This window comes from Crassostrea angulata, chromosome 8 (genome assembly GCF_025612915.1).
Source record: "Crassostrea angulata isolate pt1a10 chromosome 8, ASM2561291v2, whole genome shotgun sequence".
Lineage (NCBI taxonomy): Eukaryota > Metazoa > Mollusca > Bivalvia > Ostreida > Ostreidae > Magallana > Magallana angulata.
In genome coordinates this window covers 24,089,596-24,233,774 of record NC_069118.1, presented here as the reverse complement: position 1 = coordinate 24,233,774, position 144,179 = coordinate 24,089,596, and the positions used below count along the sequence as shown (strand labels likewise).

At 32.7% G+C, this 144,179-nt stretch overlaps 4 protein-coding genes, 2 long non-coding RNA genes and 2 pseudogenes across 7 annotated transcripts in view; 3 read left to right on the top strand and 5 right to left on the bottom strand.

Annotated features, from left to right (window-relative positions):
* The window catches only part of LOC128160079 (uncharacterized), an 8,141-nt gene extending 7,700 nt beyond the window's left edge, over window positions 1–441 (top strand). Inside the window, exon 3 of the long non-coding RNA XR_008240234.1 lies at window positions 1–441. This exon is cut by the window's left edge and continues 61 nt beyond it. This is a non-coding gene — a long non-coding RNA (uncharacterized LOC128160079).
* A 2,528-nt stretch (window positions 442–2,969) lies between these two features.
* On the top strand, window positions 2,970–5,012 carry LOC128157787 (uncharacterized). The gene is made up of 3 exons (XR_008239860.1): window positions 2,970–3,210; window positions 4,424–4,481; window positions 4,777–5,012. It is a non-coding gene; the product is annotated as an uncharacterized LOC128157787 (long non-coding RNA).
* Window positions 5,013–29,333: 24,321 nt separating this feature from the next.
* LOC128161619 (multiple epidermal growth factor-like domains protein 11) lies at window positions 29,334–40,164 on the bottom strand. Its single transcript, XM_052824932.1, has 7 exons — window positions 40,091–40,164; window positions 39,927–39,985; window positions 39,580–39,717; window positions 39,089–39,136; window positions 35,625–35,681; window positions 35,364–35,501; window positions 29,334–29,717 (listed from the first exon to the last, which is right to left on the bottom strand). Exons 1-7 carry the CDS (start codon window positions 40,162–40,164, stop codon window positions 29,482–29,484), a joined length of 750 nt encoding a protein of 249 aa, XP_052680892.1. The 3' UTR covers window positions 29,334–29,481.
* An 8,978-nt stretch (window positions 40,165–49,142) lies between these two features.
* On the bottom strand, window positions 49,143–94,519 carry LOC128158702 (multiple epidermal growth factor-like domains protein 10; annotated as a pseudogene).
* On the bottom strand, window positions 74,148–82,436 carry LOC128158704 (uncharacterized). The gene is made up of 6 exons (XM_052821644.1): window positions 82,319–82,436; window positions 79,969–80,090; window positions 77,339–77,571; window positions 76,721–76,862; window positions 76,310–76,453; window positions 74,148–75,980 (listed from the first exon to the last, which is right to left on the bottom strand). Exons 2-6 carry the CDS (start codon window positions 80,066–80,068, stop codon window positions 75,754–75,756), a joined length of 846 nt encoding a protein of 281 aa, XP_052677604.1. The 5' UTR covers window positions 80,069–80,090; window positions 82,319–82,436; the 3' UTR covers window positions 74,148–75,753.
* LOC128158703 (uncharacterized) lies at window positions 74,148–112,931 on the bottom strand. 2 transcript variants are annotated; one of them, XR_008240029.1, is made up of 7 exons: window positions 112,795–112,931; window positions 110,288–110,409; window positions 107,844–108,079; window positions 104,585–104,726; window positions 104,230–104,373; window positions 103,530–103,887; window positions 74,148–74,968 (listed from the first exon to the last, which is right to left on the bottom strand). XR_008240029.1 is itself a non-coding variant. In XM_052821643.1 (6 exons), the coding sequence occupies exons 2-6, from the start codon at window positions 110,385–110,387 to the stop codon at window positions 103,661–103,663; spliced, it is 849 nt and encodes a 282-aa protein (XP_052677603.1). In that variant the 5' UTR covers window positions 110,388–110,409; window positions 112,795–112,931; the 3' UTR covers window positions 102,108–103,660. The 2 variants fall into 2 exon arrangements, 1 of the variants encoding a protein (XP_052677603.1); XM_052821643.1 differs by lacking the exon at window positions 74,148–74,968 and having other exon boundaries at window positions 102,108–103,887.
* A 5,562-nt stretch (window positions 112,932–118,493) lies between these two features.
* On the bottom strand, window positions 118,494–120,813 carry LOC128160825 (uncharacterized). The gene is made up of 4 exons (XM_052824144.1): window positions 120,787–120,813; window positions 120,001–120,239; window positions 118,767–118,915; window positions 118,494–118,497 (listed from the first exon to the last, which is right to left on the bottom strand). Exons 1-4 carry the CDS (start codon window positions 120,788–120,790, stop codon window positions 118,494–118,496), a joined length of 396 nt encoding a protein of 131 aa, XP_052680104.1. The 5' UTR covers window positions 120,791–120,813.
* Window positions 120,814–126,076: 5,263 nt separating this feature from the next.
* On the top strand, window positions 126,077–141,115 carry LOC128160824 (uncharacterized; annotated as a pseudogene).
* Window positions 141,116–144,179: the final 3,064 nt, after the last annotated feature.

The window sequence follows — 144,179 nt, the reverse complement described above, 5'->3', positions numbered from 1 at the left end:
TATTTTTGTGGTGGGAGTTCATCTGTTGGTTCCTCATCAGGATAAAGCTGTTACTGAAGCCGAAAACATCGATCAATGATTCAGCACACAATTAACTGTTGACTTCTTTATCGTTGTATCACATCAAACATTATTTCCTACTATTAAACAGAACTATAGCCGAAAGTCGCTATCCGAAATAAGCTAAAAATTCTTTGAAAAACAGATTCTTGGTTCAAAATTTTTAAAAATGTTTTGACCATGCCTACATGTATCATTTATTGATTGAAATATAAGTACAACATTATTCATAATTGATCATGACAATGTTTTAATGGTGCTTAATTTCCTAACATTTTCTTTATTGCTATGCGATTGATGAAACTGTATTGACTTTCTAATTGTACCTCGTATCTTTTTCTTTCTGTACATTTTGTAAAATAAAATAAATGATATCGAGAACCAATACTTAAAACATATTTAAAAGCAATTTAGTTACAAAATCCAGAGCTCAAAGAAGCACCATAATGAATTAAGAGTGATGTATACTGAATTCATAAATTTGACAATATGTCTGTTGGCCTTTTTTACAACTTACGTTAATGGATCCATACATGAATAACATGCCATTTTTGATTTAGACCCATCTATGAGTTACATTTTATACAAACAGTTACAACAAGAAACAAGTATTTAAAAAATCGAGAAGTAGAAGTCCAGTTTTCTTTTCTGTAACAATGAAACTTCTTATTCATTTAATCTTATTGGGATATAATTAGGCAATTTGATACTGCCAAAAAGGTTGAGAGCTCTTGTGTTCTATTAACAATTAAATTATTATTTGCTATTTAAGCATTGCAGTTTGAAAGGATTAAGGAAACGTACCAAATGTTTGAATGTCTAACATGGTTGATAAAAACTGATGAACAAGTGAAAAGCTGTCAATGAGACAGCAAACCGGGTTTTCGTTAATGTGAATTGAATCCATAATCCCTGTCAACCCCGAGTTAATAAACACTACCTACCGTATCCAGTGAAATGGAGTACCCTGTAAGCAATATTTTGCCAAAAATGAATAAGTTCAAAAGCTGGTATTTTTTCATAAATTATTAGAAATCAATATCCTAGCAATATGCACCCCTCTTATATATGTACAATTGATCTGCAAAAGAAATACTTCCTATCTTGAAAACTATAAGAAGGGTTATCCGTACAATGAGGGTGCCCTTTATGCAATATTTTGCCAAAGAATGACTAATTTCAAAAGCTGGTACTTTTTTTTCAGAAATCAAAATCCTAGCAATATGCACACCTCTGATATATGTACAATTGATCTGCAAAAGAACAACTTTCTAAAATCTAACTGTAGGAGGAGTTATCCGTAAAATGAGGGAACCCTTTTGGCAGCCGCACCCCCGCCATTTTCACCATTTCAATAACCGAATTTTTCCGTTGAAATTAAAGGAAAACTTCCTTGTAAATGTAGATATAGTAATATTTCGTAAAGTTATAATTATAACGTGACCCAAAGGTCTTATATTGTAGGAAATATTTTAAAAACATTAGTTGAATTTTTCTATCCAGATTAAGATTTTTTTTTTTTACAAAAACAAAGCAGTACTGTAAAAACTGAACTAAAGTAATGTTTCATATATAATTAAACAAAAACATTTAAAATTATCTTCTGAGCTTTCTTTTTTTCCTGGTATCATATTCATTCAAGGTTTCAACACCTTGTCTATTAAATTATCATCATTTAATATTGAATCATCCAATGTAGTACGTGCAAAGTAATGGTACTTAAAGATCAAGGATTAAATACATTTACTGAAGTGGAACTCCACTTTTTTTTAAATAACGCGCTTGATAGATAACACCTTAGGTTCTCGGCGGTTTCTGCTTATTACACTACTCCGCATCTTCTGAGGGTCTGGTTATTAGTCATACCATATATGATGTCTTCACAGTTTTCCAGAAACATGTTTATATGTATGATGATATGATACAAACTAAATCTATCTGTCTCTGATTATTATCAGAACTCTAGTCACCAACTGCATGAAACGTTTTAAGTATTAATTTATTGACAAAAATGGCACAAAAATTGATTGTAATTAACAGCTTTACAAACACTAATATGAACAAAACACAATCAAGTTCTAACTAGTTTTTGACCACTCGAAACCCGACCGATTGATAATGAATCATAAAACCCTTTTGGTCTTCATTGGATCTGACCTCGGCCCTACCAAAACTATGACCTCATAATACTGAAAGAAATATTCCTTCTTCAGTGATTAAACGGAAGAAATAAGAAATCATTCTTTGAGTATTTTGCATTGACCGAGTACGTTGGATTGATTTGATTCGGTTAAGATGGAAGAGAAATGGAATGAAATTATTGATCACGTTGACCATATTTGATCATTTTATAAATGTTATATCAAAACATTACTGATAATCCTAAGATGTGGTATTTTATTTTTGTGCCCTATGCAATTGTAAGATACATTGATGTAAAGTGAATCTCCGTACGGAACAAGGTCTTCATAAATATGAATCAAGTTGATCTTTTTTTCGAATTTACAAAAATACTTCAAAACTGACTTGCAGAAAATGAAAGCGTTTATACTTAACAATCCCTAACTTCAGTAACACCAGGTTTTCATTAATATTTTTTTGTTTAATAATGTCACGTTATATATTCTATTATAGTAGAAATATTCCCGTTTAAGCACGATTACAAGGACGACATGGGGGTAAAAAAAGGGCTTTAGTTGCCATTCAATTAAAATCACTTAACATAAAATTGATATTCATACGCCCTATATTCTTTATAACATGCGGCAGAACAAGATATATTTTGCACTTTTGGTGGGACACCTTTTATGAAATGCATTTTAAATTCAAATTTCAAACTAGATTTATGGACTTGATAAGGAATCTATAAATTTATTTATAAGTTTGATCGAAAAGGTAGACTTGTTTATTGTTATAAAAAAGAAATTGTTTTTACTGAATTATAAACATGCAGTTTCAATAATGTTTTTGAGTAACTGGAAAACAATGTTTTTGCTTCCGCCTTCAGTTTCCTTGGATGCGGTTGCCTTCAAGTCATACTTTAAGAAAGAAAACCACAATAGCTGTACATGATCTTCGAGGAACAAGTATTATTTGATGTTTGAAACAAAATGGATTTTAAGATCGTATATTATATATTTTTTCTTTTAGGTAAGTATTTTTGATAAATATAAAATTGGAATTTTGTATGAACGTTGGTTTATTTTTAATTTTTCCTAGTGGTTAAATAATAATAAACTTTTATTCAGAAAATTTCCAAATCATTTTTTATTAGCTGCGTGTCGTCAAGTGTAGCGATCATTTTGCCTGTATAAAGTAATGTTCAACTCTGCAACACATATATTACCATAAATAACTTTTGAAATGCTGCAAATAATCCTAGGACATTGCGTTAAGATATTCATTTCAACATTTATGCAGAATTCAAATGGCAAAATGTTTTAAAAGTTCAATTCATTCTGTATATAAATCTTTAAAATTAAATTGTTCTTTCTCTAAATCAATCAAACGAGCTGGAGACATGCATTATATGTAAACAAAACATATATTAATCACTATCACTTTTGTACTTTAGTTAGTTATTTTATGATTTATAGATTGTTCTTTATCTTAATCAATCGCTATGGCTGGGGACGTAATTATACAATTTACTTGCATAAACATTTGGTACTAGGTTTCTTAGTCATTTACATACCAAGCTGTATTCCTGTTATCATTAGTATCTTATATTCTTTATTCTTTGCACACAGTGACTGGTAGTTTCCAATTCCTGTTATTTATTATACTCTGTCCCAGGTTTTTGCTTCCACCACTTTCGCTTGATATTTCGATAATAATAAATACCTTTATGCTCAAACTACATTCATCCACTTATATGAAAAATGTCCAGATTATCTGTTTTGAAACGCCCCCTCTACCGCTTCAGGTTTCAATACACATCCAAAAATAGAAAGTCTACTTGAATTGCATTGCGTCAGCCATTAATAAGCCCGGATGATAACGTTGAAAAATTGCGCGAGGTGTCCCGATTACTTCCGAATGGAGAAAAGATGTAAACATTTCCCATTATAGATCTCCGTAAGAAATTTGTTTTCATTCCTGTAAACTTTTATGAGTGAAAAGGGATAATTTGTCAATGAAGTTATCTTGGATATTTTCTATTTCATCGATTTCATTTGTACTTCTTTCTATTACAGGTGTGTGTATTTTTATTAAAAATCATCAAAAAGTGATGGAAGCAATAACTTGGGACTGACTATAATTTATCATTAAATTATTAATTATAGAAGAAAAAAAATGATTACATGTGATTTCTTCTACTGTTATATATATCAGGTCTTTTATTTGTTTCCTATTTACACAGTTGGATCATGTATCTGTCAAGCTTATTACACTACTACCACTGCAGCTCCCCAAACGTTGTAAGTTGATTATTTGTTACCTAAGGAAAGCTAAAAGTATCTATAATGTTTCACTTTAAATTTATATATTTGATGGATGCTATCTTTTGCGAAAATACAATGCGTATCGTTTCTACACAATCCAATTACGTGTATCTAAAATTTACTACTCCAATGAGAGTTAAAAAGATTTCAATGAATAAAATTAAATTTATACGTTACAGCCATACCACAAACATATAGCAGTTATTTGTACACACAAGTCATAGGCCACTAAGCGTTATGTCACAAATGTTTTTTTATTTTTTGTTTACAGAAGCAGTGGAGTCATAGCAGGAATTGTGATCGGCGTAATGATGACCATCGGCGGTTGTTGTGTCTGTTTTTGTTGTTGTTGTCTTGGGGCTTCACAAGTATCGTCTGGTTAACGCAATGAAAGAATTGGTGAAAACAGCCTTCTTTATAAAACTTTGTTAATGAGAAAAATGATTGATATTTGAATTTAACAGAGTCTGGTTATGTCTACTTTAACTTGAGGAGGCCGAATGGTTAAAAAAATTAGCTATTACTAATGTGTCCTAAATAATTAGATATACATGTACTTTGTAAGCTATAAACAATCATGTATCAAATAAATATATATATATATATATATATATATATATATATATATATATATATATATATATATATATATATATATATATATATATATATATATATATATATAACTTTTAGTTTTCTGGGTTTAAATATTATCCGGTGTCTTTATTTTGAGTTCTTCTTTTTAGGAAGATCAACACAGTCTAAAAATAGCCATCGCCATTCATCTATTATAAAAACTAATACTATTAATGACTGGCATTGTAGTTTTTAATATCAAGAATGTTTCAACGCCAAAAGATGATTGCATTTTAAAGTACATATGAAGGCGTTATGATCGAACAAAAAAACCAATTGTAAATACATTGTAAATTATAAATTGATATACTGTCGATTTATACAAGTAGATTCTGTACTGTACCTAATGACTAAATTATAAGAAAGATGGAAGAAATATACAGGTTATGTATTTCACTGATATCTAATACTAACAGTTAAAATGCTTTTTTTTTATTCACTTAAATCAACATTGAGTATCTATGGACAGTTTGTCACTGTTTTTGCTATGCACAGTTCGTCACTGTTATAGCTATGTACAGTTAGTCACTGTTTTTGAGACGTTATAGCAAAAAATACCCCAAATGCACAAACACGACAAATTAGCGTCCTTTTTTTTTCTAGAGATGAACTTTTGTGTTGATTATAAATAAAAAAAATATATATAGTTTGGCATGTTAGCATGGAGGGTAATCGTGTTAAAAAAATCCATATCTGTGTTTTCTAGAGGAAAAATCTGGTTATTGAAATAGTGAAAATGGCGGGTCGGTGGTTGCCAAAAGGGTACCCTCATTGTAACGATAAATCCTCGTTCATTTTTCAAGATAGGTAGTTGTTCTTTTGCAGATTGATTATATAAATATCAGAGGTATGCAAATTGCAAGGAATTTGATTTCTGATAGCTTATGGAAAAAATAACAGCCTTTGAACTTAGTCATTTTGGCAAAAATATTGCATATAGAGTCTCCATTTTTCTTGGTTAGGTAGTATTTATCAATTCAGGATTGATAAATGGAACATGGGATATGGATACTGTTCACACAAAAGAAAACCCGGTTTGCTGTCATATTGAGAGCTTTTCTCTTTGTTATTTTTCTGAATTAGTTTGAATTAAACGACGTGCAAGTGCAAGATAAATAATAAAACAATCTAAAACTGGTATAAAAAGTTTTACAATAATTAAGTTAGCACACATTTACAAAAAAAATGAAAGGTTGTGATGTAATAGTAAGGGTATACTCGTACGTTAATGTTTTTGTAATTATGTTTTTTTTATTTATTTTTTTCGGATATTGGATATTTGAAAATAAGGAACGGAGTGGGTCATATGAATTTGATAGTTTATGACCTGGTAGGGTTTTAATTTTAGAATATTAAAAAATACATGTATTTATACTGTTTTGGCGATAAGTTTACAAAATTTATGGTAAAGAGTACATGTTCTGTGGCTGTAAAGCTGTATTTTAACAGCTCTCAGGAAATTGTTATTAACCAACTTCACTTAGTGAGTCTTATTGAACTGACATTCAGGACGTCATACTCATATCCCGTAATACCGGTAATTGCTTGATTGCATCTTTATTTCAACTGCATGATATGGTTTTTTCCTTATATATTTATCATAACGCCTCCAGTACTATTTTATAAACGTCCACTAGAGGTTATATGGAGTGTTATAATATTTAATCTATATAGATCCTCGAGATCTTTGTTCCAACATGCCCACACCTGGCGGGTGGCCTAGCCAAGGTGTTCCCGGAATGTCTCCTCCTCTACATGGGGAGTAGTCAGTGTCCCAGTCTGCATAAAAAGAGGAGGCAGAAAGACAGCTTCCAGATGACTACTCTTTTATTTAGATATAACAATTTAATATGACATTCTAACAATAAATATCAATATTAATTACAGTGGAATTTATCAACATTTATATTTATTACAAAAATCTCTGAAAATAAAATGTTACTTGAACCCTCTGAATCTATTAACTTTACTTTTGAGAATGCCCGCAAGTGTTATAATTTATCTTTCCCGTAAAACAGAGAAGCTGAAAGACAGCTTCCAGATGATTACTGAAGAGCTGTGTTTCCCGCACCCCCCATTTTATACGCACGAACACTGCGCTTATCCTAATAAGTAAATGCGATCAAGTGCATACTAATGATCTGACGCACCGTGATCAGTAGTAGCATTTTATTTATATTTCTGACCCGGCGTCGACAGGCTCATCACTGGACTTAATAACACATTTCTCCTTGAACATAAATAAACATACGATATCTATACTATATATCGTATGTACTTTAACCAATTTTTATAAAATTTCCGTTATGATAAATCCCCCCACTAACAAAACATCTTGTCCTCAAGATTAAAAAGTGACTGTCTGTCATTCAATAATCTTGCAAAAACATATTTATAAAATCGTAACACACAGAAAAAAAAAGGATTACAACACAATAAAATACATGTATGATAAGGACCACTCTATTGTAATGTAATTACAACATTTTGGCTGGGCCTTTTGGTAGAATCGCCAGTCTTTAGACTAGTGTTATATAATGCATGATAAACAAAAACCGATATTTATCATTTGACCACATGCAATTTTCTAGATTTGTCGTAACCAAATTGTGATTCAAGGTTTTAAGAATTAAAGTTTAACGCTTGTTTATCACATACGTAGAAAAGAGAACATCGTCAAGATAAATATTATTTGACAAAAAATATTCATTAAGTGTTTCACTATTTATTTGTTTGTCATCAAGTTAACGTACTGGCAAGCCTTCGGGGTATTTAAAAATTATTTCGATGGTGTTATAAATTTTAGAAAGTATGTTCTACAAAATACTCTAAGTTCAAACCATTCTTTATTAGCGTTTAATAGTTCAAAACTCCTTTACAATATTTGGTTTTCAAATGAAAATCCTGTCAGTGCACGATTATACCTTTCCACGAAAAGATCTATAAAGACTTCGAAAGTAATGTTTTCACTTCCTCCTTAGGTTTCTATGGATGCGATTACTTTAAAAACATAAAAGCCTGATGCTTTTGACCGAAAGTTTCAAATGAATATCCATACTTTGTATTAGAAAGTCGCATCTGTTAATCATTAAAAATGGATTTAAGGCTTAAACATTGTATATTTTATCTTTTAGGTGAGTAATGTTTAGATAAACAAATACATGTAAATAGCTGTTAATATAAAATATCAGTTTTATTTTTTCATTAAAAAATGTTAACTTTAATTTAGGACATTTACCTAATGACAAGTTTTTATCGAAGGAATAAGAAATCAATTTGTGATTATTATGAGACTATAATTTCGTTTAAGGCGTGACCAAATCCAATAAAGCCCGAAGGCCATAGATTTGATCACATCCTGACCAAAATAGCACCTTATGATATTCAAAGAATGATTTTTCATAATCTATATTTACGTAATGTTGAGCGATTGTACGAATGTAAATAAACAACATTCACTTGCGCCCCAATTTACGTCATTGGAATTTTTTGGACTGTATAGTACAAATTGGATACGCAGCGTCGTCACAGTCAAAGAAACTGAAAAATGCAAATATTTTTTTTATTACAATTAATTTATCATATTTACGGTTTTCCCGTCTTTAAACCGATTTAATTTTGAAATATAACGACTTTGACAGTAAAGCTTCTTACCTTAAGTTTATGGTTTTAATATTCATTAATTTATGAAGTTGCAGTATTTAAATTATTTACTCATTCATGTGTACACTATTTGTTTAACAGTTGTACAAACACATCGTCTTGAATTTATGTCAATTGTTTTTATTATAATTACATCAATTCTCCTTTCTTGACACTGAAAATTTTAAAATTGTGATCTGATTTTCGGTTACCATTCTAAGGTTTTCAGAACCAGTATCACCACACCTTGCAGAAAAAGAATATGACGCACTACAGAATATTTTAGCGCGTTATAGGCCTTTGTATTTTTCTTAAACGGTGAACAAAATAGAACTTTTTAAATATTAAACAAAAATAGTTTTGTTATATCTACATTTCAAAGGAAGTATATACAATAATTTTTTCATCAAAATTAATAATATTCACTTGATCCAAATAGTCGGTGTCTCCTGGTCATACGTGAGTCATCAGATCAAACTCGATGCTTCTCCTCTCGTCTGATGATCCGCACCTTGAATCTTGACATGATCCAACCCATTAGATCAAGTTGTTGTCATTGGTTGTCAAGCTTTTTGAAATACTTTACTTACAGTTGGAGCTTGTATCTGTCAAGCATACTACACCACCATTGAAACACCACAAACGTTGTAAGTTTGTAAAGAATTTAATACTATTTGTTGTATTATCATATTATATATTATTTCTTAAAAATAAGATTTTTGCTCATTTTAAGTAGCTGTTATTAAGATTTTGAATATATTTCAATATCTTTGACGTTACGGAAAATTACCTTACCAAACACAGAACAGCACGAAATATTGTTAAGTTTGTATTTGTATGAAAGGGATAATGCATCACCAACTATTGGTCATTTAAGTTACTCTTAGATTTGTTTTGTTTTTTACAGAGGCGCTGGTGTCATTGCCGGAATCGTGATTGGTGTATTTATGACCATTGGAGGCTGCTGTCTCTGTCTTTGTTGTTGTTTTTTCGGAGCTGCACCGGTGGCGTCGGGGTAGCAACAATAAAAAACATTGGAAACAATAATTAACTGCAAGTTTTACTAACTTGTTTACATTAAGATTATAATCCGGGCTATCTAATTTTTATCCTCTTGGTTTTTGAAACATCAAATGGTAAACAACTACATGTACATACATGTACATAACGAAATTCCAATGTTATTTTAAATGTTGAGAAGGCAATAAAGGTGACCAATATCTTGGAATATTGAAATATATGTCGAAGAATTCAGTTTGAGAAGACAAACTTTAATACAAATGTTTTCAATTTCTCATTATTTTAATTTATTGAAATTGAAATCATAAAAAGTAAACTCTAGAGTTATATTCTTGTTAAAAGCCCAATGTTGTACCATGTTTTTTAAGATATAAAAATTGGCGAAATATATATTCTCTCCTAAACTACCATTTATTGTTTACTATATCTAAGTTCATGTAATGTGTATTTTAATAAAATCATCAACACAGAGTTGCTGAGTTATTGTGCAATCGCAAAGGCACGAACCTGACAGGACAGATTTTCTTTGAGTGGACAGGATTTATTTGCTCTTAAATAAGATTTAAGATATGATATTTGCATCATTTTGTGCAGTAAGCTTCATTTTAGACAGAAAAAAGTGTGACCCATAGAGCGAAAATATAATTGCTCCTTAGATTTAATACAAATTCATGCGTACTTTATACATGAAAATTGGAATGTTATGCAAGCCAGGTTCCAAATATGAATAGGTATTCTTCCTTTCAACATTTTTTTTGAATACTTTAATTTGTTGATGACATGAGTGCATAAACACATTATATGACACAATTTTAAAAGTAAAATTACGCATTAAACCTGAAATAATAAGCATTGACAATAGGTTATGTCATTAACAGGTCAGGCTAATGCATGCTTTAAAATTAAGATTTTGTAAAATTAAAAGGAAAATTGACATACCCTTCACCATGGTACATTTACATTTGAGATAATGGTCTTATTTACGTTAACGTTTATATGTGTAAACTAGTTTGAAATATCTTTAGCCGACCTTGAAACAAGATCGCTGTAAAATAATAGTGAAACAAGAAATCATATTGACGCAAGCGTCAAATTGGCCGCAAAAAATATAATTGTTGTATAAATCATTGGTTGTTTACATAAAAACACTCCACAAAGAAGAAAATAAGAGTTGGTTGTACTAATTTGTATGGTAAATTTTAATATACTTTCAGCAACTTGTTTTGAAGTTTAACATTTTACTATTATCATAAAGAATCGATTTTGTTACTGTAAGCATTTTTAACGGAAATTGTATGATCATTGCCATAGTATGAAGTAAAGGAGAACACATTGATTTTTACATTACTCTAATAAAAAGTTCAACTTATCATTTTTCTCTTGGAGATTATGTATTTCAAACCATTTTTTTTTTTTGTTTTTTTTTTGTTGCATTGTATTGAATGAAAACTTAATGCATTATATAGTCATTTTATTTGACACGGCACATAGAAATTCAAATGTATCATTTATATAAAATTTAATGACATTCATGTCTTTCGTATTTCAGGTCTTTAGTATGTCCCGCATACCGATCCTGATGCATTGTTTTGAAAAGAATGAAGAACTCCGAAATTTTCCGAATAGATTATAGTGTCGATAAAAACGCGCCAAATACGACAATCTACTAAGTATGGCCTACTTTTCATTTACGAGTAAAACAAAAAATATGTGATATTTTCTAAAAGGCATAAAACATATTTCTACATGCAAATTTACGTTTAATTCATAAAAATAAACATAGTATTAATTCTATTAAAAAAGAACTATCCCGCAGAAACGCAGTAACAATATTTAAATGTGTATCAAATAACGGACCGCCTTCCGGCGGCCCGTAATAAAAAGGTGAATTAGTTGTACAAGTATAAAACAACTAATGGTATTGTAGATTTTATTAAAAAGATTATCAATAGAATTACTGAACGTTGATAAAAATTTAAAGCTGGAATTTGAATCGGAAGCTTTCAATATTGAAAATGTTTAACAAAACACTAAATTAACATTAGATCTTTTTTCTCCCTTTTAAGACAATTTAATGCATATGTTTTGTATTAGTGTCTGGATGGTTAACTGAATTTGCCGTTAAAAAACCAGTAAAATCAAATGAAAGCAAACTGCGTGAAATAAGGAGTATTGCAAAAGGTTCAATGTGTGCTCTCGTTAACGTATGCAGCTTTTTTTTTTTCAATAATACGATGTTTTTGCAGATTTATTAAATCTATTAATTCAAAGTAAATTATGTTTGTTGAATCACATGAATTTTTACAGTAAATACCTTTCAAAAGAAAAAAAAAGGTAAAGTTCACTTTCTAAACATAGCAATTCTTCAAGCAATGTCGAAACAGATTTACTACGTATAACACAGCAGAAAATGATTAATTGTTTAAATAACTACCTTGATAAATGTGTATCAAAGAGTAAAATAGTAAGAAGACGATAACAAACAAATATCATAACAGTTTTCAATTCTGTATAAATCAGTTTTATATAGCAGAAATTCCGCTAAAAAATAAAAATATCAATTAGTGTCGATATCTATTTAATATATGATCTCATTAAAAACTACGTGCATTTTCCCCCAAAGATTTGCAAAAATATCTAAAGTTGCTTTCCTTGGTGAAAACGTAATCTATGCTTACCTGCAGTTTTTTTTCGTTTTATCTGTAATGGCGATACAATTGCCGTTGTCTCCTCAGAACAGAAATAACAAAATTTCAGGTACACAACTATTACAATATACTTTTATATCTGAAGTGAATTAAGCTAAATTCCTCTGTTTCAAGCTTTTAGCAATGCACATTTCTAGATTTGAATAAAATTTTGTATATTTGCCAAGTAAAAGTGCAGGCACTTGTGGATTGTGATTTTCATACCGGTGTAACTGAACAGTGTACCGCTGATACAAAATCCAAACACTTATAAATATATAAATTAACCACAACAGATACTTATAACGTTATAACCTTGTAGCGAATATCACTTGTTACGAATTACTAACATGTAGGGCCTATTCCGACCAAATCGACGGGAATTTTGTGTTTGTTCATTTTCATTGTATTATTATGGATGATAATATATATACGTAAGAAAAATAACTAAAGAGTACATCCTTTTTATACTTTGTACAAAATATTGCGAAATTAAATTTTGGGGCATAACATTTTGTAAAAAAAAAAATACATAATTATGAATTACATGCATATGCAATAGAAATAGACCGCCTGTACTCACTTTGGCGATATAAAGAGAACGGCATTGCAACCCTTACAGGTGTGCTTTAAATAGGTATTGTATGCAGCGTTGTTGTAATGCATTTTTCGCCTTATATGTGTATTTTGAAGAAAACCGATGTGTTACTTTATATAAAATAAAAAGCTTTGGTCTTTTAATTTATAGTTAAAATAAAGTTACTATTGGACACATAAAAAAGAAGTATTCATATCCAAAAACGATTGAAACCAGCTGTATATCTATGGGTTTTTGTGATTTGATTGCAAACAGTGAGCAGGTACATCTATTAAGACCAAGCTGGTTTTGACAATCTTTTAGTAGTTAGTATTTCTTTTTAATTACATTTGTATTTTATGTGAATTGCACAGTATAGCTCAAGTACAGTTCATACATTTTTACCAATGATGCATAAAATTACATGTATATAAATTAAGTCAACAAAAGTAGGATATTTTAAACACGAATATAAACAGTATTTTCAAATGAAAGACAAAAATTAATTTGGACATTATTTTCTTTAAAATTCCTTCAGTTAAATTTGAAAAAAAAAATGAAAAAAAATGCTTACGTCTTGATATTTAAACAGTTTAAATGCTATGTGTTTGGTGCTTCTCTTACATTATGTACATTTAAAGGTAAATGTGGCACATTTTTAATGAATAACAATAATAAGATCTGATTATTTGCTTAATTTATTTACTTTAATATAGGACTTTCACACAATTTACGCTTAATAAGTCAATCGCATAACAAAGATACAAGAACTCAAAACTTTTTTTTTAGTTTTTACCGGCACAGTTAAAAAAATACAAAAGATTTGAATAACCCTGCCTTAAATGGGTCACGTGACATCAATCGCGGTATATCAACAACAATGGCGACGACGATTAGATATATTTACCGTTGAGTTTGACAGACTTTGCAATTAAAGAAAAAAGACAGACTGACAAGGATAAGAACAAAGGGAAGATTGTCATTGGAGACTATGGAGATTGATGGAATAGGAATTAAAAGCCAAATTAAACTTAAGTTTCCATCATGAAGTTGTCGGGGTTTTGCTAGTCAGGTTCGTGCTCCATGTATTCCGTGTCTTTACTTTACAGGTAATAAACCACAAGTGGATTTTCGTTTAGAGGAACTTTTCATTAAAAAACAATTAAACACTCTTCCATCTGTTCTTCCATCATGTTTTCAATGCTAGGTTTGCCTGCACTCATGCACAGTGGCGTTATAAAGTGACAGAGCACATTAATATTCATCAGACGTGAAGCAAAGTTTAGAGACAAATAACTAAAGACAGAACAGGTTTTATGTGCCTAAAGTTTTGTAAAGCGATTAATTATAAGAAGCATTATGTATATTTTTACTCAAATTCATGTCAAATATTTTACTCAAAATACGCCACATATACCTTTAATCATCTCCGATCTCCCATCGAGCTTTCTTATATATTTTATCTGATACGAAAATGATGAACCCTCCAACACTGGTTAAAGATGAATTGGTTGACTTTTGCTGCTTCATTAAACAAACTTTATGAACGTTCGAATATTATTAATAGTAAACTATAATTATCTTAGTTTCTATTATAAAATACCGAACTAATAGTACTCGTGATCGTGTCATATCGGTTTATTTCAAATGTAACACCGTGGGAGCATTTGAACAGCATTTTGTTTTATTGATTTGTAAAGTATGTGAGGATGAAAACTAATATTTGTCTTAAAGGAGGTTCTAGGTTGTTTTCTCAGTATAATATTTGGACCACAAGCGTTTACATCCACATTCCAAGATCCACGAGTAAATTCACTTATACAACATGTACGTGACATGATGCATATATTTGAAAGAATTCATGTTCATATTGTTATGAGATTCTACCATCAAGCTTGCAACATCATGCAAAGAGGGATAACTAAATATTTTGTATATAATGCCGTACTGAGATCACAAATACAACGTATTCTTTTTATGAAGAAAACACCCTAAAAAAAATAATATGAATACATTTATGCAACAATTTGTGTCTATATTTCGTTGCTTAAAAAGAATTCATAAGATGTCCATGCAGCAATTATATTTCTGAATAAAACATTAATATTGTTTTAATTTTTTATCATACGAATGCAGATCAACCATGTATGCCTCTGGTCATAACCTTCAGGTCAGGACCTGCCTTTCCTATTTCAGTCGGATCCGTTTCCACTTTGTGCGCCCGTGTGTCCCGTTTTTCTTTTTGATACAACTTTTATATTTCAAGTACTAGATTCATCATATCAATAAGTATGATTTCGCATTGTTGCATTGTATGTTGATCGGCAAAAAGGTTTTTTAATTAAATCATTCTAGTTCAATAATCATTATTGAAATCCCTGTTCTTACAAAATCCTCTACAACTTTAGAGAGCATAAAAGAAGCTTTTTAAATATAACTGGATCTATTCTTATAAAGCCCGATTACCGTTTTCAAATTTACTTTAATCCCAGGAGTCAAATAATGTAGGTGCGTAGAATACTTTTTTAACATCTTCTCACAACGTTAGTTTTTAAACAGTAGCTAAATCAACTTTTTAAGTATGATCGAAGTTGTCCTGTTAAAGTGTTATATAGTTTAAACTATTTCATTCTTATCCTTGGGGTTAAAAGTAGCAGAAAATGACTCTTTGATTTAAATCTCCTGCAAATGCGTAGCTTGTAAAATAAGCAATTTAGATATAATTCTTTTAAAAAATGTCTGACAATTCTAGAATGCTAATTTTGAAACTCTAAACTAGATCTTTGCACATGATACATATTTCAGCGAGTGACCTGGAATGTAAGCTAAAAAATGTTTTTGAATGTATTTCCATAAGGTGTTGTGACCTTTAGTAAAGTTCGTTTGAAAACTGATACAGGTACAAATCATTCTTTACTGAGCTTTTAAAGACTTTACAGGTCCTCCACGATAATTGATACAAATGCAACGCCTTTATCCCAAAATGTTATCTTTTTCTGAATAGTTCTCCGAATACATTATACTTGGAAGAGAAGACTTCCTCTGTAAGTTTCCATGGATGCGATGACGTTAAAGAGCATACATACTTAAAGCTTTGGAGGAAACTACCAAAGTAAAAAAGAATACTTTGCTTACGACAGGCCGATCTGATTACGTTTAGAAATGGATTTAAAGATAAAGTGTTGTATCATTTTTCTTTTGGGTGAGTGTTATGAAATTAATTAAGAGCTTTAAAATATCATGTTTTTTCTATGGTGAATATAATATATGAAGAACTTCACAAAAATTATCACACTAATTTTATTTTTAAGGAAAATTATTTAGTATATTGATTTCAACTGATATGAATATAAAACACTTACTTTTATATTCTCTAAAACCAAATTTATTGCACCTTGTTCCTTGTTTCACAAAACTAATAAATAAAACTCTCGTGTTTTCATAATAAATATTAAATGTATATCAACAACTTTTAAACTCCGAAAAGCGAGTTCCCAATAACTTTATGTTGAAAAAAAATCTCACAACGTATACATGTATGTAGCAGGATTATTTTTAAAGGTTATTTTTTGTATATTTTCCATGATTTTGAAAACCAACCGACTTTAATTAGATTTTAAGTTCGATTATCATATTTTTATGATTTTGCTAGATATCATTTTGTTTTGTTGTGGTTTCGTTACCACCAATTTATATGTACCTTTTATTTTTCTGTTAACATAGTGAACAGGTTATTAATTAGACGTTGAATAAAGGAACACTTGTCAAGATGAAGATGAATCGTGTTTAGAGAATCAATTTTTTGGAGTCGAAAATCTGTCAAATGTTCGTGAAATTTGTTATTTTAATCAATTTAAAGCTTTGTGTATACATATTTTACTTACAGTCGGGGCGTGTTTCTCTCAAGCAAACGCTGATACTGAAGCCACATCTTTCTAAGTTGGCAAATGCACAACTATTTTTCATCTAAATACATATGTATCGTACTTCACTTTTCATGTATGATGAACAACATTTGTAAAAGAGTTTGCCATTCACCTGTAATCATTTTTATTTTTTATTAATATCAATACCAAACATGAAAGCTACTTTTTTGTTCACAGAAGCGCTGGAGTCATTGCCGGAATCGTGATTGGTGTTTTGGTTGGCATTGGATGCTGCTGTGTGCTTGTCTGTTGTTCTGTTGCCGGAGCCTCACAAATGGCGTCGTGATAGCACCAAAGCAATTCATCAATTCTATATTTTATCAATTTGTTTACATTATGATCATTATCCATTCCACTTGATTTCTTAAGTTTTTGTTTCTGAAATCTCAAAGAACAAAAAAACTAAGGCTTTAAAGTACCTCACTACATCAATACTTTCGGGACTCTACATCACAAGATGGCTATTTAATTCTTTTGTTAAAGTATTTGCACCTATATAATGAAAGCTTAACGTTTAAAATATAGGGCTTGTGAACCGTAGATCACGAGTTTTAATCCTCCAGTGGCTTTTGTCTATGTTTACTACAATTGATAACATTTCAAGATTATATCTTTATTAAAAATGCATATTGTTTCGCTTGTTTGGCGTCAATGCTTACTTCTTGTGCATAGCAATATATATCATAATCAAGTAACTATGTGTTATGTTTAGAAATAACTTAAACTATATTGCGCCATATTGATGGATAAAGCAATCTTTGAATATTAATATATCAAATAAACTAATTTGAAAAGACAAGCTGTTTAAACAAATTTCCCATTTTCATACATGTATCTGCGTTTCTAAAAAAAAAATCAAAAAAACAGAATACCTTGGCTATAAATACATGTTATAATGCTTGATGTTCTTTAGGATGACAATATATATTTCTTTTCCAAAAAAAATTGTTTCTGCAATTACCACTGTGTATACCTTTATAACCTGCATAAATCATCATCCAAAGAATTGTAATGTTTAAAATAACATGTTTAACAAATAAATAGAATAATTGTAAAAAGTAAAATTCACGAAAGTACATCAGTACATAAGCTAGAAGACACATCCACATCGCCTCTAGGAATTTGAGTCTGGCATCATCATGGCTATTTCGTGCAGTTCGTGATTTTTTTTAGATTGCTGTTTGTTTCGACCATTCGATAAAACGAGGTTTGTAGATTTCAGTCCTGTCAGATTCGTTAGAGCTATTAAAAAATTCACTATAATGTTTCCGTAAGAGATAGGTGGAGTCATACTCGAAAGATGTAAAAATAATATTTATATACTCGAGTTACTGTGGTCTAATGCAAATATAAAAACATAAATCTAACAGATTGCCTGGCGAGCTCAGTTAAATATATTTTCACACGCAGATGTGCACTGAAGAGTCTTTGTTTGACATTTATGCAGTAAATTATCACGATGGTTTAAGTTTCACAATGTTTGCGAATTGTTTGCGAATTGTTTTTTTTTTTTTCGTGATATTGATCCCATTTAGATATTTTTTTTAGTTTTCAAAATTAATCCAATGCTTATACTAAAATCATTGCATCTTTTGTATTACAGCGTGAAATAAAACACCACAGCGATTAATAAAATCGTGAAATAGTAACACCGTGTTATTGAAATGACTTTTAGTAAACACGAGAATGTGAAACATTAATTTTCTTATAATTGAGCGCTAACATTAAGCCTTGTTGAATTATTTTAATACATCACCTATCATACATATACTCCTCATTCGAAATATGCTTCCCTATGCAACCAACTGATACAGGGTCTAAAATCAATTGTACGGAACAAAACACATGCACAGCAATCAGATGTGATTGATTGCAATCTAATTTACATTCTCGTCATATCTTTTATGTATATATGAGTAACAGAGCATACGTCGCAATATTTTGTCTAAAAAATTATATTTGATCAAGAAATAATTGACACAAATGATTTTTAAAAAAATATATCTATGTTATTTAGACAAATAGCTTTTAATGTTCAAAAGGTAACTCAGTATCATAGAGTTGTGAATAGTAGCAAACGTGTACATTAAAAAAATATCTATTTGAATCATACGCAGATTAAACAAATTCATGCTATAAGCCTTGATTTTTTAAATATGAAACAAAGCCAGTCGAAATGTTTACCTGAATACTGAGCGATAAACTACTATTACATAACATGAACCTATGTTAACTGTGGTTGAAATTCAACCTACAATATGATGGCAAACTGGACAGTCACATGACTGTAAACACAAAGATTCTAAAGTCTTAGTTGATTAATTTTATTTCATATTAGAAATATTTTTTTAATAAAATGCCATTGTTTATACATGTAAAAATGTATTCAAAAAGTCGTTTACTGAACCCTTTGATATAATATAACATACCTCTGCAAACATCCCTATCTTTGTAGGAATTGTATACATAATTTCCATAACTCTTGTTTGATATGGATTGACAAACATTTAATTTTTTTATACATCTAATAATAAATTTAAAATTATACATTTTTATTAAATGCTGAGCATTAAAAAAACCTAATACAAAACCTTAAGAAACTACGATTACTATAATAGATGGAGAAACATAAGATTGGTCATCTGGAAGCAAAAGGATAGATCATCCTTCTTTTATTGTTTTTTGTTTTAGCCAGTTACAGTTTAAGGGCTAGCCCTTTATATCACGTTGATCGGCGTAACGATAACAGTGAAGTGTCAGCAGTCCAAACGAGTACCATCTCTTCTTTAATGAAACATTTTGATCACAAATATGATAATCAAAGAACTTTTTGTCGCATAGTTCCAATCTGATAATCGCGAATTTCCATTTACTTTTCCGTCGTATAACACTAATGCCAAAACGGGTGCCTATGAACAAACATTATTACATTGAATAATAAATTTAATGAATCTACTTCCTTTTTTTTATCTTACTGATCAATGATTCGATATTTTTCGCACATTTATTAAATTCACTATCCAAATCAGATAATGTTTGTTCTGTCACACGGGTTTTAATTAACAGTTATAACTATTGTAAAGAAAACCAAAAGTACATTTCTCTTGGCCTTGCGACTTTTCTTAAGCAATACTGTTACAAGCAGAAAATATTTTATTGTTTAATTAACTAACTATGTTTCAAAGTGTAACATGTAAGTAAATGAGAACAAAAATAATGAAGTTGCTATTAACAATCTAGACTTCTTTGCATTCAGTTATATAACTTTGGCATTAAAAAGTTATAGTCCTTGTTGCATATGATTTTAAACGGCATCAGTGAAGAATGTACAGCTGATACAATCCAGATATATGAAAATATGTTAATTACCTACAAAAATATATTTTCTTACAAACTTCGACGATATCAACGCATTTTGAAAACAAGTATGTTTTTTTCAAAGTGCGTTGATTTAACCTTAAAATTAACGCACTTTGAAAATATTTTTCAAAGTGCCTTGTATCAAATGTGTGACATGCTATCTTCATAATATATATTACGCCTGAATATATTGAAAAATGACGTTATCTCCCGTGGATATTTTGGACTTTTTAAGTTAATGACACGCGTACATTTTGTTGCTGTTGATTTAAATAAAACATTAACGGTTTCTAATTGAGAAAAAAAATACCCAATAGCATTAGACACATAAACCATGTTTTAAAAAATTAGATTTACATATCTTTTGAACATTAATTAATTATATATATAATATAGCAGTTAATAAATTAAAATAAAAAAAATGACAATAACAAACCGTCAACCATCTCAAAAATCAATAAAACGAAACACAAATTCAAAGCAGAGCAACACGGAACTCTAAAAAGATAAAGGTATGGTCAGGTGCCTAGGAAAAGTGATCATCCTCTGCTGACCAGTCACACCCGCCGTGTGCTCTTTGTCGTAATCGGGAAAAACGCCAGGAAAAGTCTATCAATTAGTATGAAAAACGCCAGGCAGCATGCAACCTAGTGGAAGATTGTATTTGCTGACAAGCACAGGATAAATATCTGCCATTCAGTAATAAAACTGAATGTTAACTGAAAGGTCTGAAAAGGTGACTGAATGGCACAAATATGCCATTCAGTCACCTTTCAGTTACCATTTAGTCACATTTCACTTGACTGATTGGCAGAGATTCGTCCTGTGAAGGTCTTGTATCAACCGTAGACTTACGAAAAGATGACTTCCAACGAGACTGTTGATAGTCCTGTTTTATCAACTTGTTTGTCAGTGGATTGCATCGCCTTTGAAACTGTTCATACGAAGAGCATGCCCTTGCGCATCGAATTAACTGAGAGACAAAAACACAATATGCAGGTGATGAGTTGAAGGACACAGCAAATGATTTTTTTTCAGGTACAAGTTTACAAAAATAGGTCTACTAACAATGTTGCACAATTGGTACCCATGGAAATTCCAACAGATTGTTGGAAGACTTGATTTCCAAAACTACATAGATGTTGTCTATCAGAAACTCAAGTATCTTTTTAATGTCATCTTCAGAGTAATCAGAATGGTTTTTAACAAACACATTTTTTTATATTTCCAACGACAAGGTAAACATTTTCACGACTTCCATTTGTATTGAAAAAACAAATGGCAATGATACCAAAAAGCCGAGATCTTAATTTGATATGAGGAATTGTTGTTTAAAGCGTTGAAAAATCATACGTTTAAAAAAAAAAAGATTCATATCTCACTTTAAAGAGACGTCAAAATGCTTACAAATAAGTTATACGTGTTAATTGGACTGCTAAATAAAATTGTAAACATTGGTAATATCACATGGATCACACACTTTCTCTGTTTTATCTGATGATTTTGTGAATTATGAATGTTTCAAGATACGACACCGGATTGAAATTGCTGTTTAAAATATCGTTTTGCGCAATGAAACTGTAATAAAAACATACCTTTTTCATAAATATAGTTTTTTGCACATATAACATTGCAATTGTTTCATTTTAAGGTTATGAATTTCTGGTATTTTTCAAAAGACTGCTGCTATATAGTTGTAAAAGTTTTCATGCTACAGTTTTTTTTATCACTTTGATAACTCTTTGGATTTCATCCATTTTTTTTTTTGGTTCGCTTTTTTGATTATTATGTTATTACTTAATAATTCATTGACAATGTCAGATATTTTTAAAGGGGAAATATTTCGCACTGAGGACACCCTGAGTGGCATTGTTAAAATCTTGAGAGATCCTCAGGTCGGCGCTGTTTGTACTGAGAGAGCCTCGAATGGGTCTTCGGTTTGCACTGAGGGTATAATATCCTCAGTGCAGACATCAGCGTCCCTCATCCCTTTCTTAGTGCCACTTGGGGTTTGGTAAGTGTTTTTATAGTCTCTGGGTTTTTCCATTACTGTTGTGATATTTATATATTCTTTAAAACCAGAGCGAAGATAAATGCAACACAAGTCAACAGGAATAAATGTTACAGTTAGAATTTTTTGCACTTTGGTAAATGCACTTGTAAATCATTCAAGCAATAAAAAGAGGGAAGGAGTTAATGAATCACTGATGTACTTCATCATAACTTGGAGAGGGGGCGAAATGCACCTTTTCAGGTTTCTGATAGGAAGCAAGTTTGGGTTGATATTGATACTGATAATGCTGATCTATCACCCCTGAAAATATTTAGAAAAATCTGTGAAGTCGCCCTTGAGAAATTCTATGACAAAAAAGAGAAGAAAAAAAGCAAAAAAGAAAGAAAGAACAATCGGAGAAAGGATTTTTTTTGTTTTCTCTTCGTATAAATTTTGTTTGCGATCATACTAAATCTTCAAATTGTTGCATGAAATATTTACAAATTGATCAAATTGAAACCCCACTGTGAAATTTGTTTTCTTGAAGATATATGCAAAAGTTATATATATTCAGTTCATATACATGTGCATGTCATTGAAAAAAATAGGGTTTTCCTTCATAAAGATATAAGTATACATACAAGTGCATGACATTGAAAAAAAAATACGACTCTCCTTTATAAAGTTATTCTATAAATTTCATTCTACATGTAACTGCTATCGCAAACGAGGGTTAATATCCCAAACTTTAACAAGAATGTTGCGCATTTAAACATTTAAACGATTTTATTGAAAACAGGTTCCCTATACAAGAAATTTTAAGAAAACCCCCAATTACCTAAACTGATTTAATTTGACACAACGTGTGAAAGATATTTCTAAAATACAAAAACACTTAACTAGATCTACGGACGTGTTATTAGTCAATGAAAATGATTCTGGTGTCATTTAGAATTAATTTCTATTGTGTTGTAACCATTAAAAGAACATTCTAAAGATAATATACGTTCAAATCATTTAAATGAAGCGTTAAAAAAGTTTAAAATTCCTTAATAACAATTGTCCGGCGATGCCTTTAACAGATATTCGATCCGCTTCTTATATTTGTATTGTCACTACACAAGGATTGTAAAAAAACACGATTGAAGCCTCCTCCTGGTGATCTTTGTTTTGCTTAATCACATTATTAGTTTTATTACACGGTTTCGTGTTTCGAAAGTTAAAGCGGCAACGCAATTTTGGGGCTTTCTGAATAAGTCATGCATATTTATAAATATAGTCCTCCAAAAGATTACTTCAAGTTGGGTTTCTTTAGATTTCGTGTACCGACAATAGAAAATCAGGAGCGGAACGATGATCTGACTTTATTAGATTGGAACTGTTCATGAAATACTTGGGAGTATTTTGATTTTTAAAAAAGCTCTATAAAGAAATAGCTTTGACTTCCTCCTTAAGTACTTCGAATAGTTTGACTTCCTCTTACGGTTTCCATGGATGCAATGATTTAAAGAACATAAAACGTTAATCCTTTTGATTGAAATACCAAATGAACATATATGACTTAAAGAAAAAGAAGTCGTATCTGTAAATTATTAGAAATGGATTTTAGGCGAACGCATTGTATATTGTATATAATTGGTGAGTATTGTTTAATAAATATAAATATAACTTTAAATATTCTGTATTCGATGAATGTAAAACTTGATTAAGGTCATCATGTTCCTATACTTTAAGTGTTAAAAAGGATATCACAATTCACATTTTAAGGTAATAATCCATACGTCACAAAACAACGTATGACGTAGTTTACGCATTATAACGTCTTGTCCGGGCCAGATCTTATTGAAACTTATGCCTAAAAGATGTATTAACAAAACAATCGAGTTGACGTAAAATTAGTTCAAAAATCAATTAAAAATCATGACAACTACAGACATTCATTAATCAACGTTAACGGAATGAAAATATGACTGGGTTTTGTCGATTGCATACCCTTATTTCAAAATATAGACCGCTTACTTTTTTAAAATATTTTCTATTTTATAATAAATAAGAAGGTGTCACTACAAAGTATTTGTTTCGAAAATAAATTTGTTAATTTAACATATGATATAAATTCAGTCATTATTTTTTGAAGGTCGAATTTCAGTCTAGGGCTACTATTCTTAATGTATAAAAAAGCGAAAACGATTTCTACAGCTGGGTCAATTTTTAGCAATAGTCCTAGCTTTTATACATTCATTTCATGCATATCTTTTACAATTTAATGCTTTGCTATGGTATGCGATTTTAATAATATGCTATGGGATTTCTATGCTATGCTTTGAGATTTCTATGCTATGCTATGAGAAATTGAAATGAAGGGCTTAATGATATGGTATGCTATGCTATGCTACATGTATGGTATGCTATGAGATTTGAACAGAAACGCCTCCATACACAAAACAGTTCCACACATTTCGAAGTAAAATAATAAGAAGCCAAAGTTTACCACAAATCTATCATGTAAACATTTATTTATTCAGATAAAAACATTTAAAACCGAGTTGAAATAATGTTGTATGCTATGCTATTGTATGCTATGGTATGATATGACGAATGCGATTCTATGAGATTGTATGCTATGGTATGAGATTCCAATGCTATGCTATGAGATTTCAATGTTATGCTATGAGATTTCAATGCTATACTACTGTATGATTTGGTGTATGTTGTAAAAGATATGCTTGAACTGACTGTAATACCGATGGACCCGGGAACTACGGGAACTAGGTAAAATATGATAGGTTATATAGCCAGATACATGTTTATTTATGTAGTGGGTTATCGATCATTACCTTAATTCGTAAAAAATCATATTTATGGTGTTTCCATATTCTAATCGATTAAATTGCTGAATATGAGGATTTAAACATTCATTGTATATTTATTACATGTACCTAGTTTTAATTTTCAATATTCATTTGATTAGTTGTTGTTCTGATATTATTTTATTTTCTTTCTATATACCCCATTTCCTTCTATGTTATACAAATACAGACATTGTCCCGGATATCTATCGATAATTGTTTTATCACAATTCCATCAATTTTTCTTTTTTCATACTGTAAATTTTACAGAGTGTTTTTAGATTATTATACTGTAATTTACCGAATCCATATCAATATTTCTAAAATTGATAACGCAACGCAACATTGTATTGCATTTTAAAAGAGTTCATTTATTTTTTTTTCAAAAGATGAACAATGTAGAATTTAGTAAACAAAATGAGTTTTGTTACATTTGCCTTTCGATAGAAGGGCCGGTATATCATTAGTCAACCAATGTAGTTATTGTTCTTTGGTCCAAGGAGTTGGATCACATCTCGTTGCATAACGCGGGTCATAAGATCAAACTCCACACTTTGCTTCTCATTCGACCTTTTAATCCACGCCTGGCATCTTGATATGATCCGTCCATTAACACCAAGCTACTTCTATAATAGAATACATTTGTCATTATTTGTTTAAAGGGTTTATCAATATCTTACTTGCAGTTGCAGCATGTGTTTGTCAAGCATACTACACCACTACTACTACTGAAGCCCCTGAGTCACTGTAAGTTGGTAAAAAAATGTAGTTTTTCGTTTTTAGGAAAATTATTATTTTTTAACATGTTTCAGTATTAACATTGAACATACTTTTGTTAAAACTAGATGATATGCATATGTTTTACTCTTATGAAAATTATCAGATTTGTTATATTTACAAGTAGCTGTTTCTGAGTATATCTTGAATATATACTAGTATCAAGATTTATGAAGTAACGCAAACATTTTTTTTTCATTACCTTAAAATCCAAAAAGTATGATTTTATCTAAACATATTTGATAAATGCAAAATTCAATTTTTATTAACAGTAACATTTTTAGTCATATGTAACTGATCATATCGTCCGTATAGCTTCAAAGCCGCTGTCGTCATTGCTGTCTTTCCTCTCTTAATTATTTCACTCGCGTTTCTTTTCTGCGTTGATGTTGTTTGCTTACATGTATTGTTTCGTATTGCATTTGGTCATTGTCCAGTATTCTCTTATTCTCTTCAACACCAGCACGATACTCTCAGGTAGCTGCATGCGAAAGCACGTAACGAGTGTTTGCTTCAAAGTACATGTATTCTTCTTTCCTTTCAAATGTCTAAGACAATTTTTACAATGTTATACCTGCTTACTTAAGGTGTTGAGCATGGAACCATTAGTTTTCTATTGGCTTGGAAAGTTAACAACGATAAAATGCATCACATAGTTTTAAGTCTGGACACTTGCTCGTGTTTTTTTTAAATACTTTAAAATGATCCTTTAGGTGATGCATTATTTCCATATGGATGAAAACACTCTTACGAAAGTTCTCCTTGGTTAGTTTTAGAGTATCCTCTGAAAAAAAATATTTCCATGTTGATCTCACAAACAGATAATTAGGAACGGTCTGTCAAAACTACTTTTGAAATACGACAACTATTGAAATAAATTATTTCTGTCCGTCTACCATTCCGTCTATGACGCATCATTCTTTCTACAGTTTAAAAAAAATAATTTTGACCCATTTTAAAAGTATGGCTTGTGTTGTTGCAGTTAAAATATATACGTTGGAGAAAATGTTCGAATTTATTTGCATGCACGGCATTCTTAAATACATATAAAATGTCAAAATATTATAGATAAAATTGTCTAAATTTTGTAAACTACTGTTAAATTTATGCTATGAATGATGTGTACAGATGTGCAGAAAATACCGATATAACCAGTTTTTGCAGATGATATACGCATCGCTATTTGTATAAAATTGGTAGTGCATCAGTAATTGGTAATGAAAGTTTCTCTTATTCTTATTACAGAGACGGAGGTGTCCTTGCTGGTATCATAGTCGGTGTCTTCTTAGCCGCTGTATTCATTTCGTTATGTATCTTTACTGGGGCTGTGAAAGTATCGTCTGGATAGCATCAAGAACAGATGCTGAAGAAAATAATTAATTCTACAATTTATCAACTTGCTTACATTATGATCATGTTCCATGTGTTATTTACTTTTTATTCTATTCGTTTTTGAAACATCATAGTGTTAACAACTACAACAACTAAAACTAGTGTTATTTTAAATATTTAGAAGGCAATAAAGAGGAAAAATCTTTAAATAGTATGGTACATGTAAAAGAATGCAGGTCGAAAAAACTAACTAAAGATATAATGTTTCAAATTTCTCATTTATTAACTTTCACGTTTCGAAATTAAAATCATGTAAAATTACAATCTGGAGTTATGTACGTGTATAATGTTCGATGTTGTACAACATATTTAAAAAAAAAAACCTTGCTGAAATTATCTAATTGCCCTCTCACTACGATTTTGTTGTGCTAATAAATAGTCTTCAAATATGCACTAGATGCGTCACTGCAAAGCGTTTTTAAATAAACGAAACGAAAGTACCTGAAACATACTTTTGTAATCATTGACCGCTAACATTCTGCCTTGTCAAAATTCTTACATAAACAAGCTATCAGACTCCTTACTCGAATTTTTTTTTCCAAATTAAATGATAACCAAATGATATAGAACGGTAACATCTGATGATCAAAAATAAAATTAGATTGATCCTATCTTAACATAGATTTTATATAATTTTTTTTCAACTAGTGTCCAAATTTAGCATTTATCATTTTTCTTGCTGTATATTTTCAGAATAGATATCCATAATTTTTTTTTTTTTGAAATCCAAGAAAAAATTACACAAACAAGAAGGCAATTAGGAAATTATTTTACCCACAAATGTTTTTACACCGTTTTTCTTTATATTGGCAGCATTTTGAGTAAAATATCATCTAGACAGTTTCTTAACCTATGGATAAAAGAAGCAAGTACATGTATGAAATTTAAATGATGTTTGACGCAAAGATAGAACAGGAATTTGCACAATTAAAATAAGAATACCGGAAAAGGCCAACTGTGTAATAATAGAGTGTATTTGTACAATTTTGTTAAAATTATTAATTCAACGTAAATTATATTTGTTAAGTCACGTGGATTCTAACAGTTATACCATCAAAAAGAAAAACAAAGGGTAATGTTTAATAGATGTTGCAATTTTTTAAGCAATGTCGAAACAGGTAAACTTCCTATATAAACTGATTAATTGCTTGAATAACTACCTACATTTTACAGAATAAAAAAGTAAGGAGAAGAAAACAAACAAATTGATAATACTAATCACATGTGTATAACACAGTTTTATTTGATAGTAATTCCGCTTTAAAAACATCAAGCACTTATGTATTTATATGAATGCATTCAGAAATTACATGTTCTTGTATTTTCCTCTGTAAATTTGCACTAACTTCTGAAGTTGCTTTCGAAATCTATGGTGAAAACGTAAGCTTATCTGTAATTTTCTTTCGTGTTATCTGCAGTGGTGATGCACTTGTCGTTTCATCAGAACAAAAATAACGAAAATTTAGGTACATAAATTTTACAATGCACGTTTGAAGTTCAAGAAGATAAAGCTTGATACCTCTGTTGTAGACTATTTTAGCATCTCTAGATCAGTATGAATTTTTTTTTTTAAAAGTAAAAGGGCACATATTTGTGGAATGTGGTTATCATACCGGCATCATTGAACAGTGTACAGCCGACAAAAATCTATTATTAACCTCAACAGATAGTTCCTTACAACATTGTCACCAACATCAGTGGTAGCGAATTGTGTAAAAATACAATATGATATATTGTGGAATTATTTAATTTTGTGGTGGCCAATTTTTGTTGGTTGTGAGCTGTTGGCTTTTTCGTGAGGATATAATTTAGTGAACACGTTGGTTTTCAGTTTCATTAGGAAAAATTCGGAAATGATGGCTACCAACGATTACCACGAAAATTAAACCACCTCGAATTCTAATGATTCCACAGTAGATAATTATTAATGTCCACTATGTGGTTTTGTTTTTGTTCTTTAATGTTACTATTTCACGTAATCATATTTGAATTGTTTCTGAATTATCAATCTGTATAATCATATAGAACTTTCAGTCCACCCTTGTAAAATCAAATAAGTTTCAGTGGGATAACTTTTGAGTAAGAAAGTTGATGGATTTGACTTTTTAGATCCTTCATCAACTGATCTCAGAATAAACATTGTCCACTTGAACCTTTTCACAGCAATGACAGTTCCCATTTACATTTGCTGAGGTAAAACCATTGCACATTGTGAATAGGATGACAATTAGTAAAACAATTATAATCACTACTCCAGTTGATATGATTATCTCCCGAGTCATAAGTCTTGAATTCGGCAATTTTTCTGGTTGATTTTCTGGTCGGTTTGTTGTTTTGTTTTCCTGAACAAAATCTACTAAGAAAATAAATGGAAAAAAAACGCTCATGATACGCTGATAATGAATAATATATGCATTGAGTTTCTACTTGTCGAAGAAATCTTAAATGGAGATCGTCAGTTAGGAGAAGAGCTTAAACAGTCTGTAATTGGAGGATCGCAGATCCGCGCTTAAGCCCCGCCCATCGTTACGATGGTAACTAAGAAGTGAAATGCCCGACATCGAAGGTAAACAATATGGCGGGCGATATTTCCTTGAAGGACGTCCCGGACGACTTTTCGCAATCTTTTCTGAATTATAAGCCGACTTTACGTCAAAAGCAAAGGGCTGATGCGTTTGTAGAAGATGCATACATTAAATCTGTTTAAATTTTTAGAGGAGAAAATGAAAACAGCATTCAAATTACCGCTAAAATATTCAGAAGTCAGAAAAAGAGCAATGATCCCCATCCCGATAATCTCGACGTTAAAATCACCGGGAAGAGTTTCAACGATGCACCTTGCAGTTGCAAGCTGAGTATGTAAACTGTTTGTTTCAAAGTTCATTTGTTGTTGTTGACATGTTCAAATGTTTTTGTTCAATGTTGATGTTAGAATCATATTCAGTTCATTGTTACTTTTTCTTTTTTTAAAGTTAATGCATGCAGTTGGCATCAGCATTCAAAGGAAATCTGCATAAAGTATTTCAAACATGAAGATTGGGTTTGTTTTTTGTTGAATCTGAGAGAGAGAGAGAGAGAGAGAGAGAGAGAGAGAGAGAGAGAGAGAGAGAGAGAGAGAGAGAGTTGTGTCATACATGTATAATATAAGGCATAGTTATTGATACACATAAAATGTTAGTGATAAATAGTAATATACATTATGCAGGGTGTCTGGAAAATGTGCGCTAGTCTTAGCTGTAATCAATGCACTGGAGAAGTGGAAAATCTCTGCGCACTAAGAGATACCATCAGAACCCCCTTAAACCAGTTTGCCACAGCAGTGGGAAAAACCTCGTGGGGAGAAAATAAAAGCTGAACCAGTGTCTAAAATGATAATTCACGTCCAACAAATCTTATTAGAAAAAGGAAGCCTGTTATCGCATCGTACATTGATACAAAGTAAAGGAAAGTCTGTCACTGATACATTAGATAAATATCTTTAGACGCATGTACAAGGTATGTTTTGATTTTCAAAAAAGGTTTAATATGTGATGGTATGTTAAATTCAGTATATATAAATTAATATATAAATTTATACAAGGATCAGATGATGTCAAGATATTTAAGTAAGATGAATAGTTCAGGAAATATTTTAACCTGTTTCAAGATAAGAGAAATAATGACGACAGTCCAAACTTGGATTCGAAATATGGACAGCATTATTCTCTAGATAGGCGCACAACCAACTGAGCTGTCTGGTGCTGGTGCTAGTCTCGAACTGTTCGAATCATCACAAACCAATAGAAGTACATATATAGTACATATATAAATATTTGTGTATTTCTTAAAGTTTTTTTTCAGGAAGACGGACATCAATATAGATGATATTGAAAAATTTAGAATTTTAAAGCAAATTAAAGCCCCAATTCATATCTGGTTACTTCAAAAGCAAACTGTACAGTAGATACACCACTTGGAGTACAGTTTGTTGGTTCAGCTCTTAGTTATCATGTGAGTATTTTATACAAGAATTAAAAATTTGATATACTAATTTCACATAATAAAGCAAGACAAGAATCAAGGTTCATCAGTATTTTAATCTTAAATCAAAAAATTCATGAAGTTCGTCAACAAACAACATGTCAACAGTATTTGATCAATAATTAATAAAAAAGAAAGACTAATATTTCCTGATAAGATTATAAACTGTTTTATACAAGCAATAGCACGGTCTACATATACACGGTGTTTAGCTATTTTAACTGTTTTGGCAACTTCAGAAGCTTTCATCTGTGATGCACAGGATTCAAAAGGTGGAATATTCTGTTTAAGCCCAACAGCTGCAATCTCTTCCTCTATATGGGCCCCTTTGTCAGCCATTACCCCATCCCCATTCTGTAGTTTTCCACTCTGTATAAGATCTGAAGGTAATTTGAGAAAGCCACTTTCCTCTGTGATGTCCTTATCAGATATAGAACCGATGAATAACATGAAAGTAAACATTACCGAGCCTCGTGGATCACATCCAGTCCTTTCAGAGTTGTACTCGATTTGTAATCAGAATAGCATTTGCTTTGTTTAAGGAGAGAACTTGGTTTTTGTACTCTAAGTTCTGTATAGTCAATCATGACAAGGGTAATTAGAAACTCTTTCTTATAATCTTCTGGCATATTTTCAATCAAAGTTTCACGATATCTAAACTACCAAGTCTAAAAAACATGTAGTTTATCCACTGAGTAAATATTGCACTAGAGTCTTGTGAAGATATATTAAACAAATGAGAAATGTGTTGAAAATCAAAGTTTTGTCTGAGCTTAATCAAAACAAGTAAAAGTTGGTCTGTTGTTGATAGGCATTTGGAACCTTTTACAGTTTTACTTCACTTTATTGGGGTCTTCATCTGTTGGGACTTAAAATATGTACACTGCATCAAACTGTTTCTTTGTAAACCCAGTATAATATTTGTAGTCTTTTTCTTTTAATTTGTGACAACCAAAACATCTCTCCTGTAATTTTTGTAGTTGTAGAAACTGTTGTTGAGTGTTAGAATATTTTTGAAGCAGATTTTCCCTCTCTTCATTCAACGCTTTGTTTTCCGCAACAACAGCCAAAAGTTTTCGTTTTACCATACCATCTTGAAAATACAAAAGGGTTATAATTATGAATTGCATTTCATAAACACATGTTTTTATAATTTGATACAAAGTTAAATATATAATTGAATATTTCATTGTAGCTAAAATTTCCAAAGAGATACATTGACAATTTAGACTAATTTATTAAAGATCTATTTTATCAAATATCTCAACTTTATTTTTAGGCACCACTGATTCAGCCAATCGCAAATCCCCGAGCTGCATGGAGTTGTGGAGAAAAAGAATTTCCAAAGGCCCTAGCCCCCTGTGATCTCCAGAGTGTGGAGCAACTAGCTCATGAGTAGAGCAATCTTAATATAACTCAAAGTGATGCCAATGAGTAAGAACGTTCAACTCGATTACAAAGTTCTGACCCGAGATGGTACACGGAGCGAAGTAAGAATGTGACTGCTTCCACTTTGGACTCATGATGAGAAGGAAAAAGGACATTAATGAAACTTTCGTGAAAAATACCTTTCCAAAAAAAGAGTTTTCATCTTCATCTACATCATATGGTAAAGCTAATGAAATTGTTGCAAAGCAAATGTACATCAGAAATACAGGAAATCATCTTCATGAAGTTGGTTTGACAGTCTACCCAGATTTGCCTTTACTCGGTGCAACACCTGATGGCCTTATGTGTGAAAAATCAACAACAGCTATAAATGAAATCAAATGTCCATACTCTGTCAGAGACATGTCCATTTGTGAAGCCTGCGAAACAAGAAATGGATTTTTCCTCCAAAAAAAAAAAAAAATGGTTATTTGTATTCTTTATTACACAGTCATGCACACTGGTATCAAATCCAGGGTCAACTTCTTGTGGAGCCCCTTTTGTAATTTTATTACATACACCAAGCAAGACTTCTATGTGGAACGAATTTATCCCCACGGGCCCACTATGGATGCCTTGGTCAGAAAATTGTCCGAGTTCTACATCCATCACTTTTAGCCATTTGTGCAAAAAAATGATGCTGAGTAACTTAGTTTGTTACAATTTTGTACAAAACTGAATCAGTATGTCTAGATGCAAATAAAATAACTTTATTTTTACTTTAATAAGATTTTTGTTTTAAACAAAAGGTGAGATAAGTAACATATGTAAAACTCTGCTTTTTTGAATAAACAATTCAGTTTAGATGGGGATACATGTATAACATGAACTATCAAATGGTGTGGCAAAAGGAGATGGACAACACTCAGGCTGAGTTGGAGGTTCTAAAGGTCTTGGCACGGCACTGGATCCAACATTCATATTCTGGTCTTTCCTTAAAGTTGAAACAAAATTTTTTACAATAACTTTGAAATGAAAAGCAATAAAATGCCTTTTTAATAAAATATATATGAAGTATATGTTGAGTAATTTCCTCAATAGCAGAAGTATCTGCAAGAATTTGTCGCTTTGATGAATATGTACTTTCACAAGAAGCATTTCTAGTAACTGTTCAAGCATGCATTCTTTTGGTGGGTGGTTTTCGGGCTGGGGTCACTGAGTCATAGCTGGTACATGTAGCAACTAACGATATTGGATCTGGACACCTGTCTCTTGGTGTTCCATCAATGAAATGCTAAGTGAAATGACAATTTCCCTTTTAACACATACTTAACTGGAAGTAACATATGAAATAAATGAACTTTCTATCAACATAAAACGTAAACGTAAAAACATAAAAAAGGTATAGTTATGAACTATATAATGGTGAGAGTAACATTGTATTTATAATTTGATAACACATCTATGCATATGATAAAAGCTAGTATCCTAATCGATGCACATATTAAGTGTAAGTTATTGTGGTTTTATTACTTTATATGTTAAATAAATATATATTTGGGGTTTTTTCTTGAATAATAACGAATAACAGGACATTACACATTTATATCATATGTATAGCTTCATTATAAGTAATCTCTCTCTCTCTCTATCTCTCTTTCTCTTCATTTCATTATTATAAGTATTTCTCATTCTCTGTCTCTCCAAATCGACCGGAAATCATATTGTTATGCATGGATAGTATTTAATATGCTCCAAGAATTTTTTGATTCAAATTATATTCCGTTATAAATCTAGCTATCGTAGGCATGGAATAACATGGCTAATACTGATGGATATAATGTTGATAATCCGAGAATACTCCTACTGTAATCCCTGCATCGTACACACGATGGTTTAAAAGGAATCTCGGGCTATATATTAAAAATACATATTCTACAAATAAAAGCATTTATTAAGCCCATTTAAAAAATATTTTCAGCAAATTACCTTGGAACAAACGTATAGGTGTCTGGCTTTCCTCTCTCGTTCAAAATGCTTTCGTTTAACTGGTTGTGTGGCCGCCTCCCACACAACCGTATCCACCTCTTCACTTTTTCTAGTTGCCTGCATGGTTTAGGAAAAGGAATGAATCGTATCCCTCCTACAAAACGATTCGGGTACCTGCTGTCCGTGTTACATGTACTCCAACAACACCGTTTAACCAGATTATCAGTGTAATCAGACAGTCTTTGAAGTCCAGCAATAATAAAAGTTGTCGGGCAAAATGGAGGCGCGTGTTTGGATACTGAGCTGCGTCATTTCATTGGCTAACGTGACATGTCAATCAAAATACCGCGATCCGCCAATTATCTGGTAGATTAATTGTTGGCAAGACACGTGCTTTGTTTACATATTGATTATACATTATGTAGTAATGTTTATGTGAGTTTATAACCAAGAAGCTAAAAAGTTTATAAAAAATTCTAAAATATCAAAACGATATCCATTTGAATTATAACTAAAGTAAACAAAAACGTGTCATAAGCCTTGCTCATGCATGTGGAAAAAATAGTTGTTACTTCGGTTACTGTATATACATGTACTTAGAAACAAACTACTTCTACATTACCTGTTGAATTTGCTGTCGATATGCAACCTTCAATATGATGGCAAACTGGACATTCACATGTTTCTGAACACAAAAATCCAAACGCAGGATGTTCACACTTATCAGTGCAGTTGTTCCCGAAATATCCTGCCGGACAATCTTAACAACAGAAAAAAATACAATTTTCACTTAAAGAATAATTTTCAAAGACGGGTCAGTGTATTAACATTTATTTCTTACTTAAGGTCGTTCACTGAAACCTTTTGATAAAATAAAGCGTACCTCTGCACACATCACCATCTTTGTAGGAATTGTACAAACATTCTCCGTCTGGTTGTTCTATATGAATTGACATATATTTAAAGTCATTAATACATCATTAATCAAAATATTATGTGTTGAATGAACATTAAGAAAACGAATTTTAATACAAATGCAAACAAATCACTGTGAATATAACATTTATGCATATACATCGATTAACATTATCCTTTTTATGACATCCGTTGAACATCGTTTTTATTTCTTGTTCTCATTAGATATTTTGAATTGATACCATGAAGTTTCCAAAGAATTCATATTAGGTAAAACAGACGAGTAAAAATGAAAAGCTAACTGGGAGAAGGTACCAAAGAATCGGTTTTTTTTAACATACTGTTCGATAATACGATGTATAAAATAAATTAATACAAAGAAAATTTTGATAGTGTCACATGGGTTTTACCTGTAACCTGTTATTGTCATTGCAAAGCAAAACAATATACAGTTTCCTACGCAATGTTTTTTTAAAACTATGTCATTAAAGGTTTTTTTAAGTATAACTTAAACAGAAAGCATTTAACTATTTTGTTAACTCTCTACATATAAAAAATTACAGTGAAGAATAAACCCCCTTAAACAAACACAAACAACAATTAAGTATTTTTGCATGATCACATCTTATAACTACAAATATTTTCCCTTATTTTTTAAAAATTATTTAATATTGATAAACATGTTATCAAGAGATGAAAAAAAAATGCATATTGCAGTATATAACTATTAAAACGTACTTTAATAGTTAGAGTGAATTACGCTAATACTTCTGTTGCAAGTTTTTTTTAGCAAAATACAATATGAATTATATTTTGTAGATTTAGCAAGTAAGAGTGCAGGCACGTGGAATGTGATATTTATAACAGCATCAATGATAAATGCACAAGTGAAACTAATCCAAATATTTGAAAACAATTCTTTAATTAACAACAATATAATACTATAAATCACTAAGCGAGTAATCTATATCTATCCTCACGGATTTTAAGATTTGCTTTTTTTTTCAGACCGTTTTGAACTTTGTTAAATTCTGGAAAAAAGATGGTGCTGGTGATTTTATATTCTTGCCATTAAGACATAGAAGTGAAATCGCAGGATAGTACACTCACGTAAAATAAGAAATTAAAAGTAGGTTCTTATAACTTTGTCAAAATTTAATGGTACCAGATGGTACAAGTTGATATAAAAGTATAATATGGTAAAGAATTCTCAACGTTAGCAAACGTCTGTGTGATATTTTCATAAATAACAAGAAATGAATGGTTTTAGACCGTCCATCTACTCATTAAAGGTTTTTACTTTAAACTCTTTCACAGTCCTGGTTATTTGCATTTACATTTTCTAAGGAACAACTTCCGCAAATTGCGCAAAAGAACAATATTGGCACTACATACCGGTATGTTCTGGGTGCTCTAATTGACTAATTAGTCCACATCTTTGTGGAAAGAGAGGCACTCTGGAACACATCTTATCATCATGTAATGTCTCCTTGACATGAGGAAGGTACAGATGGAGACATGCCCATGTACTGAGAGATATCTGACATCATAGAAAAGATACGGAAGAAGAAGAAAGGGCAAAAAAAGACAGTAAACATATTAACTTTGTGAAGGAAGGCAATCCAACAACAGTCAAGACAACTTCAGAACAGGAAACCATCTTGGAATCAGCAACATCATGGGAGATGCAGGCATACCTCGGATGACGGCTGGTTTTTTTTTTAGACGTAATCGTCAGCAATTTGCGTCCTGACATTGTATTAAGGTCCCACGAAGGCAAAAGAATAATCATGGTGGGACTTTCGGTCCCATGGGAAGAGAGATGCGAGGAGGCCTACCAGACGAATGAAATAAAGTATCAAGATCTGGTAGAAGACATCCCCTTTTTTGTTATTGTTTTCGTCGATAGCAAAATCACTTTATTGACACTGCAAGCTTAGTATCTTAACGGTCTTTTTAGACCAACGTGGTGAGTAGAAAACACAACGCAGTTCGGCCATGGTTGAATTTGGTAGGTTTTACTTTGGTGTTATGTTATTGTTGTAGATGGACAGTGCATTGTGAATGTGTGCGTGTATTGTGAAAATGGAGGGAGAGTTAGGGTCAAGTAGTCAGGGTAGGAAGAGTTCCTTGTTCGTGAGTGGCATGGGTGTCCCAGAGGGCAAGGTAGTTATTCCGGGCGGTTTAGCAGAGACCTAATAGAGGGATACATTTGCCTTGGAGGGATTCAGGACTGACAGGGGTGACCAGCTTTGCATTTCTTTCTCTGCATTTGAGCCACCAGAGTAGAGTATCGATGCTGGGAAGGTAGAGGTGTCTTTCCTCAGGGGTGTAATGGTGGCAGTGCAGCTAGGGATACAGACTAAGCTGGAGATACACATGCATGGGATGTGGGGACTGTTAAAGGGGGTCCTGTGCTAATGGCCAGGCTCAGGGCCTAGGAGTCAACTTTGACCCAAGTGACACAACTGCTTATCGGGTTGTCAGGCTTATTGTAAGGCAATTTCTCTCATCAAAGGCTTATACATGGGAGGACGACAATGTACACGTGTCTTACCTAGATCTGCCCAAATAGATTTCCCTTGGAGAGAACCCCCCCCCCCCCCCGCCCCCCTTACTGACTTGTGTGACACTAGTGTAACAAGAAACACAACTGACATGTACACTCTTAGTAACTGTTGCTGTGATCCCAGTTTAACAAGAATGGGAAAGTGCACCCCCCTGATTGCATATCTATGCTTCAGTCAGTCAGGCTGGAATATATTTAGGTCAAAGTTAGGGGAAACCTTTGTATAGTGATAGGGGCCCTTCCATCCTGAAGGTAACTATCGAGACCTCTCTGCCTCAGACGGGGAGCTCACATGAGGGTAGGGATTCCCCTGGAACCTAAGGCCATTTAAGTTTTATGGCAGCACAAAGGTGTCACAGGAGTTATTCTGGCAGCGGGGTAATCATGGAAATTGCACAAAGAGTTTTAATGACAAACGTCCCGGGAAAGGTGTTACAGGAGCAGGCAGTCCTGCGCTTTGAAATGGGTTGCCAGGACATGAGATTCGACAGGACGTTGATAGAAAGTCCCCCCTTCCACTGTGCATGAAGCAGTCCACTGACTGAATACTTACATGTACCAGCTCAGCCATCAAGTCTATGACCAATGTAGCAGGCAAGTACGCATGGTAACAGTGGACAGGCAGTCACAGGGACTGGGTTGTACCTCTTGCGGTAAAGTAAATTAACTCCACCTAACTGGGGGATAATTACTCTGGAAAAGGCAAGCGACATTTTAGAGGTTGCCAGAGTCCTCAGTTGGTACATGTGTGAGGGGCAAGTATGCAAGGTCAAAAGGGTCTTCAACAGATTGAGCCGAGAAGGGCATTGTGTCGTCAATCGGATCTTGAGATGTAGATTATGAGAAAAGCTCATGTGGAATACCTGTAAAGGTGAATGATGTCCCGGTGAGCGCTTTGGTTGATGCATCTGCTAAAAAAACCCAGCAAAAACTGGTGGTGTTAGAATTTATAATGTTTTTAAACAAGGTGTACTCTACTAAATTTTTTAACTTTATTTTTCGATTTGTTACCCAAAATAACGTAGCAGTTATGGCAATCAGAATCACATTATTATGTCAGGAAAATTATCTTTAATCAGGAAATACATTGCACAAACAGTATAGATTTGTTTCTCTTATACGGAAGATTTCCAAATTATGTTATCATAAAAAGAGCTTGGATTTTTAAAAAAACAAACTCATAATTAAAAAGTTGTGAATAAAAACGAAATTGTGCCTTTGAAGAAAATCACCTTTAAATCAGAACAAAAGTCAAACACCTGCCGTAGGTCTTGTTTTCATACCTGTTTAAAAAACATTTGGGACTTCTGTATCTGAATATACTGACCGAAAAACTATTTCTACATACATTTACCTGTGTTTACTGCAGTTGAAATGCAACCTAATATATGATGGCAAACTTGACAGTTACATGTTTCTGAACACAAAAGTCCAAACGTAGGATGTTTACACTTATCAGTGCAGTTTTTTCCGGAATAGCCTGACGGACAATCTGCACAATAAAAAAAAAATCAAAATTACTTTGAAATCAATTCAAAAAATAATACTCCACTGGAGCGTGTGATAATAATTAATTATCATTCAGAATAAAAAAAGATAATTTTCAATTCCAATAAAAATTTTTAAAGGAGCGACATTCTATGTTTATTACTTTCTGACATAAAGTCTTTCACTTAAATGTTTCGATTAATCAAAACATACCTCTGCATAGATCACCATCATTGTAGGAATTAAATAAACAATCTCCATTTGGTTTCATTCTATATGAATTGACAAATATTGAAAAATTATTAATACAACATTTATTCCAAAAAATATACTTTTATTAAATTTTGCATGAACATTAAGAAAAATTTGATACGAACCCATATGAATCACTGTGGACACAACAGATAGAGAGATAAAGAATTATAGTTCTAAGCACACAAGTTTTAATCATCCTTTTTTTATTGTGTGTTTGCATGATAGTTATGGCGATCTAGACAGATTTATGAAATTGATCAGCATAACGATACCAGGAAATAGTTCGAATCCAAACAGGAAGGTCTCATTCTCAATGAAGTATTTTGATTACGAGTATAATAAATAACGAACGTTAAACTTTTATTTCATTGGGTTTAATAAATGAATATATACATTTACATGTACCTGGTTTCATTTCGTGCAGTCTTTGTTGAAAGTCTAACGCATAATACTTGGAGGAAAGACATGTACGTTAACGATCTATTTATAAATTGATTAAATAATACTCGTAAAATTTATTGATTAATAGATTATGAAGTCTTTGATACTAAACATTGTACTCTTGAGCCCGTTTCCTTTATTTCAATATTTTGTCTATGGAAATATATTTGAAAAGAGAATACTCAGAAATGGCAGTATCGAACAGCCATTGTCTCTGATAATAAGGAACAGCATCAATAATTACACGATCATTTCCTCATATGATAATAGCTGTTGGTAACGGAAAGTTTTAGGGGAAAGGCTAATCTTGTCCGTAACGAGCTTGCAGTTCTTTGTTCCAAAACGATCCAGGAAATTTTAAATAACGGAAAAAACCCTGTTGAATAACAATTTTGAAAATGGATTTATACAAATTTCCGTTGATTTAATATAATTGTTAAAAAAATACTTTTTAATTTTATACAATATATATTTATTAAGTCCTTCTGAAAAATATGTCAATTAACTACAATACACTGTTCCTAGCAACATTGTAGCTAACATCAATTGTAACGTATAGAAATGAAAATATAATATGATGTGTGTCGTCAGTCAAATATAACAAGATTTTGTTTCTATTTACAATTCTTTTTATATAGGATAAAACCAAACAAATATACACAGTCTATACACATCATGAACAATAAAATGTAAAATTCTCCGTTTTCCCAAGTCTCCAGCACGGGCACTCAGAATGGGCCATCCTTAGGAAACGCATTAGAGATGAGGTGGACTTGCATGGCGTGAGACAGCGGCTGACAGGTATTATCATGGCGATGGACTGCCGGAAACTGGATAAGGACCTTATTAGCTTAAACAATAAACATATTTTTTTTGACACTTTTTAATATTCCTTATATGAACATAGGCTAAGTCACACTGACATAAATATAACCTCATGGAACCAGCAGTACGCCATGCATACAATACCATACAATAGTACGAAAGCGCAGCGAATACGAACACTGCATTACGTTAAGAGTATCACAATATTTAACAAAGAATAAACACGTCTAACCGATAGGCAAAATACACCGTATTACACGGCATAAATAAGAGTATTCCATGCCCTTATATCCCAGTATAGAGCACACACACTCGACATATGGCAACACATGAACACGTGTGAGCAAACGTCTATATTTAACAGTTCTACCTTGTAAAACCAGTATATTAAAGGTAGCAAAAAATGCTAAATATAAACCCAACATATATGTAAAAAGACTAAGCTGTTGATAAATTACAAAAGAATAAAATAGTTTCACTTACCCCTAGTAGGAGAAAGGGTTACTCAAACATTAGCTGCATATACCTGTCAGAAATAAATCGTGGCTACTGTCTGCCAGGTCTGCAATGCTGCAGTTTGAGTAAAGATAAGATAATTATACAACAGAAAAAGAAATAACTGACACAGTAACAAAGACCGTGACCAGAGAGGTACATTACGGGTATGAAAAAACTAGTTACATAAGACAGTTTGAGAAGTTCTCTAAAAATACTAATACGTAATAAATGTATCAATAAAAACTGTTTGTGACAATTTGTTGTGGAATTTTTTAATTTGGTGGGGTTAAATTTCCGTGGGTTGAGGGTTTTCTGCTTATTTGTTGGGATATAATTTCATGAATACATCAATTTTCAGTTTCAGTAGAAAAACTAAATTTGTTATTATTATTTTTATTGTAAATTTGTTGGTAAGGGCTACCAAAAAATACCTAAACAATTGAACCACCGAGAATTCTAAAGGTTCCACAGTAGTTAATTCTTCATGTCCGCTATGTGGTTTTGTTTTTATGATTTAATTTGACTATTCCACGTATTCATGTTCAAATAGTTTTAAGGAATAAGGAATCATTCTTTGGGTATTATGAGGTGATGATTTCGGTCGGGGCGTGGTAAAATCCAATACAGCCCAAAGGGCTCAGTGGTAGATTTGACCACGTTCCGACAGAAGACCATCTCATAATTCAAAGAATGATTCCTTATTACTTATATTTATATTATATTATATAATGTTATTTCAATCACTACACTTTAAAACTGCATTATTTTGAAACCACTATTTTTCATGTATCACATGCTATGTACAGGGACCAAATGATTTGATATACATCCATGCTATGTACTACTACGTGGCGCAACCAATACCGTTTTTTAGTTACTCTATAAGACGGTCCCATTTTGAGTAACTCATATTTATGAAGTTTTTGGGTTTTAGGGTTCAAAACTAATTCATAATGTTATCACAGACAAAGCCAGTTAAAAATATAAATATTCTGAAATATCAATCGCAATACCAATAGAACCTTTAGTCTTGCAACCTCAAAAAAGTTTCAGTGTGATAATTCCATGTATAAGAAAGTTGATAGATTTGACATTTTACATCCTTAATCAACTGATTTCAGAATAAACATTGTCCACTTCAACGTTTTTACAGCAATAACTATTAACATTTATGTTTGCTAAGGTAAAACATTGCGCATTGTGAATGATATAACAATTAATATCACAACGGTCATCACTGATCAAGTTGATATATTTATCTACTTAATCGTCAGTGTTGAATTAGTCATTAGATTTGGTCGTTTTATTGGTTTGTTTTTCGAAACGACATTTGATAATATATAAATGTAAATAACACTAACAATAGATAGATAATGAACCATACATATGATTTATATCTTGAATTATACGCCATATTTTTTCCTGTTTGCAAAATAAAACTTACGACCTAATTTTGTGTAGATCTGCGGTTATGAATAGAAAGTGCGTACAATTACTTGTATTCATATTGAATATAGTACTGTTTATGTGTGTTCATGAATTAGAAGCAAAAATGTATATGTAATTTTTAAACAAAAAAAAATTATCCATTTGAATCATAACCTAGGTAAACAAAACATGTCATAAGTTTTATTCATACATGTGTAACAAAACATTGTGGCTTTTGTACCTGAATACTTACATGTAGCAACAAACTACTTCTACATTATCTATTTTCACTGTGGTTGAAAGGCAACCTACAACATGATGGCAAACTGGACAGTCACATGATTGTAAACACGAAAATCCAAATGTCCGATGTTTACACTTATCAGTACAGTTCTTTCCGAAATATCCTGCCGGACAATCTTCACAATGAAAATAAGATGAACACTTTCAATTTAAAAAGAATTGTAAAAGAAGTGCCGTTGTATGTCCATTTATTTCTTACATCTTTTTGAAATTGTTGACATTTTGTTATTGTCATTTTTTCCCATGAAGTCGTTCATTGAAACCAATGCTTTCCTTTGCAAACATCTCCTTCTTTGTAGGAACTGAATAAACTATCTTCATTCGGTTTTTCTATATAAATATAGCATCTCTCATGATTTTTATCCATCACATTATGTGTTTTCTATCCCGGAGCCTTGGCGAGGGGATATAAAACACACAACGAATTGGATAAAAAGCATATGCCATGATCGCAAATCATGAGATATTCCTTTTATCACATGTTTTACCGCTAGATAAACATCAATCTTTTGTTTAACCTCAATGTTTCTGTAAACATTGTAATTGTGAGCCGCACAACACATTGACTACAAGATGTCAACAACTTTACGCATGGCAAAAAGTTCCTTGAAGATTAAAAAACAGACATTTCATTTTCTTGTGAATTTTCATCAATTGATAAAAAATAATTGAAACAGCATTAAATGCTGCACATTAATAAGTATACGCTTTTCAAATGAACTTTTTGTTACTTCTTTATTCTACGTCAATTATCTGCCGTTATATACGTAATGTTTCATTATGACGTCACGTGGCGTAAGAACACACCGTGGAATATTAAAAAATTATCCCATTAGTGATATCCACCGTATATTGAGATAAACCTGTGATAAATTGGCATATATTCAAACACTATTAATACATCATTGATTCAAAATTATAATATTTTAATTATACCTGCACTTTCTAAAGAAAGTTTGGGTATATTGTTGTTACCCTGTTCCGTCCGTCTGTCACGTTTTAATTTTTCAAACTGCTCTTACATCTTATAAACCAGCAAACTGAACTCTTGGAGTTTGATTTGGGGTATCATGTTGTTTTGTAAAAAGGTTTGAAAAATTCTCTTGTGGTCCTGGGGGTCAAATAATTGCAAAAAAACCTTCTTCCTCGAACTCCTCCTACAATTTCAACAGTAGACAAATCATCTCTTGGAATATGCTTTAGGGTATCCTATAGATGCGCAATGAGGTTTCGGAATTCCCAATTTGTCCTGGGGTCATTAAACGGCTGAAAAATGACTTTTTGTTAAAACATAACTTGATTCAAAAACGTAATTGTTTGGCAGTAGCGAAATGATCTTCTAAAATATGACTGGGGGTGTCATATTGAAGTGTGATCAGGTTCCAGAATTCTTTTTTTATTAAGGGGATCAGTTGGCAACAAAAATGACCTTTTTTTTTACAGTATGGTCCCCAGAACTCCTATAGATATGCAATAAGGTTTTAAAGATTTAAATTTCATCCAGGGAGTCAAATAGTAGCTGAAAACTGACGTTTATCACTAAAAATAAAACATAGATCCAAGAACTCCTCTTATGATTTAATGGATAGACACATCATATCTTGGGATATGATAGGGGCTGTTCTATAGATGTGCATTACGGTTTTGAAAAATTAGATTCAACCCTGAGGCCCATAACCTAGATACCATTTGATGCCCTTCAAAAATCAAGAATATATATGGTTAAGGGGTGGGGATCTCAACCGTTTTCGAGATATTCGTGCACTTCCTGTTCGAGGGCACCCCCGGAGCCCATGACCTACATACCGGTTGATGCCCATTGACACAAGGAACAAGAATATATATGGTTTGAGGGTGGGGATCTCAACTCTTTTGAAGATATTAAGGGACTTGCTGTTCGAGGGGGTCAGGACCACCCACAGGGCCCATGACCTACAGAAGATTTGATGCCCCTTTACATAAGAAACAAGAATATATATGGTTTTGGGGTCATGATTATAACAGTTTCTGAGATGTATGGTAATTTCCAATTCCTGGGGTTGGGGATGACCCCAGGGGTCAGATCTAATAAACCCTTCATATTGCCAGTAACAGTCAATATGTGATTATGAAAACCCTATATTATTATCTTTGTCCGTTTTCAAGTTACCATTTACAATAGAGTCTACGATTTATCCTTCAAGGTTTAATGTTAGACCCTACACCATTTTGACCCCCCTTCCTTCCCGAAAAGTGGTTGTCCAACCAAAAATGAGAAAAATCAAACCAGGGTGCACAACTAGATATGCAGGCATATGGTATCTTAGAGTTTTGTACAATTCTGTTTAGCTATCTCTGAGAAACAAGTTCAGAGTGGGAAAGAAGAAAAAGAAGAAGACGAAGAATAATAATACATATAATAAGAACCGCACAAAAACAAAAAGTCTCCAAATTTCATTCGGGAGACTTAATAATAAAGATTAAATAGAGATAGGATCATCAAACACCAGAAATTTAAAGATAATTGACAATTTCTGATTCTAAGGGGGTCAGGGTGACCCCTTAGGGTCATGACTTACATGCCATAATGATCTGATGTGCCATGACCGAAGGAGGAATAATATCTTTGGATAAAGTTGGGGGTCTCAATGGTTTTTATGATATTTGACAATTTCAGGAAGAGCACTTGGGATCATGGCCTACTTACCATCTGAAATGCCTTGAACAAAGAAACAATAATATATGTACATGGAATATGATTCAATTTAAGAACCCAGATATAGATCAATCATCTATGTTTTGTAATACTCCCTATGTATATATAGTACATGTATTGGTTTGTGCTTTGTTCTATACTATTCATGTTCATGACTGTTGTAGCTAAGTCTTATTTTAAAATACATTAAAAATTGTCAAATATATGACTTTGAACCCCCACACCCAAACAAACTCAAAGATAACCCCCCTCCCCCTTTTAATTGTCGAATGATCTATCAAAATCAAAATATAATTTGGGGTTTAAAAAGTTATAAAAATTGGTAAAAAATGTTATTCTTAAAAAAATTACATTACATCTTGCATAATTGACAAATGATCTGTTGAGATATGATCAGAAGTCATATTTCTACCTTGGGATCAATAACTAATATTCATTGACAAGTTAAAATTAATAACAATATATGATTGAAATTATAAATGTTTATACTCCACATCCACCCCCCAATCAAACCAGGTTCTAAAGATTTAGTCTTCTTACATTCTTTCATGTGTACCGTAGACAATTTTAAATCATTTCTTGATTGCTTTTTCTCTCTTAATGCACATTAACATTTTGGAAATTGCTTAATTCAATTTTTAAGAATTATAAACAAAATGTTATATACATGAGTATTCGCCTATTTGTGGCAATTGTAAAGTCTCGTTAACAAAGTGTCAATATGGGGTCGACTCAATAGTGTAAGCTTGACAAATGAAAAAATATTTTTTGCAATTAAAATGACAGGAACTTAAAAAAATGCGATAGGATAGGTTATGATGATAAGCTTATTTAAATATTAAAATATGATGATACAGTATGCTGTCAAAGGGAGATAACTGATTTAGAAAGTGAAAGTAATACTTATCTATGCTGGCGTCTCATTATATTGTGCTTCTACATGTATTATGCTTACCTATATTGGTTACCATCATAATGATAATCCAATTAAAGCACAGTCATGAAATCCTTTAGCTGATCATCACAAAAGAAATGTTTATGCATGTTAATTAATCCATTTCTGCATATAGAAAACACATACATGTATGTATACACCACATGAAATCCATCAAATCGAAGAGCTGGGTAAAACTAGTACCCGCTAATGAGACCTGCAGACCTGTGTTGTGTACGTATCCTCAGACAAAGATCAGTTATTTGTAACATTCATGTATTTTTATGACCTATTCTTCAAAACCCCTTGCACTATTTTATTAGGTAAATAACAGCTTTATGGTGGTGAAGGACACTGCATATTGTGATGTATACTTCCTATTGAAATAAACAATAAAGTATAACTTTATAATGAACATTTTTGCTTCTATAATTAATAACAAATTATTGTTCAGTAAAGAGTTTTTGTAAGAAGACATAAGTGCCCTCTTGGTCCCTAATTTGAGGGGCTAGCCCCTTTCTGTTGATATCAAATTAACGGTCTTGCAAAAATAAACATATTTGGTTCAACAAGTGTACACAAAGTGTAACATCAAAATACATGCATAGCAATCAAAGGTGATTGATTTCAATCAAATGTGCATTCTCGACATAGTTTTATGTGTATATACGTTACAGAGCAAACGTCACAATATTTTGTCTAAAAAAGTATGTTCGATCTATAAATAATTGACAAAAACGATTTAAAAAAAATTATGTTTGTTATAGGACAAACAGCTGAAGTGAAAAGTGAAAAGTAACTCAGTATTATAGAAATGTGAATAGTAGCAAACTTGTACATCAGAAAAACATTAATTTGAATCAGTAGCAAATTAAACAAATTCATGTCATAAGCCTTGTTTTCATACATGTGTACTGAGCGACAAACTACTATTACATTACATATGTTTACTGTGGTTCAAACGCAACCTACATGCAATAAGATGACAAACTCAACAGTCACATGACTGTAAACACAAAAATCGAAAAGTCGGACGTTTACACTATCAGAGCAATTATTTCCAGAATACCCTGTCGGAAAGTACAGAAAGAAAAAACAGATGAAAAATTTCAATTTATATTAAATTATATATATATATATATATATATATATATATATATATATATATATATATATATATATATATATATATATATATATATATATATGCAAAATAACCATGCCAACCCAGGGACAAAATTTATTAGGGTCAGCTAGTTACAATTGATCTGCGTAACGATAGCAGTGAAGAGTCTGCAGTCCATATGAGTACCTTTTTTTCCCCAATGAAATATTTTGTTCACAAACATGATAATCAAGGAACTTTTTTGTCGCATGGTTCCACTATAATGACCGCAAATTTCCATTTAATTGTCCGTGGTATTACACAAATGCATGCACGGGTCTCTTTGAGCAATTTTTTTTTTACTTTGAGTAATGAATTAAATAAATGTGCACTTCCTTTTCTTAATTGTATTGATCAATTAAATGTTTTTCGCACTGTTAATAAATTTATTATTCAAATCAAATAATGTTTGTTCTGTCACACGGGTTTTTATTAACAGTTATTACTAATGTAAGGAAAAACGAAAGGTACAGTTCTCTAGGCCTTGTGACTTTTCTTAAGCAATACCGTTACAAGAAGAAAACTTTCTATTGTTTGAATAACTACCTTCATTTCAAAGTGTAACGCAGTAGGGAAATAAGAACAAAAATAGTAAAGTTACTATTTACAAGCTATACACCTTTGCATTCAATTACGTAACTTTTGCAATTATGCGTTCGAGCACTTTTTGAATATGGTCTTAAACAGCATCCATGAATAATGTACAGCTGATACAAATCATGATATTTGTAATATGCCAATTTACCACAAAAATATGATTACTTACATCCTTCTCAAACTTATATGATACTGAGATAAAAAACAAAAATCTTGTACAGATCTAGAATCATCCATGTTTATTATAGGCAATTGTTTTTATCACTCAACTGTTCTATGTAACCCAGGTCATATCGTTTATACATTTTCTATCGTCCTATTCATAAAATATCTTGCAATATCAAAAACAGTATAAGTGTGATAATCTTAATGTTAAATATAATTGATAATTGATAAAAATATCCTTCATCAATGGATTTCAGCATAAACATTGTCCACTTGAACGTCTCCAAAGCTGTAGCTGTTAGCATTTACATTTGCTGAGGTAAAATATACGCGCATTGTAAATAAGATAAAAAATAGCAGAACAACTGTTATTACTGATCCAGTTGATATAATTATTAATTTAATTATCTTTGTGGAAGTTGTCATTTGTCCTGGTCGTTTTGTTTCTTTGTTTTCCGGAACAATATCTGATAAAAATAGAAATAGAAATACCACTTATGATACGTAGATAATGAATAATATATGATTTATATCAGTATACTCTAGAATTTTCCTGTCTGCAAAATAGTACTAAAACGAAATAAAATTCAAATTAGCTCTGAGCGCTTGAGGTTTGATGGTCATGTTTTAGATTAAGTTTTTTAAAACAATTTTTTTCTTATTTGGTGTTTTCAATGTGTAGTTATGGGAATTTTTTTTTCGACCAAATTTTGAATTTAGACCGTCGATTATGAAAAAAAAGATGTTGCAGTTATTTTTTAAGCTAAATGTTAGCAAGAGTCGTGTCATGCAATGTTTACAGATTGAATACAGTATTGTTTATGTGTGTTCATAACTACATATAAGAGGCAAAAAACCATTAGAATAAAAACAAGAGGCCCATGTGGCCACATCGCTCACCTGAGCAACAATGGGCGTACAAAAGATATTGTGCCATATGGCCCTCGGTAGAATAACAAAAAAATAAATATTGTAACGCCGGGGTGTTAAGGAAGCATATGAGCAATTTAGTGTCTTAAATTTTGACTGTTATATTTAAAATCGGGGAATAGAATAATTATTTTGAATACGATAAAAAAACTTAGTATTGTCCTTTAAAATAGATGTCAGTCCAATAAAATCGGGTAGTACATTACTGCCACATTGGTGCATTATCGCGTGACAACTATAAATAGCTTAGGTATATTCCTTAACATAAAATGAGATAGAACAACACTACCCCGCAGTTTCCAAAATAAAATAAACATACCAAGTGAAGGCAAAACGTCTCAGTTTAATCAAAACCACTGCTAGAATCCTATGTTTTTTTCTTATTAAAAAGTTATTCATCCGGTTCTTGTAAAACCTTCCCATCTTTTATATAGTTTGCACGGAAAAACGGCAAATTGCATCAAAACAACACACAACATGGGATTCTAGCAGCACTTTTCAATTTAACCAATGAACTAACTAACGATACGTATAAAATTTCAAGTTCAATATTTACGGGGTAGTGTATTTCTACTCGGATTTATTTATCGTAAACAACGACAGAGGAAAGACTGGCCGAGAAAGAAAAGCAAATTTACATACCGTTTAGTGAATGATTGATAAAAATAAAATCTCCCCTAGTATTCTAATGTTCAAATCTCAATAAATCACACCACAATACTTTATTAGAGATCTTTGATTAGTTATATTTTGAAAATGTTTACAATGCTTTCCGATCAAATTCACACGACATTCAACTTTTAGTCATGACGTCATCAATGTGTAAATCTACGTAATACAAACTAATTTCTGGGAAAAAATTGTCTTCAGTATATTTTATTTGTTTTTGATCTACGTTTCGTTGCTTAGATATTTGAATATGTGCATAATAACTAAGATTTGTGATTTCACGGAATTACATGTAACTCAGATTACATATGCTTCCTTAACACCCCCGCGAAAGTATTCGAATTTTACACTTATTTTTGCATACACGTAATCTTTGACATTGTACCTTCATGAAATCCTGTTTTTACACAGAATAAGAAAAACCTACGCAAGATATAGAACTAAAAATGGTGTAGGGGTACACTGTTATATAACTTCTAATTCCCTGTATTTTCGTTCTGCCCCCCTCCCCCTCTTAATAAAGCGATCAAAATATATGAGAGCATTTAGGTACATTTTCTTCCTCAACTACCTACTAGCTATTGTATTTTTTTTTAAAATATAATACTAGTAGTCATTGTATTTTATCAAAAAAATCCTACATGTATATATGTGAAGAAGAAAATTGCACCTCAGTGCGCTCAATTTCTCAAATTAAATATAATCAACATTTTAATTTGTCTTCTCCGTTATAATTAAATGACTGTTGTTTACCTCTCGTAAACTCGTGACTTTTATAACTTTACTCACACTTGATTGATGTATACACTGGAATGAAAAATGTCGTCACGTGACATGTTAAAGAGCTATACAAATCAATGTTACCGTATTGACAGGCACATCACTCTAATTTATTATGACCCACCCATTATTTTCATTTTTATTCAAAAATAACAAATGGCTACAAACCAGGATAATTTTCCGCTGTAATATTGTCTTAGGAATAGCAATAATTCTTTTATCCCTGCAACAGAAATGTGTCAGAACTATGGAAACTGTTTTAACGATGTCGTTTTTATTTACACACATTTCACATTATTCATTGTATAAATAGGGGGCCCAGAGAGTAGTTATATACAGCATATCATTCTCTATTTTTTTTGTGTACAAGTATTTAACATACTCTAATTCATATAGAATTTCTAATGATCAACCAAAATTTCAGCGTCAATCGTAGAATTATAAGCAAGATGAGCTCAAAATTTTGCTAGGTTTGAGTCATATTTTGTTCACATGAATTTATTACATTCAGCTTAAGTTTTTTAACTTGGTATTTCCTATTCGACATTTAAAATGGAAAAAAAAATGAATGGACTCAGATCTGTGTACAAACATAGAATTGTGAGCAAATCTCTGTATCTTGCATGTCATTCGAAGCTTAACACTCAAATATGGTAAGTAAATTGTAAACAAATAAAGAACACAGTTTTTTTTTCAAAATGAATCATAAAGATGTATATACCTACATATTTCCGTCAGCGATATTGAACTCTATTTAAACTGAATAAACTCGAAAAATGCCGAGCATCTCAACAAAACATATTGCATTATTCTACCATTACGCAAAAGATGATGCCGAATTACCGATAACCTGATTGAATTGCATTTTAGTTCTTTCTTAATACATCAGATGTTTTAATTTGCGCAGGTAAACAGTAAACTGTTTGATTTACCGAAGTCTGTTTGATTTGTTATGTAAAAATCAGGAAATACAAGCGACAGTTCCCAGTTCCCAGACAGTTCCAAGGTTAACGCAAAGCATAATTGAAAACGGAACGAAAATCACAACAAGCTAACACCACCGTCATATGTGAAAACTGTCAACGCATTGAAATATTTAGCCTCAATTTACTTCACAAAATCTGCACCAATGTATTTTGCATGTTTCAAAGATTCCCTTCGTACACGAACTGTTGCACAACAAACAAATTCATCATTGTCAGATCGACCCGTTTATCATATAGTGTCATGGCTGCTTAAAGCAAAGGACCTCGTTTTAGAATTATGGAATACGAGTATTGGTAAAATGGGTAAGCAAACCCGGGCCGGGGCAAAAAAAAGCCGGGGCAGCTCGGCAATCGTCAATTCCAATTACGCATTATTTTGCAGCAATATTTACAGCGAATACAAATATACTGGTCAGTAAATATCTTGAATTTGTAATTAGATTGGCAGATTAATAACTGTCAATCTTCTGTTTTGCCCTGGCCCAGTCATGCCTACCCATTTTACCAAGACTCATGGATGATATACATTGCTTGAAACACGGCTTTTCTTTCTTATTATTTTCGTAATAACTCAGATTTGAAACAGAATTTGCCCATAATTTTTGCAATTTATGTTTCCCTTCCCATAAGGATTATTCATGCTAAATCACGTTAGATTTGCCTCAGCAGTTCTTTAGAAGAAGATTTTTTAAAATGCACCCCTCCCTTTTCTTTTTTTTTTCTACAGTTTTGAGGTTTTCCCCGCTTTCAATGAACATTTTTCTTTCGTTTCTGCAATTTATATTCATCTTTCCATAAGAATGCTTTGATCCAAATTTGGTTGAATTTGGTTAAGTGGTTTTAGAGAAGAAGTTCAAAATGTGAAAAGTTTACAGACGGACAAACGGACAGACAGACGGACAAACGGACGGAAAGACGGACGACGGACAAAATGTGATTAGAATATCTCACTTGAGCTTTCAGCTCAGGTGAGCTAAAAAGGATATCTGTTTAAAGACTCAAAACATATTTTTCACCATTAAAAAACATTTGTCCTTCAGACTTTACAAATGAAATGAAATTAAATGAAATTGTTGAATGATATCCATGCTTTTTAAAATGTTAGTACAAATTTGCCAACAATGGATATAATTGAATAAATCATAAAAGTTGAGATAAACAAACGTTGTGCAGGTGCATTGGAGGCTCGAACCATTCTACTTAAATATTAATGCAATAGATATCCGTAGACCCGATAGGACAAGCTTTTCGTTGAATAAATAATCATAAAACTATCACTAGAAGACTAATTTAATTTATTTTTATAAAAGGCAGATTTATTGCACGAGTAGAAAATCCACAGAATTCAAAGTTATCGAACATGACCGAGGATCATAGATTGTTCAACTTTCTGTGTCATTACCAAATTTAACAAAAAATGTCATAACCTTTGTTCAAATTATGTAAGAAGATTTGTGTCTTCTTTATCTGGATACATAGTGACAAACTACGTCTACAATTTACCTATGTTTTCTGTGGTTGACATGCAACCTACAATATGATGGCAAACTGGACAGTCACATGTTTCTGAACACAAAACTCCATAAGTAGGATGTTTACATTTCTCAGTGCAGTTGATTCCGAAAGTTCCAGCCGGACATTCTTCAGAATAGAAAAAAAGACAATGATAAAATTAAATAGAAATAAAAATTTCAAACATTTGATAAAATCGAATAGAATATCAAAAGGGAAATGATATTAGTTTTCCAGGTTCAATCAAGGGGGTAGGGGGATTTACCCCGAGTTGTATTCCATACACCCTGAGGCCGAAGAAGGCCTCAAGTGTACAGAAGACAACCTGGAATAAATTCCTTTAACCCTTGATTAGACCTGGAAAACGAATTTATTTCCTGCGTAAACCAAAGATTTGTTGCCATTCCACATAACACTTTCTTTGCATACCATTTACGGAATTTAAGCACTAAGACGTCACGTTTTACGCATTCAATGTATTGTGACGTCATAATTTTTTACGCCCAGCTCAAGTCTTGTGTACGGAAAATTACACCTGGCTCGTTAGCTAATCAAATATCTAGTTAAAAGCTACATAGGAAATAATTACACTTATCAGTGCAGTTCTTTTCAAAATATCCTGCTGAACAATCTTCAGAATGGTAAAAACAAATGGTAAATTTCAATTCAAATAAGAATTGTAAAAGAAGTGTCATTGTAAGTACATGCATTTCCTAGATAATCCATGCGTTCAGTGGAACTTTTGATAAAATATAGCATACCTTTGCAAACATCACCATCCTTGTAGGAATTGTAAATACAATCTTTAATTGGTTTTCCTATATAAATTGCAAAATAATTAAAATATTTTTTACATAATTAATTCAAAAATATATACTTCTATTAAATGTTGAATACACATTAAGAAAACAAATTTGAATGCGAACCACTAGGAATCACTGTGAACATAACAGACAAAGAAACATTATATCATACATTTGAATACATAAGTACGAATCATACTTCATTGTTTGCATGATGAGTAAGACGCCCAGGGGTAAAACTAATTACATGTAGGCTCAGCCAGTTACATGAAATTGATTGGCGTAACTATACCAGTTAAATGTTAGAAATCATACAAGTACCATCTCCTTTTTTATTAATAATTCCGATCCATAATATGGTAATTTAAGAACTTTTGAATTAATGATGGATCTGAATATTTTATGTATCTAAATCGAATGATATTAAGCTTAAGACTTTGTAAAATCCATTGAACATTATATCTTATTTATTTATTTTATTTATCAAGTATCTTTGTATGAATATAATGGCGTTCATTGAATCTTTATCAGAGTAAACAAATGAGTTAAAACAATGCAAACCGTGAGGAATAACCAATAAAATCATTCTTTACTTATTTAACACACTGATCGATAATACGATGTATTAAAGTAAATAATACAAAGGAAATTATGGTTGTGTCACACGAGTTTTACCTCACCTGCTCAAACTGCTTTAATAACTACATGCACCTACGTACACAAGAAAACACAGTGATGAAATGATAATAAGAAGATCCAATTTTTCAAATTTGAAAAAAAAAAGAAACTGTAATTCTTCCAAAAAAAAAAATAAGAATTACGATGTTTTTGCATGATCACATCTTAAAATTACAATCATTTTTCCTTGAACTTGCAATTATTCAATACTAATAAAAATTGTTTAATCCATTTATTGTTATCTCTACCTGATTCCTGAAATTATATTTACAAGCAATGCAATTCTTATATCTGTTTAATCTATATATTTTAGTCACGTGTTATGCCTCTTAAAGCTGACATGAAAGCACTACTGCCACTGGGATATATATACCGGTTGAGAAAGTTACGGTCGGTTGCTTTCCGATCAAGGCATTCGCATTCAGGTTGCACGGACTTCTAAATGCACGTACTACACATTGTAGTAAAAGGTTTGTAATAAAAATGAAGGAAACAACAATAAAATACAATATGTTTATTCTTTGAAAGAATTTCCAGGGTATCCGTATTATTTTGCACAGACAGTGCTGCCTTACTTCGCATGCACATCGAACACGTGTGCCGTTTATACAGAGTGCCTAACGTCTGCATCTTTTTGAAAACCCCGGCGGCACTACATCCAAGACAGTAGCTAAATGATGGTAAATCCAAGAAAGTAATATCGTTTTCATACATTCCTACAAAAACGCTCCGTTTTTAAAATCCATTGGCTCACTGACATTGATCGATCTGCCACACTGTGTGGTTTACGCACGTGCGATGTTATAAAATACACAGGAAAACGGTCTACAATTATCGATGAATTTTTTAAGCATCTGTGCATTGATTGTGTTGTGTTTCATCGTTTATTGGATATTTCTTGCCACTGCAGTGGTTGTCATATTATTTTTGTACAAAACGCGTTTCTATACGTCTTTTCGCCCAAAGTAACGTGTTCGGGTGTATGAAATACCTGAATGCGGTGTAGCAGGAATAATGCTCTCAGCCCTATATAGGGGGCGTGTAGCGAAAAGAGATCGACAACTAATATGGCGGTAGTCGGAGATAAATGGAAATACTGCGTATTTATGAATTCATGTCGATCAGTATTAATTTTTCTATCTTAATTATGCAATGTAATTGTACATCAAACACGTATTTTATGTATAGCGCTTCACTTAAATACCTCTGTTGCTAGTCGCCTTTTAGCAAAACACCACATCATGCATTATATTTTATAAACTTAGCAAGTAAGAGTGCAGGCACTCGTATATGTGAATTTTATAACTGCATTAATAATAAATGTACAACTGATACCAATCCGAACATTTAATGTATGCCAATTAACCACAATATGATACTTTAGAATAATAAGCAAGAATTTAATATCTACCCTCGCAGATTTAGAATTTTTGTTTTATTTTCAGACAGCGGAATAAGCATAAGATCACCATTTGCACTTCATACCGGCATGTGATTTAGGTGACGTTATTATTAAATGTATCGTCTGTTTTGGAAAAAAGGGATTGAGTCGTTTCTCTGTCTGGTTGTTTTGTTTGGCTCACCTGTGCAAATGCCTTAGATAGGTGTTTATATTATGATCACATTGTGTATGTCATCCGTCTGTCTGCATGTATTTCTATCCATCCGTCCGTCCGTTCGTCTGTAATCATTAACAAGTTTTACTTCGTGTCTAAGGCCACTTGATCAATTCAATCAAATTTGGCACATAAAATGTCCTTCGATGAAAGAGTGTTACAATAAAGGGCCAAGCTCTCTTTAGAATTAAAGGGGAGATGAGTTAACAATTGAGAATACTTGAACATTTGTTGAAGAATCCGCCGATAGTGTTGAGTTAAATTTGTTAGACATATACTTCCCAGGGTGGGTGACGACCAGAAAGGTGGGTTTATGTTTTGAACAATTTTTGAATCCTCAAAAACCTCTTGCCTAGAGAAATTTAAACCACTATGGAAGCATCCTCATGTACATCATATATATTCAAGTTTTATTAAATCATGATTTTTTATGGTAGATTGGGACCACAATTGGGGTGATCATATTTTACATATACATATTTTCTTTTAAATTTTTCTCTGAATAATTGTTGCAGATATCGTATTATGTGTAATAATTAAGTTCGGGATCGAATAACAAATATTATTTTTTTTTCTTGTGCAAGAAATGCCAGTTTGTCTTTTTGTCTTGTAATTTGTGTTTTGTTGCCGTAAAAGTGTTTTGTTACATTTGTATGTTATAATTATAGCTAATTAGGGTAATTTGGCGCTCCGGCTTTACATGAACCGGTGCGTTAGTTTTAAGTAACATTTGCACTGTAGGTACGGAAATTCGTAGATACATGTACATGTACATGGGTTTTTTGTGTTTGCTCGTGAATTTGACGACCGCGTTGAACTATTGATATATTTATATTTATATATTTTTCTGCCATTGACATTGGCTTGTCTCATTTGCCCTCTTTTACTGAGGGTAATTTTGACAACAGTTGTAAATTTTATCTCGAAGAAAAGGACAACTTGTTTCATTACACGGGCTGGTGGATAGCTCGTGCATATGTTATTTTTCGTATTTTGAGAGATTAAAAAAGAAAGAAAATGCCTTAAAAAGTTATGATTAATTTTGCTGATGAGAGAGAATTTTAAAAAATGTTGGTGTAGGGAGTGCAGTAGCAAGAAACATTTTGCAGCATAGAACTATTGTTGGCAATGTAACCCCACATTTTGTTGGCGAAATTAAAAACACTTAAGAGTGACTTAAAAATTGATGGAATAAATAGATTTTTCAGAAGATCCTCATTTAAACCCACCTCATGCTGAGAACAGTGAGGATAGTTTGCAAGATGGAGACCAACAAACTTCCACTCATAATATGTCAGAAGTAAATGCTGAGTACCTGCTGTCTGAGGGTGATAAAGGTGAAATGGACTAACAGCAATCGCTACTTCTGAAAAACAGTGGTGAAAAAGGAGCAACAGGTGTGTCACAAATACAGAATTTTGATAAATAGACAGGCGAAAATTGTTTGTATGTCCCTTTAGATGATCATAAGGGTTTCGGGGTGCAAAATTTAAGAAGCCAAAAGTTGCTTAATCAATAGATACTAAAGCACAACAGCTTAATACTGGTTGTCCAATAATTGCAAATATGAATGATAAAACACATGATTTTCCTTAGGTGAAAAAAAGAAGTTCAAGTAGACCTAATTTCGACAGCTTCTTTGATGTTTACGACTCAGATTACTCTTTTAGGCAATGGAATGATGGAACCAATAAAACCTCTTACTTTAACTTTATCTTGTATAGCCAATATACCACCTCAGCTGGACTATCCTGTCCATTTAGTTAGTAACCCTATGCCAGTAACTTCGATTACCCAAGGAGTACATGTACCTTTCAATGGAAACATACAAGTTGGTGTTCAACCTCCATCTTTAGGAATGCCCATGCCAGGGCAACCTCCGGTACCAGGTATGAATTATTGGAATTTAGGAAATCAAATATCACAGTGACCAATGTCATTCCAGCCAAATGGTTTTCAATATGGAAATCAGTTTGTTCCTAGCAGACAGTATTACATGTATGAATAACTCCTATGGCAACCCCATCTTTCAGCGGTTCATTACATAATGCTGGATTTCCTATTATCTTACCTTCATGGAATTTTCAAGACAATTGGGCACCAAATCAAATGCAACAAGCAGCCTTATTGCTATATACATACCCAGTACAAAATTATCAACCAGTAAATCAAAACACTCAAGCAGTCGGTGCTCATCTAGTACCACAGGGAAGTGAAGGATATCCTGAAAATCAGAACAACAATTTGGGTTTTCTAAATAGTAACTACGACAACCAAAAAGGTAACCCACGTAACAGAATGGTAACCAAGGTAACCAGAATGGTAACCAAGGTAACCAGAATGGTACCTAAGGCAATCCAACTGGTCACAATGGATATCCGAATGGTTATCAAGCCACTAACAGATTGTCGCCAATGCAAACAATGCAGACCCTAACAGAAGACTAAAGAGAGTGGATGTACTGTCCAAAACTTTGAGGTTTAATGGAAATGAAAATGGAATGCATATAAGCAAAAATCCATGCGTTACGCCCAATTAAAGAACTGTACTGCAGATGAATCTAAAGATTATGAAGCTGGAGTCTGGATGGAAAAGCCAGCGAAACCTTCTGAAACATCCTACAAAGAAATGATGACATTGAGTTTAATTGCCTTCTTCAGAAAATTGATAGAATATTTGGCGTAAAAAAAATTCCAGATACGGCTCAGGTAGAATAACAACAATGAACCAACAAGCTGATGAGACCCTTGAAGACTTGGCAGATTGCTCGAATTATCAACTAAGGTTTTCAAAATTTACTTGATGATTTTATGTACTCTCAAGCTTCCAAGTGCATTTGTCTTGGATGTTCAGTCTGTGAAGCAAGACAATTTGCTGCAAACCTACATTGACTTCTAATGAGGATGTCACTGATAAGATTAAAAGTTTTCATCAGAATAACAAGGCAATCTATGACAAAACAGAAGAGACGTTAGAGAAGATTTGTGTGAAGTTGACGAGTTTCTTTCTGACTCAGGATAGTCAGTGCGAATCTGTCGCTCACAACACGGGTTCCCAAGTAGTGAATCAGAAGTCAATCGAGCTCAACGTTTGACTAAACTGGATAAACTGATGGAAAATCTGATGATGGAAATCAAAAAAGTTAACAAACAAGTTCCATCGTTGTCTTCCTTAAAAAGTAGAGCTAGACCGACAAGTCCCAATCAAAGGTTTAGAGTAAGGTTTCCTTCTCAATCAAGAGGAGGCAATTATTATCATTGATGAGGTCAAGGTCGTTTCCGGATGAATTGTCCGAAGTTGAACAAAGAGAACAAGGCTGCAGAAATAAAGAAGTGACTTTTTTTAGATTCTTTAATCATTCAAGGATCGGGTCAACAAGCCTCACCTCGGCCCCTTATCTAAAAAAATCGGTAAGGGAGCAGATAAACCAGCCATAGTCATTAGTCAGTTGAAATCATGCTCAAAAATTCATATTCCAGTAATTGTGCATGTTAAGAAAATTCAAGCTGTTATAAATACTGCCTCAGAAATTTTTTCGATATCTTAACAACTGTATAACTTATCTAAAAACTAACCATATGTTGTCAAAAATCTTACCTTGTTTACTGCAGGCTGTGATTAAAAAATGACTGGTTGTCAGTTAGGTCAGTTAGAATTGCAGATTGGAGATTTGAAGTCAACTGTTGCCCCTCTATATGATGACATGCTGCTTAAGTTGGATTTTCTTACCAAAAATGGTAATGATATAAATTTAGCAAAGAACACTGTAACAGATGATGGTATTCAACTCAAGCTTCACACAGTTGTGAAAAATTAATGACTCTGCAGGTTGCTAGGGTAACTATTTAAAAAAGAATGGTTGTGCCAGCATAGTCTGTATTTCAGTTGTTATGTGAAATAGACAAAGTAGTTCCTCGATGTGTCGTGGAGCCAACAGTTGAAAAGTTTCTATTTACTTGTGTTTTAGTTGAACGCAACTCAAAGCCTATCATGTCATTTGTTGATTGCAATGACTACCACATTGCACTGAAACGAAACCAGATGGTGGATATACTTCCTGAAATTCTACAAGTTGTTCCGAAAATGACTGTCAACAAAACTGCAGTATGTAGCTAGGTTTAATCATTTTTAGGAGATTCTACCACACCTACAAGAGTTGTATCAGAGGTCTAGTCAACAGTTAATACATCAGAACAAAAGAAACTCAAAACAGTGTTGATCGATTATTCAGAGGTGTTTTCGACTAATGAATATGATATAGGCAACTTTACTGCAATTGAACATTGTATGGATACAGGTGATTCCCGGCCTATTAAAAAACGCCTCAGACGCAAACCAGGTTGTTTTGCAGGGGGAGAAGAGAAACACCTTGAAAAGATGATCAATGCAGATGTGATTGAACCATCAATCTCAGAATGGGCCTCATCCCCTGTACTCATCTGCAAGAGAGACAGGAGTGTTAGGTGGTGTGTGTACTATCTAGCACTGAACAAAGTTACGAAAATGACGTATTTCCGCTACCACTGGTGGAGGAGTGTATAGATTCATAGTCGGGCAATATTTAATTCTCCAAACTTGATGCAAGTAAAGGATATTGGAAGGTGAAAATAAAAGAGTCAATAAAGTGTAAAACCGCATTCATTACTTAGCATGGATTGTTCAAGTTCAAAAGAATGAGTTTTGGCCTTTGCAATGCGCCGACAAAATTTTCAACGGTTGTTAATCTAATTTTGAAAGGACTTAATTTGACAGTTGTGTTAGCTCTCATAGATGATGTTCTTGCTTTTGATCAAGAATTTTGATAGTCATATTTGTTACTTTGTCAAAGTATTTCAGCGCTTTAGAGAGAATGGAATTAAACTCAAAAGGGAAAAAATGTTACCATTTAAGACCAGAAGAAGAGTACTTGGGGAAAATTGTGCGAAGGAAAAGCGTCAAAGTTGGTTTTATTGACACCATGGACATGTGAAACCACCCACATATACTTAAGAAGTTGAAAGATTCTGTGGGTTTGCTAACTATCATAGAAGTTTTATCAAAGACTTTTCAAAATTACAGCTCCTTTACATGAACTTACAAGAAAACTCCTTTACGATGAGACGAAAAGCATGAACATTCCTTCGAGTGTCAAAAGTGCATAAATGAGTGCTCCAGTCCTATCCATTCCAATGAAAGAGGGAAAGTTCAATCTTGATACCAACGCTTCGTACATTGCCAAAGGGGCTGAACTATAACAAGCTCAAAATGATGTTTAACTGTGTATTGCATATCTTTACACTTACTCGAGAGCAAAAAAAGTACTGTACTACGAGAGAGGAATCATAAGCTGTTGTATGGTTTACCTGCCATTTTAGTCATTATTTACTAGGTAGACCTTTTGATATAAGAACAGACCACAGTAGTCTACAGTAGTTTATGAATTTTAGAGACCTAAACAAAAGTTAGCTAGATGGTTGGAAGAGTTAAGCCAGTATTGCTTGAATATATATACCACATACCAGGGAACAAGCATCAGAATGCAGATGCACTTTCGAGAACTCCAGATGCAGATAGTTGTCCGTATTACTTAGATGACGTTATACATGCACCAGATCAGTTGTGGGGGATGCGATTATTGCAGAAGGATACATCAGAAATTGAGTGAGTTTATCTCAGATGGGGATGATACAGTTCCATTGATCAGTAATAATAGCAGCCCAAAGGATAATGAAATTCAATGCAATTTTCTTGAATATGAATATACGCTAAAGGAGATGAGTATTTGTTTCTGGATGAGTCAACAGTACAAGCAGTGCAAACCATGAATTTACAAGTAAGTTCATAGGTAGAACATTTCTTTAGGAAAAACATAAGTGAAAGACGTTTTTCAGAAGCTGAGTTTACGTTCCTTATCCTATCTATGGCTCCAGTCCTATCCATTCCAATGAAAGAGGGAAAGTTCAATCTTGATACCGACGCTTCGTACATTGCCAAAGGGGCTGAACTATAACAAGCTCAAAATGATGTTTAACTGTGTATTGCATATCTTTACACTTACTCGAGAGCAAAAAAAGTACTGTACTACGAGAGAGGAATCATTAGCTGTTGTATGGTTTACCTGCCATTTTAGTCATTCTTTACTAGGTAGACCTTTTGATATGAGAACAGACCACAGTAGTCTACACTAGTTTATGAATTTTAGAAACCTAAACAAAAGTTAGCTAGATGGTTGGAAGAGTTAAGCCAGTATTGCTTGAATATATATACCACAGACCAGGGAACAAGCATCAGAATGCAGATGCACTTTCGAGAACTCCAGATGCAGATAGTTGTCCGTATTACTTAGATGACGTTATACATGCACCAGATCAGCTGTGGGGGATGCGATTATTGCAGAAGGATACATCAGAAATTGAGTGAGTTTATCTCAGATGGGGATGATACAGTTCCATTGATCAGTAATAATTGCAGCCCAAAGGATAATGAAGTTCAATGCAATTTTCTTGAATATGAATATACGCTAAAGGAGATGAGTATTTGTTTCTGGATGAGTCAACAGTACAAGCAGTGCAAACCATGAATTTACAAGGCAGTTCATAGGTAGAAAATTTCTTTAGGAAAAGCATAAGTGAAAGACGTTTTTCAGAAGCTGAGTTTACGTTCCTTATCCAATAGCTGGTAAAAAAAGATAATCCATCTGAAAATGAGCTTCATTTAAGCACTCTTGCTGCAAAACACTACTAGATCTATTGAGAATTGTACTTGATTGATAAACAGAATGTGTTGTGGAAAATAAAAACAACTAGTACATCCAGTAAACTGCTTTTAATACCAATGGAGATGATGACGGACATACTCTTCCTACTTCGGGACAAAAGGAGTACGATCGAACTGTGGCACGAATTCAAGCAAACATTTACCTGGTAAGCATTAACACAGGAACGTATGTTTTCTTGTCCTTTATGCAATAGAAATAAAAAAGCAATCAGAAAGACAAGATATGGAATAAGCTTTTCCATGCAGGATCACCCATGGAGAGAATCCACTTAGATTTTTTAGGACCTCTACCTATGAGTAAGAAGAAGAATTTGTTAATTTTAATATTGATCGATCGGTTCACCAAGTGGGTGGAGTGCATTCCTCTTTCAAATCAAACTGTGGAATCAACAGTCAAAGCTGCCAATGAATTTTTTCTAGATTTGGTTTTCCTCTCCCAATTCTTACAGATAGAGGAAGCGTATTTGAAAGTGCTTTTTTAACAGTTGTGAGAACAGTTACATATTCATAAAACCATAAACACTCCATGTAGGCCATCCATAAATGGACAAGTGGAGAGATACAATCTGACTTTAATGGATGCACTGCGCTGTTTTGTCAGCCGTAGACCAACTCTATGGGATAAATATGTCCCACATTTACAAAGTGTATTAAGGTCAGCAAAGAATAGAAGTACAGGCTTTACAGCCAGAATCATTATGTTGGAAAGAAAAGTCGCAATGCCTGTAGATTTAATGTTTCCAGGTCCATTAGCAAAGGATAACAAGAATATTGAATAGTATATTCTGGAATTTGTTGAGAAATTGCAATCCACCCATAAAATTGCACGATCAACACTGAAGTTGGGGATTATGACTCAAAAACGGTTTCGCGTGCATACAAAGTCGGAGATGCAGTTTGTGTTTTTGACTCAGCATATGTAAAGGGGAGATGCAGAGAGCTGAGCCCTACTTGATAAGGACCCGGAAATGCTACCCGAAAATTTTCTGACTATGTGTATGAAGCCAAACTTAAGTAGAAATTGGCAACCATTAATCATGACAAATTGAAATTGTGTAGTGAACACCATTGTCTGCCTAGATTGCCAATATGAAAAACAGTTTAAGGTATGATGACAACAAATTGGGGAGCACGGCATCTACGAACACTGCAACTCAGTATTGTGTATGCTGAGGACCTTATGATGGAAGCTTTATAATCCAGTTTAATTAATGCAAAGATTGGTTTCATGGCATTTGTGTTAATATGGATTAGACTAAAACAGCAATAGTTAATACTGTAGATTGGCAAATAATCACGATGGTTTTAATTTCACTATGTTGGCGATTTAATATTTTCCCGCAAAATTAAAGCCATCGTGAATACTATTATTAGTTTTAATGCTTATATTCTGATCAATTGATTTTTAAGCAGCATGAATTCAAACCATCGCGATTGGTACTTAAATAGAAATCGTGAAATTTTAACACCGTGGAATTAAAACGAATTACAGTATTTGTCTCTGTCCGGGGTGTGAGATCTCGGGTTAATTTTTCACTTAGATTACATCAGCCAACATTGGTTGTGTTGGGTCTTGGGTAGTCATAATATAATTTAATATGTTTCAGATCTAGGGGTATGGAAGAGGAGGAAGAGAGAAAAAGAATATGGAAAGATGAAAGGAGAAACTGCACTCCCTATAGACGGAGAATATCGATCATAAGACCACCACCAGGAAAGACAACCGGTTGAGAGAGATGACCATCAGAGAGAACACGTAGGATTAGTTGTGGTAGAACCGATTGGATAGTGCCCATTCCTAACAAGTAGATCAACGGATAAAAAGATACCGGGACACGTGTATCAAAAACACCTACCTTCTGTTTAAGGAGAAAAGTGGCTACCCTGGAGTGTTGGAGAGAAAGTTTAGATCATTGTCTTTGCTCACCCGTGCCAGTGTGAGATTTGACATGTGCAGGGAAGATGCAATGTGCACTTTGAATATTTTGCAGGCCGCACCAGCGACTTCTGTGATACACCAGCCGCCAGACTATGTGTATATATCAAGGATGGCCAGAGAAGTTTACGCTTCATCCAATCAATTGGCCTTCGGTTCTATTTCACTGGAGATGAAGGGTTGCTTTGTTGGTGTAACTCCCATTCGCTGGTGTATGGATGGTGCCCTAGAGATGCCATCACAGATGGTCTTTACACACGTTGACATAGACGAAGAATTCATTGTGTTGGATGAATACAAATTCAAAGGTGGACTCGGACGAAATATTGTGAGTTGTATACGTTTACTAAGAACATATAAGTAAACGGAGAGGAGTGTTGTAGCTATCGTATTATGTGTGATAATTAAGTTCGGGATGGAACTACAAAATTTATTACCTTTTCTCGTGCAAGAAATGTCAGTTTGTCTTTTTGTCTTGGGATTTCTGTGTGTTGTTGCCGTAAATATAGGTACTGTGTTTTGTATTACATGTGTTATATCATTATAGTTATAGTTAAATAAGCACTATAGATCTGAAACAACAAATGATGATTGATGTTTAGTAAAAAAAAAATGTAGGATAAATATCTGTGATTGTTTTTGAAAACAAAAATGTAAAACTATTTGATCAGAAATTAATCGTCACCAACAGTAAAGGTTTTTTACACCAAAAATGACGAAGAGCTTAAAAGCCATACTTGTGAATTATCACGAACATGAAATTTAAAAAAAAAAAGAAAAAAATAAGATAGCTTTTGTATCATAACCAAAGTACACAGAAAAAATGTCGTAAGCCTTGCTTTCATACATGTGTAAACAAAGATTTGTAAGCTCTTTAACAAAAAACTAGCGACAAACTACTTCTACATTACCCATGTTTACTGTAGGTGAAACGCAACCTACAATATGATGACAATCTGGACAGTCACATGTTTCTGAACACAAGACTCCAAAAGTAGGATGTTTACACTTATCAGTGCAGTTCTTTCCGAAATATCCTGCCGGACAATCTTCAGAATGAAAAAAAACCGATCAAGATAAATTTAAATTCAAACAAGAATTGTAAATGTTCACTGAAACTTTTGATTAAATCTGATAGAATTTAAAAAGGATAATTGAATTAGTTTTCAAGAGGGTACGGGGATTTATTCCGGGTTGTATTCCATACACACTGAAGCCGAAGAAGGTCTTAGGGTGTATGAAATACGACCAGGTGTATATTCCAGTACCCCTTTTATTTGACCTGGATAACGAATTAATTTCCTATATGTAAACCAAATAAATCCGTTTCCCATTCAATATTACACTTTAAATTTATGCTATTAACATTTACGGAACTAAAGTATTATGACGTCACGTTTTTACGCCTTTAAAGTATTGTGACGTCATATTCTTTTACGTCCAGCTCAAGTCTGGTGTACAGACAATTACACCCGGCTCATTAGCTAATCAAATATTGTTTTACAAGCTTCATGGGAAATAATTACAATTATTAGTGCAGTTCTTTCCTAAATATCCTGCTGGACAATCTTCAGAATGAAAAAAAAATTAATTCAAATAAGAATTGTAAAAGAAGTGTCATTATAGGTACATGCATTTCCTTGATAATCCATGCGTTCAGTGGAACTTAAATGATAAATGAACTTTATTGATAAAATAAAGCATACCTCTGCAAACATCACCATCCTTGTAGGAATTGTATAAACAATCTCTAATTGGTTTTTCTATATGAATTGCAAAATATTTAAAAATCATTTACAAATAATTAATTCAAAAATATATACTTCCATTGGATGTTTGAAAGACATTAAGGAAACAAATTTGAATGCGAACCATTATGAATCACATTAAACATAACAGACAAAGAAACGTAAGATTATACATAATTATGAATCATCCTTCATTGTTTGCATGATAATTATGACGCCCACGTGTTAAAACTAATTAGGCTAAGCTAGTAACATGAAACTGAACGGCGTACCTATACCAATTAATTGTTAGAAATCATACAAATACCATCTCCTGCTTTATCAATAATTTCGATCAATAATATGGTAATGTAAGAACTTTTGACCTTATTTATTGATCTAAATAGTTTATGTGTATACTTCGAATAATATTGTACTTAAGACTTTATAACATCCATTGAACATAATTATATTTTATTTAACTTTTTTTCTTATCAAATGTCTTTATAATATGAATTTTTAGCGTTCATTGAATCCATATAAGGGTAAAGAAATGAGTTGAAATAATGTAAACCGTGAGAAATAACCAAAAAATCATTCTTTACTTATTTAACACACTGATCGATAATAAAATGTATTCAATTAAATAATACAAAGGAAATTAAGGCTGTGTCATACGAGTTTTACCTCACCTCAGGGCTGTTATAACAAAAACAAAAACAATTTACAGTTCCCTAGGCATTGCATTTTATAAGCAATGTCTTAAAAGGTTTCCAAGTATATCTCAAACATAATTTATTTAACAACTTGAACGTCGGCCGTCTGTCTGCATACATTTATATCCACCCTTTCGTTCGTCTGTAAACTATTAATAAGTTTTACTTCGTCTCAAGGGCGAGTGGACCAATTCAGCTAAATTTGGCACACAAAATGTCCTTCGATGAAAGTGTGTTACAATAAAGAGGCCTAAAAATTAGCGACAAACTACTTTTACATTACCTGTATTTACTGTAGGTGAAACGCAACCTACAATATGATGACAATCTGGACAGTCACATGTTTCTGAACACAAAACTCCAAAAGTAGGATGTTTACACTTATCAGTGCAGTTAATTCCGAAATATCCTGCCGGACAATCTTCACAATGAAAAAAATAACGCTCAAGATAAATTTGAATTCAAATAAGAATTATAAAAGTTCACTGGAACTTTCGATAATATCAAATTATAAAATCAGAGAAGGAAGTTTACACGTATCAGTGCAGTTCTTTCCGAAATATCCTGCCGGACAATCTGTAGAATGGAAAACACAGTCATGATAAATGTTAATTCCAATGAGAATTGTAAACTTAATAAGAGAATTTTAAAAGGATGTATCAGTGCAGTTCTTTCCGAAATATCCAATAAGATTTTTAAAAGGAGCGCCATTTTATGTACATGACTTTCTTATTTAAAGTCATTCACGGAAACCTTTTAATAAAATATAGCATACCTCTGCACATATCACCATCTTTGTAGGAATTGTATAAACAATCTCTATTTGGTGTTGTTCTATACGAATTTACAAAAATTGAAAATTATAAATATGAATACATCATGAATAAAAAAATATACCTTAATAAAATGTTGGATAAACATGAGAAAACGAATTTGAATACGAACCCATATGAATCACTGTGAACATAGCATATAGAAAAACACAGGATTATACTTATGAACACACATGTATAAATCATCCTTCTATTTGGCTGTTTGCATGATAGTTATAACGATCCAAAGATAAAACTTATCATGATAAAGCTCAGCCAGTTACACGGAATTGATCAGCATAACAATAACAGGAAATAGTTATAATCCAAACGAATAATGTTTCCTACTTTATGATGTATTTTGGTCACGAGTATGATAATTAAAGAACTTTTTATTCTATTGTGTTTATTAAAGTAGTATAGTCATATACCTGATTTGTTTGATTCCGTGTGCCTTGTTGAGAGTCGAATGCCTAATGCAGTACCCGCAATGTTATTCTTTATAAACCTATTCTATCGTATCGTGTATCAATCCTATCGTATTATGCGTGTATACTGTACTATCGTTCGTTAATCCTATCCTATCGTGCGTGTATACTGTTCTAGCTTGCGTTAATCCTATCCTATCGTGCGTGTGTACTGTTCTATCTTGCGTTAACCCTATCATATCGTGCGTTAATCTTATCAGGTTTATCGTTTGATCTTAACAGGTTTTCCGTTTATCCTATCGTGTTAATCGTTTCATGTCTTTTTCATAAGCATGTGCATTTATTTCAAAGTAACAAGTCGTTCAGTGCGCCGTAGACTGAAATTTATCGAGAAAGAAATGTAAATCCTTATCCAGCATTCTATCCTGATGCTAAATTATTAATTCTTTATGTCAAATTAATAAATATTACATGTAAATCATACCTGTAAGCAATGGAAGTGATAAAAATAATGTAAACTATCGAAGTTCTTAGAAACAAGGAAACACATATACATGTACACGTATTTCGAATATATTAAATTGTACGCGGCGTGTATACCTGCGTAAACATTAACTTGTATGTAACATAACTGGTTTTTCATGCATCATTGTCTAAAGAAACAAACGTATATATGATAAAATATATATCTACTGAAAACAATTTTAATTGAACTCGCTGTGTTCCGTGTGATATTCGTTTTCGGGCTGAAATGTTCGATCGGCTTGGGTTTGCGGTAATAAAATAATGTTATCAAATGATACGCGGAATGTGTATCTGCATTAATACTTATTTAAATTGTTTGCAATATAATTCGTTTCAGTGCATTATTTTTATACAGAAATAAATGTATTTATAATAATTTTTATACATGTATTTATTTAGAACAATAATTGTATTTTCAATAAACCCGCTATTTTCCGTTTGATTTGATCTTAGGCTGAACTTTTCGCTGCGGTCGGTTAGGGTGTTCAGTATTGAAAACAATGTTAACAATACAGACAGTTTATTGATCATTGAGCTCACAATTTTTGTTTAAAAATTTTATCTGGTCATTTATAAACATTCAATTTTTTAAATGATGTAGTGATGATTAACAACTATAGGCATTTGTTGATAACAAGAAATTTCACGAATATCTAGATTCGTACGAGTTCTTCGTCAAATTCTGCCGTTATCTGGTTAATCGTGAAAACGGTTTAACGCGATTAAACGTTTATCCTGAACATCGTCTATTCTATTGTGTATCAATCCTATCGTACCGTGCGTGTATACTGGTCTATCGTGCATTAATCCTATCCTATCGTACCGTGCGTGTATACTGGTCTATCGTGTATCAATCCTATCGTACCGTGCATGTATACTGGCCTATCGTGCATTAATTCTATCATATCGTGCGTGAATCCTATCATATCGTTTATCGTGTAAAAAAACAAAAACAAACAAACAAAAACAGACAAAAAACAAAACAAAAAACCAAACAAACAAAACCTTGCAGGTACTGTACTTGGAGTGAATACATACACATAAACAATCCATTTAATAATTGATTACAAATACCCGTAAGATTTTTCAATAAATAGATCATATACAGTCTTTAATAATAAAGGTTACTCTAGATTACGTTTCCCTCTACTGATATTTTATCTGTGAAGATATATTTGAACAGGAAATACTCGGCAATGGCGGTATCAAACAAAACGTGTTTCTGCTTACAAGGAACAACTTCAATGTTAAATGTTAAATTCCTCATATAATAATAGCTGTTGCTATCGGAAAGTTAAAGGGGGGAGTCTTAAGTTGTCTGTAACGAGCTTGCAGTTCTCTACGTTCCAAAAAGGGTACTTTTAAAACATCGGAGAAACTTTAAATGACAAAAAAAACCTCTTGAATAACAGATTTAGAAAACTGTTTTATAAAGATTTCCATTGATTAAATATGCCGTTGATATGGTTAAAAGATTACTTTTAATTATTTCACAATGCGTATACAATAAATCATGTATTTGGCAACTAAATTGTGCAATGTGCATAATGATAACAGAGGAACTACAACCTAATACAATTGCTTGCTTTTTATAATATTGAAGAGTTTAGGGTACTGTTTTATCGCCATTTAATGACCTGAAGTCATGAGGTTATAAATTTCAACAACGTTTTCTCTACGTTCGCCTTTATAAAATTTTGAATTGCAATATTGATTAACTATCATGAAATCTTAAAATTTCTGAACGGTGATTAAATGTTGAATTATATATATTATACATGAGTTTTTAAATGATATTTCAAACTTATGATATCCAATGCCATCTCAAGTTCAGGGTTAGCATAATATTATCAATATTCAGACCTCACCATTATGTATCTCTTACATGTAATATATGGGCTTGGGAACATTGTAATTCGAGGATACTTCATTGTCCAAGAATATTTGATGATATCAAATGTCATGGATACATCATGGGCTGGATGAAAAATTTCAGCAAAGGGCTGAAGATTCCTTACTATTTGATAATGGGGCCGTTCTGTACAAATTTGGCTATTCCTTCAGCTTTTTCCTTAATAAAATCAGCAAACATCTTTTTCTGTTTTGAATTTACTTTTGAAAAGTATTTTCCTGTAAAAACGTTAAGAGAAAGAAAACCTCAAAGAACAAATTATGAATTCACTGCCCCAATCATGGTAAACAAGTGAAAAGCAGTCAATGTGACAGCAAATCGGGCATTTTATGTGAACTGTATTCATAATCCATGTCAATCCTGAATTCATAAACAGTACCTACCGTATCCAGTGAAATGGAGTACCCTATATGCAATTATATCCCCCCCCCCCCAAAAAAAAGTTCAAAAGCTGTTTTTTTTTGTTTTTTTTTTTATGAATTATCAGAAATCAAAATCCCAGCAATATGCAGATCTCTGACATATGTACAAATTGATCGATCTACAAAAGAACAACTTCCTATTTTGAAAACTGTTGTAGAAGTTATCCGTACAATGAGGGTACCCTATATGCATTATTTTGCAAAAAAATTACTAAGTTCAAAACGCGGGGGTGTTAAAGAAGAATATGGACAATTAAGCATCTCATTTTGACTGCTATATTCAAAATCGTGAAACTAAATAACTATTTTGAATAAGATCAAAACTTAGTGTTATCCTTTAGATGTCGGTGCAATAAAATCGAGTAGCACGTTACTGCCACATTGGTGCATTATCACGTGACAACTATAAATAGCTTACGTATATTCCTTAACATAAAATGAGATAGAACAACACTACCCCGCCGTTTCCAATTCAAAATAAACATACCAAGTGAAAGCAAAACATCTCAGTTTAATCAAAACTGCTGCTAGAATCCTATGTTATTCTTAATTAAATAGTTATTCATTCAGCTCTCGTAAAACCTTCCCAACTTTTGTTTGCACGGAAAACGGTATGTTGCATCAAAACAACACACAACATGGGATTCTAGCAGCACTTTTCAATTTAAGCATTGATCAAACTATCGATACGTATGAAATATCAAGTTCAATACATACGGGGCAGTGTTGTTCTAGTCGGGTTTTTATATCGTAAACAACGACAGAGGAAAGCCTGACCGAGAAATGAAAGCAAATTTACATACCTTTTAGCGAATGATTAAAACTAACATCTCTCCCAGTATTCTTATGATCAATTCTCGATAAATCACACCACAATACTTTATTAGAGTTCTTAGATTAGTTACATTTTGAATATGTTTACAATGCTTTACGATCAAATCAAAGACACGACTTTCAACTTTCAGTCATGACGTCATCAATGTGTAAATCTACGTAATACAAACTAATTTCTGAAAAAAAAATGTCTTCAGTATTTTTTATTTGTTTTTGGTCTACGTTTCGTTACTTAGATAGATGAATATTTACATAATAACTAAGGTTTGTAATTTCACGGAATTAAATGTAACTTCCTGAACACCCCTACGAAGCTAGTTTATTTTTCATAAATTATTAAAAATCAAAATCCTAGCAAAATGCACACCTCTGATATATGTACAATTGATATGCAAAAGAACAATGAAAAAAGTACCAGCTTTTTAACTTTTTTGGCAAAATATTGCATATAGGGTACTCCATTTCACTGGATATGGGTTGACATGGATTATGGATACAGTTCACATAAAAGAAAACCTGGTTTGCTGTCACATTGACAGCTTTTCACTTGTTATAAACTCCCATAGGTAAAACAAAAATACAAGCAAAATCACACTTAAAACCAAACTTTTTATTTAATTAAGGTACCTCACTACACCCAGACTAATACTTCTAATGACGCTACGTCACAGGATGGCGATTTAAACGTTTTATTAAATTGTTTACAGCTTTTGATTAGGTTGTATATCGTCGTAGCTAAGTAGTTAAAGTATTGGGCTCCTGAACAGCAGATCATGGGTTCGCGATCGAATCCGCCTGGAGCTTTTGTTTATGTTTACTTAATTAAATTTTCGAAAATGTAATTTTTCATCCAAAATTGCACATTTTTTGCCTTTTTTACTTAAATACTTCTTATCCATTAAAATTATGTCTATCATAATCAAGTAATTTTCTGCTAATTTGAGAAAATATTTCAAGGTGTAGTGAGCTACCTTAATGTCAAAATACAAGTAATATAATTGAAATCTGGTTAGAAATTGGTAAACATTGTATCATAATCCAAAACTTAAACAAGTCTGTAAAAAAAATGAAAACATGATTATGGAATTATGTGTTACATGTACACACTTTATAAAGTTACCTCTAAACAATTTCCCACTTCCTTAATCACTTGCAAATCAAGCAGAAATAAAGATAAATAAACATGATAACTTTTCATGAAATTTCATGAAATATGACACAGCCTAAATTTTATCAGACAAACGTACAAGTAAAGTTCAGTAGTTTTTATCACAACTCACAAATAAGTTTAACATGTCATTTGCCTGCTAAATAATCGTAAACTTTAGTTATGCCACATACATGTCACATTTGTTTTTTAATATGCTATATCTGATGATGTTGTGAAATGTAAAATGTTAGAAGATGCAACACAAGATTGAAATTGATGTGTAACATATCGTAATGCGTATGGAAACTGTAAAAACATACATTTTTTGCTAAAAAATTCTGATCTAGGTATTGCAATAGTTTCATAAGTAGGCGATGAATACCTGTTAATTCCAACAGACTCAGTTGCTCCTATATTTGAATACATATCAAAACTTGGGTAATAATCACTTTGATACATCTTTGGTTTTCATCTATTTAAGGCTCTTTTCGATTGATATGCTATAAGTAAATGATCTATTTATCAAGTAAGTTATATTTACATGTAAGGTGTGAAAATTTGAGATCTTTGAAAAAATATAAAAAAATCTATTGAGTCCTCTAAGAGTACCCAAAAAGAGATTAATTATTCATAAGCTGCAAATTTAAGTAAGAAAAAAAAAATCAATATTATATTCTATTAATGCATGATTTTCAGAAAAGGGCAAAATGATTCACGCTCACTTGCGTTCATTGTTTAGAGAGTGATTAAAAAAATCCTGAGCAACAGATACATGTAAAACAAGTCAACATAAATACAGTGGAGCCTCAGTTATCCGGACGCCTTCGAATTCGTTCCCAAGTTCAATCGTCCGGATAGATGAAGCGTCCGGATATCTGAAATGTGTCTAATGTTGTCATGAATGATAATGATAGTGTTGATACTAGGTTTTTTTGCCTTTAATACCATATAGCAACACATGCTAGAGTTGTCTGTTGATATGAACGTTTTTAAGAGATAAAGAACTCTGGTTTATTTTATTTTTTTGTCATGAAATATTAACTGGACAATAATGATAACCGAATCTAGCTAAATTCTTTGTGTCCAAGTGTGATATGTGTGTGATACACTGTTGATCGCAATTTTCCAATTTTTGAAAGTAATTTCGGAAGTCAGTGTGTTTATAAAAGCTACCCATGAGGGTCTGGCACGTAAAAAAGGTGTGAAACTTAATTGACAGGGGTAATCTTTTGTACTGAGTAGGGTATCATTAAATTTTACCGTCCGGTTAAATGAAGCAAGATTAGTAGCAATTCAGTGTTTTGTGGTAAAAACAGACCGTCCGGATCCGGAACACGAAACTCCGGAAAAATGAGACAAAATAACGTATAAAAAATATGTTCCCAAATAATATCGTCCGTAAACTGAAGCGTCCGGTTATCTGGCGTCCGGATATCTGAGGCCCCACTGTAGATAAAAACAGTGGTTAAAAAGAAAAATAACATTCTTTGCACTTTATGAGATTCAATTGTCAATCATTTTTGCTATAAAATGGGTAATGAATCACTGATGCGCTTCGTCATAACTTGGAGGGGGAGCAGAAGGCACCTTTTCAGGTTCCTGATAGGAAGCAGTTTGAGGCTGGGGTTGATACTGATACTGGGACTTCGGATTTATCCCCGATGAGTACTGTGTAGGGTAGTTTCCTACTGGATAAAGATTGGTGACTGGATTTCCAGCTTGTGTGGAGTATGAAGCGTAGGGGTATGCGGGCTGATTTACTGCAGTACCTTCAGGATAGATAAATCATACTTTAAACGTATAGAATAGAAATAACAATAATAGACAATAATTTTGTTTACAACGTTGAAATATTCATAAAACGAAACATTGCTATCACAACTAACTTGTGGGGAAAAAAAAGTCCAGTCGATATTTTTAAAAATAAAACCGAGATTTTGCAGATTCTCACGTAAGTACTTTTTATGTTCTTTTGCCCAAAACATTTATGATTTCCGACCATTTAAATAATATATCTGTACATTTAGGATAACATTTCTTTGCAAGTATGCAAAATTATAATTTTAATAATAATAAAAGTTCAAGTTTTCTTACTTACCTGCATTTGGTTGACCAGGGTTGAGTACTCTACCATGAGCTGGTTTTCGTTTGCATACGCGCCAGAATACTAAGCCAGCACCAGCAGAGAAGAGAACAATGGCTGCAAGCACACCTCCGATAACTCCCCACACTATAGCGCTATCTGAAATTAAGATTTCATTAGAATCTAATTTAATATTCGTACAGAAATAAAATTTCATAATTGATGATGATGATGATAGTGATGATTGTAATGATTACGACGACGACGAGGACAATGATGGAATTGACGATGATGATGATGATTGTGGTGATATTAATAATGATTTTGTTGGTTATCATGATAATGATGATGATGATGATGATGTTGATAAATTCGTATTAGACATCAATTTTTCAATTAAAAAACAAAATAAAATACTTTACGTACTATCTACTCTTTGAGCGTAGACCTGAAGCATAAATGTGGCATTATTTGTCGATGTAGAGCCACGTTCTTTGAAATATATAAAAAGACCCTTGTCGTCGTCACCACAAAAATTGGCGGTGGTTCCTTTATCACAGGTGATTGTCTGTAAAAATAATCAATAGAGTTGATTGATTTTTTTTTCAGGCACAGTAAGTCAAAGTAGACGTAGTTGATAAGTTTGCGATGGAGAATATGTCTGATATATCAACGAGGCTGGGTAGTCGAAAAATGAGCCCTCAGATTTGAAATATGCTTTTAAAATTATATCGTAGTCGATAAATTGTTATTTACTAAATGAAACTTTCAAAAACTGTACGAAGGAATCAAGACACACGTAACATTATTACTTACAAGTCTAACAATATCAAAGGTATAAGCTAGCATACGAACGTTTGAATTTGAAAAAAAAATATTTTCATCTATTTTATGGGGTTCATTTTTGAAACTTACTTTTAGGATATCGGGTGGATACTTAATGAAGTGAATTCATGGATGCTAAAAAAATGTCAAAAAAACCCGACATCTTATGAGAGTGAGAAAATCATGTGAAATTATTTTCAATTTAACAGTTAAACTTACATGCACTCTGGCCCCAGGGTAAGTGGGTGTAATCTTCAACTGCACAGAACAATCAGGGTCTGTAAAGTTTAAAGGTCTAACACAGATTTTGTAGCTAATTCCAGTCTCTGTTGATGCCGCTGGTTCAAAGGTATAGTAGTCGCAATCGTAAACTTTTTTTCCGTTGTATCGCACGGCAATTTTTGCGTCTTCTTTCAATTCAATGCCCGGATCGCAATCCTCCCCAAATTCGACTTGAAATTAATAATTTAAACAACGACATAATAGTATATCTGCACGATTCTTTTTTCTGGATTATTTTTTCTTCAATGGGAGGTAAGATTAAGCTAGCCAAAAGTAAGCAGTGATAAACAAGACAAATAATTCAAAAAGACAATATAATTATTATTAGTTGTGTTTATGATACACGCTTCACTGCTTGTAATTTAACTGAAACTTTACAAAAGCAACTTTGTGTATGCATACTCCAAAAGTAAATATGTTGAAATAAAAATAAATTTAAAACCCCAAAACTGAATATCAATTATTTCAAAATGACGATTGAAAAACAAGCTCTGTTACCAAAAAAAAAAATTCACTCGCAGAAATAATGTTGTGGAATTAGTGATTAATGTTCGAGGAAGCCCGCAGAAAACCAACGTGTCCAAGCGGGCGACCAATGTATCCTTTTAAAAACGAGTTGGTACTTCCACTATCGATCCCGAGGAGCAAACTTACATCGCAGCGTAAAGGCCCTCTCACACTAACCTGCGTTCCCACAGCGTGTTTACGGGGTTGTAAAATTCATTAAAACGCCTTAGGATCGATGTTAATGTACAATTTTATTTGAATTTGAAGATGTCACAGCGTCCTGGCGGCGACCGAGGCGTTTCTACGGAACTCCCGCGGCGTGTAACTGCGTTTCTTGGCTATTGACTGCGCTCTCGCTGAGTATCCGCCGAGCTCTCATGATGTGCTACATGTAAGAGTTTTTACCTCGCGTCCACTGCATGCTCTGCGCGCTGACTACAATTACAAGACGCTAATTACTCATTCGTAGGTTAATGTTAGTTTGTTCAACTGTACGGGAAACAAACAAGAAGTTAAAATTTACGACTAGTTAATATAATATATGATAAAAAAATTGTTTTGTTTTGTTGAGAAAAAGTTCATTGCAATTGAAATGTTACAAATTTCTAAAAAAAAAAATATGAAAGACAAAACTCTTTTAATACATGTCTACAAAAAGAACAGTTATTAGTTGTTAGAAAACATGGTAAAACACTAGAACACAATGGCATGAGTTTCATTTTCGTCCTTTAATAGATCCTGCAATATTTTCAAAACGCTTCTTTTTACATAGTCATCCACATTAAGTTTGAGAATACTACATCGCTTGCTATTATAAAACGGCCAATGCCAATGTCAATTGTTCGAGTTTTCGTGGTCTGGTTTAAAACGCACTAGAAAATTTGTGGAAGCACGGTATAAACGCTAATCAACGCAGATGAAACGTCCAGAGAGCGCAATGAACGCAGCAAAGCTCGTTGGGGTCGCTGCGTGAACGCAACCAAAGAAAACAAAAACTCGTTAAAACTCTGAGGATGCGCAGTGAGAGCGCAATAGAAACGCACTGACATTACAATGGGCTCCGAGAGATCTCTGTGCAAGCGCAACTATTACACGATTATCAGTGTACCTACGTTACGATTAGCTGCGTTCCTTGAACGCACCAACGAGTACCTTACTGAGCTGTCATGACGACCTCACTCCGTTTCCACTGCGTGTTTATCAGATCGCAGAGCCACGGCGCGTAATGTGTGCATGTCCAAAGTGCGCACCGTCGCATTACGTTTTTGATGTTCTTACCGATCCCATTGCGATAAACGAAGATGTCGTCGCGTTGTTACGTTGCTGCAGGAGACTGTACTGCGTGCGCCTTGGCGTTATACATTATTTAAAGACGCAGCGGGATCGCAACGAGGACGCAGTTCCGGTGTGACAGGGCTTTTACAAAGCAAGCGCATACATCCATTGCGTTACTTAAACACCCAAAAAAAATTGCAAACAGCATAGAAAAATCTAAGTACCATTTCTTAAAATGAGCAATGTGTGCTTTAGGTGTATGTGATGTAAAAAAAGAAAATTTCTACACTGCTAATGTGTTTACTGCTTATATGTGTGTGACACAGTAAGGTGACGAGGAATGCACCAAGGATACTGCTAAACGGAGCATCCTCTCGCGACATGAATAGTAGTAGGAGGGAATTCACTATTTAGGAAAATACATAAAACGTTTCAGATCAGAATAAATATGACAAAAGAATTTGTATTCTTAAAACCACTTTGAAATCATAATATTTATTCTATCCAAATCTCATAGCTTTGTGACTTATATATATATTTTTTTTGGAAGGGGGGGGGGGCATTTAACTCAACACTCAACAGATTAACTCAACATTAATGCTTAAAATTTCAAAATTTTTGATTTTTAGTGACATTCATTATCATAACAGTTATACATGTATAAAAAAGTTTATATTCAACGATTCGTATACGTTATAAAACGTAGCTGAAAATCTAGCGAACTGTAGTTTGCTCTGATGGACAATGTTTGCGCGAGGGGATTAAAAAACCCAGATGACACTTACACGAAGACGAAATTACAGCATCAACTAGCACTTCAGAGAGACACATAAAGAAAGCAAGAAAAGATAGTACTCCCAGTCCAGATCCACTAATGCTCGCCATTTTTAGATCGTTTCAAAGTAAACTGAAAAAAAAAACCAAATATGTATACATTTGTAAGTATACCTCTAAAGACATTATTGAAAAACCACATATTACAACGCTATACTTATGATTTATTTAGTCTATATTTTAGGATAAAAACCAGTCTTGTTACATGCAACTGCAAAAATCGGATTTTCTTCTATATATTTTATAATACAGCTTATTTCATTTTTAATCTGTAATTGTTGCTTAGGTGAGCGTTGTGGTTCCTGGGCCTATTGTTAATATTTATAATTCTTCCTCTGAAGAGCCAAAAATTACCGTCATTTGTCAGTTATAAGCGAGGATTCACGTTTTTGATATCTTTACAAGCTCAAGACATGTTTTTGTTTCTATATGTCTTACAAAATGGTAAGTTTGTAAAAGCGTAGATTTCCATTAGGTTTTCTACCTACATAATTTAGCTGTTTTATGTGTTGTCAATTAATATTTTTTTTTTATTAATGCATTTTCTATTTTGCACCATTGATGTACAAAAAATGTTGAAAGACACCTTTTTTATACAATTAAGAAAGAAACACCATGGGTGGTATATTTGTCTTATTATAATAAGAAATACACATGCTATACTCTACCGCCTTCAGTACACACATGTAATTGTCAATCATTACTTTTTTTACGAAAATTTTATATAAATTAATATGTTTATTGATGCACATATTGTGAGATATTGACACAAAAACACACGGTGCGAGAAACCCGATTGAAGTAAAGGTAACGACCCCCCCCCTCCCATTTAGGTGTTTTTCGCATATCTAATGTGTATCTTATAAGCATGTATATACAAGAACACATACAGAGACCATGCAGTATTCATGTTAATGTTAACCTTCAATTTTCGTATTATCAGCTACCATATAAGTCATGTCTAAGCTAGAAATATCATGATATGTGTTTTATGCTTTTAATTTCAAACGAGTTTGCAAATATAAGAAGTGATAAAAGATAGAATTATTAAATAAGGTGTACGAAATGTCTTTTCCTTGCAGATGGAATCAAACCAGTGCAAATCAAAAGCAACCTTTTTAAGGACAAACTTTCTATTTACTTCCGACGCCCTTGATATAAAAATAATTATATACAAATTATATAATCATAACGTAAGGTGTATGTGCACAGGTAATTGCTTTTGCTATGAAGTGTGTAGTTGGGTGTGTTTTGTTGTGTTATTACATATATTATACAATGGGGTAAGCATGTAAGTCATTTAATAGCATGTCTAGATGACCTTGGATCGGAATATCGGAGTTTGACCTTCATACCAATTGTGATTCGGAAATTCGCCATTAAAATCAATTTTAATAAGACTTAGTTTATATATGCAATTGAATAGATATATACACAATAAAGCATTTATTAGCCCTCTTTGATGAAATAATTATAGAGTTTATTATGTTTTTCTAGACTTCTTTATGTTAGAGTTCTTAAATGGTAAGATCTCTTGTATTTCCATACCTTGTACGGTTACGAATCATTTCGTATTTCATATATCGCTTTACCGAATGTTCAGAACCGTATTCATATTCCTTTGGTGTCCAAATTACTTTCATTCAACTGATACGATAAACGTCTAAACACTCTTGTGTTTAAAACGCCAATATTTTACTGCACATTGCTACATTTACTAACAGTGACCTGGGATATGTTTCGGATGAACGAGCATTATAAGACAGCGGGCCAAAGAACTAACGAATGGGGTTTTCCATTTTGGGATATTTAAAAATGTAATAGAAAATTGGGTTTTATGAAAGATGATACAAGTTGAAGAAGATCTAGATATTTTGAAATTTTGGAAATCTCAGCTGTTCGTCATAAAAATAAAAATTAAATGTGAATGAAACCTAAAGAAGCTGGTCTCGTTTGGACTTTATTTATAAATAATCTTGAATGTCAAGGATAAAAAAGCCCCCGATGTTTCATTGATATTTCCTTCTTAGGCATGGCTAATTGACTACGCGATTTTAATCTACCCCGAAATTTTCAGAATGTTTGAGTGTTCCAGTGCATGATACGCAGCAAAGTCAAATTCACCTTTAAGTTTTCTATGAACTCTGATTATTCAGCGTTAATATATTGTACAATCGATTTTACAGAACGTTTGTTTACATCTACGGACCATCATATAAATTCAATCATTCTCCATTTGATGCGATAAGATATTAATGTTTCCTTTTTGTTTGAAATTCACTAGCTGATAAAATAACTTACCTTGTATGACTAAAAAACACATGCCCTTAAACTGCATACCCGGCAGTTAAAATATTTCGAAATCATAAATGGTACCTGGCCTATTTCAATTACGTAAAAATACTCAAGTATGGCCGGCCGTTTGTGTGAAAATCACGTAATACAGTGTGTCCCAGAATATCTGATACCATTTACTCTTTAATCGAATAACATTTCATTAATTTCATTCATTAAGACATCAAAAGCATGACCATAAATGTTTATGATAAAAATCACCTAATTTCATTAACATTCATCAGTTTTTTGACAATTTGAGCATTGTTTTTTTGTTTTTTTTTAAAAGAGCGCGTCAAAATGACGTCTTTTTCATCAATGTCAACATCATTATGTTGAGTAACATCCTGTTTTCCTCAAATCTGTTCACTATGTAAAGAGTATTTTGCCCGTTGAAATGTTTTTCCCCAGGGAAATATGTTGCAGTTTTGTGAAGTAACTGTTATAGTTCAATAAATTGCATGTTTTTCTTTATTCTATTTATTTATTTATTTTTTGTGGGGAAAAAAATTACTTTTTTTAGTTACAATTTTTGAGTTTTCATTTCATTTATATGAATTTAAGATGTTATCAGTTATTCTGTGACACCCTGTTAAAAAAAAGTATATTATTTTTTGCAGATCCAACGAGTTTGTGCTCTTGTTATCAACTAAGCTAAAATTGAACGATTTTTAAATATTCAATGCATTCCTAATGTCAACATAATTGACCAAGATGCGGCTGGCCAATAAAGAAATTTGTATATTTTCATCTTTATAGGACAAATCCCAACTTGGGTCCTTCTGGATTTCATTTTGCGCATGAATCTATTGTTATTTATAATTAAATTGCTATTTATATCTAAATAACTATAATCTTAAATATAAGTAAATTCAATTAAAATCAATTCTAAAAAATTCAATAATGTGTTTAATATAATGTGTAGGAATAAAATTGTGAAGTACTTCTATATCTTGATACATGCACAATTGTTATAGACGGCTAACAAATAACCCGCAGGTCTCTAGAAAAATTGTGGATCAAGAAAACAGTCAGTGGATAAAAATGTGAACAAAATGTATGTCTTGTTTTTTGGTCATAACTCCGTCCTTCAGCGCAATTACAATACATCGATTCATATTTTTATTTCATTTAATTCAAATAATGATTTTATTTTTTAATCCGCTTCAAGTAGATTGGTACACAAGGATCTAACGAAATTGCTTGTGGAGATCAATCCAGTGAACTGTGTATATCTGAAGCTCGCTTTTTACTTCATCATCATATTTAAATCAATTATGCAAATTTATAAAAGCATTTGGTCACCAGACTAGTTTCGATCGCTCCTGCACTGTCACTGGAAAATAGATACCGGCCGAGAAAGATACGGTCGGTTGCTTTCCGATCGAAGCATTCAGATAACACGGAATTCTAAAGTATAATATACACTAATAAGAATATTTCCAGAAAATAAAAAACAACACAATCTAGGTGTGAGCCAGACGAGTTTTGCGGGCAGCTGTCCTTGAATGATAATACATCATCGATATCATGTGTACATAAAGTGTAACATATAAATATAATTCCCCTTGAATGACGTTAAAAACCGCCCAGAAAAAACATAGATAAAATATTTGAAAAAAAAACCTATGGAAACGTGTGTCTGAACGCAAGTGTAAATAACGTCTAGGGGCGAATATCGGACTTTTTCATACATTATCATAAATATTATTATTAAGTACAGAATGATATATAATTCAATAAATATAATAGGACATCAAAAAAAAAAAATAAAAAAAAGAATCTAAGCTTCGTGCGCTGAGTGAAACTGGCAAGAATGACCTTTACTACTAATACTGACCTTTTATACTGGCCTTCCTATGGCCCCACCCTGTATTCCTACACAAATCTATTCGAACACGTTATTATCATGTAACATTTTCCCGCTATTCTACGAAACGCGGGAAAACTATAGAATAATAATCACTTATAAGAATATTTTCAACAAATTGACAACAAAACAAACTAGGTGTGAGCCAGACGAGCTTTGAATTAAATTTTCAAAAGTAAGCAAAGTATGAAAAACTATGCGAAATATTTTAAGTACTGAAAAAAGATAAAACAAATCATGTAACCTGACTGTCTTTTGTTTGTTGTTATAACCTCAATTTTTATCAAAAACAGAAAGTCTGCTTTCTACACTGTCTTTTACATAACCGTCTTAAAACGAATCTGATGCCCATCTTCCCGTGCTTTTTCCAACATCGCTCGTTTACGTTGGAATTTGCTGCTGCTGTCGCACCTCCCGATCGTAAGGAATAAAGACCGATATTGACATTTCCCATGATGGATTTAAATTTTGATAACATGCACTCTCTTGCTAGTGTATAACTCAGGTTTTTTTTTATTTTCTATATTAACTTTAAACCCTCCTTGGATATAAACACGGACTTAAACAAAAAAAAAATGATCAGAAAAATGGCTTTATTTCCTAGCGATATATAACGTTGCAACATTTTTACTGACACGCCAAAGTAACACCCGCTGAAAATAGTATTTTCTTTCCTTGTCTCTATTGATCAGTTTTGGTTTTGTTGGTGAACGTTTTGACGTATCCATCTAAAAATTTAACATCCGAACAACGAATTGAACTTAGTTCCTCGAAGCGTAAAAAACCTGCAAAGGAAAGTAGAATCATGCACATATCATGCACTTCCAACAAATTGGAGCTACATGTATCTGCATAAATATCACACAATAAGACGAGATCTCTAGTCGTGACGACATTTTTTTTGATAACTCTGGCTTTGTTGTTGCGTTTGGAAGCTTCTACTATACTTTTAATAAATGGATGTTCTGTTGGATCTTCATATACTAAAATGGAATGCGCCCACTTACACAGCACTGGAAATAACATGGAAAGAACATCTGATATTCAACGAATAGGTTAGATAAAGAGCGACATGCAATGAATTGGCTGGAATAGCTGATTTTACATTGTTCGTTATGAATTTTGACCACCTATTGAATGACGACATATATTTTTTTGCTTGTGTTTTCACGTTTAGATTTCACAATTTATTCACACATTTTTTCTGCTAGAGCTGCATTGTCCAGTGATGATGTGTCGATACCCGCTAAAATAAACTTTCGTGTACCCTCTGTTCAATGTTTAACCCAATTTCGTGACTGACAACAACCTGATGACCCCTAAGTCACTGAGGTGAGCCTGTCTCCTCTCTTTTAGTCTATCGCCCGCTTTCTTCTGTTCATTTGCTTCAAATCTTCTGTCCTTCCAACTGTTAAAAAATACAATTGTTGAACTTTCCCTGTACCTGCTCAGCAGGCCACGAGGGATGCGGCAAATAGGGCTGTCTGCCAAAGTCGACACACAAATGAAAAAAAACCTGAACAAGTTGCATTTTATATCTAAAATTCTAAGCGCAATGCTACCTTGTCGAACATTGTATGGCCCCAAAATATACCGTTTGCCACTCTGCCTCTTTCGGTTATCAAAGAATTAAGTTTTTCACGCCCTTAAGGAAAGAATCCCATTCTCCCCCTTTTCACAATATTTGCGAAAACGTAGCCGATTTCTTCTGAGGAATAATAAGGGTACCCTTACCCTTATCCTTTTTAATTTATTTATTGTCTTGCAAACCAACCTTGGTGGAACTAACCAGTTATAACCATTACCCCAGAATTGCTTAAAAGCGTGTATCCCACTTGTGTTTTGACACCATCATCTAGAGCTAAATTTGATACATTTACCATTAGAATCTGTGGCAAACCTATTACAAGCGTTAATGCCCCAACATTCATCAATAATTTGAAAAACACTGTTTTTTATTTCCCAGTCGTCACTGTCAAAACATCTGCAAAGTAGATCGGCTTGAATTTTTTCTGCCTTTTGTAACCACTGAATGTCATGAATGATGTGTAAATTCTGTAATTTTTCAAAATTGTTACAGCTATTTCATGTAAATACGACTGTCTTCTACCGACTTCCAAAATTCTGCAAACATTTCTGCTGTCGGTATACCATGTTACTTCTTTACTTTGAATACTTTCTTTTATAGTATTCAAACACCTGTTAATTGCCTCTAGTTCCCTCCAGGTGCAACTTTTCATGGATTCCTCTGCAGTCCAGAACAGGCACGTAGCATCAGGGGGGGGGGGGGCCAGGGGGGGCCTGGCCCCCCCACTTTTTCTTGCAGCAACAAATTTTTTTAAATTTACAAATAAAAAATGGAATAATCATGGAGTTGGCCCCCCCACTTTTTTGGGAGTATGTAAAAAATTGATATGAAAATAGGGAAATGAGGAGTGAAATTGAAGTTATATAGTACGCCAGAACCCCCCCCCCCCCCCCCCCCCCCCCCCCCCCCACGGATTAGGATTTTTAAGATTTTGGAAAACTAAAAATTTTCCTTTTTTTTTTTTTTTTTTTTTTTTTTTTTGCTTGTCAAGATTTTTTGAATGAGTCTGGCCCCCCCACTTTCAAAAACGATGCTACGTGCCTGCAGAAGCCTACACTGTACTACATCTGAGAGCTCCAAAACCTGAATCGGAAGCATCGTTAACACATTTTAGTTCTGAAAGTTCATTTGAAGTGACTGACTTTATTTCTTTGCCATTTATAGAACTTAATCTTCCAAAAGATACCTAGTTTTGAAACTGACCGCATTTCCTATAGCGTTTTCCATAGATATGATCTGAGCCGCTATACTAGCAATAGATTTCATCTGAAAATGTGAGCGCCCTGATTGAATTTTTAAGTACACTTCTTCAATGCAACCGAGTAGCTAAGTAACTCTCTCTCTCTCTCTCTCTCTCTCTCTCTCTCTCTCTCTCTCGGGTTACTTTTAAAATCCCGTGACTCATATCCAATTCGAAACCTAACCACGCAATATTTTGCTTTGGGAACCAAACGCTTTTAGACTTTGCTACATGTATAATGAAACCCAACTCTGTCAAGTCGCGTTTGATAATCTCAGCAAGTGTATACGCTTGATCAAAATCTTCGGCCCCTGCTAAACCATAATCTAAGTACATAATGACCCGATAACTCAAAGATCTCCAATACTGAACCACCTTTCTCATACGTTTTGAAAAAATAAATGCTGCACAAGAAATGCAAAAAGGTAATACGTTGAACACAAGGTATTCTGTATTCCATCGAAAACCTAAATATTGTTTATGGTGTTCAAAATTTCAATGTGATGATATGTTGATTTTAAATCAAAACTTATCATTAAATCGCCCTTCTAAAAATTTTCCCTAGCAATTTTGACGTCTTTCATTCTGAAATCGAAATCATGAATACAACAATTGATATGCCTGCAATCTAACATCAACCGAGGTTAACCTGTTCTATTGAAGGCGAGTGTCAAAGGATTGACAACAAAAGGAACACTCTTGACCTCAGTTACGCAACCTTTATCCATGAGTTTTTGAATCTCAGAACAAACTACTTTGACATTATCCTTCGCAGATTTTTAGTTGTCTAAACACACACTTTTTGGAATAGTCTTCAACGTAATTTTGTATCCATTTTCAATAACGTCCAAAATATACTTATCTGCTTGTATATCTACCCATTTAGTCAAATGACCTCTAAAACGTCCAACTGCATGAAATGACATTTTCATCTAATATGGCAATAAAACGGCAGACATTATTTTTACTCTCTGAAAAGTGCCCACTCATGCATGCATGTAAATCTTTGGTGCGAGCAGTACACATACTTTGAACAATACTTTATAAGTGCTTAACTTAGAGCCTGTCTCTTTGTTGTTGGTGTTGGTGGAGCAATTCTTTGCCCATTGACCGCGAAAACCGCATTTGAAGCATGTCCCCGATTTTTTTACTGTTCTCGAAGGATTTGGACTGGGTTTGCAGGCATCAAAAACAAACGTTGGAAACAAAAAATAACTCAGTCTAAATTGTTTAATTTGTTATTATTTTAATAATGATCCAGGTTATATACTTGTTACCTTCTTGGTTTTTTTTTTTTTGAAACATCAAATGGCTAACAACTACATAACGCAATTTCAATGTTATTTCAAATGTTGATAAAGGTGAAAAGACAAACTATAAATATAAATGTTTTCAATTTCTCATTGTTTTAAGTTCACGTTTCGAAATCAAAATCATATAAAAGTATTCTCTGGAGTTATATTTAACTGTTTTGTGCATAATGTCCAATGTTAAATAATATGCTTCTTTTTTTAAATGTAAAAGATAAGTTCATTTAATTTTCATTTTAAACAAAATCATCAATACAGAACTTTTACGTTCTTGTGAAAACGCAAAGGCACGAACCTGACAGATGTTCATTGAGAAGACAGTTTTGATTTGTTTTTTAATTAGATTTTCAGATATGCACACCACTCATTCTCAGGTAAACGTTTTTTAATAAACAAGAGAACCTGAAACATTGTATTTTATTCATTGACCGCTAACATTCTGCATTGTTAATGTACTGAAATAAATCACCCATTAGACTTAGAATCTTCTTCCTCGACCAACTGATATAGTGTACGAAATGGAACGGTAACATCTGATTATCATAATTAGAAAAAAATTGAAACCTTCTTTAAATATTCAATTAAAACAAAGTATTTCAAGTACATTCTATATTTTTTTTTAGATTGTATTAGATATAAAAATAGACTCTTTTTGTGTTAGGGAAATTCAGTATCAAATTTTTCATTTTTCGGATTGTATACTTTCGAAACAGTTAAATAAATAAATAAATAAATAAATAAATAATGCAAGAATAAAAGATAACACAAAAGATGGCAATCGGGAACTTACTTTGCCCATAAATATTTTACATCTACTGTATTTCTGTGTGTTGCCACCATGTAGAGTACAATGCAATTAATGAGCTGTTAGGTAGCAAGGGACAGTTTCGAATAAAGTACCCGTCTTACAATATTTTTGTAAAATTGAGAGTTGCTGTACTTGAAGGCTTATGAGTGTTGCTAAAATTCATGAAATGATTTTTAATGATTATCACTAGTTAGAGGATTGTCTCCTGTTGAAATTGATATGCAATATGTAGGCCCCTTATGTTAGGTACATGAGAATCAGAAGTAAAATGCAAAACCTGCGGCTATGACTGTTGTGCTGACTTTACACAGTGAAATTGCAAGTTACAGACGGGAAAAGTAGGCGGATGGGACATTGTAAACTATACACTGGTAAGTTTCTGACATGATAGTGCAACATTCACGCGGTACGGAAGGTCAATCCTCTGCAGGGAATTAGCTGGGGGAGGTCTAAAATGCTGAAAAATCATGAAAAATTAGCAAAATATGAAAGGGTCAAAATCTCATAAAAACCATTAGGTAGAGAATTTAACAGGTTTTGACTAGTAATTTTCTTCAGAAATTGGTGATTGGCCTTATAAAGAGTGAGATAAAGGTATTTGTGCTGAATGGGAACTGAGGAAATTCTAGTTACAGAGTTCCGAAGACATGCATCCCTGAGCTACAAAGAATTGTATAAAAAAAACTGTCCCCTGCCACCTTAACTTCATTTCAGAAAGTTTCTTACCCTACAGCTAGGGATATAAGAGACGAGTATAAATTGTAAAAGCATGTGGCTTATAGAGCAAAACAAGAAGTTCGCTGTTAGATTTATTGCAAATTTATACGTACTCTAGATTGGAATGTTTTGCATGAAGAATTTATTATTAGGTATATTTTTCCTATTATACTTTTTGGGATTATTTTTAATTTTTCGAAGACATGAGTGGATATGCACAATGTATAACACAATTTTAAGATGAAATTCATTAAACATGAAAGGATAAGCATTTGTGATAGTTATGTCATTTACAGGCCAGGCTTATGTTTTTAAATTATGTTTTTGTAAATTTAAAATAAAAACTGACATAACATTAACATGGTGCATTTACATTTATTTGAGCAAATTAAGTAAAATCAAAGTTAATAAGATATCCCTAAACGATCTTGGAACAAGATAGCTGTAAAAATAAGTGAAATAAAAGTGAAATAATTGTACGAGAACAAAGAAACTGCTAGTTTTGTAGTTTACTAAAAATATCAATAAAATTACTGAACGTTGGTCTATGACTGCAAAGCTGGAATTTGGATTCGGGGCTTTTAATATTCAAAATGTTTAAGAAAGCATTTACTGAACATTTTATCTTATTTTCTCCCTGTTAAGACAATCTTATTAAATGTATTTGTTTTGTATTAGTAATAAGACGTTTTCCGAATTTATCTGCGTTTAAAAAACCAGATTCTATCACAGGAAAAGCAAATTGCGTGAATTTGGGAATAGTGCCAAACGTTCACTGTGTAATCTTGTTGTTTTCATGATAATTATTTACACGGAAAGAATAATTATCAAATTTACGGTGTTTTTGCACATTTGTTAAATGTTATAATTAAAAAAATCATTTTTGTTGAGACACACGGAGTTTAACAGTTAATACAATTTAAAAAAGGGTAAAGTTCCCTATGGACTGCAATGTTTTAAGCAATGTCGAAACAGATACACTACGTACACCACAGTAGAAAATTATATATATTTGAATAAGTATTTACATATCAAAGTAAAATAAAAAGAAAATAAATACAATAAATATGAAAACACTTTGAAAATTTGTATAACTCAGTTTTATTTAGCAGTAATTCCGCTTATGAAAAAAACAGCACGTATTTAGTTGTTTGATTGCATTTAAAAACTACATGTACATGTTTTTTTCCTGAAATTTGGCACTCAAATCCGAAGTTCCTTTCTTTATCTTTGGTGAAAACGTATGCTATCCTGTAATTTTCTTCTGTATTATTTGCAATGGAGATGCACTTGTCGTTGTTTCACCAGAACAGAAATAACGAAAATGTCTGTACATAAGTATTACAATGTACTTTTAAAATTCAAGAGGATTAAAGACGTTACCTCTGTTGAAAGATTTATGGTGCTTTTCAGCTGTTCACAACATCTCTAGATCTGTTTACGTGTAAAAGTGTGTAAATTTGGCAAGTAATAGTGCAGGCACTTGTGAAATATGATTTTTATATTTCTATATGATATAAAGTGAAAATATTTATACGGTTGGGACCAAATTTCGTGCTTATTTGTGAGGATATAATTTCGTGAATGTATCGGCTTTATGTTTCAGTAGAAAAACTAAATCTTTTATGAATATTTTTCGTTGGTAATTTCGTTGGTAAGGGCTACCAACGAATACTACGAAATTTCTCTCGGTAATTTTGAATTCTAGAATATAGTGCTTCATTTCAGACGATAGACTCTCTTCTGTATTTCAAACGACAATGGTTTGTCAACAAAGTCCGACAACTTTAACAGTTCTTAACACATATAAAAAAAATGAACGAGTTTTGTAAACCAGAAAAAATATATAGCTTCGTCATGATGAATTATATTCCTTATTTCTTGAAATTTAAATAAAAGTCTTTTTATTTAAATATATGATATAAAATTCATATAAACAACGTCACACTATTGTTTTGATCTTGGTCCTGGTATTAGCCTGAGAGTCCAAGTAAGATTGTGAAGGCATACTACTAAAAATCACTTATTTCTAGGCAAATATATTTAATAAATTTAACAAACAATTAGTTTTGGACTGACCATGTGTTGATACATGTATTCACTACCAAAAAAAATCATGTAATGTCATTAGTCAGTGCGTTTCTGGGTTCTGTGCTAGATATGGAAATTAGTATTATACATGTAACATCAATGAAATCGAACAACTAATCAATAAGTAATATGATAATCAGTGTAAACAAAATTAACACGGTCTGACAAGCAAACTGCTACTCTGGTTGTAAAACGATAATACATCGAATAACATTATCCTTTATATAATATCACTAAATCTTCTTTATTTCTTGTCCTTATTTAGTATTTTGTATAGATATTATGACGCTTCCCATGAATTTTATATAAGGTTAATCAAATGAGTTGAAACGAGACGCCAACTGGAAGAAGTTACCAAAGAGTCATTCTTTATTTTTTTGACATGCTGTTCAGTAAAACGATGTATTGAATATATAAATACAAGGAAAGGTATGATTACATAGCACAAGTTATACCTTGTCATTGCAAAACAAAATATACAGCTTTCTAGGCATTGCAGTTTTCAAACAATGCTATTGAAGGATTTCCAAATATTTCTCAAAAGAAAGCATTTTAACTATTTAAACACTATCTGCATAAAAAAGAAATGCAGTGAGAAAATGATTACCCCCCCCCCCCCCCCCCGAAAAACCCACAAGGGCATTAAGTCTACCAAAATATAAACAACAATTACGTATTTTTGCTTAAAACTACATTCATATTCCCCAAATTTTTAAAAATAATTATCAAATATTTTAAAAGCGATCGTTTATTCAATCCTAAATAAAATGCATATTGCAGTACTTAACTATTAAAACGTTTTATAGTAGTTCAGGTAGACTACGCTTAATACCTCTGTTGCAAGTTGCTTTTTAGCAAATTTCCCGATCTCGCTATTATATTTTGTAAAATTTAATGTAGAAAGTACGAGTGCAGGTATGTGGAATGTGATTTTTATAACACCATTAATGATAAGTGTACAGCTGATACAAATCCTAATCTTAAAAATTCTTATTAATCAAACCCAATATGCAAGAAAATCTTAAACCTTAGTGGAAGCATCAAAAGTATAAATAATCGGGTTTTTTTTAAGATTATGATCCCAAAGAACGGAACGGGGTCACAATAGGGGCTGAGTTTTTACATAGGGATAAACTATCAGAAATGTTCGAAAATTAATATAAAGCTAAACACTGAAAGAAATAAAATCAGATCATGTATACGTAGACTCAAGTTTGTTCTAACCATGATCCCATGTGTAAGGGTGGGGCGAAACCTATTAGCCAGGCCGAGGCCAGTTGCACGTTGTATGCTTTTTGTTTTTGTGGTTTGTTGGTTCTATTTTGAATTCTTTATTCTTAATTGTTAACATACGTTTTTACCTTAGTGATTTTTATTATTCTTTTCGTCGATAGTAAAATGACTTTATTGGCGCTGCGAAAAGGGTATCTAAGTATTTAAATGTCCACGTTCGTTATGATTCACAACTTCTTAATTATGAGTTGGGTTTTAAACATTTAAGCTCTTCTTCATGATAACATAATAAGGAATCTTTCGTATTTGAGTTAAAATAAAGCTATATTGTTAGTTCAATTTATTTCCTGATTAAACATATACCGGTATTTCCTTAAAAAAATGTGATGCTAGATATCCTTAACTGATAAACTCCAGAGTAACAAATACAAAAATAACATGAAAATTAAGTAGGAAGATCTTGTTTAAAAAACATTTTAAAATTGTTACACCACACTATTGTAACGAACGTGTAAATTTTATAAAAAGAATCACTTTTAAATCCTTACAAAAGTAAACAAAAACATGTCATTGGTCTTGTTTTCATACATGTTTAAAAAAAACATTTGTGACTTTTACACCTGAATATACTGACCGGCAAACTATTTTTACATTACCTATGTTTACTGCAGTTGAGATGCAACCTACAATATAATGGCAATCTGGACAGTCACATTTTTCTGAACAATTAAATCCAAAAGTAGGATGTTTACACTTATCAGTGCAGTTCTTTCCGAAATATCCTGCCGGACAATCTTGAAAAAAAACCAACACGATAACGTTAAGTTTGAGCCTAAGCAAGAATTGTAAAGCTCAATGGAACTTTTGATAATATCGAGTTATAAAATCATAAAAAGATGTTTACACTTATCATTACAGTTCTTCCCGAAATATCCTGCTGGACAATCTTCATAATAAAAAAGGATGATAAATTTGAATTCAAATAAGAATTGTAATGAGAATGCCATTGTATGTACACGAATTTCTTAAATAAAGGCGTTCACTGAAACCTTTTGATAAAATATAGATTACCTCTGCACACATCACCATCTTTATAGAAATTTTACACACAATCTTCATTTGGTTTTTTTCTACATGAATTAAAAAATATAGAAAAATTATGCATACATCTTTAATTCGAAATAATATACTTTTATTTAATGTTTTATGAACATGAAGAAAAAAATCTAAAACAAACCTATATGAACCACTGTGGACATCACAGAAAGAGAAACATAGAATTATAGTTCTGAACACACAAGTTTTAATCATCCTTCTTTTGTTGGTTGTTTGCATGATAGTTATGACGATCTAGGCAGTTATATGAAATTGATTGGCATAACAATAACAGGAAATAGTTAGATTCTAAACAGGAAGGTCTCTTTTTTGATCACGAGTGTAATAAATAAAGAACGTTTTTTAATTGTGTTTAATAACTGAATATATACCTATAAATGTACCTGGTTTGATTTCGTACGGCCTTTATTGAGAGTTGAATGTGAGTAAAGGCATACACGTAAACAATCTATCTATTTAAAAAAGTGATTAATTAAAACCGTAAGATTGTTTTAATTAATAGATTATATACCGTCTTTGATACTAAAGGTTGTACTCTTGAGACCGTTTCCTTTATTTCAATATTTTGTCTATGGAAATATATAAGCAATGGCAGTGTTGAACAGCCATTATCTCTGCGCGGGTATGATAAGGCAACTATCAGCGATCAAATTCCTCTGATCGAAATGACGTCACAAGTAGCAGCATGATGTTATATTTTACTCAGACACATGTCGATTTTAACTTTATTTCTGGTTTAAATTATAAAAACTACAGGCATAAAATATCACTAAAAGCTCTTCTAACTTAATATATCTTCGATTACTCTCTATTACGTATAATTATCATTTATGACGTCACAAGCATGTTTAATAGAGAAGATCATGTCGGGAGACAAATCATCGGAATGCAGTGTAAACAATGCCGAAATAAGACTTTTTTAATTCAGATACCTAAGATTTAGATGAGTTTCAGTTAGGATATAATCAGGATAATACAGGCATGGATATTTTGTTTAATCAGCGAGTGTTATAAGGTAAGCAGATCGACATTTATATGGCTGGACCAGCCTTTCCTCTGTCAGTGTGTACAAAAAAGCCAAAAGTGTAACACTACCCCGGATATTATGAAAGATGACTTTGGTAAATATCAACGGTATATGACCTAAACTACTTGAAAAGTGCTGCTAGAGTCATGTTGTTTTAAATGAAAAATACGTTGTATTTTCAATGAAATTATAGAAGTTGAGAGGGTTTCCGATCAAAATTTACAATATGTATTTTATGCGATTAACAATAGGATTCTAGCAGTAATACTAATGAACCTGAACTAATTGCCGATCGAATTATTGTAGCAATCATACAAATGAACTTCGGGGTAGTGTTACACTTTTTGATTTTTTGTTAAGGTAAAAAATTGATCTATTTTTAACTGTCACGTGATACCATGGCACGGCAGCTTCAATGATCCAGTCGATTCCGAAGTAGAAAAATAATATCTTGGTGAACACATTCACTTGGTATCAATATTCCGCACTGTTTTCAAAAAAATAAACAGTTTTCAAATAGATCATAATTTTGACGGTCATTTAACTAAGAGTTGCCTTAACCTACCTGCGTGCTAAAAAGGAACAGCCTCAATGATTAAACGATGATTTACATATATAATAATAGCTGTTGGTAACAGAAAGTTTTAGGGGGAAGACTAAACTTGTCCGTTACGAGCTTGAAGTTTTTTACGTTCCAAAAAGATCCAGGAAATCTTAAATAACGGACATACCCCTCTTGAATAACATTATTTTGAAAATGGATTTAAACAAATTAACAATCATAAAATCTTAAACTTTTAGACTGACAATTAAGTGTAGACTGATGAATTTATAGCTATTTTGATAAGTTTATTTTAAGCAATATATCCAATATTAAATCCTTATTAAAAATTTGTCAATAAACCACAATAATTTGTTCCTAACAACATTGTAGCTAACATCAATGGTAACGAATTGAAATAAAACTATTTATCCATAATAGATAATGTTCAAAATAGACCATTACTTCCTATAGCATCATTCCACGCATATTCATGAAATAATTAACCTCTATCTTCTCGAAATTGAACCACCTAAATCCTTTGTACAGAAAAACATCACATAACAAATTGGTATGTTGCTTCTGTCACTTTTGCGACTTTATTGTTTAACCAAATTTGGTTTGCAATAATCAGAAAAATGACAATATATGATTATATAACAATAATTAATAAGTTTATAAAATTAATCACAAAATCATGAATATTTCATTCTTTATGCAATAATATTTTACAACTAAAATAATCCATAACTCCCATTATTGATGTAATCAATGATGTGATTGATTAGATAATCTATGCAAAACATAATCCTTGTGGCCTGAAAGCGCCATGCTTAATAAAAAAAAATCTGGTCTGAAAGCGCCATGCTTTATTAAAAAAAATACACAACGATTTTTCTTTTTTTATATATACATGTTCATGAAAAAGGAAGGTGGAGGGGTGGAGGTGGTTTACAGATCACTTTGAAAATTTTCAATGCTTAGCTATCGGCGTTCTGAAAGAAATGAGAACCCATGCCAATAAAATGACGCTACCAAGATAGATTTTACCGCGGAATAAATTCATTGGTTACATCCGGGAACGTTGATTTTGTGTCCATATCTGAAGATGCTGTATAACTTTGACAATACCACAGGAAAGATAACTCTCACGAACTTAACAGAAATTTTCAATATGCATAAAATATTTTAAGAAATCTTCAAAATCACAAAATTAAAAATATGACATGACAGTGTCGTGACCGTTCAGTCAAACAGAACAAGATTTACTTTACTTTTTATTTACATTTTTTATATATAAGATAAAACCAAACAGATAAACACAATATATATACACATCATTAACAATAACATTTCAAGTTATCCGTTGTCCCAAGTTTCCAGCACGGGCACGTAGAATGGGCCATTTTGTGTAAACGCACGAGAGATAAGTTGAACTGGCATGGCGTGAGACAGTGGCGGACAGGTATTACCATGGCGAACGACTGCCAGAAACTGGATAAAATCCTTATTAATGAAACAGTAAACATGTTTTGAGTAACATGATTAATATACCTTACATAAACATAGAATTAGTCACACTTGCTTAAATATAACATTATGGCAACAACAGAACGCCATACAATAGCACGAAACCACAGCGAATACGAACATTGCACTACGTTAAGAGTATCACAGTACTTAACAAAGAATTAAAACGTCTAAACGATATACAATATGCAAAATACACCGTACTACACGGCAAGAATAAGAAAACATCATGTACTTATATTCCAGTAAAAAGCACACACTCGACACTTACCCACACAGAACATGCTCGAGCAAATTATACATTGTTTAACAGTTCTACAGTACCCGCAACGTTATTTTTTACAAGATAAACGATAGGATAGGATTCACGCACGATAGGATAGCATTAACGCAAGATAGAACAGTATACACGCACGAAAGGATAGGATTAACGCACGATAGAACAGTATACACGCACGATATGATAGGATTGATACACAATAGGAAGGGATAAACGATGTTCATGATAAACGTATGATTGTTTTAAATGATGTTTACGAACAAACTGATAATGGCAGTATTTGAGAGAGAACACGTACAAATAAAGATGTACGTGGAATTTCTTTTTAGTAACAATTGCCGAGTTGTTAATCATCGCTGCATCATTTATAGAATGTATAAAAATGACCAGTTAATTTTTTTCAACTTAAATTATGAGCTTTAATGATCAATAAGTTTTCTTTATTGTTAAAATTATTTTAATTACTGAACACCCTAGCTGATCGCCGCGAATATTTCAGCCCGAGATTAAATCACTCGGACAATAGCGGGTTTAATTAAGATATAAATCCAACTCTTGTATAAAGTAAATATGAAATACATCATATGTATAAGATAATGATGCATTAAAAACGAATTATTACAGACAAGTTAAATAAATATTTACGCAGATACACATTCTGCGTACGATTTGTTAACATTGTTTTCATTACCACACACCCTAGCTGATTGTCGAGAACATTTCAGCCTGAAATCAAATATCATACTGAAAATAACGGGTTCAAAATACAACGCAGGTTCTAATTAAATATAAATTATATCATAGATAGTTTTGTTTCTGTTAAATATGATGCAACAAAATTATATTGCATAAAAGTTAATGTTTATGCAGGTATACACTCTGCGTACGATTTGATATATTCGATATACAGGTAAATATGTAACCTTGTTTCTAAGAACTTCGTTTTTCATTTTCAAAGTTAACAGATATGATTTACATATAATATTGGTTAATTTTGATCCAAAATTTTTAAATTAGTATCCTGACGGAATGTTGGATAGGATTTTACAATTCTTGTCCGATAAATATTCGTATACGGCGCACCGAACGAGTTGCAGTAATTAATTTACTTGCTTATGAAAAGGCACGAAACGATTAACACGATAGGATAAACGGAAGAATTGTTGAAATTAAAAGATAAACCCGATAGGATTAACGCACGATAGGATATGATTAACGCACGATATAACAGTATACACGCACGATACGATAGGATTGATACACGATACGATAGGATAGGATTGTAAAAAATAACGTTGCGGGTATTGTACCTCGTAAAACTAGTACATCAAAGAGTAACAAAATATATTTAATATAAACTCTACAATAATGTGAAAAGACTAAGCCGAAGTTAAATTACAGAGTATAAAATAGTTGAATTTACCCTTAGTAGGAGAAAGGGTTACTTAAACCTTAGCTGCTCAGGAAGAGATCATGGCCACTGTCTGCCAGCTCTGCAATGCGGCAGTTTAGATAAAATAAGTAACCAATAGAAAAAAACCCCGACCAATACAGTTACTGAGACCGTGTCCAGAGAGGTACACTGCGGGTAAAAAAAAACTAGTTACATAAGACAGTTCGAGGTTCCCTAAAGATTACTAATACGTAAAAAAATGTAACAATAGAAACTGATTTGTGAAATTGTGCTAAGGGATTATTTAATTTTGTGAGAGTGAATGCTCTTGGGTTGTGGGTTCTGTGTTTATTCGTGGGGATATAATTTCATGAATGAGGTAAAATGAAAAGCCAACTGGGAGAAATTTCTATAGAATCATGCTTTATTTATTAAAATACTGTTCGATAACTAAATGCAATAAATCAATAAATACAGAGAAAGGTATGGTTGTGTAACGCGGTTATTGTCATTGCAAAACAAAACAATACAAAGTTTCTAAGGCATTGCATTCTTTAAAACAATTTCAATAACAGTATGAAGCAAAGGTTTTTTACTCAAATAAGAAAGAATTCCTAATTATGATTTCATGACGAAGAGCTTTATAGTTTAAAAACCAACTCATAATTAAGGCGTTGAGAATTGTAACGAACGTGTACATTTAAAAAAAATGAATCACTTTTGAAACATAACAAAAGTAAACAAAAACTTGTCTTGGGCCTTGTATTCATACATGTGTAAAACAATGTGACTTCTGTACCTGGGTATACTGACCGACAAAGTACTTCTAAATTACCTATTTACTGTTGTTGAAACGCAAACTACAATATAATGGCAAACTGGAAAGTCACATGTTTCTGAACACAAAATTCCAAACGTAGGATGTGTACACTTATCAGTGCAGTTCTTTCCGACATATACTGCTGGACAATCTTTAGAATGGAAAAAGTCATGATAAATATTAATTCCAATGAGAATTGTAAAAGTTTACCTTCGTTAAAATCGAATTATAAAAGAATGATCAGTTCAGTTCTTTCCGAAATATCCTTCCAAACCACTTCAAAATGGAATCTAAAAAATACATTTTAATTGCAATAAGAATTGTAAAAGGAGCGCCATTGTATGTACATGAATTTCTTACATTAAGTCTTTGCCTTAAACCTTGTAATAAAAAATAGCTTACATCTGCACACACCACCGTCTTTGTAGGAATTGTATAAACAATCTCCATTTGGTGTTCTTTACTACGAATTGAAAAATGTTGAAAAATTATTTATATATTATCTCCAAATGACGTTATTTTATTAAATGTTGGATAAATACTAAGAAAACGAATTTGAATACGAATCCAAATGAATAACTGTGGACATAACATGTTAAGAAACATAGGATTATACTTCTAAACACACAAGTAAAAGTCGTCCTTTTTTATTGGTTGTTTGCACCATACATGTAGTTAATACGACTGATCAGGATAAGGCTCAACCAGTTACATGGAAATGATCGGTATAAGTTAACGATAACAGGAAATAGCTAGAATCCAAAACGAGAAACAAACGTCTCTTCCTTTAAAAAGATCACGAGTATGATAATTAAAAGACTTTTTATTCTATTGTGTTAAATGAATAAGCACATACATATACCTGATTGGCCTTGTTGAGAGTCTAATACTTAATAGTTGGAGTGAAGACATACACGTAAACAACCTATTTATTAATTATCAATAATATAATAATATTATATAATATAATATAATAATAATAATGATTTTTCAATTAATAGATTATATACAGTCTTTGATACTAAAAGTTACAATTGAGCCCGTTTCCCTTATTTCAATATTTTATCTGTGAAAATATATTTGAACAGGAAACACTCGTCACTGGCAGTATCATACAGCCATTGTCTCTGCTAACAAGGAACAACCCCAATGATTTACACTAATTTCCTCATATGATAATAGCTGTTGGTAACGGAAAGTTTTAGGGGGAAGGCTAAACTTGGATGTAACGAGCTTGCAGTTCTTTACGTTCCATAAAGGATCATTTAATAGTATCCGGGAAACTTTCAATAACGAAAAAAATCTCTTGAATAGCAAATTTTGAAAAGTGATTTATATAGATTTCCGTTAATTGAATATGGTTTGGTCCAAAAATTACTTTTAATCATTACAAGTGCGTTAACAATAAATTATGTTTTTGGCAACTTAATTTTGTTAAGTGCCTAATGATAATAGTAAAACTAGAACTTTATACAACTGTTTTCTTTCACCATTTTTATATTAAGAACGTAGGGCAATGCTTTTATCGACAGCCGCTGACCTGAATTCATGAGGTTATAAAATTCCAGAGCGTTTTCTTTTTGTTCGCCATTATAAAATCTTATATTGCAATTTTGATTAACTTTCATAAACTCTTTAAAATTTAGAACGGTGATTAAGTGTTAAATGATGATATATAGCTCTATTGATAAGTTTATTTTAAACTTGATATCCAATGCCATCTTAGGGTCAGGTTATAGCAAAATATTATCAATATTCAGACTTCAGCATTATGTAGCCCTTCATATCTGAGTTTGGGAACATTGTAGTTCGATAACACTTCATTGTCTATAAATATTAGATGAATACATGTACCATGGATACATCATGGGCTGGATGAAAATCTTCAACAAAGGGCTGAAAACCCCTAACTATTTGATAAAGGGGCTGCTCTGTACAAAATTGACTATTTCTTGAGTTTTCGTTTATAAAATCAGCAAATATATTGTTCCGGTTTGTATTTACTTTTTAAAAGTATTTTTCTGTAACAATAATAATAGAAGAAAAAAAAATTAATAAAAATTAGAACCTCAAATGATAAATTATGAATTTTCTGTACCAATCATGGTAAATAAATATGAATCATGCTTTCCCTCCATAATATATACGTCTAATTTAAAAAAAAAAATACATATTAAGTAAAACAAAGCAAATCATACTTAAAACCAAACTTTTTTTATTTTATGTCAAAGTACACGTACATGTAATATAACTGAAATCTGGTCAATAATTGGAATAAATTATCATAAACTTAACCTTAAACAAGTCTGTAAAAAATTAAAAATTTAACACAAATACGAAATTAAGGTACTTCACTACACCCGCACTTGTACTTTTTAACATACTAAGTCACAAGATGACGATTTCAATGTTTTGTTAAACTCTTTGTATCAATCGATTCAGATGTTTTGTTAAACTCTTTGTATCAATCGATTCAGATATATATCGTTATAGCTCAGTGGTTAAAATATCAGGCTTGTGAACCGCAGGCTATGAGTTTGAATCCACCTGGGACTTTATGTTTATGTTTACTGAATGAACTTTTTTATTTAAAATTGCACATTTTTTCGCCCATTTGATATATATACTTCTTATCCATCATGCTTTCTATCAAAATCAAGTAATTTTCTGCTGATTTGAGAATTTATTTCAAGGTGTAGTGAGGCACCTTAAGTGTTACACACTTTCTTTCCTTTAATTTTTCCTCTACACAGTTGCTCGCCTCCTTTATCACTTGTAAATCAAGCAGACATAAAGATGAATAATAAGGTTAACTTTTCAAGAAACAAATGAAATATGACACAGCCTTAATTTTATCAGCCAAACGTTCAGGTAAAATTCAGTAGTTTTATCAGTGATGTTAATATACCGGCAATAATACAGCATATCACAGGTCAAAATAAGTTTAGGGTTTTATTTTGAAGAAACGGCAATTTACTCTCGAATAAGTTTTACATGTCATTTGACTGCTAAATAATCGTAAACTTTGGTTATACCACATACATATCACATTTTTTATCACGTACTTTACATACCTTATGATCTTGTGAATTGTAAAATGTTAGAAGCTGCAACACAAGATTGAAATTGCTTTGTATCATATAGTTATGCGTAGGGAAACTGTGAAAACATACGTTTTTACGGAAATATATAGTTTTTTGCACATATATTCTGATCAAGACATAGCAATGTTTTATTAGTAGGCGATGAATTCCTGTTAATTCCAACATAATTCGTTCCTTCTATATATTTGCATACATATCGATACTTTGTTTTTAATCACTTATCTTTGGTTTTCGTCCATTTTAGGCTCTTTTGATTGATATGTTATTAGTAAATCTATTTATCAAGTAAGTTATATCTAAGGTGTAAGTATTTCAGATTTTTAAAAAATAATTATGGAAACATTTAGTAAGACATCTTTGAGTACCCAAAAAAGAAGAGATTATCCATAAGCTGCAAAGTCAAGTAACAAAAATAACAATATATATATTCTATCAATGCATGATACTCAGAAAAAAGCAAAATGGTTCACGCTTACTTGCATCCATTGTTTAGATATTGATTAAAAAAACCTGAGCGACAGATACATGTAAAACAAGTCAACATAAATAGATGAAACAGTGGTTAAAAAGAAAAAATAACCTTCTTTGCACTTTATGAGATTCAAATGTCGATCATTATTTCTATAAAAGTGGGTAATGAATCACTGATGCGCTTCGTCATAACTTGGAGGGGGAGCAGAAGGCACCTTTTCAGGTTCCTGATAGGAAGCAGTTTGAGGCTGGGGTTGATACTGATACTGCGGTTGTGGGGTAGTCCCCGTTGAGTACTGTGTTGGGTAGTTTCCTACTGGATAGAGATTGGTGACTGGATTGCCAACTTGTGTGGAGTATGAAGCGTAGGGGTATGCGGGCTGATTCACTGCGGTACCTTCAGGAGAGATAAATCATACTTTGAACGTATAGAATAAAAATAACAGACATCAATATTTTTACAACATTGTAATATTTATAAAACGAAACTTTACTATCACAACTAACTTCAGATAAAAACCCACAAGTCCTCTGTCGATATTTATAAACAAAACCGAGAATTAGCAGATTCTCACGTAAGTACTTTTTATGTTCTTTTGCTCAAAACATTTATGATTTCTGACCATTTAAATAATATATCTGTACATTTAGGATAACATTTCATTAGTTATTGTTTACCTACCACGTGTACGCATATATGCAAAATCATAATAATAATAGCTCAAGAATTCGTTCTTACCTGCATTTGGTTGACCATGGTTAAGTACTCTACCCTGAGCTGGTTTTCGTTTGCATATGCACCAGAATACTAAACCAGCAGCAGCAGAGAAAAGAACAATGGCTGCAAGCACACCTCCGATAACTCCCCACACTATAGCGCTATCTGAAATTAAGATTTGATTTAAATCAAACTTGATTTAATTACAAAAATGAAATTTCATGATGATGATGATGATGACGATTGTGGTGGTAATGATGATGATGATGATGTTGTTGGTTATCATGATGATGATGATGATGCTAATGATGATGTTGATAAATTCGTATTTGACATTAGTTGCTCAATCAAAAACAAAATAAAATACTTTACGTACTATCTACTCTTTGAGCGTAGACCTGAAGCATAAATCTGGCATTATATGTCGATGTATAGCCACGTTCTTTGAAATATATATAAAGATCATTGTCTTCATCACCACAAAAGTTGGTCGTGGTTCCTGTATAACAGGTGATAGTCTGTAAAAATAATCAAGAGAGTTGATTGATTTTTTCAGGCACAGTACGTCACAGACGTAATAGAAGAGTTTGCGATGGAGAATATGTCTGATATATCAACGAGGCTGGATAGTCAAGAAATGAACCTTAATATTTGAAATAAACTTTTAAAATTATATCGTAGTCGATAAGATGTTATATTGTTATTGTTATTTACTAAATAAAACTTTCAAAAACTGTACGAAGGAATCAAAACACACGTAACATTATTACTTACAAGTCTAACAATATCAAAGATATAAGCTAGTATATGAACATTTGAATTTAAAATATATATATATATATATATATATATATATATATATATATATATATATATATATATATATATACATCTATTTTATGGGGATTATTTTTGAAATTTACTTTTAGGGTATCGGATGGATACTTAATAAAGTGAATTCATGGATGCTAAAATAATGTAAAACAAGAGGCCCATGGGGCCACATCGCTCACCTGAGCAACAATTGGCGTTCAAAAGATATTGTGCCATATGGTCCCTCGGTAGAATAACAAAAAATAAATATTGTCAAGTATTCGAATTTTACAATTATTTTTGCATACACGTAATCTTTGACATTGTACCTTCATGAAATACTATTTTTTACCAGAATAAGAAAATCCTACGCAAGATATAAAACTAAACATTTGGTAGGGGTAAACTGTTAAGTTGTTAACTTCCAATTCCCTATATTTTCGTTCTGCCCCCCCCCCCCCCCCACACACACACACTTTGTAAAGCGATCAAAATATATGAGAGCATATAGGTACATTTGTTTCATCAACTACTTACTTGTTATTGTATTTAAAAAAAAATATATAATAGTTATTGTATTTTATTTAAAAAATCCTTCATGTATAGATGTGAAGAAGAAAATTGTACCTCAATGTGCTCAATTCCTCAAATTAAAACATTCAAAAATTTAATTTGTTTTCCATTATAATTAAATGACTGTTATTTACCTCGCGTACAAACCAGGATAATTTTCCGCTGTGATATTTTCTTAGGAATAGCGATAATTATTTTATCCCCATAACAGAAATGTGTCAAAACTATGGAAACTGTTTTAAAGATGTCGTTTTTATTTACTCGTGTCTGAAAAACTATCAAAATTGATGTAGATTTCACATTATTTATTGTATAATGAGGGGACCCCAGAGAGTAGGTATATACAGAATATCATTCTTTTATTTTTTTTTGTTCAAGTATTTAACATACTCTAATTCATATAGAATTTCTAATGTTCAACCAAAATTTCAGCGTCAATCGTAGAATTATAAGCAAGATACAGAGCTCACAGTTTCCCTAGGTTTGAGTCATATTTTGTTGACATGACTTTATTACATTCAGCTTAAGATTTTTAACTTGGTATTTCCTATTCACCATTAAAAATGGAAAAAAAGAATGGCCTAAGATTTTCAATTCTTTTATTCACTCAAGACCAGTTCATTGGTATTTAAGGTTCAAAATCAGTTTATACAAATGTACACAAACACAGTCAAGGATCACATGTACAGTAGGAGTAATAATGACGAAAAAAGGTTAAGTTTACAATACAATAAGTTGTTAAAATTGGTTTCTGGAAGAACAGACTTTGAAAATTTTCTTAATAAATATTGACAAATTTTTTACTTTTTTAATCTTTAGTTTTTAAGATCTGTGTACAAACATAGAATTGTGAGCAAATCTCTGTATCTTAATTGCTTATAATTCGAAGCTTAACACTCAAATATGGTTAGTAAATAGAATTTGTAAACAATTAAACACAAGAAACATGCATGCACTATAACAAATAAAGAACACAATTTATTTTTTCGAAATGAATCATATATACACTGTAACACATGTATATATACCTACATATTTCCTTCAGCGATATCAAACTCTATTTACACTACCATTACGCAAAAGATAATGCCGAATTACCGATAGAATGAATTGTATTTCAGTACTTTTTTGATACATCAGATTTTGCTTAATTTGCGCAGGTAAAGAGTTAACTGTTTGATCTACCGAAGTCTCTGTTTGAATTGATACGTAAAAATCACGAAATACGAGAGTTCCCAGGTTAAAATACAAAGCATAAATAATGCATACGAAACGAAAATCAGTCCTAGCTAACACCAACGTCATGTGTGAAATCTGTCAACGCATTGAAATATTTAGCCTCAATTTACTTCACAAAATCGGCACCAATATATTTTGCATGTTTCAAAAATTTCCCTTCATACACGAACTGTTGCATAAACAAGCAAATTCATCATAGTCAGATCGACCCTTTTTCGTATAATGTCATGGCTGCTTTAAACAAAGAACCTCGTTTTAGAAGTATGGAATACGAGTCTTGGTAAAATGGGTATGCAAACCCGGGCCGTGGCAAATTAAAAGCCGGGGTAGATCGGCAATCGTCAATTCCAAATACGCATTATTTTGCGGCAATATTTACAGCGAATACAAATATAACTGGTCCATCAAATATCCTGAAATTTTAATGAGATTGGCAGATTAATAACTGCCAATCTTTTGTTTTGACCAGGCCAAGTCTTGCCTACCCATTTTACCGGATGCCGAACCGAACCGAAGCTGAAACACGCCTTTCCTTTATCATTATTTTCGTAATAACTCAGACTTGAAACTGAATTAGACCTTAATTTTTGCAATTTATATTTTCCTTCTCATAAGGATAATTCATGCTAAACTACGTTGAATTTGCCTCGGTAGTTCTTGAGAAGATTTTTAAAAATGCACCCCCCTTTTTCTACAGTTTCAAGGTTTTCTCCGCTTTGAATACAGATCGTACTTTTATTTCTGCAATTTATATTCGCCATCCCATAAGGATGCTTCGTGCCAAATTTGGTTGAAATTGGATAAGCGGTTTTAGAGAAGAAGTTCAAAATGTAAAAAGTTTACAGACGGACGGACGGACGGACGGACAGACAGACGGACAGACGGATGACGGACAAAATGTGATCAGAATAGCTCACTTGAGCTTTCAGCTCAGGTGAGCTAAAAAAACGACATCCTATGACAGTGAGAAAATCATGTAAAATTATTTTCAATAAAACCGTTAAACTCACATGCAATCTGGAGCCAAAGTAAGTGGATTTCATCTCCAACTGCACAGAACAATCAGGGTCTGTAAAGTTTAAAGGTCTAACACAGAGTTTGTAGCTAATTCCAGTCTCTGTTGATGAAGCTGGTTCAAAGGAAAAGTAGTCGCAAATGGAAACTGTTTTCCCTTCGTATCGCACGATTATTTTTGCGTCTTCTTTCAATCCTCCATTGCTCGAAAAGCAATCCTCTCCAAATTCGTCTTAAAAAAATAATTTAGACAAAGACATTATAGTATATTTGGACGATTTTTTCTGAGATATTTTCCCTTCAATGGGAATTAAGATTTTCGGGTCGAGTAAAGGACTCAGGTGAGATAAGATTTCGTTAGCTAAAAGTAAGCAGTAAAAGTAAACCAGACAAAGATATTCAAAAGGACATTATAGATAATATAGTTGTGTTGATGGTACACAATCGCTTCACGGTTTGTAAACTAACAAAACGTCTACAAAAGCAGCTTTGTTCATGCATACTTTAATACATATATGCTGAAATTAAAATAGATTATAAACCCCAAAACTGAATATTATTTATTTCAAAATAACGACTGAAAAACAAGTTCTGTAACCTTAAAAAAAACTCACTCGTAGAAAATGATCATAACGTTGTCGGAATAGGTCATTAATGTAAGAGGGCGCTCTGGGAAAAACCAACGTATCCAAGCGGGCGACCAGTGTACCCTTTTAAATACGAGTTAGTACTTCCACTTTTAATCTTAGATCGCAGCGTAAAGGACCTGTCACACCAAGTTGCGTTCCTACAGGGTTCATGGAAACACCTTCGAATCGCAAGAAAATTCAGAAAAATATACAATTTTATTTGAAATTTTTACAAGTGAAAATGTCACAGCGTCTTGACGGCGACCGAGGCGTTTCTTCGGAACTCCCGCGGCATGTAACTGCATTTCTTGGCGACTGACTGCGCTCTCGCTGAGTATCAAACGTGCTAAGAGTTTTTATCTCGCGTCCACCGCATGCGCTGTGCGCTGACTGCAATTACAAGACGTTCTTTACTCATTGAAAGGTTAATGTTAATTTGTACAATGGTATGGGAAACAAACAAGAATTTTAAACTTACAACTAGTAAATATATGATAAAAAATTATTTTTGTTTTGTTGAAATTAGGTACATTGCAATTGAAACGCAAGACATTTCTCAGTAATTTGTGAAAGACAAAATTCTTAAAAGATATGTCTACAAAAAAGAACCGTTATTAGTTGTTAGAAAACATGGAAAAAACACGTGAAAACATCAAAACACAATGAAACGTCCAGAGAGCGCGATGAACGCAGCAACAGCTCTTTGGGGTCGCTTTGTGAACGCAGCCAAATGAAAAATAACTAGCTCAAACATGCGTAGATAGAGCGCAATAGGATGCATTGAGATCACAAAGAACTCCGAGAGATTTCTGTGCAAGCGAAATCGACTTATCACTGCGCCTACACTACGATTAGCTGCGTTCCTTGAGCGTACCAACGGGAACCTTACAGCGCTGTCACGCCGACCTCACCCCGTTTCCACTGCATGTTTATCGGATGCACAGCCACGATGCGTACTTTGTGCATATTCAAAGTGCGCGCCGTCGCATGGCGTTCTATAATGTTCTAAGCGATCCCATCGCGATAAATGAAATGTTGTCGCGTTTTTACGGTGCTGTATGAGACTCTACTGCGCGCGCCTTGGCGTTATACATTATTTAAAGACACAGCAGAATCGCCATAAAGACGCAGTTCCGGTGTGACAGGGCTTTTAAGAAGCAAGCGCATACATCCATTGCGTTACTTAAACACCCCAAAAAAAAATTACAAACAGCATTGAAAAATTCAAGTACCGTTTCTTCAAATGTACAATGTATGCTTTATCTGTATGCGATGTAAGAAATGTTTTTTCTACACTGCTACTGTATTTTACTATTTTACTATATATGTGTGTGACACAGTAAGGTGACGAGGAATGCAGCAAGGGCACTGTTAAACGGAGCATTCCCTCGCGACATGAATAATATTAGGAGGGAATTCATTATTTAGGAAAATACATGTAAACGTACCAGATCAGAATAAATATGACCCAAGTATTTATATTCTTAAAACCACTTTGAATTCATAATATTCATTCTATCCAAATCTCCAAGCTTTGTGATGTTTATTTTTTATTTTTTGGTAGTGGGAGGGGGGGGGGGGCATTCAACTCAACACTCAACAGGTAAAACTCAACACATATGCTTAAAATTTCAATAATTTAGATTTACTTAGTGACATTCATTATTATAATAGTTATATAAAAAACTATATATAAAACGATTCGTATACATTATGAAACGTAGCTGAAGGTCTAGCGATCTGTAGTCTGCTCTGATGGACAATGCTTCAATTTGCGAAAGGGGATAAAAAAATAAACAGATGCCACTTACACGAGGATGAAGTTACAGCATCAACTAGCACTTCTGAGAGACACATAAAGATAGCAAGAAAAGACAGTACTCCCAGTCCAGATCCACTAATGTTCCCCATTTTTAGGTCTTTTCAAAGTAAACTGAAAAAAAAAAAAATAAACAAATATGCATACATCTGTAGGTATACGTCTGAAGACATTATTGAAAAAAAAGTGTTACAACGTAACTTATGATTTTTATGTTATATTTTTTTTAAAGATACATGTATAAACCACTTTTGCAAACTGTTTAATTATACATAACTACGAAAATTGGATTTTCTTCTATATAGTTGATATATGACTCCATATACAGCTAATATAATTTTTCTGTTGTTGCTTAATTGAGAGTTATGGTTCCTGTTCCTTTTGTAAATATTTATTTTTCATTAGATCAGCCGAAAATTACCGTCATTTGTCAATTATAAGCGAGGATTTACATTTTTTGTTACCTATAAAAAAGCTCAAGACATGTTTTTGTTTCTATATGTTTTACAAACTGGTACGTTTGTAAAAGCGTAGATTTCCATTAGGTTTTCTACCTGCATACTAGTAATTCGGCTGTTTTATGTGTTGCCAATTCATATTTTTTTTATTAATGTATTTTCTAATTTGCATCCTTGCGTGGTATATTTTTCTCATTATAAAAATAAATACAAGTGCTATACTCTACCGCCTTAAGTACATGTAATTGTCAATCATAACTTTTTTACACAAAATTTACATAAATTAATATGTTTATTGATGCACATATTGTGAGATATTGACACAAAAACACACGATGCGAGAAATCTGTTTGAAGTAACGGTAACAACCCCTACCCCCCCCCCCCCGCCCCTTTAGATGTTTTTCGCATATCTAATATCTAATGTGTATCTTATATGCATGTATATACAAGAACACATACAGAGACCAGTATTCATATCGATATTAACCTTCAATATTCGTATCATAGCTACCATATAAGTCATGTCAAAGCTAGAAATATCATATTTTGATATTTGTTTTATATTTTTTTATTTAGAGTTATACAAGTACATGTAATCTTTTAGCATTTTGAAAATATTTTGGATTCTTGTATTTTATAGGTAACCATCAAATGACGGTTTATGGATACAAGACGGTAAAATAGCTGACTATTATGCATATATTTTTTATCCGCGAGTTCGCTAATACAAGAAGTGATAAAAAAATAAGGTGCATGAAATGTCTTTTCCTTGCAAATGGAATTAAACCAATGCAAATCAAAAGCAAACTATTTTAGGGCGAACTTTCTATTTACTTCCGACGCCACTGATATAATTATAATTATATATAAATTATATATATTCATAATGTAAGGTGTATGCGCACAGGCAATTGCAATTGCTTTGAAGTGTGTAGTCGGGTGTGTTATGTTTGTGTTATAACATTATATTATACAATGCGGTAAACTTTACTGCTTTAATAGAAACAAACGAATTTGCTTGATAGCATGTAAGTCACCTGATAGCAAGTCTAGATGACCTTAGATCGGGATATCAGAGTTAGACCTTCATACCAATTGTGATTCAGGAATTCGCCATTAAAATCAATTTTAACGAGTTTATATATGAAGTATAACATGCAATTGAACGGATACATACATACACATATAATAAAGCATTTATTAGCCCCCTTTAATGAAATAATTCCAGAGTTTATTAGGATTTTCTAGAGTTCTTTAAATACCTTCGTGTTCTCAATTTGGTAAGATCGCTTATATTTCCATACCTTTCGTATTTAATATCGCTTTACTGAATGTTGAGAATTTTTCGACACTGATACTGAATAATATACCGTTGGTGTCTGAATTACTTTCATTCAATTTATACGATAAACATCTAAACACTGTGTTTAAAACGCCATTTTTTACTACACATTGCTACATAACAGTAACCTGGGATATGTTTCGGATGAACGAGCATTATTATTCTACAAGACAGCGGGCCCAAAAAACTAATGAATGGGATTTTCCATTTCGGGATAATTAATAATTTAAATTAAATGTAATAGAAAATTGTGTTTCAAATGTGTAATGAAAGATGATACAAGTTAAAGAAGATATTTTGAAATTTTTGAAATCTCAACATGCTCAACTGTCATGAAGAAAAAATGTGAATGAAACCGAAAGAAGCTGGTCTCGTACGGACTTTATAAATATCTTGAATGTCAAGGTTAAACAAAAAAAAAAAACGTTCATTGATATTTCCTTCTATGGCAATTCGATTTTAATCTACCCCGAATATTTCAGAATTTGAGTGTTACAGTACATGATACGCGGCAAAGTCAAATTCAACGAATCTATAAACTCTGATTATTCAGCGTCAATACACTTATAATCGATTGAACAGAACGTGTGTTTACATGTATGGACCATCGTATAGAGTCATTCATTCTCAATAGGATGCGATAAGATATTAATGTTTCCTTTTAGCTTGAAATTAACTAGCTGATAAATTAACTTACCTTGTATGACTAATCATCACATGCACTCGAACTCGGAACTGCATACCCGGCAGTTTAAATATTTCGAAATCATAAATTTAAAATGGTACCTGGCCTATATTTCTATACCCGTTTCAGTGACGTAAATAACACTCAAGTATGGCTGGCCGTTTGAGTAAAAATCACAAAATACCGAGTGTCCCAGAATATCTGATACTATTAACTCTTTCATTAAATTCATTCAACAAAATATCAAGGCATTAAGTAACTGTAAATGATGAAAATTCTAAACCAATAAATTTCATTAACAATCATCAGTTTTTGTCAATTTGAACATTGTTTTTAAAAACACAACAACAACAAAAGTGCGTCAAAATGACGTCTATTTTATCAATGACAACGTCAATATGTCAATATGAGTAATATTCCTCTGTACGCATTCTTTTTCTCAAATCTTTTTACTATTTAAAGAGTCTTTTGCCTGTTGAGATGTTTTCCCCAGGTCTTATTATTTAATAATTTATACCATTATATATGGAGTTAGAAATTTGTGTTTGGAAATACAGTTTTAAAACGAAGAATGTCTGCTCTCTTGTCTAATTAATTTGAAATGAAATTCAAATCAACCAAAGAAATATACATGTATGTTGCAATTTTGTGAAGTCATAATTCAATAAAAGGCACGATTTTCATCAAATGTTCTTGTGAGAAAAAATTAATAAATTTTACCTTTTATTTTAGTCGCAATTTTTAAGTTTTGGCCAAACACTTGTCTATCTAATTTATATGGATTTAAGATGGTAACAGATATTCTGGGACACCCTGTATCAAAAAAGAAAAATGATTATTTGATTTTTGCAGATCAAACGAGTTTGTGCTCTCGTAATCAACTGAGCTAAAATTTGAACTATTCTTAAATAATCAATGCATTTCTAATGTCAACAGAATTAAACCAAGATACGGCTGGCCAATAAAGATATTTGTAAATTTTCATCTCTTTTTTTGGACAAATCCCAACGTGGATCCTTCTGGATTGCATTTTGTGCATGAATCCATCTATACTACTATATTAAATTAATAGACTCGAATTTTTGGGCTTTAATACCGAGAAATCGGAAGAGTACTGTCTATTGCTTTATATATCTTAAACATCGTTGGTACTTGAATATTACCAATTTATATTTTCTCAATCAAGCATCGCTAATTAATAATCAACGAAATTTCCTTTAAAAAATCCGGAAATTGTCTGAATTTTTTTGGATTTAACAATCTTGCGCATGTGCATTACATTCACGCTAAATCACGGGAGTCTGTTGTTTATGTTTCCACAATATCACAATTGCATGGATAAACTCAGAAAACTTGTCAGTCATATAATCTGCTCATCAAAGAAAATACGGGAGAAAACTCTAACTCATTTGATATTTAATATGAAAAATCCCAAGGGTTCCGAATGTCATCATGGTGTGTAAATTCAAAGCAAGTAAACGTTGGTGAAAAAGTGTTTAATTCTTTATTTATATGAATTAAGTTTTAGATGAAATGTATAAATTTACAGCCTCAAAATGGTTTGTTATGAAAAATGTAACTGCTATTTTCAATGCAGCTTCATTGATTTTCTCCAAATTCGTTCCGGAGCGATTCTGCAATTTTTTGCTACATTACGGGTATATGAGACCATGCAGGGAGGCATTTTAACTGTGGTGAAGGCCTGTTCCGAGACACAGTTAGATTATTCTAACTTAGCAGAGTTTAGTGAAATTAATAGCATTATTGTGGGCTGAAAGCTCGATGTATTTATTTCGTAAATGTCTGGTATCATAAGCAATGCCAACCCGTGCACGCACGGGTCAAAGTCTTGTTGTTATTTATCATAAAAGAAAAATAAATTCAATTAAAAGCAATTCTAAAAAAAATCAACAATGTGTTTATCATAATATGTAGGACTTCAGGTTACACGGACTTCTAAATGATAGATATACACACTGTGGTAATAATCGTAATATGTTTGTGAAAATTAAGAAAGGAAACTACAACAAATAAAAAATAAAAGATAGTTTATTCTTAGATACAATTTCCAATGTATCCGATTTTCTTGCACAGACAGTGCTGTGATGTTTTACTCCGCATACATTTATATAAAACGTGTGTCCTTCATACAAAATACATTATAATTAACGATTGCATCTTATTGTAAAGTTCACAGAGATATGAACTTGGTTGGTCACGTATTCGAATCGATCATATGAAACCAGAAGGGATTCTCATCGATCAGAAGATTTGATGACATACCAACCAAGTCCACATCCCGATGAACTTCTTAAATTAACACTGTTGTTTATTGCTTATATTTACATTAAAGACAAAACGTTCAGCATTCTTAAAATAACCTAGATTTTAAGTTTATCATAATTCAACCGACAATCGATAAAGCACAAGCTCTGATTATTGTAACGTCATGAAAAATTTCACACATAATTGAACGTTTTCGCTATTCCATAGGTGGTTACAAAAATCGAGGAATTTCAAAGTTCAAAAATAAATTATTTTCTTTTTGCTATAATAAACAGTCTTTGAACAATTTTCATAGGTTCATAATTCGAATACAAGGATATAACACATTAACTGTGTTTCCCAAATTATTGATAATAAAACATGCATTACTTTTTTTTTTTATTTCACTTTCCGTTTGAAACAAGATTACATAATATCTGTATCTATATAATATTCAACCAAACCAACAGGAATTTCACGTTTATATATTGCAACAAAATTACAAGATAGTTTACGTTTATCGATTACTAGGATTATTTTTGAGACCGTGCCCATGCCCCCCCCCCCCCCCCCCCCCCCCCCAACAAAAAAAAAATACAAATATAAATCTTATTTTTATCGGGCACGGTTTTCAGATAAACTATAACCGATAAAATAAAAATAATATTTGGTGATTTTTGCGTGGACCCTGAGGTCTACGCAGAAAATATATAAGCGAGGTTAAACCGGATGCTATGGGCAAATTTCAGCCTGCGCATGTGCTAGCCTGGTTCCTGTGCGTAATGGGTAGCTCAGGGAACCAGGGTAGCACACGTTTATCTGAATCAGGATCGGGATTCCGTGCCATATGTGCATAAGTTCAAAGGCGCTGTAATTGTAAAGTGGTCGGTAAACAGTACAGAAACAAAGTATTCCTTTTAAAGAAATGATTGCCATGTGATATGAACTATCAGTATTATGAAATAAGTCAATGTTATGCATCAAATAGCACAATTTGCAATGTTTTGTTGTTTTCCGAATACACATGTAACTTAACTTTACATTTATAGTAGGCGAGGCTAGAGAACTTCCCGATTAAATTTTTTTAAGCATTTAAGTATGATTGAATAATTATGTCACTATTAAAGTTTAAATCTAAAAAAAATGCATCAAATTATGAAATTTTTGATTTACACAAAGCTGTAACAAAGTAGTGCGAATCGTAATGTGCATGTGCGCAAATAGTAGAATTCACCGAATGCCTGATACTATACATGCAAACTTCATTCATAGATAGATCATAATTATTTTAGAAGTATGAACCCTTTAATTTCTGAGATAAAAAGTCAGGGCTATACATACATGTATACGTAATACAACGTACAAATTTAGTGGTTAAAACTGAGGGCTAGAGTCGGTGGAATCTCTGATAATCTTAAGGCTTGAAATCACGTTTTCGTTGGAAACACATGCAAATGGTCCACGTATTGTAGTCCTTTTTTAAAGGACAGCAACTTGTTTTCATCTTTTTGTAATGTACAATTTAGTTGAATAAATGAAAAAAATCTTGTAATTATACTTTTAATACTTTAAGGAACTCATTTTATATGCGCACCCAGAGAGCAGTGCAGAAGAAAAATCTGGAATATTGCCAGCTCAGGCAATCGCTGGAAGACTGCCGAGCATTAGCTCGACGCCTGTATTTGCAAACGTTTGTAGAAAACAAAGCTAAAGATTTCAGTATGTATTCTTGGTTGAATAAGAGTTGCAAGATAACCTCCGAGGTAATACGAACAAAGCGTTCGTCTAATGTTCATCGTGCATTTACGGTTCACCTTGCGTTCCTGTTTGCGCTACCTACGCGCTTTGCATGCGCTCGCCGTTCACACCCACTCAACCAATTCCATTCAGCTTTTGTTCACCGTTGGTTCACTCACCATGCGCTCTGCCTTCGCTCAACGTTCTTTCAGCGTGCGCTTTACGTTTACTCTCCGTTTATGTGTGTATGTAGAACGTTTTAGGGACTGTTTTCCTAAAAGAAATTAAGTGAATATACAGTATATTTTTCCGGACAATATTTTTTAAGTATGTTAATTGTTAAGAAAACCCCCAAAGTGAATAACATTTTAAATTAATTATGTCAATCATGGTAAATACAATAGCGCCATGCTTTCTCCATAATATATACGACTGAATTATTTCACCATCATCACAATAGTAAAACAACAAGAAAATTTACACTTAAAACCAAGCTATAAGATATTTGAAGTATAAATATTCAAATATTTAAAAAAAATAATATCAAATAAACACTTAATATTGAGTCATATTTCATCAAGTGAAAAAGGATTCTCCATCAGGAACAAAAATCAACATTACCGATACATTTTAATAATGCTTTAGATTTGAAAAAAAATGAAAAAAAAAAAATTAAAATCACTTATGCTCACATTTTTTTTAATTTTTCAAATAACATAAACTTAACAATTAAACATGATAAAACAAGTCAACAGAAAATAATGAAACAGTGGTACAAACTACAACTCTGTTGCATTTTGGGAGATTCAGTTGTTAAACATTCGTAAATAAGACATTCAATTGTCAAGCACACAAATTATGCGGGTTGCCAATCATTAATTCACTTGGTCATAACTTGGAGGGGGAGAAGAAGGCACCTTCTCAGGTTCCTCATAGAGTGAAGGTTGGGGCGGGGGTTGAAATGAATGCTGATATTGAGGCTGTGGGTTAGTCCCCGTTGAGTACTGTGTAGGATAGTTTCCTAATGCATGGAGATTGGTCACTGGGTCGCCAGATTGTGTGGAGTATGAAGCGTACGGGTATGCGGGCTGATTCACTGCAGTACCTTCAGGAGAGATAAATCAAACTTTGAACATACAGAATAAAGATAAGAATAAAAGACACTGGGTTTCCAGCTTGTGTAGAGTACATGTATGAAGCGTATGGGAACGCTGGCTGATTCACTGCGCTACCTATAGGATATAAAACTTTTACTTTTAAATTTGAAGGAAATTACGAAAAATACACATTTTTTCGAGAACAAAATTATTATAAAAAGAAATCTTATTGAAATAACTAGTTTGTAAAAATAGATAAACACATCTAGTGTCGATATTTATAAACATAGACCTAGATCTGTAGCAATTTCAATTAAGTACTTTTTATTTTATTTTTCTCAGCAAAAACATTCTTGAGTTCTCAGTGAAGTATTTATATATCTGAAATTTTAGTCCAACATTGCTTTCAATTATCTTTAAACTACCATATTGCATGTATGCAAAAATAAAAAATGTATGTATTCGTACTTACCTGCATTTGGTTGAGCAGAGTCAAGCACTCTACCCCTAGCTTTTTTGCGTTTGCATTTGCGACGGCATATTACACAGGCGCAAGCAGTGAAGAAAACAATGGCTCCAAGCAAACTTCCGATGATTATCCATAGTACAGCGCTATCTAAAATTAAAGATTTGATAGAAAATTCACAAAATTATAGAAATAAAACGATGATGATGATGATGATGATGATGATGATGATGATGATAGTAATAATGATGGTGACAACGACGACGACGACGATGATAATGATGATGATGATAGAAATTATGATAATGATGGTGAAAATATTTTTGATAATGAAACCGCATTTGAAATTATTTTCTCAATCAAAAACACAATAAAAAATTCAAAATGAAAGTGCTAGTACATGTAAATAAAAAAAAAACATACGATCCACTTCTTCGACGTAAACTTGAAGTAAAAAACTGGCAATAGTTGATGCTATTACGCCATGTTTTTTGATAAATATATAAAGATCATCTTTGTTTTCGTCAGCGCAAAAGTCGTCGTTGGTTTCTGTATTACAGTCAATAGTCTGTAAAATTAATAACAATTAATCAGGAAATTTGATTACCTTTTTGGCCACAGTAAGCATGAAGACACATCTAACATATTACCGAGGCTAGATGATTAAGATAATTACATTGTACCATTATTATTTACAATTAATAAACTTTTTTTTACAAACTTATATTAAGATATCTAATGGATGCATAATGAAGTATATTATATAAATAGTGCCTGTTTGGGAGGGTAACAGTTGAAATTGACACCCCGAGAAAACCATTGTCAACCGACGCGAAGCGGAGGTTGACAATGGTTTTCGAGGGGTGTCAATTTCAACTGTTATCCTCCCAAACAGGCACTATTTATTTTGTTATACTGAATGTCTTTTTTAAAAATTTTAAGAAAATTTTACTGCTTTTATATAGGAATAACGTGAATTCTACAGCGAACCGTACGCGCATAATTTTGGCGCATGTAACATTTTTTAATGTTACCCGTTGCCAAGTGCGTTGCTAACGCTGAGGGTAATATAAAATATTATTAACTGCGTCTTAACCAATCAGATTTCAGTATTTAACATGAAAGTATAACAATAACAAATACTAAATTAATGTAAAAAAACAACCAAAAAACGACATCTTACATGTATGAGACATTTATGTGAAATTCTTTTAACAATGTCAAAAGCTTTCATGCAGGATATGAAGATGGTTATACTACAGAAAAAAATACATAACCCGCGTTCGCACTTCTTTCTACAATAATAGCTCCCTTCATAACCCACGATTCTTCATCATAGTCAGAAAGCGGTGTATTGTATATATTAAAATCTTTCTTTTAAAAATTATTTGTGAAAAGTATGGTCAAATAATTTAACTAAATTGCTGTAACAGTTGATATGCATAGTGGGTTAGCTAAAAGAAACAGCTAAATCGTCTTCTATGAACCACTGAGTCTGACATCAAAGTTTTGATCAATCGATAAACGGGCGTGTAGATATCAGCCATATTAGATTCTAGAAAGCTATAAATTTTAATACATTTTAGTAAAAAAAAAATATACGGAATAAAACTCGGTTGATGTAACTGTATTCAAATAAAATGATTAACTCACATGCAAACTGGAGCCAGAGTAACTTGATTTGATATCTAACTGTACATCGCAATCAGGGTCTATGAAGTAAAGGGGTTTGACACACATTTTGTGGCTACCGCTAGTGTCTTCAGCTAGTTCAAAGGCATAGTATTGGCAGACAGAGGAGTTGACAACAGGTTTTCCATCGTATCGCACGAATATCGTAGTGTTTTCTATCAATCCCTCATGTCTAGTAAAGCAGTCCACTCCGAATTCATCTTAAAATGAATGAAAGAGACAATGACATTATAGTAACTCTTAGTATACATGTGTAAAAATTTGCACTTTCTTTTTTCTGTATTATTTCCTTTCGAAAAGATTTTTTTTACAGGACGGGGCGTTAAATTTAGATTAGCCAAAAAATAACAATGACTAAAATAATGAACGACATATCAGGAACATTATGTATTTTATATTTTTATTTGTTTTGACGGTATACAGCGGTTACCGTTTCTTTTCTAAATAAAGTAAACACATATTAGTACTGTTTATGAATACATTTCATACAAATATGTTGAAACACAGATTTAAAACAAACAAACAAACTGAACTTCATTTATTTCAAACCAATTAAGAATAATTTCTGTAACACATAAAATCTCTCAATGGCAAAATAATTGTCAGGATGGGCTACTAACGAAGGAGGAAGCCCGTAAGAAAAAAACTACATGACTGTCCAAGCAGGCATTAAACTGCACCGTGGCGCTGAAAGAAAAAAAAAAAAAAACAACAACAACAAAAACCCAATAAACAGAAAACACTTACACATTGGAGAATTTAAAGCATCAACTAGCACTTGAAGATGACGAAAAGAGAAAGTATGCGTAGTCGAGATCCATTGATTTTCGCCATTTCAGACCTTTTCAAAGTAAACTGAAAAGAAAACCAAATAAACAAATGTTTAAGCTGTAAAGTATTTTTGCTACGCAGGTAGGTAAAGGCAACTTTGAGTTATATGATCTTCGTTGTCATGTTGATAGGCGTCGGAACGGGGGGGGGGGGGGGGGGGGAGCTTAGCCTCCCCCACTTTTTTGCAAAGTTAGACCTAACTATCAGGAATATAGCATCATGGAGGGTTCAGCCACCCCCCCACATACTTTTTTTTCGCAGCAAGTAAAATTGTTCCTAAGGTAACCTTAAAAATTGAAAATTGGAGTCATGGGTATAGTACCCCCCCCCCCCCCTCCCCTCACACACACACACACACACACACGGAATAGAAAATTTATGATTTTGAAAAAAAAGTGGCAGGTAAGATTGGAGTTATAGGTATACACCCCAATCCCCGCCACCCCCCCCCCCCCCCCCCCCCCCCCCCCCCGGATTAGGATTTTCATCATTTTGAGAATTCTTGTCAAGATTTCTGACGATTAGTCTAGCCCCCCACCCACTTTCAATTTGCTTCCGACGCCACTGATGTTCATTTTTCATCAAAAACAATGCTGAATATCAATATCAAGAGAATTTGTTCACTAAGGAATCGTATTTCTACTTCGGATTCGAGTCGCTCTTCAAGGTATCGTGCCAGTTAAAAATATAACATTATTTACTGTAACTAAAATTGACAAAAGTGTGACATTAGTCCGAGGTTAATTTGTATGTATAGTTTGATCGCCAATTAGTTCATGCTTATAAGTACATGTATTACTGTTAGAATCCCATTGAAAATCAATCGCATAATATAAAACATTGTCATTATTTAATGCAAATCCTCTCATTGTTATAATTAACATTTAAAATGCGTTGTTATTATTTACAACACCACAAACGATTCTGGCAGCACTTAGCAAGTATTCTTAATCACACGCTTATGAAATTTGCCAAATTAATTTTTCTTTATAGTTGGGGAAGTGTTACATTTCTACCTCTATTGTACACACTGATAGAAAAAAAAAACCGGTCAAGTCATATAAATGTCTATTTGCTTACCAATAACACTTCCTGATAAAACAAAATATCCACGCCTGTATTATCCTGGTTTTATTCTTACAGACACTCATCTAAAAATTGGGTATCTGTATGAAAAAGTCTTACATGTATTTCGGCTACGTTTACACTGCATATCGATGATTCGTCTCCCGACATTGTTCTAGTCTATTATTACCGTGTGAAATGTTCCCCTTGGACATGACAGGGTCAATATAAAAAAAGGCAGCTAAATAGTTCAGGTGAAAATTAAAAAAAATAGTAGATTATTCTGCACCTTTGTTGAACTAATAGTATAAATAATATAACACTATATTTTTCAAAAAAACATATTTTCCAAACAGTAGGTAATGTAGTTTGGTCAATATGTTCTTTTGAAAATGAACAATAGTTGTTTATTGTCATTGGTGTTACCTGTAATTAATACACTGTACAGAAAAAATAAACAACTTTTGAAATGAAATTTGAAGGACAAATAAATGTTTGATAATGTGACTTAGCAAGAATAAAAATTCACAGCATTTATTTATAATAGTAAGTTTCTTTTTTCAGCTTTTTACATGAATATGAGACAATCGTGTAAGACATACTTGCTTTAATTATAATATGTTTTAACATAAAAATGGCAAAAAATAACCAAAATTGCATAACATTCAATCCAATTGATAATTTTTCTTGTTATTTAACGCTAACATTGTTTACTTTATCATTAAAGAGATCGTCATATTCATTTAAAAGCATATAAATCTTTAATTTTCTACGAAGTTTATATGAAAATCATGTAAATAAGCAGTTTATGTCGATTAATTTTGAACAACGGAACAGGTTTGGATGACCTTGTTTTTCCAAATAGGATCGGTTTGGATACGCATCTGATACGGTTTGGATGTGGTTAGTATATAAGTTTAAACAGTTCTATTAATTATCCCCTCGTGAAGGGGATATAGCATCGCCACTGTGCGATATACATGCCCTCACTGCAAAGCATGCTTTCAATATTATGGAGATCGTCATGTGATAGACACTTGCAGTCACATTGTTTAAGAAATAAACATACACGTTGAAAGACTTTTCAATAAGTCAACAAAACTTTATATACCGTAATTTGAATTTCAATTTTAAACAAGCTCCAAATAAATTGGCTTAATTATAAAAAAAAAAATGCATGCAGAATTTTTTTTATAGATATGTTTAGTCTGTTGTATAAACATTCAATCGATATTAATTTAGAAAGGTTCAGCCTTACCAAAATCTTTACGACACAAATATGAACATGTGTTTACGACAGTTTTGATCAAGTTATGAGTCTAATGTTTTCGGCTTTAAACGATGTCGGGGAAGAATCAAGAGATCAGTCAAAAGACAGAATTATACCAACTCCAATATCAGCCCCAGGGCCGTAGGCCCGAGGGATGATATTGGTCAAGGGCTGATACGGGCTGTGATATGGAAAAAGGGTATCTATTAATACATTTATTACATACTAAGTAATAATTTTATTTTATAAATGAACTTGAACAAATTGATTTCAAATATCATGTGATAGTAGTATGTACATACATCTGTATGTTATATAGAAATATATGATCTAATTGTTTTAACAAACATAGAGCTACAGAAGTGGAATTTCCTCAGGCTTTAAAGGTGAACTGCTCCAAAACATTTGCAAGCATTTGAAGTTTTCAATTGAACTTAAAAATGTCGACTGTGACAATTGTTTGTTTTTAGTCTGTAAAAATGCACAAATACCAGCACGAAAAAGGCAGACGAGTTCTTCATAGGGTGTGATACGGATCCGTATCAGCCCTAGGGCTGATAACCTGTATCAGCCACGGAGGCCGATACGAGTTGTGTGATGTCATCTTTATCACATATGCCAAAAACATGTATTTATTACTATGTATGTAATAAAGAGTATCTAATTTACAAAACATCATATACACTTGTCTAATTTTTTAATTAATAATTGAAACGTTTCCAAACAACTTTTTAGATTTGCAACAGCCATAAAACCGCGCTTTGGCAAATTTTTAAATATGAAATTTTTATTATTATACTTTCATGTTTAATCCTAACGCGGGTTTTGTTTTTTCTGCAGTATCGCCACCTTTATTTCCCGCATGTGTCACCAAAGAAAGCATTTTACTTTTCAATGAACTCAATTATGATGTTGTAAATTATATTATACGTTCACTTTCTGCGCATGCACTGTACTTAGGTGCATATGTCCTTTTCGTAAGCATTAACTTCCATAATTTTGTCATTGCAGTACAAAAGAACTAAATATTGGTTATGGATTTTAACTTACATTTTCATTGTTTTATTTTACATGTACCAAATTATGAACAGAATTGCAATATTCATTGGATGAAATCAGAGCAATGTAAAATACCGGTATATTGTGCAATCAATTTTATTATTTTAGTTTATTAATTGAAAAAATCAACAAAACCTCTTGATCAGTAATATACAAAGATACATATTTATCGTTTTGGTTTTCTGGTGAGAATTATGATTAACATGTAAATGTACATGTAAAATGGCGACGTTTACTCAGGTCTCGTCATCACTTTTGGACCAACTATTTTTAACAACAGAGTAAATATGACATATATATAGCAGACACACAGTTGCACACCGATAAACACAGGATGAAACTCCGCCAACCAGTCAACTGAAATGTGACTGAATGATAACTGAAATGTGACTGAATGGCATAGCTATTAATTTTGGCTGCTTCAGATTTCTGGTATGTGTTATATTATCTATGTTATCTCGAAATAGATCTTGGTTTTAGCATTAAAATGACACGTTAACGATTGATATTCCTACAAATAAGTCGTTTTTATTTACGATGAGCAAAAAAACACTCACTTTTTTAATTGCAAAACCGTAAGAAAAATATGAACGACTATTACGGTGTTTTAATTAATATTTACCTCATTGTCGATAGAAAAAAGAACACAACACTCATTGTTTTTGCAATGGATACGCCATTTCCACGTTATCCAAACATGTCACTACCGGCGCAGATACACGACAGTGAGTGTGTTAAGTAAATATCTTGAAAATGTTTAGTATGGTAATCAAACTTCTATCTACAAATGTTTTGATAAAATTTCTACAACACCAATGACAAAGCATAATTGTATTTCTTACCTTTTTGCCATCAGAAGCTCATTTTAATAACACAAACCACGAAACATATACATGGCGTCTGCAGTCTTTTACAGGAAGTGATGTCTTACATCTCAGGACTAGTTATGATGTCATTTATCAAGAATGACAACTCTTTTCCAGCAAAGCAAATTCGGTTACACCAATGACAAAGAATTTATGTACAGACATATTTAATATTGTATTGGTTTTAATGGAGGGTGGGGTGCATCTCTTTTACTTTTAAAAACATTCCTCATAATGTGTATTACATAATCACATATTTTTGGGGGTAATATTTTAAATAATTTTATAAATATTTATCAATTAAACAGAAAGTGCATTTCTATTGACAGTGTACAACTGGCAAATTTGTGTGATTGAATCCTTATATTTATTAAGATACATTATTTTTTTTATACTTTTTTCTTACAGAAACAGAAAATATAGAGTTTATTATTTGTTATATGAAAGATTTTTATGGTTAAATATTAAAAAATGAAATTAAAAGTAACAGTGACTTTAAAAAGCTGCCTTTTTTATATTGACCCGACACCTTTTCCCCTGTCACTGGCGTTGAGTGACTTTCAAATTGATCTGGACACTCTAAATTGACACTCAGTTTATCTAAGTAATCTGCTAATTAAAGTAATTCTTTATATTTACTATTCTATTATTCTCTATTGTTAAAATTTTGTTTTGTTATCTATAAGTAATTGTCGGACATTCATTCATTCAACAAACTATTGTGAAATACAGAAACGAAGTTGAACGTAATCTACTGAAGCTACCACATACTGACCTCAAGACAGATAGGGAGATCGATATGTATATAAATGATCTGTCTAAAATATTGACTACGCACGCTGAAATTTCCATTCCACATCCTTCATACAATCCACACACCCGCCCAGAGTGGACAAAATCAGTCAAACATCTACATACTATTGAGCGAGCCAAACGTAGGATATGGATGTCCGGGGGCAGACCACGGGGGATGGAGTTTGAATCTAACCGCGAATACAAGCGAGCGAAACGCCAATTCCGAAATGCCCTTGACGAAGAACACGAACTGTACATGCGCAAAGTGTACAACGATATTGACAAAGCGGCGGAAGTCGATGTGCGTTTGTTTTGGAAGCTGACTAAACGCAGAAATTATTTCTGCTATAAAAACGTTAAAGTTAAGAAAAGCACCTGGAGACGATTTGATCACCATTGAACACATAATACACGGCGGTAAAACACTCGTTGGTTGTCTTTTAAAGCTATTTACTGCCATTATTGTTCATGATTACATCCCGTTTTGTTGGAAACGTGGTCTCATAGTGCCATTGTACAAAGGCGGAGCTAAGCCGAAAGATTCTTGCAACAGCTATAGGCCAGTTGCATTACTACCATGTGTCTTTAAACTCTTCGAGAAAGTAGTTTACAATTGAATCCATAGCCATATTCTACAAAAAATAAATTTCCCACATGCGAAGCAGCAAGGTTTTCAGAAAGAATTAGGCTGCTTGTCAGCATCATTTAATCTTCAAGAAACTATTCTTCACAATTTAGAGCAAAGAAGTAACGTATATGTATGTTTCCTTGATACCAGCAAAGCCTTCGATACCGTCTGGAGACCTGGACTCATGGTCAAACTACACAAACTTGGCATAACTGGAAAATTATGGTCGCTAATTAACCAGTGTCACCAGGATACTGTGAGCTCAATAGTAGTGAACCAGACCCGTTCAGAATGGTTTCCGACATATCAAGGCGTTAGACAGGGTGGTGTCCTGTCTACCTTTCTTTATCTTGTTTACATCAACAACCTTATTCAAGCGTTACAGTATGGTAGCCCAAACACAGGTATACTTAATATACCCAGCAGCTGCCCCTCCTTAGCCGACGACTTGTCGTTAATTGCTGTCACTCCACTTGCGCTTCAAAAACTGTTAGACATCGCATTTAGGTACGCTTGCAAATGGCGATTTACATTTAACGCATCCAAATCGTGCGTATTGCAGTTCCGTGCACAAGGAGCTAAACTAGACACATGCAACATGTCCTGGCATCTAGGTCCAGCGATTGTATCGTGCAACCGGTCTTACAACCATCTAGGTATAATTTTAAATGAAAAATGTAAACTCTCTGACCGAATACAGGAGGCTTGTAACAAAGGACGGAAGTCATATTTTGCACTATCTGACCTTGGTTCACCATTCCTAAATCCAAGAACACTGACTCATATGTACAAAACAATTGTGCTACCATCAGTACTCTATGGGTGCGAACTCTGGAATAATGTGTCGTTTAGAGACAGAAACCAACTGAATACATTCCAACATTTTATTTGCAAAAACTCACTAAACTTACCCAAATTAAGCAGATCAGATATGTGTGAATCGTATTTCGATGTACTCCCCATATGTGCATAATTAGACGTTCGAAAGCTACTATTCCTAGGCCGACTATGTCGCCTCAACCCAAAAATGTTCACAAAGAACATTTTCCTCACAAGATTATTCTCTTATTTTCACGATCTCTCGACAAACCAGTTGGGATTTATCCCTGATATTATGAGTATTCTACAATCATATGATCTTACTGATCATATGTGGACATTTCTGGACGATGTCCCGAAAAACCTTCCTGGAGAAAAATTGTACGGGACAAAGTGACTGCATCACATGTTTCCCAGCGGCGAACACGTATGTCTCACGATCGTGACTTCACACTTTTCACAGAACTTTATATAAACTCAAATCCGTCCTCTATTTGGAAGATACCCGAAAACTACCGAGAAATCGAACTCTGCAAGTTTATCTGCAAACTCTGTACTACCACTCGTTTAAATGGAGATCTATATACATGTATTCTGTGTAATAATTCGTTCTTCAACGTTTTTCAACATTCTTCATGTTCCTGTCCGTCCACGGCGACGATTCGCGAAAACTGGTGGGACGTGATCGTAAACTGTTTCGATGTGCGGCTCTCTGCGGAATTGTGTGGGTTATCAGTGGACGACCTATTCCTTGTACTGCTGGGGCGCCTTACCATTCATGAATCCGATACTAAAGCATTTCGTATTCTTAACTTCAAACTAATACGAAGCGCGGCAGCAGAGTACTACAGATCAACTTCTGTTGTATTTCACACGTGAGGACTTGTGCATTTTTTGTGTATCCACAGCAAGACGAAAACTTTATATATAGTCTTGATATTTCCTATTTATTTCTTTATCCCCCCCCCCCCCCCCAAAAAAAATTACTTGTGTAAAAGTATATCTTTGATGTAACTCGTTAGAAAATTTATGTATGTGTTATGTTCAATCTCTATTTAGAGGAAATAAAGTATGAATGAATGAATGAATGATAGGCAATACAGAGAATTTTTAATATGTATTAAATTAAAACAGTTTTAATTGCTATTTTACGCTCCTAGTTTTTATAATTTTCACTACAAGTTTCTTGAGTATAATATGACATCTTGCGGCTTTTGTTGACGTGAAATTGATCAGAGGAAATTTAATAAATCGTTCGCTGAGATTTGCCTTTAAGTTATTTTACCAACTTTTTATTACACATAGCCCTGCAACAATCAAATTTCCTACTACATTACATTCATTTTGTAATGATATTTTTCATGACTCCATAGAGCTGATTTTTTATTGCTATTGTTTCTCAGATAAACGTTATAGTTCTTTTTTAAATGTTTTTAATTCTTTGCATCCATGCGAATATGTTCGGAATAATTCCTGTATCGTTGCTAAGTATGTAATAAATCAAGAGGTGCTCAAATGAAAGTTCACGAGACTTCACCGAGATTTGTTTAGTTCCTGTGAAATTTCGAGCGGAAGTATAAGTTTTCGGATAATATTCTCAAAATACGTAAGTACTGGTCGTTTTTCATATCATATCTTACATTGATTTATGTTAAAACATGAAAATCTTTTAAGATTTATGTCATATTTCACAATGTAGCGGTTATTAAAATCAAACGATGACATTCAGAACAGAGTCATCATTCGTGTTCAGCCACGCGTATAGTGGTCGAAAATATAAACATTTGGTTCGTTAATAAAATCATAGCCATGTTTGTTGCTTGTGTTGTGCAATACGATGGTTATTTTAAAAAAAATAATTGGTGTCTGTTTTGCATAAACACTTAGTATATCGAGCCATTTTCAAAGAACATTCTGCATAAAATAGTATAGTCTGTTTCACTATTGATGCTGTTACTACATGACTATGTGTAGGTCAGTCACGGATCGAAAATTAATCCTTCCGGGGGATCTCTAATAAGCAGGTTAGTTGTTGCAACAGCAGAAAAAAAATATGTTTTGTATCGTCACATTTATTTCTAGAATACATTTTATCCACCAATTAATTGTGAAAAAGTTTAAAATCAATAAACCTCTAGATTTTATGTTTGACTACAAGTACCTAGTAGATTCTATGAACAAGACTATAAACACAAGGCACGATTTTTACTGCGAAACTGAAAGGGTCAAATAAAGCCACGTTGTCTAAAATTTGAATGACAATAACATAAGAGTGTTTTGATCAGCCGAAATTTACTTTCAAGCTATAAGCAAGAGCTCACATTTTTACTTTCTAAACGTGCTCTCAAGACTTGTTTTTGTTTTTACATGTTAAACGTACTAGTAAAAGTATTGTGTTTTATATATATTTTTCTATCTAAAAATTTCGCGGTTTTATTGTTGCCATTTTTTAAAAAAAAGGAATGTCTTTTTATCAGTTTTGATGCACCGACAAATTGGAAAGAGTCGTTTTTGAACATAACAAAGACTTGTAGCTTCTGTATATTGATAGCAATCCGACCGTTGATGAAAAAGTCTGGTATTCAGAAATATCCAGCTTTAGACAAAATTCATTTCTTGCTTTTAGATAAATGTAAAACTGCGTCCATGTCCCTTTTATACGTGTATTGGAGATTATGGTTGTAACTGAGAGTGGTTAGGATGTGGATTCATTTTCTAGCCAGCAATTTGTAACCTAAATCATGCATGTAAGTTTTAAGTGCTTTCCTCATTAAAAAAACACCAAAGATTCTCCTGTACCACAAATTTGAAGATGTCAGTAATACCATATTTTATGGATATACAACTAGCTGCAACTACGTTTTTACTGTCTCTACATATTTCGCCTTAGCCCGACAACGTAATCTATCATTTCCGATACTAGTACTAGTGTATGCCGTTGACCAGTCCTTTTAATAGCAATTGCAATTGGATTACATCTTTCCAAGGTTGACCTAGTTTGTCCAAGGTTTACTTAGTTTGCAATTCAGAATATTTGGACACTGATACTGTAATATATTAACCCGTGGTATCTAAACAACATTCATTCACTAACAAGAAAGACGTTAAAAAACTCTGTTTTTAAAATCCCAGTTAAATGCTTCCAGATTGCCACAAGTACCTGGATATGTTTCGTGAAAAAAATATTGTATGCACAGCACAGCAGGTCCAGGAACAAACGAATGGGGATTTTACGTATAATAATCAGTAATTCATGCAAAGAAATAAGTGTTTGAGTTGTGTTAAATAAAAATGGTACGAATTTTGAAATTTTGAGTTTGGGCAAATTTCGTCACGTCGTAAATTTAGAAAATAATTACAACAAGCTGGTCTGGTATGGACTATATACATGTATAGCTGATTAACGCTCGTAAATAGGCTCTGTCCGCCATATATTTTTTTCCTACAGCCCCTATATAAGACACATATCTCTAAAAAGTTCAAAGTACTTCGCTGTAGATGTATCACCTGTGTTGCCGTACATCTTGCCTCACCGTGTTACTCTTGAAATCGCAATGAAATTATCAAATTTTACGCACTTTTTTCAAAACAGGAGAATATTAACATCAAATTTTGTCAATGTATTTTTTGCAGACATAATATGCACACAGAATAAGAAAAAAAAGGGAGAGATTCAAATACCCCATACGGAAAACTACACGTCCGCCAAGAGTTTCAGGTGTGCAATCTATAGTCTGTCCCAAGATATTTATGCTGCACATTTGGACGATTTTTAATAAAAATACACTTACCTGTGAAAGAAGTGCAATTGAAATAGTTGAAAGGCATATTTTCCAAGATAATTTCATTGACACATTATAATCTTTCACTCGGAAAAATTCACAGGAACGAAAACAGATTCCTTACGGAGATTTATAATGGGGAATGTTTACATCTTCTCTCCATTCGGAATACACTCGGAATACATCGCGCAATATTTCAACGTTATCATCCGGGCATGCTGCAATGCAAAATCTCCGTAGACATCACATATTTTAGCATTGTATTGAAACCTGATAAGCTAACAGGGGCGTTTTGACTGAGAAATCTTGGAAATTTTTCATACTTTTGAATGAACATCGTTTGAATCCTGAGGTATTTATAAATATCAAACAATTAAGCCAAACGTGAATCCAAAATATCTTGGGACAGAGTATAGTGTAACGGAATGGAAGGGATTAAATATAAGGTACCCGTGTGACGGTGCCCATTTAAGAGCGGTGTTCAGCTTTAATTGACAAGGAAATAAAAACAAATAGTTCATCGAGCTTTGATATCATGGCAATTTAAATACTCATTTTATATCGGTTTTTGTTCAATCTTTTAAAGTGTGTCGGTGTTTCGTAATAATATATGTATTGAATCACTCAAAATATCAATAAAACTAACTCAATCGAGCGTTTATGTTACAACCGACTGTATAACATGCTTGTTTATATATATGGACCATCGTATCTAATCAACAAATATCAATTCGCAATGTAATGCGATAAACTATTAATGTTTCCCTTCATTGAAAATTCACTTGCTGATTAATAAACTCACCTTGTATGACTTATCATCACAATGCCTGGACCACATACCCTGCCATTAAAACATATCTTGAAATAATTTTATGGTAAACGAGCATGTATAATTAAGGACTTACAAATTTACAAAAGTATGGCTGGCCGTTTGTGTAAAATTCCTAAAATATAAGATAGATGGAGCCAGTTCGTGCTTGAAAGTCCTTTTATTAGCAAGTACAGATAGATAACTCCGGCTAAGAAAAGGGGTCGAACAATCATAAAGTTTTTCCACTGGCGGTGTGTATTATTTATGCTTGACGTAACTGACAGAATTGATCGCACCGCTATCAGAAAAAAGTCAACAAACGCAATGCTGAAAATATTATTTAATTACCTAATTGAATTAACTACAGTGTTATATAATACGCATAGGCGTCGGAACCGGGGGGGGGGGGGGGCTAGGGGGGGGGGGGCTTAGCCCCCCCTCTTCTTTTGTAAAGTTATACCTAACCATTAGAAACATAGCATGATTGAGGGTTCAGCCCCCCCCCCCCCTCCCACTTTTTTTCGCAGGAAAGATTATCGTTCCTAATTTACCTTGAAAGATTGAGAAGTTGGATTCAGAAGCATACGAGCCCCCCCCCCCCCCCCCCTCCTCCCTCACGGATTAGGAATTTCATGATTTTGGAAAAAGTTTGGTTAAGTAATTGTTTTTTTGGAAGTATAGGCATACTCCCCCCCCCCCCCCCCCCCCTCCCTCACGGATTAGGAATTTCATGATTTTGGAAAAAGTTTGGTTAAGTAATTGTTTTTTTGGAAGAATAGGCATACTCCCCCCCCCCCCCCCCCCCCCCCCCCCCCCCCCACGCAGGGCAATCGTCAAATATTGATCTGCAAGTCATGAAGTTGAATTCCGAAGACGTGTACATATACGTGTTTTGAAATATATTTTAAAACCTTAAACCTAGTACTGCAAATTTTATGGTGTATAGAAAAACTGGATGTTATCCTCTTTATATAAGTATTTTTACAAGAATGATATCATTTTGGGGGAGAATGATGTGTAGAATTGTTTATAAGCATTTGTTTAATAGATATACCAAAGCTCTCCTTAATTTCCATTATCTTTAAAATAATTTAATATGTTTTACGGTAACCGTTTGGAGGGCGAAGCCAATATAAATGGGGCTAGATCAGCAGATGCCCGTTCATTATCTCTGGCCTATCATTACTAAATCACATTGTATTCGATCGTTTCATTTTTACAATATTTCAAATCGATAGAAAGAAAATTGATGTTAGAATGCCCCCTTTAGTACCATCGTCATATCTCTATCTCTCTCTTTCTTTCTCTCTCTCCCAAACTTGCGTAATATACTTTGCTATGTGATGTCGCTGATAAGTTTAAGGCATATCTCTCTCTCTCTCTCTCTCTCTCTCTCTCTCTCTCTCTCTCTCTCTCAAAACGTCTAAACACTAGTATCATTTTTATGATTAAATGAGACTATTAGAAACATTAAAAGGTATAGGAATGTAGATCACTTGTTTACATAATTATATAATTTTTGCAAATTTCGGATAATCGGCTTAAAAATTTACAGCGGCAATCTGAAACATACGGGTAGTTATATTTTATGGTTCAAAAATTTATTTCAATGAATTTATTTTCACTTTTATGTAGTCAAAATTGATATTAGTTTTGTTTAAATTCCGTTTCGTTTCGTTTCGATTTTGGTTTCGTTTCGATTGGTTTCGTTTCGTTTCGATTGGTTTCGTTTCGTTTCGTTCGATTTCGTTTCGTTTTGTTTCGTTTCGATTTCGTTTCGCACTTTACAGGCGCCTATATCACAGACCCTTGGCTAGCGAAGGTAGGGGTATTTATGAATAACTAATAATGAAGCCAAAAATATTAGGACAAATTTTAGCTGCATTTTTGATGTTGTTATTTTGATTCTATCAATATACATGTATGTTATTTTAATCTCTTATTGTCTAGTCTGAAGTAATCTATACATATATTGGATAATACCTGGCTTCAGCTAAATGTGGTATCTGCATGGCAGATCTCTGGATAATTTCTGAGCATCAAGTATTTTAACTTTTTACTCCCTTATTTTTAATGTATGCATAAAACATGAACTAAAGAGTAATGTATACATATTTTCTTAAATCAATTTATCTCGAGAATATTTTACTTGGATGGACAGATAATAAGATTATTTTTGGTCCCTAAATTCACTTAAATTTGTCATCCAAACACTGAAATATTAAACATTCAATGACTGATTTGTGCATTAAAACTAGAGAATTGAGATACCCTGGATAATTCACATAATAAGCTGCAAATTATTTCCTTCATTTATATTGTACATACCGGGTTGCCTTACATTTAGTGTGCAATGCATATCTATGATTGTGAATGCAGAACTAATTCTATTCAGTACTAATTCCTTTTATGCATAAATTTTAAGTATTTATAATGCATATTGCTCCAAATAATCTCCCTATTTGCTTTTATTTTCATGGCAGATTGGGGGTAATTTGAACATTTATTGTATTTTTTAATCATATACGAATGCTTTACACATTTTATTTGGGGGAGGGGGGGGGGGGAGTTAGAATGGGAAAATATTTTGCAATGTGTCTGTCAAGGATTATGATGTCTACAAAGTTAAGTTTTGATTATCTTTTGTTTTCATTGAATTAGTTATTGGTGGTAACTTAATTTTTTTGAATTTTGATAATTAATTTGAATTCTGGGTATGGAATGACCTGGGTATGAGTATGTTAGGCTACGATTTGAGATGATACCTAAAAACGAAATTTCAAATTGAAAGTAAGAGAAAAAACGTCTTTGGTGTTTTCAAAAAGTAATCAGAAAGCAAATTTAATTAAAATACATAATGTTATTTTGATAACAATGAAATTAAACTGATTCACTGTTGAAACATGTTCTGTCCAATCAGATGTCCTGAAATTTATTTGATCGGATCTAATGCAACTGTTGAAAGTTGTAGGAAACGAAAATTCATTTTCTTAATTAGAAATAATTTTTTTCAAGAACACAAAAGGTAAGTTTGAATATATTTATCACTCATTAAACAAAGTTGATACATTATCACCAAACGTGAAGTTAGTACGAGATTCAAATTCAACATGGATGCCGGTGATGTCACTGCGCGTGAAGTTATTCTTTTTTCCTCCATCTTGGAAAAGTTTTTCAACTTCATAGGTATAAAGTATAATTTCTATTTTTTGACATATATACACGTGTTGTCTATAGAGAGAGCTTCGCTCTCACAGGCCCGAAGGGCCCGTGAGAGGGCTTCGCTCTCTATTATTGTTAATTAGATTGTTATCAACAGTTGTTGAAAAAATTGTCAATGGTCTATTATGACTAGATCTGATTCAGAATATTATGTTTAAGATAAGTTGCACTCATAAATTGGTATAGCTCTACAATTTAATATACTTATGTTATTTATCAATTACATTAGTAAAAATGAGACTCCTTTGTTAGAGGTCTTGCCCAGCATTGCCATCCGGGAGATCTGAAACTTCTAGTACTGAAGAAAATTTCTTCTAAGGCTCACTGTATAATGGTGTTTTACGAACAATATAATTCATAATTATGTATATTTTGCCACTAAAGGATAATATTTCAATGTCTACTTTTGTTTCACAGGAGATTGCCAAACAGCAGATGTTCAGACATGCCTAGGACATCTTGGAGAGTACCGTCGCTGATCAGAGGTTCCTAGCCTTAAAGGCATCATAGTTGAGGATGCGTTTCGTCAATCGGCACAGAACTGGCTTCAGACCGAATCTGGATTTTGAGGTAAACTGGTAGACACTGTACTTCTGTTTTTGCTCTACATGTATGTGCTCGTGTCTTCATTTTTTAATGTCTCTAATATCTCTCTTTCACTTTCTAGATTGACATGGTATGATGGATGTCCTAGGCTGCACCGACTTCTTGTTAGCTGACATCAGGCATGATGTTGCCAGGCGTCTTGACTTTGCAACGGATCACCGGCTTGGATTACTTGGAAACACCAAGATATATATTGATGGCACATTCAAGTTAAGTAAAATGAATAATAGTAAAAAACTATTGGATAATTATGGTTGTTTTCTTTCGCAGATTGTTCCCAGCTTCCTGAAACTTAACAGATAGCAACTCTCCATTCATGCCTTTGTTCATAAAGATGGGAATTAGATGCAGTTTCCGTTTGTGTTTGCACTAATGTCTAGGTGACGCAATAAAAGATTATGTTGAGGTAAAATGATTAAATTTGATTTAATGATTTTAATTGAATATTTCTGTGTTGTAAATATTGCTAATAGTTCGGTTTTTAGCTCACCTGAGCATTCTGATCACATTTTGTCTGTCGTCCGTCTGTCCGTCCGTCCGTCTGTCCGTCCGTAAACTTTTCACATTTTCAACATCTTCTCAAGAACTACTAGGCCAATTTCAACCAAACTTGGCACAAGTCATCATCCTTAGGCAAAGGGGATTCAAAGTTGTGAAAATTAAGGACCACACCCGTTTTCAAGGGGAAATAATTAGAAATTAATGAAAAATTTCGAGAAATTTTCAAAAATCTTCTTCTCAAGAACCAGACAGCCAGGAAAGCTGAAACTTGTGTGGAAGCATCCTCAGTGTAGATTCAAAGTTGTGAAAATCATGATCCCTGGGGGTAGGGTTGGGCCACAATGGGGGGGTCGAAGTTTTACATAGGAATATATAGAGTAAATCTTTAAAAATCTTCTTCTCAGAAACTAAACAGCCAGGAAAGCTGAAACTTGTGTGGAAGCATCCTCAGGTAGTGTAGATTCAAAGTTGTGTATATTATGAACCCCGGGGGTAGGGTGGACCACAATGGGGGGTCGAAATTTTACATAGGAATATATAGAGTAAATCTTTAAAAATCTTCTTCTCAGAAACTAAACAGCCAGGAAAGCTGAAACAGCCAGGAAAGCTGAAACTTGTGAGGAAGCATCCTCAGGTAGTGTAGATTCAAAGTTGTGAAAATCATGATCCCTGGGGGTAGGATGGGGCCACAATGGGGGGGGGGTCGAAGTTTTACATAGGAAAATATAGAGTAAATCTTTAAAAATCTTCTTCTCAGAAACTAAACAGCCAGGAAAGCTGAAACTTGTGTGGAAGCATCCCCAGGTAGTGTAGATTCAAAGTTGTGAAAATCATGATCCCTGGGGGTAGGGTGAGGCCACATTGGGGGGGGGGGAGAGAGTAAATCTTTAAAAATCTTCTTTTCAGAAACTAATCAGCAAGATGATTCTTTATAATTGTTAAGACTTTGGCTCCAGGACAATTCTTCGGCCTCACAAGAAGGTTCAGAGTTGATGTAGCTAAATATCCCATATATAAACAATTGTAAAGGATCTTTTTGAGAACTGCAATACTCAACATGTGATATGCCTATAAAATTGAAGCAGGCAGCTAATTTTTCATTAGAATCTTTTTGTATCACTGTATTGAGTTATTGCCCTTGATTTATTGATTCTTGATTATTTTAATTAATGCATCCACTGTTAACCAATTATTGTGATGATTATTTTTATACAATAATAAAAATTCAATGTATATAAGTTAATTTGCATAAGAAGTTTTGGGTTAGGCCGGATTAGTTTGTTTATTTTTGATTTCCAATTTTTTGATACTATGAATTATTTTAGGCCGGCACATATATAGGGACAGTGTCTATAGCATTACGATGGGCGACTGTTTGGGGTTAAACTTGAACAGATAGGAATAGATTGAGTGTGTGGACATCCCTGCTCTATCTAATCTTTGTGGTTTCTAACCTTCGATACAGAGTGTGCGGTCATTCCTGCCCTGTATCGCATTAATACAAGTGTGCAGTCATACCTGCTTATATTGGTGGTGGTTGCGGCGGTGGTGCTTTGTATGGTCATCCCTGCTGGTGTTCAGGCCTTTCTAGCACAAGTGTGTGGCACTCCCTGCTTGCGTTAGGTTGAGCTGTTGGCGCAAGCGTGCGGTCATCCCAGCTTGCGTTAACGTTGGTACCTGTTGAGTTGCGTAGGTGTGCGGTCATCCCTCCCTGTCACCCCTGCGAATGTTATTGTCATTTAAATTTTAGACCACGTGGTTTTATTTGACCCTTTCAGTTTCGCAGTAAAAATTGTGCCTCGTGTTTATAGTCTAGTTCATAGAATCTAGGTACTATAGTAGTCAATTATTAAATCTAGAGGTTTATTGATTTGAAACTTTATCTTCATTAATTGGTGGATAAAATGTATTCTAGAAATAAATGTAAAAATACAAAAAATAGTTTTTGTCTGCTGTTGCAACAATTAACATGCTAAGTAGAGATTCCCCTGATGATTAGTTTTCGATCCGCGCCTGACCTAGTAATAGCATCAATAGTGAAACAGACAATACTATTTTATGCAGAATGTTCCTTGAAAATGACTCGATATACTAAGTTTTTATGCAAAACAAACATCCATTATTTTTTTTAAAACATGGTATTGTACACCACAAGCATCAAACATGGATATGATTTTATTAAGCCACGCAATGTTTATATTTTCAACCACTCAACACGTGGTTGAACACGAACGATAACTCTGTACTGAATATTATCGTTTAATATAAAAACCGCTAAATGGTGAAATAAGACAAACATATTAAGAGAGTTTCATGTTTTAACAAAAACCAAAGTAGGATACGTTATGAAAAACAACCAGTACTTACGTATTTTGAGAATATTATCCGAACACTTATACTTCCGCTCGAAATTTCACAGGAACTGAACAAATGAAGGTGAAGTCTCGTGAACTTTCATTCGAGCTTCTCTGGATTTATTACGTACTTAGCAACGATAAAGAAAACATTCCGAACACATTCGCAGGGGTGCCTGTGTAACGTTGAGTCCCTATATATGTGCAGGAGCGATGATTAAAGTCTGCTCTTGTAAATATTGGCAGCAATCAGGGCTATCCGGGTTCCAAGGGGGAAAAATTGATTTTATTTATACAGGATCTACATGTATTATTGTACTATGACTCCATTAAGTTAACTTTATCATACCTATTGTTCCTCAGGTGAGCGATGTGACCCATGGGCCTCTTGTTTTATGTAGGTCTTCAGGGAAATTCAGGAACGACTTGATAGTGTTGCTGCGGAGATGATGACAGCAGATTTTGAAGCAAGTACATACATGTACTTAGTCTATTGATTGAATGAAAAATAGGTGACATACAGTAAAGCAAGCAATATATATTAATGAGAATTAATAAAGTAAGATATTGCCAATGAAAATAATCATGTAACAATCCAGAATAAAATTCATTATGTTTTACATTTGTTCATGTGTATGGCAGGCCATTCGGCAGGCATCTTCGCTAGCCAAGGGTTTTCGGTCCACCTTGCTCCCCATAAACCCTTGGCGGATTTCATTTCGAAAACTGGGTGATGTGGTGGCGCTATCTAGCGAGCAACTTGAGTTGCGCCCCTTGCATATTGAGATTTAAATCGAAATAAGCAACGGGTTATATACACACTACGGCATTAATACAACTTGAAAACATGTTGACTACCGAAAATATGAACACAATTAACGATGTTATTAAATTCGAATTAAGTTACAACCTAGGGAAAGCACGGAATGTTTTATTTATAGCGTTTTATAAGGACCTGTACCGGGAGTGAAAAAATCACCGATTTATATGAAACTTTAATGCCATAAAACCAGGTATCGTTGTCGTGAATATTGCGGACCAAAGCAATTAAATAAAGCAATAACCATAAGCAGGAACGTATATATTAATAACGGGATAGGCAACTTCTACATTCGCCATGTTTACTTCCCATGCTATCACGCGAGCCTTGACAAGATTGTAGAACTATGTTCATTCCCATTAAAACATCCAGGTTTTTAAAGCGATCTGGTTAGATCATCGTTGGGGAGGCACTGTACTCGAGAACTTGTTAAAAGCCCCGAATGTTATCCGAAGATTACACTTGTGTATTCTTTTAAAGTTTATATTTACCAGCACTGCGATTGGATCAGCTACTCGCAGCTGCAGCCAATCATAAATCGGAGATTGACACCGAGTTTTTGTAATGAAATCTGCCAAGGGTTTATGGGGAGCAAAGTGGACCGAAAACCATTAGCTAGCGAAGATGTTCGACAGGTTATTCCAGAAGTCATCATCAAGGGCCGTGCCTTCCACTGGATGAAAGGATGTATGGTAGGACGAAAGTGCAGAACCTTGGGCTTGCAAAAGCCTTCAAGGAGAGGTAGCTAGACAACACACGTCTTCATCAAGCAGCTGATGGCATTGCTGTTCCTTCCCTGGAATCATGTTGAGGACGTTTTCAGCGCCATGACCAACTGATGTCCACAGCACCTGGAGGAGCTGATAAGATACGTCAAGACTCAGTAGATGCAGAATCCAGTCTTCCCTATCCGATCCAGGAGCTTCTTGGACTTCAAAGTGAGAACCAACAACGATGTTGAAGGTAAGCTATAAATATTTTTTACACGCAACTCTATCACTATTTAATTATTTTGGAAGTTTGAAGAATGAAAAATTCTACATGCCTAGAATTAGTCATTTAATTCCTAATCGTGAAAATTGTAGTTATAATTTATAGCCATTTGTTCTATGAGTAAGAATTCATTTTTTTCTAAAACTTTTAATTGGTGGGATAAAATATGACATGTTTAAAGAGCAGTTTATCATCTCACCACGTTTTTGTTGTTTGAAATCGGTTTGATTTTCTTTAAACTTTATAAAAATTAGACTGTAATAAAGCTATGGAGCTCTAACCCACTCTATAAAAGAAAAGGCATTGAAGTTCTAAAAATTACACTATTTGGAGGTTTTGACATATATATGCCATTTGAAATCAACCTATTTAAAATATTTAGTATCTCTGAAGGTTATAAATCGTTGTTATGGCCAATATACATCTACATTGCTGTCAACAATTCAGAAAAAAATTATAAGGTTTGTTGATATTTAAATTATAATAGTATCTTATCCATCCTCATATAGGTATTTTCACGCCTAATTCACCCATCTTTTTATGAGATATTCCAAGTGACATCCGAATAGAGAAAAAATATCAACATTTACCATTTTACATCTCAGTTAAAATCTATTTGTGTTTTTGTGAATTTTATTTTTAGATGGAAAATGATAATTTTTCAGCGACGATATTTTCCTTTAGTTAATATATTTTTTTTTTACTTTATATTTGTATTTTTATTTGTTTTAAAAATTGTTAAAATGTAATGGAAAAATATCTTATAAATAGGAGAGACTATACTACGTTACGTCGACTACTGCTTTTAGACAATTAAACAAAATTGGGCAGAGGATCAAAACCTTTGAAATTGCTACATGTATTTTGTTTTATCAAATAATGAAATACATGATTCTGAGTACTGCACGTGTTTAACTGACTTAAATTGATTTCAAAACGCCATATCTATATTATCTAAGTTACATAATGTATGATAAATGGCAGTGAAAATGTTTATAATTTTTTTTTTAATGAGATTTGAATAATTTCTTTTAAAACTATATCTTATTCATATTTTCACAAATCTGAGTACACGTCAATGAAAATGATCAGCGTATGTATAAAATATTTCAATAATATAATCATTTGATACACGTATATTATTATTAAGGCAAATGAATTTACGTTCCATCTCCAATGTACAATGTATAAAGTACATGATTTTCATTTTTTATACATCATGTTCACTTGAATTTTGTTTGCATGACATCAAAACCATTGTCAAATTAAATCCTTTAAGCTTTTTGTAAAATTGCAGATAGTATATATATTAGCTACCCTATACACATTTTATAAGGTACAGAGCGTTTCAGTGACTTTTTGAATTGTGTCAAAATTGTGAGGTTTTCTAGTAATATACACGCGTTTGATTTTGATAGGTGTTCAAAATTCTTAACCACCCAACAATCTTTAATTCAAGAAAAAAAAGAAAGAAAACATTTCATACAAAAAGTACTAAGCAACTAATACTAGAAATTTTAAAGCAAACAAACAACAAACACAAAACTCATGTTAAATAGATGGATAAGAAATTAACGGATTTACAGTTATAACATTGCCATTTGGGGTATCGTGGATTGAATGATGGGTGTGACTGCAAATGAAGGATTCATTACAACTATGATTCATGTAAACGGGTTGTCTTGGAGTTAGTCCTGTGCTCCATAATTTAAAAAAAATGCATACGTACATAAGTATTTCTCTATTAATCCGATAGAGGAATTAATAAATAATCATAACTTATGACCCGTGTACAAATATCAATTTTTAATTGATTTTCTATGATATAATATAATTAATAATATCCAAGTAAGCTTTACTGCATTTGAAGTTGTCATTTATCAAATTAATATTATTTATGCAATAATCACATGGATATTAACTATAATATGCCAATGGCAAAGCAGAAAGTAATTTCTGTTCCAGGACTTACAGTACTTGAATAAATGTTTTTATTGCAGCTGCCATCTACGGGCTTAGTGGCTGCTGTAAAATGGCTGAAAGCATCAACCAATTTTGTATCTTTTTTCTAAATAAACACGTTCTTTTTATCTGTAAGCTATTATATATATTTATTGTTTTCTATCTATCTATCTATCTATCTATCTATCTATCTATCTATCTATCTATCTATCTATCTATCTGTCTGTCTGTCTGTTTATCTATCCATCCATCTATCTAGATTTCTTTATCAAGTTTCATCATTAATACAGAACTTTTACAAAACAATACATGTACATGTTATAGTAATACAAAATAACACATAACTGATGCTGAGTAAAAAAAAACCCGGAAATGAAATAGTGATATTTTATAAAAGACTGCTTTCAATTTTACAAATTCTATCATTAAAGGGTAAAACTGCAACGCTTAAATATAAAAAGCTTGTATCATTACCGGTTTAGGATGTTTATATTCGATTGTTTCTTTAAGCGTCATGGCTGCTATGCATTTCTAACACTGGATTATACAATGTTATCAGTAAGCAGCGTTATATCTTTAGCGGTTGACGATGTTAAATATTGATGCAATAATTTGTATCATTACGCATTGCAATTGCAACGCCTAATGATATTCACACCATTAATGGTTGTTAACGAGCTTTCCTGTCACCTCGGTACAAATATAAGTAAACGATATACCTGTAATACAGTAAGGGCCTACTTATAAATGTCTCTCTTAATATTCAAAATTAAACGTTTCATCTTTTAAGGAAAACGACAATTACAACGCTTTCATTACTCTTATTAATAGGTTAATGAATGTAAAAACTGATATTTTTTTGATTTTCCTATGAAATATTAAACGGTTTCAGATTACGTTGTTTTGCTTCATTAGAACTTCGAATTTAGTACAAATACTTTCCTGTTATTGTAACACGGATAAAACACAAAATTTGAATTCTAATAAAGAGATAACATATACTCCAATCTGAATATCAAAGGATTGAAAGTAGTGATGAGAGTTGATTTTTTCAGTGTATATTATTAGAAATAAACGCTTCCAAAGAAATACGAAAAAAATCTTCCAACAGAGAATCTAGTTTACTCTACAAACTATAGAAAAATTGTAATTTTTTAGAGACAATGTTTTTTCTAGATTCATCCTTAAAAATGCAACAAAGACGTTTAGTTATTACATTTAAAACAATGAAAGAAGAAAAAATTCCAATTAATGTACATTAAACCAATCTGCGAGTCAGTAATGCATACATTTATATGTGCAAGGTAAATGAAGAGAGTTTTAATATTCTTTTAAAAAAGGATCATATATTTGCAGCCCTAATGTTTTAAACCACCTCTCCAATGGGAAATAATTAAAGGAGTGGGGTTCAACATTTCGCGGCATAATATGTTACACCCCCTCTTCAATAAAAAAAAAATTCGGGGAAGGGGTGGCAACACACTTTGAAAAAATTACGCACTTTAATTTTTTTTTCAAACTGCGTTAACAATTGGTAAAAATCAACGCACTTTGAAAAAAAATTTCAAAGTGCATTAAATTTTGAACCAAGTTAACCCACTTTGAAAACCAGTTTCAAAGTGCGTTATGAAGGTACATCAAAGTCTTTTAGTATCGACACTCTTAATGCACTTTGAAAAAAAAAATTATATTACAAATTCAGTTCCAGAATTTCTAATTGGTTGATAGTATGATGATTTGTTAACACTCGAGAATC

What these genes read in the sequence shown, in the direction of transcription:
- LOC128161619 (XM_052824932.1), bottom strand. Translation starts at nt 40,164, where the DNA reads ATGATTAAAACTTGTGTGCTTAGAACTATAATTCTTTATCTCTCTATC. An exon ending in TGATGGTGATCTATGCAGAG is followed by an intron (nt 39,718 to 39,926) that starts GTATGTTTTGAT and finishes TTTATTGTGCAG; the next exon opens with ATTGTCCGTCAGGCTATTCC. An exon ending in AGATGGTGATGTGTGCAGAG is followed by an intron (nt 35,502 to 35,624) that starts GTACGCTTTATT and finishes TCTGTTGTTAAG; the next exon opens with ATTGTCCGGCAGGATATTTC.
- LOC128158704 (XM_052821644.1), bottom strand. Translation starts at nt 80,068, where the DNA reads ATGGCGAGCATTAGTGGATCTGGACTGGGAGTACTATCTTTTCTTGCT. An exon ending in ACCCTGGGGCCAGAGTGCAT is followed by an intron (nt 76,863 to 77,338) that starts GTAAGTTTAACT and finishes TTATTTTTACAG; the next exon opens with ACAATCACCTGTGATAAAGG. An exon ending in CTACGCTCAAAGAGTAGATA is followed by an intron (nt 76,454 to 76,720) that starts GTACGTAAAGTA and finishes TCTTAATTTCAG; the next exon opens with ATAGCGCTATAGTGTGGGGA.
- LOC128158703 (XM_052821643.1), bottom strand. Translation starts at nt 110,387, where the DNA reads ATGGGGAACATTAGTGGATCTGGACTGGGAGTACTGTCTTTTCTTGCT. An exon ending in ACTTTGGCTCCAGATTGCAT is followed by an intron (nt 104,727 to 107,843) that starts GTGAGTTTAACG and finishes TTATTTTTACAG; the next exon opens with ACTATCACCTGTTATACAGG. An exon ending in CCATGGTCAACCAAATGCAG is followed by an intron (nt 103,888 to 104,229) that starts GTAAGAACGAAT and finishes TCTCTCCTGAAG; the next exon opens with GTACCGCAGTGAATCAGCCC.
- LOC128160825 (XM_052824144.1), bottom strand. An exon ending in ACTCTGGCTCCAGTTTGCAT is followed by an intron (nt 118,916 to 120,000) that starts GTGAGTTAATCA and finishes TTAATTTTACAG; the next exon opens with ACTATTGACTGTAATACAGA.